Raw genomic sequence first — 144,179 nt, forward strand, 5'->3', positions numbered from 1 at the left:
GTCGATATTCGATTTAAAACGTTCGCTATTTATCCATTTACATTGTAAGTCAACCGGCGAATAAACGAAATTCAGCAGTAAAATTTTACGCAAAGAAATTCATCTGCGTTAATCTCCTATCGCCATCACCAACGAAACAACCGTCCCTTTACACAGCCAGACGCATTTCCGTTCTATTTCGGTGAATCGCCCTGCACAAAAAACAGTTAACTATCGCTATTACTTCCTGCACACGCAAGTTCTCTGTTCCTTCGTTCTCTCGGGGCTGAAAGGAAAGAAACCGGATTAAAAAAATGAAACGGCGAAAGAGAAGAACAAAAAAGAAAAGAGCCTCTAAACGATGGTGGAAGGTCAAGCCAGAGATTACGAAAGGCTCGTGCGACGTTTGCTCGTTAATTAGGGAGTTCTAATTATAGTAAATGCGTGAGCAGAGGCAAGGTACGCGGAGATCGTGCCACGGCAGAAGCTCCAGGGATCAAAATGCAACCCTCCGCGAACGAGCCAAGATTACCTTCGAGGGTCCTCGCCGCCCCCTTCGCTAAGGCCAGGCCCAACCTGCGACGACGATGAGTCCTCTCTCCCTCTCTCTCTCCCTCTATACAGCTATTCCGTTCCCTAGTGCTCTCAGCCACTCTCTCAGATATCACCTAAAATAACACCAGCCTGGAACCACTCGCCAGGATAGATTTTACTGCTCGGTGTATAACAAATGGATTAGTATTTCGGTAGACGGTCGCTAATCCCCTTTCGTTATGAGCTTGAAGATTATTTCGATCATCGTGCATTGATTTCGGTCAATCATCGCAGCTGGAAATTACGTCGACGGACCGTGAACCAAGAAAAATGATGCTGCTTGTCGTGTAAGTTACAGAAAATCGAGGGTTCGCTTTGGTGTTGCATCTGTATTTATGTATTACGTAAGGCGAAAGTCTTTCTACGTGGTGAATTTTTCGATCGAGAAATTGTAATTTGGATGAATGAAAATTGATATAAACTACGATATAATAATGCGTTTGACAATAACTTTTAAATATCATATACGTGTAATATAAGGGTCCGTGTGGCTGTTATAATTCGTCCTAATTTTCACATCATCGTAAGAACTATAATCTCCAGAGATAGAAATATTAAAGAGATTCATAATCACCGAAACGCTAACCGTTATCGCGATGGAGATAAGGGACACCGCTTAAATCAAATCGAGACACGTATTTTCGTTACTCGAGCTAAACCAAGCAGCACGCTTAAGCAACCCTAAGTAAACATCATCTAAAACACGTTTCAGACGGGTAATCCCCATTATGCTCGCGGCACGTCTACTTGCATCGCGAAGAATTTCTCCTAATTGCAGGAAAAACATGTCTGTGTACAGATTAGAATCGGCATACAAACAATAGGATATATCGTTTCCCGGGGTTGGTTATTTGCTGAAAATTTCAAGAATCTCCTTTACCTGGGCCATCCATCCCACTTACGACTGCGAAGTGAGCAAATATATGTTTTGCATCCGTACGAGTGGAAAATGTGACAGCACGGGCCACACACTGGGGCGCGTTCGACCCCCTCCGTGCGAGGATTCTGCAACGTCGTCACGTGGGAATTCGGACACGCGTTTCTGTTCCCCGTCAGCCGACCCTTTCGTACCCCTGTGCTGTAACTCAGACCGTCGCTGTTAACTTTTTTGCCCTCTGCTTGACGTTCGCAAGATATTGCAACGTTGAACGACCACTGTTTTTACGCCACATCCACCCTAAAGGAGAAAAATTCGAGGTGACATTTCGAGACCGTAATCATTACATCGTGCACGCTTATAGAAATTTGTATTTCATTTGTATTTTTACTTTTTAAAGTAGCATTGGAAATATCGCGTCCTCGAATTATAAATTCCCATCGAAAGTTCTACAAATATCATGTATACGAGTGAACTGTGATTACTTCGAACGCTTATTTATATCAAAGTTGTATGAAAATAAAGACTATTATAATTGTGAATAAGATCGAGAAAGCATATATATCTCATTTGCATTTTTACGTTTTAAGGCAACATTGGAAATATCGCGTCCTCGAATTATAAGTTCCCATCGAAAGTTCTACAAATATCATGTATACGAGTGAACTGTGATTACTTCGAACGTTTAATTATATCAAAGTTGTATGAAAATAAAGACTAATACAATTGTCAATGAGATTGAAAAAGTATATATATTCCATTTGTATTTTTACTTTTTAAAGCAACATTGGAAATATCGCGTCCTCGAATTTTAAATTCCCATCGAAAGTTCTACAAATATCATGTATACGAGTGAACTGTGATTACTTCGAACGTTTATTTATATCAAAGTTGTATGAAAATGACAACTAATTGTGAATAAGATCGAAAAAGTATATATATTTACTTGTATATAAGCAAGTATCCTTGGTAAATCTCTTTGATATTTATGAAATAATGTTTCCACAATAATGTCCGATATATTTTGATATATTTAGGGTTGCTATAATTCGGCCCCTTTATTTTTTTTATGATTTTGACATACGCATCGAGACAGACGCGTGGAAAATATAACGCAAACGGATATAATAGACCTATATGTAACGAATTTGACTGGAGAACATGCAGGCTACAATTACCACTACGAAAGTGAGTGACGTTTACGTCAGGCTATCCCGTTTATCCGGAGGGTTGCTGCCAGTTCCTTATCTGACGATTTCGTGCTCCGTGAAACAAATCAGGCTACATTAATACGTGTTCTACATCATGCGGAAAATGCGCAGGGTTATGGACAGATAGAGATATAATTGTTGATCAGGACATATTGAATTTGAATAGGATATAGATGTTTGAGCGGTACGCTCGAATTATTGAATTTACGATCCTCGATATGCTGGCTGGTTAAACAAGAAATTAAAATTGTATAAAGAAAAGACGTTGTAAAAGATCGATCGACGATTTTACCAGTATTAACAACTCGATATGTAGAGACAGCCTTACAATAAAGTAATCGAGATAATATTTTATAAAATTACGAAGGGAACGTTCGTGTGAAGGAATAAAAATGAAAATGAAGATCGTACGATGCTTTCTACAAGGCTGTAAAAGTGACTCCGTTTTTGTAAATAAGCGAAATGGTAATTTGATTCGATATAATTTATATTCTAAATTAGCAGAAAGAAGAGTAGTATGAATCAACAAACCTTTATAACGGATTATCTAATATTTCTCGAAATTTTGCGATATCTTGGTAAATCTGTTCTGTAAAAGCAAACGTTAACTTTATCCAACGCAAACATACGTATAATCCGTTTGTTATAAAATTATAATTAATATAATTCGCTTTTAGAGTAAAATCTCACAGCATATAGGCAATCCTATGCCATAAATCGTAGATTTTATCACTTAAATAAGATTAATCGCGTCGAAATGAATAAACTTGTACGGTTCGATCGATTCAAATATTGCAAAATTAATTTAAGTTAACAACCATATGGTAGGTATTTTTCCAAAAGAACGCTATTTTATAGATTATCAGATAATCAGATAAGACTGGAGACCAATTAGTTCTCGAGCAATAAATTTCATTTTCTTCCCTTCCCTATCAACGATCAGCAACCCGATAACAATATTCTTTTTAGGTAGTTACATGAAATTTCGAAATGTTTCTCGTGCACATACACGTGAATGCCCTTTAGCGAGTCGTATTCACGGCAACCCACGCGTTTCGTATTACAAATAAATTTTTTCACCGGTTCACGGTGTTTGCGGAACGTGCTGCGGTAAACTTCGCTCGTTCACCGACTTACAATCTCCTCGTGCGTTTTACACACACGCAACTGCAAACTAGATGACAACGATTAGCGATAAGATTATACATTCGATTGCGATCAAGCGGATTGCGATGCGCGTCAGCGCAGCGTTTTGGAATTTTTTCAGAATAAGATGGAAAAATAAGGATCGTACACGAATAATTGAAACGACAATGAGAATTTTGCACTATGAGATTTTCATACGAAGACTATGGGAAAAGTATAATTTTCTATTTTAATGTCACTTTATGACTAAAACGGAATGCTTTGATACAAAATACATAGCCAGAGTTAAAAGGTGTTATTAGATATTAATTAGTATTAATTTGTTATTCGTCTCACTGCAGGTATCTATTCAAATTTCTATCTTTCTTTCATTAGTCAGATTACTTGAAATTAAAGTCGTTTGAATGCTAGTAACGCGATTACTCTGAACGAGGCTTCTAGGTTCAGGGATCTAACAATTTCATGTTCTTATTCCATCGTGACTGAATATAGTGTTATAGGAAAAAATAGGAAAATTATAGTTTGCGATGGTTACAGAAGTAATAATACAACGCTATAATGATAAAACAGCGTTTTATTGGTGATAGCATTGAAGGTGTAAAATTGTATCGTTACATTGTGACGTTACGACGTAATGGTGTGTGACAGTCACCAAAAATCATGGAAATTGCTTGGAAGAAACTCTAAGGAACCTACAAAATAATAAATCACGATTTCTTCGAACGTTGAATTCTTTTTGGCGAAGCATCGAATTGTTAAATTTCTTTTGTCGACCAGCGTGGATCGTGTCGGGCGAAAAGGGGCACACGAAGGCGCAAAGCAGGATTTTTTCGTGGAAAAATGTTTGGAAGTTGACAAGATCGGCCACGTTTAATCGTTTCTCGTATTTGCGTAAACCGAAAAGAAGCGATAGCGACGGGAGAAACCGCTCGCTTGTGTCTGAACAACACACGATAAGGTTTTATGGCCCGTCACTCATCGTCGAGACGAGCCGCGCGAGTCGAACCGAGTGAATTGATATCATTCAGCCGACTGACGTGAAATTCACTGCTAAACCAGAAATACCGAAACAAATTTCTTTCGTACATGAAAGAAAAAAAGGAGAAAAGGAACGGAACGAAGGAGAAAGCGGAAAAAATGGAAGCGTTTCGATTCAAAATGGTCGACGAATATATAAGCACTCGACGAGTTAATTCCCTCGTGAGAGATAATGAACGCCCGCGGATTGGTTTATTGCCGATTAAATTAGCGAAGCATGATGGATTGTTGACACGTTCTACGTTTCTCGAAGGAAATTTCGCGTTTATGTTCGCATACGAAACATGGCGGATATTTGCTCGTTCGACGTTGTTGGAAACCTTTGGAGCTTTTTGAGAAACGTAAAATTCGAGTCGTGTTTTGAATTCGATAAAATGGTCGATGATGTAGAAATAAATTCTAACAAGAAATTGAAGGCTGTTTAAAATCGTATTTCTCTCTTAGACTTGTTTTAAGATACCGCGTATCGATGCAATTTACATAAAAAGTTACAACGGAGGGAAAATACGTATTCGATAATTGATTGCGAATCTATTTTTAATTTTCTGAAACGTTTATTAGATCTAAAAAGTTCTTCGTACGTCGACCAAAATCACGTGGAAATCTGGATCCAAAGAGAGATTAGTATAAAATTTTGATACCACGTCGTATATTGTCTCATTGAAAATTCCAGTAATTGTCATATGTTTATTTTTGGTTCCAGTAAAAGTGGTTATTGCAGATCGATTACACGGTCGATCATAAATTTCGCAAAAATTGCCTATCTCAGCCGTAGTAGCAAGGGAGGGATGGGCCGCCAATAAACATTTAATTTCCTCGTTCTAAGGTTATTTAGAAAAATGTTACGTTCAGATCCTTAGGTACATACTTTAGGAATATTCGATTTCTGAATATTCTTAAATGATCCATCTCTCTCGAACTTACCCCACGTGAATAATCAAAATCACCAATTGGTAACTCTTCGTGTGGATCGAGAGCGAGGGATTTTTCGGAAATTGAACGATCTTTTACAAAATAGGCGAATAAAAAGTCGTTCTCTCCTTGCAGCATCTACAAATTATTCGTACCTTTAATTTCGATCTCTTTGATACAAGTTTTACGCTTCGGTCGTCGATAGATTCAGTATCGATTCAAATCCAAACTTAAACTTCCTACTTCTACCTATCTACATCGTACGCTACAAGTCTGCCAAAAAATAAAATCCTCATCTACCCAAATCCGACGTCTATTTCATTTTCTATCGATCAAAATGCAATTCTATTTCTCGCTTCGATCTTCCATCCTCAGATTTCACCGTTGCCACAATATCCCGCGGATGATTCGTTGCATTTTCGGTCAATTATACGAGCGCGAGGCGTACGACTTGATTTTGATAAATGACGAGTATAGGGTGGCGCGCGGCAGGGTGTTAGAATTTAAGGAACCGATGGTTCGGTTCGCATGCCACGCAGGAGCAATTCAACCGTGAACGCTCGTCTTTTCGCGACAGCGAAAGACGACTATGCATTGACGGGGGTGGAGGGTGTCGTTCATCATTTTATTGCGGAGGCAAGCCAGAATATTCATAGACTACACTTCTCAGCCCCCTCAAACCCACGGCATCCCTCATCAGAAAAAGAGCACGGTCCCTTGCAGAGAGAGAGAGAGAGAAAGAGAGAGAGAGAAGGAAAGTAGAAGGGGTCGTGATATATGACAGGCCAGCACGTGGCTCGTTTCACACCTTCTTACAATCTTTGTCTTCGCTGTCTTCGTGGAAGGAACTTATCTTTACGTCGGTCCTTGAACGTACTTTCTGTCCACATATAGCTGCATAATACGTGTGTATATGTCCTCGCATTCTTCAGCACGAGGAACATTATCGTCGTAACGCTTGACTCGCTACTCTCTTTTACTTTTTTCCTTATCGCCGCCAGTTAAACAACACCCGCGTAAAATCGCGTACCTTTGATTCCACTCTACGATTTCATGGTTTATGTCTGTTACTTCTTTCAGACTCTAATCGGTGTGCTCCAAGTCGTCGCTGGTTGTAGCTTGACGTTTCTCTAAGAGTGGAAGAAATAATAATGGAAAATATCGAATGAAACTGGAATTTATTATTTTTCATCCCTTTCGATACAGGTTGCAAAATTTGTCTCTGTGGTTCGAATCATTTATTGTCATCGTTTATGTTCATTGAGAAAATCGGTCGCAGTGCAAGCGCGTTCATCGAAGTTACTTTACTTTCTACGAGTCCTGCGAGTGGCCTGATCTAATTTTCCATCGCTTAAATCATCGTATCTGCCGACACTGTTTAGGTAAGTGCTTCTTTTAAGTGGTAAAAATCCAACTTCCTATGTATTGATCTTTTCAACTCGTTTCCAAGTTGTCAACAGTCAGCGATATTATTTACTAAGACAAAATGTGTGCGTATTAATCTTATTTTCAGACTGCGACAAAATTTACTCTTCATGGATGTGTAAAAGTTGGACTAGTTGGAGGATCTGAGATTCTGGTACATGCTGACGCTGTGCACGCTGATTTGACATTTAGAATGTACTAAAATTAATTTACTAGATCACTTTAAGATACTTAGACACAGTAGGTACCTACTTGTTTTAAAACGTTTGCTATTGTGCTTTTAATTTACCTTATTTCCTATTTTATTTGAATTTCCCACGGTTTATTTAATTCTTCCTTTTCGTATAAAGAAAACGTCTCAAACAATCGAAGATCTCAAAGAGGGTAATTAAGTAACATCAGGAAATTACTTAATATTATCGAGCTAATAGCAAACACCGTTATACTTTAAAAGGGCATTAGTCCAGATACAATTTTTTATAAATGTTTAGAGTACATTTTTATGGATTCCAATGATTTTTTGTAAAATACAAAGATACAAATTCTTCTCTCGTATTACGTATTCTAACATCCTCCTTTAATACAAATTTTATATACCTCGATGGTTCGAATATTAAATACAAAATGAATTATAATTGAGAATATTTGTTAATTAATCCTATGTATCGTGATCTATCGTAATATCTAACAATCACGAATTTTACCCGCTAAATCGACAAAGTAAAAAATATTACTCTCATAAGCGAATAGATATCGCAATTTCAACTAGTACCATCCTCTTAAATGAGACTATTATCAAGTATAATCAGGGGGGCTGTGTTTAATTGGCAGCAAGGGTTAAGTATACCAAGTAGAGATATACTTTTTAATGCTTTTTATAGGAATATTAAGATCAGTGAAAATAGGGTGGGGATAATTATTTTAGGTATAGGATGCTTAATCCAAGGCACGGACAAATAATTTGCAGCATCACCTAAGCCATTGTAAGTTATGCGCAGCTTCGGTTTAAATGAATTCTCCAGCCTACAGGCAAACGTACAATGCTTTTCCAGTCATTATTATCCACATAAGAGATTACTAGGGGACCATTACAAAACTGTGCCTGCAACGTTCCTTCAAATCCCGCAATGATATATCGGTAACCAGCGATATACTTACATATTTGTATTCGTACAAGTGGTGAACCACGAGCAACGAGATCTTTCTTTTTTACTCCCATAGATCCTGCAGAACAATCTTTACTTATAGAAATGTAGGTCACTGGGATTCGATGTACAAATAATGGAAACATAGAGAAGAAATTTATTTACCTATTTATCATTTTTAAATTAACGCTTTGACCGTGTATGATAAGTACGCAGGTATCTATGCACTTACAATCAAGATTTCCAAAATACATAACTTAGAAAGTAATTAATTTCCGTGTCTTAACAATCGCTCGTAGTTCAGGCGTCAGATACAGAAATACGTATTTCCAATTTTTTGTAGGAAACAAATATCAATAGGTTAATCGAAGTTTCATAGTATTTTTGCAAAGTTTTATCAGTATTATTAATAATTCTATTTATGGTGTTTTAACGACGTTTGTATTAAATTTCTATAGGACTTGATAGGTGGGTACCTAAATAGGTATTTAAAAATACTTAGGAATTAGGAACCTGAGACGCATGTAATGGGAGAAATTTTGAAATAAATTAGAAAAGTCACTGGAAATAGGCTGTTACAGTTGGATCTTACTATTTGGAGTAATTAATATAATTTTTTGATTTATTACAAGACGTTTCTTTACCTTCTCCGTTAAAAACGATTTATAAACGATTTCCTAAATGCCTGTCGAAGTATAGTTATCAAAAGATGAAACATTTTCTTAGTTATTTGCTGGAAAATCTCGTAGCAAAAATGAAATACCTACCTAAAACATTCTTTTTTCTAAACTTAAGTAAGTTTTAAAACATAACGAAATAACAATAATTATATCTTTTCAATCTTATATATTTATTTCAAACGCAAACTTTTGCACACAGACTACAAACAAACGAAATTCGACATCCATACAACATTCCACGACATAGCAAATATACAGAAATTGCCATAACATCGCTACAAAAAAAAAAAAAGACAACGTAAAAATAAGCATAAATTTTCTCAATCCGATAAGACCGATCAGCTAAAAATTATTTAGAAAGAATAAAAAAAACAAACGAAATTATCCTAAAAAGAAATCTGCATAAAGATCCACACTTCCGTTCCACCCAAAACAGTCATCCCCTTAAAACCTTTCAAGAACCAATTATTTCTGCAAATTCGTTACTTTCACTCGCGACCTCCGTTCGGAGAAACAAGTGTCGTCCCCGCAAGAGATGCCAGGGACGTTTCACTCGGTCCGTTTCGAACCTGTTCGCTGATCGACGAGTCACCAAAAATGGACAGAATTCGGATAACGATAACGACAAGGTCAAGAATAACAACGGAAAGGAGAACGAGAGTATCGACGAGAGACCCACGAAGCGTTTCTTCTCCGCACTGTGTTCGCCGCCACCGAGAAAGACAGAGCGCTGCCATGCTGATTATCGTGCGAGGCACCGCCCCGAACTCGCTTTCCGATTGGCCGACGTAGTCACGAGACCAGCGCGCCGCGGTGGGGGTAATCGGTTTTCCTCGTTGCACGCTGCACACAGTCGCAGCGTATTCTCTGTCGCGACGCTGTCACGCGCACGCACACTACTGCGCCTACACTCACACACCCGCTAATTTCATTCTCTCATACAAACGCGTGTCTTTAGGACAAACTCGAACTGAACGTTCACCTACGTATACGCTATTGTAGACGCGTGTGTAGTAGTACGGACACATTGTCACGTAAACTGAGAGACGATGCGACTGCGAGTGTGCGCGTGTACTACCACCTATGACGAAGTAATTTCGTGAAGCTTCTCCTCGGCTTCTCAGGGTCGAATCGAGGGCAGGAACGCGTCTCCAACTGGATAGATGGTAATTTCAAGGATGCTTCGTGCTTCGCTTTCGCGGCCCGCTCGCAGAATCCAAACGGAGATTTTTGTTTTTCGAATCGACGCGTTGTCCCACGTGGCGGTTCTTCGATGTTCGCGGTAAGCGAGGCGAGGCGTGAGGTGAGTCGGAAACAATATCTCCAAAGGATTCGATAATATTCCACCTTGTCGCAAGTTGTTTCGGTACTTTCTTTACATTTTATTCGAGCAGCGTAACGATAGGTAAACATGTTGGTTATAGACGAATTACTTGCTTTTTTTTATAACGATATAGTCGAAGGATACGCGTAGTTGTATCGTATGTGCTGAAATTGCTTGATTTATTTCGTAGTCAAGATGAATTATAGGCAGTTACGTATTATTTTTGTAATACAAGAATTGGACGGATTTCAATAACTGTGAATAACTGTCAAAGGTAAATTTGAATAAAAAGATTCGATACATTTCCATGGGTAATTCCATATTTCAATAATTGGGTAAATTGATCGGATAATTTGCAAATACGAATTACGCTCGTGGTTAATCTACAGCCCGTTAAGTTTTCCATTTGATAAAATTTTTCATCCCCGAGTAATTCTTATAATCTCGTAACTACGATATATATAGTAAAGAAACGTGGCAAATATTAACCAAATACGTTTGTATCCTGCAAATTTTAACGACCAAACTTACGCAATATTTCTATTTAAATATAAAAATTAATTGACTTGTAAGTCAATTAATACCCTGACCAGCTGATCTTACAAATCAAAAATTTCGATACCTATGTTTTAAGGTAAAAGTTAGAAAATTATCCTAATAGTAGATTTTACTAGCAAGCCGAAATTCATTTAATCGATTCATTCGTCCATAACTCCGTCACGACTCGAGGACATCGCTCAAGCGATTCAAAAATATCCATTACCTACATTCTACCTACCATGGATCGCCGCTATGGATGGGAACCTTTTAATCCTACATGAAAAATGGAACGACGTTAATTTTGACAAGACATAGTTACCAATTACCAGTTTTCGTTCTAATTAAACAACGCGTTCATCCAAGTTACATCCGATACAGCTACAGGCTGAACGTTTATCGACGTGAAAATTCAATATTGAATGTTTACCATGTAACGTAATGTTTTACGATCTTTGTCGTGCGATGATAGAAGAAACTCTATCGCAATAACAGTACCTATCTATATAGGTATGTAGGGATTTATAGTTAGAAAGTTACTTTGACTTTCCCAATAATTTTATTGATACCTTTCTTAACGTCGCGTTTTTAAAGTCACGCTATGCAACAATTTACCTAAAATTATTGCGTATTATTGTTACATCGATTTATCACACTCGCTACATATAACAATTCTTTATTCAACTTCATTCGACTGGTTTGCCATAGCAGATTATTCTTAAGTATACGTTACTCGTAACGCTGTTTTACTGAATTACGTCGCATCAATTGCGACATAATTCCAAATTTTTTAAGTAATTTCATTGTTACAGAGTAATAGAAGAATAGGGGTAAATATACTTAGGAATGTAAAAAATAAGATATATTTATTTATCAGCTATATTGCGTTTTCATTGTACGCTCGCGAGAGCTACGGAACTATAGAAGTTTTAAGTTATGGAAATTGCGCTACGTAGGTAATAGAAACCGTAGAAGCGTAAAACTATGAGACAATTATGACAGCTATCTACATCGTTTAGCGAAGATTACGGAAGCTACCGAAGATATTAAAAATATCTTAGATGATTAAAATTACAATTAAAGTTAAGATATTGGCGTTGAACAGGCATCCAGGGAAAAAGTGCTACAATTTTCCGAATCTCACCTTATAACTCTAATTTATCGCAATCAGCTGCACCAGTCGTACAAAAACGAACAGAATTTATTTTTCTCCGATCAAAGCCAAACAATAATATAGAAATCAGTCGTTCGTTATCCTATTTTATGTTATAATTTACTACATATATACTATACATATTTATTACTACATATTTACTATATTTACTATAATAACTGTTATCCAAATGCCGAGCGACTCTGTTGTATACCGCGGTTAGCTCACTTTTGCTTCGAATATTTCGTTTGATTTGAGACAGGGACGCGAAATTAGAAAGATTACGTCGATGATCATTCGTCGTACGTTTTATTTAAACGACACCGACAAATATATTCTTCCTCTTCGATCGGACGACCGAGCGATAATAATCGGAAACGAGCATCGAAAGGGAGAATTTTCCGATTCACAATGGCGTACCTGCACATTTTGAAACCGATGAGCGTGCGATTCTTCCTCGTCGCGTTTTTTATTCCCCCCGTTTCTGTAATCGAACGGTGAAACGTAATCGTCGGTTAAGATCACTAATACTTGTCATTTGCGTACGTTTGTCATCTGTAGCGACGTTTAAACGTAACCAACGCGTTCTGTTCGTTTTCATTCGGATTAGTCACGTACGAGACTCGAACATTCGCCAATAATAAAAAACTTGCTTATCTCGCACGCCTCTCTTTATCCTCTTAATCTCGACCAGTACCCATTAATCTACCAATGCAATAGCGGTAATAATTTTTTATCAACAGTCGGAAAAGATTCGCGATTGTTTTATATTTTTTCTCTGTCTTCTCTTTCTTTTTTTTTATGTAATTTTGAGCACTGTATTTTTCCATGACAATTTTTCTACATTTCGATACGTTCGACACGGATAGATCGCGTTGTTCGATAAATTTCGCTATCTCGCGTCGATATCTACTAATTTTTAAAACGGCCAGCTTTCATTGGACCAATCAACGAAAAATATCGCTTCTTTGTTCTATACGAAGCGTGATTCGTAGATTTTTCTCTGTTAAACGTTTTGCCGTGAAAATGTTATATTTATCGAGTTTCGATCGTAGGTACATTCTTCGGTCCAGAGAGCTGGTGAAATATTTGAAAATTTTTACAACAGAGGTAAAAACGTTACATACCATATATTCTTATCTTCGGGATGATGTTAATTTATTTCTTTCGAAAGAATAATTCGAATCGAACCGTTGCATTACTCTAATTACCTAACAAAAAGGTTTGTTTAAAGAACGAATAGATAATTGGAATGTAACGAACGAACAAGCAGAATATTAAACCTCTATCGTATGTATAATTTCCAAGTTATCTGCTAATCCTACCTATGCTACGGTATCTATACCTATATTTAAACAAATTTTCCTTTATTCGCTCATCACTGTATTATTCTGTTCCATCTCTGCATCGTTATACCGTCGTAATCACTTTTTCCCACTGGCCAATTAGATTGTCAACTGAAAATAAGAAACTGCGATCAATTACAATTTTTTCCTAAAAAGCAAACAAGTTATAGAGAGTTAATACGATAGGAAAAAGTAAATGCAAGTGCTTATATACTTACATGGAACCGTTTAAAGGAGGAACGATATACGCGGGAGCGGAGCGGAGACTTCTTTGTGATTGAAAATTGATGGAGTGGAATCAAGAGGGCTGAAAGAGGTCGGTTAAGGGGATGAGGGAGCTCGTGGTTCATTTATCAAAACACGCAAAAGGGTGATGCCGTTTACACGTGCATGCAAAATTCCAAGGTAAAAAGATGGATGATACCGGATAAAAAGTACCTTCGATTCGTGTAAAAAGTGTATTCACCAGCGGCAACTGCTACATCTTCCAATACCTAAGATATTCCATGCAATAAGAGTCTCTAACTTTCATAGCGTGTTCATTGAATTCAAAACGTTGCGAAGGTTTAAGCAATTTGGACGAATTTATCGCAGCTCGTGACATTTTATTTTGTCGATATTCTTGGAAATTCTACAAATTTCTCGGTTTCTCTCGTGTCTCTATTTTTCAAGAAACGTTATTACTCTGGTCTCTTCGCTTGTTAATTTATATAAATTTATGTAAATATTCGATAGTCTGTACAAGTAATATATATATCGAAAAATAATAACAAATCTTAGTAAACTTAGGGTAATTTGTAATATTATCAGTATCGATTGTAATCTCTTCACATTCTCGAGGTATTTCGCTGAATTTTCTTCCCATCTTCCTTCGCTTCTCTATATTATTATTTAATAAACCTATCATTTTGTCTATTTTTACTGCTCTACGTAAATTTCTTCGTATCTACGTGAATTTCTCTCGTCACATTTTGCTCGCGATTGCGATATAATCCGCCTAAAGACAGTATCGGATATGATTTACGACGCTTTTGATTTTCAGAAAGTCGTTTAGTCATCGTGAAAGACAATGAACGCGACCAATCGTTTGAGGAAAATAAGAAAAGCACAGGGAAGGAAACAAAATGACACGCAAACGATCGATTATATCGGTGATAGTCATCGTGCTTCAAATTCGCGAACATTTTTGAACGAGTCATGGACAGATTGGCGGTTGAAATCGGCTGCATCGAAAGCTCGTTAACGAGATCGTTCGCTCTAATGCCACTAAGCCGTACCATCGCCGAAAGGCTGACCGAGTAAGAAGCCAAGTTTTCGCCTACTTTCCGTTCATCTTAAACAGGATTAACCTTAAACTGGGAATAATCCTTGCCGTATAATCGGCCTGTGCAGGAATAGCTCCGAATCGACCAATCTGCTACACGACTTTTCATTTTCAATCTAATCGATGAATATAGCGATATTCAGCGGTTCATCGTTAACAGTTCGCTTTCGTCCAAGAACAATCGCTACCTGATTTATGTAAAATCAACACATCGATCTGTCGTGGTATCGTGTGATCGTGTTCTTTTTACGAGACACGAACAACGTAATTAATTGATCGACTGAATTTACGACTAGATGGAATACTTGTCAAATTTAGTCAAGTCGTCGATCTGTCTCTATCGTTGCTAGAAAGTGGTAACGTTTTCTATATTAACATAACGAAAAAGATGAAATACGTGTAATTGCATCTGTATCTTCGTAACAATTGCTCGTCAGCAGCACTTACATTTTTTCATAATATTAAAAACGAACGGAACTTGATAGGTGTGTTAGATCTTCCTTGTACAGCGAATAAAAAATCTCTCCGATCGTCCTTAAATCTAATTTCATTCTAAGTTATACACGATAGAAGTTACAGGAATTCTATGGGTAATTAAAAAGGTAGAAAAATGATAAATAAGGTACCTACGTACAAGAGAAAACTGATGAATTATTAAAAAGGTAAAGTGCGGCAAAATACCACGGAATAATATTTCTATACCGTATCGTGTATACTATATGCCACGAAGTATACTTAGAATAATAAGACCCTTAAAAACGTCCAAATCCGAGTCTACCATAACTTTTATTTAATTCTTAATCTTCCATTGGCAAACTGAATCTCTACGACGCAAACGGAATATCGTCTTCCAATTTCAAGAGAGAATTTCTATTTTTATTGGGGAAAGTTTGAAACGTCTGATACGACCAACCGTTGCGTAATACGACAGAAACATCGACAAACATTCCACGGTCTTTTCGCGCGTTCTTAAAAGCCCGAAATAACCAAACGATTAATATACATCTGTTCGTAAACGATGCAGTCCTCTCACGAAGTACGAGAAACCATCTTTCTCCGATAAAACCTAAAACGGTAATAATACTAAAAATAATCGCGCGACACTTACCTAATCTTAGCGAATCTTGAAGTAGACGAAAGTATAGAGAAGCGGCGGTAAGGGTGGAATTTTCAGTGGAACGAGGAAAGTGCCGTGGACGATTAGGAAATTTTTAATAAGCCAAGACACGAAGGAAGCGTTTCTTGATAGAGCTGGCTGTAGTCGGCTGGCAAACCTCCCCTCGCGTGCTGCATCCCTTCCTAGACCCTCGGTATCCCTCCTTTTCTTACCCCAAATGTGGTGGTCGAGCACGAGGGGGTTGAAAACCGCTCCGCCCAGCCACGTGACTACGCGGCTGGCGAGGGGTTGGTGGCCAGAAGGGAGTTTAGAAAGAGACAGAGTACACCAGCTTGGACCTACGCACCCCTCCACTATGCCCGATTCTCTGGCCCTCTTTCTTCCTTGGTCGGCTTCTCGACGACTTTATGCCTCATAAAAATGATATAAAATTTGTAAAGACGGAGCGGCGTAACGACCGAACGGCTTCGTCGTATGGAGTGGGAGATGAGGGTAAGGCTCAAGGAAAAGGAAGAGCCGCAAGGGGAAAACGAGGAGCGACGTGAGCGCAGGGAGACGAGTAGTAAACGAAATCGAAGCGGAGCAAGGAGCGGGCGACCGTGTACACCGACGTCCTTGACGGTAGTCGACATGATTCCGCGCGGAGATAAAATCCGGCCAGTTCGGGCACTTGGAAAATGGACGCGTAAAACGTGTAACCTTCGACTGGTTCTGTTCTCGATCAATCGAGTCGAAGCTTTTAGACACTTGCTGTCGGCGCGATTCTTTTCAATTAAACTATAGAAGGCAAAACGAGATTCGTTTAGGTAGCCAGATGAATATTTTGTATCATAACGGATGTTACAGATCGGACGATCGTCCCATGTGCAGGAGATCCTCGACGCGTTTGATTTTTCCATTCAATTTTATGATATAACGCGTGGTTATTTCAGCTAGTCAGACGACTATTTTCTATTGGAATGTTCGAAATCGAATCGTCGTTTGTAAGGGGTGATTCCTGCAGCGATTCTTTCTTCGGTTAAATTTTGAATTTCATTTAATTTAGAGTAATCAACGCGTTCGATTCAATTTTACGAAACATCCCATGGGTATTTTAGCCGAACAGATGGAAATTTTCTACTACGAAACGTTACATGTCCGAAGATCGTTTATGAAAGAAAAACGAAGAAAACGATTCGGTTATTCGCTTGTGTTTGATTTTGTAATTTTTAGCGAGATAATCATTTAGAAGAAATTGGAAAAAAAGATCGATCGATCGTTATTGCCGATCGATCGTGTTCGGTAAATGTGAAATCATCGATCTACGCGCGACGGTTTAGGTACTTTTACGCCGACGAATCTTTATCGCGACAAAGATTGTGTTTTACAATGGTGCAATAAATTAGATATATATTTATCTGTCTATTGTCCAATTAAAAAAACGAAACGTTGCCAACGGATATAAATTATTCTGCGAGTCTCGTATCTTTAACAAAATCGCTTCCTCGTGACTGCAAGATAGAAATGAAACTATCCTTTCTATCTAACAAATTTAATCAACTATCTGTGCCCAATCGTATTACACAGGTATCTATAAAAAGAGATTTCACGCCTTTCGAATTTCATATCCTACAACGTTACTTCGATTGATTTCAACTAATAACAAAGACAATGGTAAATTGTTACGAAATGGTAGCCCATGAAACGTTCAAGTTCAACGCTACTCTTGGTACGACAAAACGTTTGTTAGAATTGAAGCGACTCGATTTCCTCTTATTAATAATAATACGTTTCTCGAACGAGATCTTCGTCATAAAACTACCCCGATACTCTGACTTAACAATGTCGCGATAAAAGAAAGAAGTCGATCAAAATGGACAAAGAATAGAAAAGAAGTCGTTGATACGCCGAACGACTGAAAATATCTAGATTCTTAAGAGTAAAGAAATATTTTGCTTGCAAAATCACAGACGATATTAACAATTATATAAAACTATGATCGTTTTCTATAGTCGATAGTCTTGCCATTTCCAATCTTCTTAAACGGGATAGGTACGTCATTGCGTATGTCAGATTGGCTATAAGCCGAATTAATTGGTCAGCTTACAATAAACGTCTCGCGAGATGCGTATCGTTTGGATATGAGAGGAGCGAGGATATTGGCGAGAGATTGCAGCTATTTATGTATCTTGGCCCCGGTACCAATGACGACGGACAAAGTTGCGTGTTCTGACGCGGTTCTTTGTTCGAATCTCGTGACAAGAGAACAGGTACATACAAAGAAACGTTATCGCGGCACAGATAGGAATCTTGAAAACGATATTACGAGCGAAATATCGATTGTTTGCCTTACGGACGCTTTACTATCGCTAATAAAACACGGCCGACTCGTGTCGGCAGCAATTGATCTGCCACGGCCATAGAAATGCCTCGTACTGATAGATCCTTTATGGTACCCGTACCGACGACCAGCTGTTTATCTAGACTCCGTTATGTTAAATAGACCACCGATAGTTCTTTTTCCTGAGGAAAACTGGGTTAGAGTTTCGGAGTAACCGTGGCATTTTCGGACCGCGAAAGAAGAAAATAAACCCGATCGATTAACGCTGGAGTCGCAGTTTTAATATACGATTAGCAGTTTATCGTCTTATCGTTGTAAAATCGTTACTGTCACGTTGATAAGTTATAAAATATTAACGATATATTCGTGATAGTAATTCTTTCATTTTTTTTTCTTTTTATTTCAGAAATAACGCAATATTACGGTACTCGTGTTAGATTTATCCACGGAGTAAACGCGGAAAGGGATTTGAAGTAGAGTTAAGTTTATAAATCTCTTCAAATAAGCAATTCTTCGTTGCTTTTTTTCATTCCTTTATCGCTTGTTTATGGCATATGCCTTGTAATATTATCAAATATATGAATATTTAATCAGGGATTGAAACGAAACGTCCGATATATTTAACGCGTAATACAATTAATACTTTATACGGCCACTGTAAATATACGAATGCAATTTTCAATCCAATTATTTTGTTCGACAAAAATATCTTTAATTCGTTATCGATATGCCTGATTTCCAGTTAATCGATTTCGCGTTCGATTAATTTTCCCGGATCGTTAAAGATCTTCTTTCTTTGCTAAAATGACAGCGAGATTGAAATATAAAAAATCCAAACGATAGAAAGATCAAGTCGCGATGTAAGACATAATTATACAAATATGTGCATCGTAACGTATATCGGTAACCTGAATTCTCCTTTAAATTCCGCGAAGAGAGAAAGAGAGCATACATACTTATGTGACTTGGAATATGTCCACGGGGTAAGAACACGTACGAACGTTGAAATAAATTCAATTTCGTTGATCTCTCGTAATACGGCAACAAGCACCTAAGCAAGGAACGGTCTTATAAAAGTAAGCTGTAAGAAGACAAATCGTAGGATTCGAACAGCATAAATCTCACGACTCTCGTCATGAACCTTACTCGCGAAGTCTTAACATTTCGTCGGCGAACTGGATTACAAGGAGCGCGAGATTTCCTGACCATACCGTTCCAAGGTCTTTATGAAACTTTCTTTCCGATTACTTTCAAACCTTTGGCTCGTATCGTGATTTACATGAAAATTAAATTGCCAATTGTAATTTTTCAATATTTCTACTTGTACTCGATTCGTTTGTTGCTATCACATACTTATATCGTGACGTTCTAAGATTAATTTAGATTTAATTTAATAAGATGTAAAAGAAGAGAACGTACGTATATGTAACTGACGTGTCTAGTTGGGCAAAAGAAGTAAAATAGTTTGTAGATCGTCACAGTTAGAATTTTTGGATTATCACACACTTTTATAGTGACGTTTCAAAATTAATTTAGATTTAATTTAATAAGATGTAAAAGAAGAGAATTTACGTATATGTAACTGACGTGTCTAGTTGCGCAAAAGAAGTAAAATAGATTTTAGATTTTAGAGTTTTTGGATTATCACACACTTTTACAGTGACGTTTCAAGATTAATTTAGATTTAATTTAATAAGTCGTAAAAGAAGAGAATGTACGTATATGTAACCGACGTGTCTAGTTGGGCAAAGGGAGTCAAACAGTTTTTAGATCGTCACAGTTAGAATTTTTGGATTATCACATACCTTTACAGTGACGCTTCAAGATTAATTTAGATTTAATTTAATAAGATGTAAAAGAAGAGAACGTACGTATATGTAACCGACGTGTCTAGTTGGGCAAAGGGAGTCAAACAGTTTTTAGATCGTCACAGTTAGAATTTTTGGATTATCACATACCTTTACAGTGACGCTTCAAGATTAATTTAGATTTAATTTAATAAGATGTAAAAGAAGAGAACGTACGTATATGTAACTGACGTGTCTAGTTGGGCAAAAGAAGTAAAATAGTTTTTAGATCGTCACGGTTAGAATTTTTGGATTATCACACACTTTTATAGTGACGTTTCAAAATTAATTTAGATTTAATTTAATAAGATGTAAAAGAAGAGAACGTACGTATATGTAACTGACGTGTCTAGTTGGGCAAAAGAAGTAAAATAGTTTTTAGATCGTCACGGTTAGAATTTTTGGATTATCACACACTTTTATAGTGACGTTTCAAAATTAATTTAGATTTAATTTAATAAGATGTAAAAGAAGAGAACGTACGTATATGTAACTGACGTGTCTAGTTGGGCAAAAGAAGTAAAATTGTTTTTAGATCGTCACGGTTAGAGTTGTTGGATTATCACAGGTTACAAGATATAGACTGCCCTTCTATAAATTTATAATTTTACGTTTACAATAAGATACTTAGACGATTTTTAATTTATAAAATTTCAGTCGTTTCATTAGAACTAAACTTATAAGAAAACTTGCCTAAAATTGCACTGGCAATATTAGTTCAAGCGTGCAAGAGTGTCGCATAATTTTATAATATATTCAAGAAATTTTATCTGATTTTTTAAATTAAAATTAAAATTTTTCAGAGTTTTTGGATTATCACAGATTACAAGGTACAACGTCCCTTCTATAAATTTATAATTTTACGTTTACAATAAGATACTTTGACGATTTCTAGTTCATAAAATTTTAGTCGTTTCGTTAAGACTAAACATCTAAGAAAATTAAAATTTCACTAGTAATATTAGTTCCAGCGTGCAAGAGTGTCGCATCATTTTATAACAATATTCAAGAAGTTTTACCTAATTTTGAAAACGTTAGAAGGAAATTCATCTCTATTTCTAATATCCTTTGGAAAAATAGCTTCATAACGCTTTATACGACGCGTCTTCTATTTTTTCATTATTTGGCTTGGTGCAAAATAAACGGCCATTTGGCGGTATTTGAATAACATTGAACGTCAACCGGATAGTTATATCGAAGTCGCGCTGTTAAACGCATAACCAGCCATTCGTAGCTGATAAATGTCTATCTTATCCTTTTATGGCATCCCGGCAATAACCGAGTTTATGGGTATCGTTTCACCGATATCAAGCAAATGACAAGTATAAATAACAATGGAGACACGTTAGAAGGACAATTAAAACGTCCATTTTTCATTAGATAATGTCAGTTACAGTAGCGTACCTAATTTAAGATCGCAGAATAATATCGACAGAAATAGATCTCGCTTTTGAAAATGTCCGGAATTTCAATATTCTAAAAATATCGAATATTACGATACGTAATATTTACTTATACGCTTATCCGTTTATCTGTCCATGCAATAAAGTTTCATTTTTAGAACCAGTAATTATCGTAATACATCATCTTTGATTTCAGAACGTAAGCTCAAATTTCTACCTGATCGTTTCTTTCTTCTTATTAGATACGATTAAGATGGATCGTTTTGACGAAAAATTCGCGTTTCGTTAAATTGATTATCTAAAATTGATTAATAAGCGGCAATAGCTTCGAAGTATCCGTCGCGGATTAGAAGCTATGAACACGTTTTATAAAGATTATCTTATAAGGACAGCGTAAAGAACCAACTTCTCGAAGCATCTTTTTAAATCGTCTTCTCAAACGATACTTGTTAGTAGAATTAGAATTAATATCTCTGAATTCTCGATGAAGAAAAATCTGCCGCTGTTTACCAAAAATGAAAAGCTGATTTACTTGAAGAATTTATGAAAATACGTAATATAAGATCGATAAAAATATACCATAAATCGATCGATTACACGCACGGTTTGTGAAATACGGTTGGCTGATTCGCTTCTACCATTTCTACCGATATTTTTCTATAAATATGTAATAACGTAACGGCACGCAGAAAAATTGGATAACGAGAGATAATTAATTTCCTCCTCGAAATTTCTGTTAATTTCATAATCGTACGATTTGATTCTGCTATATAACCACGTGTCATGAAAGCAACTATGAATAGTCGGTGACTGTGCGGTAGTTACATGTTCGGGTCAGCCGCAAAGCCCCTGTGTCGATCGACTGCATCCGCAGATAATCTATAATCCTTCAATTGCTACCGCATTACAATAAATAGGAATATTGTGCATATTCATATATTTCCCCCGTATTTCATTTCGCATAAGCGAACCAATATCACACTCAAACTCCAATCCACGATCGACGATTTGCCTCGTTGCAAATTACCATCGCCAAAACGACGTCAAACTTCTTCTCTATGTCTCGTCTTATGAATTATGACTTTCGCCGAATTTTCCAAAAAAAAAAAAAAAAAAAAACAAAAAAAGAACGATACGACACTGTTGAAAATATACAACGTATCTAAAAAATTCTGGTTAACTTTGCAACGTTGTTGTAAGAATCTGGATAAAGAATGAAGAAAGAAACTTTTTCTTGTGTGCGTCTTATTTTCTTACGAGTTACGAGTTTAATTTAAAAAAATAAAATACAATAAAAAATTGTCAGTGATTATAAAATAAAGAACAGAGTTGAATTTCGAATTTCCTCTACTTCTTCGTCGAAAATAATACAGCGTATAAAACATTTTGATTACACTACGACCTATATATATACATATAGTGCAAGTCGTGAGCCAGAAAAATATATATAACATCGACAAGAAGGAATTTGGAACTGAATTCCTTTTTTCTTATTCTTTTCCTACATAGATACGTTTCTGGATATATATCTCTTTTTCAATATCGTATATATTTTTCTGGCTCACGACTCGCACTGCGATCTTCAACCGACGATGCAACACTTGGTGTTACGAAATGGAAACACGCGTACAACGTATCCAAAAGAATATTAATTATTCCTACAAACCTGGAATCCAAAAATTGAAGATAAAAAAACCGAATACGATTGAGTTATTCCGTTATGAACTGTAATTTCCATCGAAACTTCTCACAAACCATACGACACTTCTTCGAAGGAAGAAACACTTTTTCAAAAAGACTCCTACTCCCTGTTCCAAGATCCTTCTTCTCCGTACTTTATCTTCCTGTGTATTGCGACTCGCGCCAAAAGTTTTCAAAGAACGTTACGGCACTCTGTCCAGAACGTACAACGTGTTCGGTTAATAAAAAAGAAAAGACAAATCTAACTACGTCTCATTTTCTTCCACCACAACCTGCACGACGTTTGCAGAGAACGATTTCCAACACTTCGATCGAAAACCTACAACGCACTCGAACGAATTAAATCGGTCCTAAAAGACCTAGAGGAACCTAAACAAAGAATCGAGAAGCAGGGAAGAAAGGAGAAGGCAGAAGGTAGAAAAGGGAAATCGACTGGCGTCGATCAATCGAGAAAGAGACGTCGTCGAGCGACTGAAAGCGGCTGCCCATTTGCGGTCGCATTCTTAACAGACATCGACCATTAATTCTCGGCAGACGGGAGCCGAGCAGGGACGTCCATAACTCGGTCGGCCGCTTCAAAAATCAGGAAACACTCTGGACGGTTACCCCTTCGTCCCTCGGATATCACGAATCCCACCAGCGCCGGCGTCTCTCCCACTACGTTCTATCCAAGTCACACTCACACAAGCATACCCGACGCCCACGCCGCGACGCGGTAGGCGTGGCCACCTTGTCATTTGTCTCTTCTACTTTTGCCGAGGCGTTAGGGGGATCCCGGGGATGGCGGTCTCTGTTCGTACCTTGACGTATGTACTGCCGCTACACCAGCCTCCACCCGCTTTTCGTATCGTCGTCGTGCTCCTGTTCGTTTTCTGCGTGCCCGTCTTCCTACAACTGGCCTCTCTCGTCTTCGTCGCTCCGCGGATCCTCGCTCCGCTTCGAACCTCGTCTCCGAGACTTTCTCCCTTTTTCGACGACCACCAAATCATCCGCTTTGTCATTCGCCGCGTTTATCTTTCTCCTCGTGTCCTTCGCGATCTTCAGCTTCTTCACGGTTCTCTTGGTTGCTCGCCGTCGATCGCCGACTCAACGTCACCGCTGATTGCGCATTGCGCGCGTATCACCGAATGCTTCGAGACTCTATCGAACTTTATGTGCTTGTTCGTGTGGTCTGTCGTTTTGTTCATTTGAATCCTCAGTTTTACGTTCGTCTTTATGGTGTGCTGGATAAGTAGTCGGTCTCGCTTGGAATTTTGCGAACGTTCGCAAGAGGAATTTTCCTACCGTGGATAGTTGTATGACGTTGGAGATTTTTCTAGGGTTGTTTGATATTTCCTTCCTTTTGTTAGACATATACTATGCTTATCTTCCAGTGAAGCGTTTTTTTTTTTTTTTTTTTTTAGAGGATTCTATGTAAGTACGTATATTTCATTTTCACAGTAAGTATCCATTGTTCGTGGTTACGCGAAAATACGTATCGATAAATGACACGAAACTTAACTTGAACCTAATCAATTAGTATACAAAAGTTAGAGTAGATACAATCGCGTATAAATATCTTCCATAGTCACTGTATATTTTAGCTGTTATATTTGATCCAATCGTAGATGTAAGACGTTTTTAGTTAAAATCGAACCGTTTGCAAAATTTTTTATTGATTTTCATCCGTAAAACTTGGAGATAGAGTTTGAGTTACCTCGATTAATATTTTCTCTGTTTTCTGTTCTGCTAAATTACATGTAACTCGTAACGCAAAAATAGAGATACTTTCCAATTGTTGTAAGTATCGTAAATTAGATACCTCGATGACGAATGCCTATTGTTTTCGTGCTTCGATGACGTTCGCGTTAATTTTGAAGAAATTATTTGGACAGTGATGAAATATACGGTTGATAAAACAAATAATATCATCGAGCGATACACATTATGTAATAAAGAGTGGAAGATAGCGGAATAAAAGTCGAAATATTTTCCATTGATTTCGCGTGTAATTTTAATGAAATAATTTTCCGCTACAAGTGTATCCAATAAAATTATCACATACATTTTGTTCCACCAAAATATCTTTTTCTCGTTTCCTTCTGATATCGATTTACCAGTCGTATTAATTAATTAGCAATACCAGAATACGCGATTAATTAATTCCACACCTTTCAATCGAGGCTTAAGTTATTTTTACGAGCAAGTTAGACGACATGGTCACTCGGCATTCTCGAAATAAGATAAGACAAACGTAGATAAAATATTGTTTGTAAATGGCCGATTCGAACGGTGTATTTCACTTCTGGAATTTTTCGTAATCTGATTAGATTCTAGACTATTGCAAGGACGACGATTGCCGCTTTTAATCGTGCGAAAGTAATTAATCATCGTCTAGTCCGTATGAAATTAAAAAATTAACCGTGTTATTAACTCTAAACCGTATAGAGGTGTTACCTATGCTCGTAGAGTTTTTCGTGTCCGTCGATTTATAGAAATTAAAACATCGTGATACACCTACCTGAGACTGGAACGGAACGAATCTGTACGAAAAATTTCGTAGAATCAAAGAAATTGTACGGAAAATTTGGAAACTGTAATTCTCAGTAACAAAGTACAAAATTTCTTCTGCCCTTTGCACGGGACATCGTGGTGATTTTTTCAATGAAATTTGCAGCCGATATACGACACACCTCCCCATTTCGCTTGAAACGCCCAGCACAGAGGCAGTCTAAGTCTACGAAGATAGGTATTTGCTTCGACAGATAAGACGACCGATAACTGCATACGCTCGACTCGAATCACGGTATCTCGGCAAAGATTTTCTACGTTATATCTGAATTTTACATCGCGTAAGAGTTAAAGATGGCGGAGGCGGCGAATCAAACGCGATCGCAACACCGACGTTATCAATCTCGTGCAAACTATCAAAATCGTATCAACGTACTAGAGAGGCAAATTTTTTTTCTTCGATACAGAGAAAAACTACGGATACGTCCACGTGTTTTTTCCCTTTCAACTATATACGCAACTATATATACGTGCATCGTAGAATGTCACGTTGAGCGTGTCGTTAGAGATTAAAGCAACTCATGACGATCCAAGGCGACAAACGTCAACGGAAAGAAACAAATGATAATCAGAAGGTACGCGAGGTTCGTGAAGCGCGGAAAAGAGGAAAAGAGGGAAAGGAAGAGAGAAAGGAAGAGAGAAAGGAAGAGAGAAAGGTAGAGGGAAGGACAGAGGGTGCGTGGTGTGCGTGCTGGATCGAGGGAGAGACGAGAGATCGGTGTGCACGTAGGAGGGGCGGACTTGGATGTTGTTGGAGGGGCGCCGTTTGCAAGTGGGGGTAGATGAAGAGAGGTGCGTCGACGATACCGAACATAGGCGAACCGGTGACTGTTTCGGACACGACTGGGACGGAAAAGAGAGGCACAGGCGTGAGAGATCGCGGCAACGAGGAAACGAGACGAAACGTGGCGCGATATCGGGTAGGGGTAGCGCGAGCGAGAGAGAAAGCCGCGGGGTCGTCCAATCGAGCAGTGTCGGGGACGAGGTGACAGATACAGGCGTGAGAGATCGTGTAACGAGGCGCGAGAGAGAGAGAGACAGAATATGCGAAGGAAGACGGCGTTCGACGAGATGGAGAAAGCGAGAAAGGACGAAAACGAGCGGGCCAAAGTGGGGAGCGATAGGACGAGGGAGAAGGACGGTGGCCACGGTAACCAGAGGGATGAAACGGGGCACGAAGACGCGAGAGATCGTAGCGGTGCGAGCGAGATAGACTTTTGAGGGAGATAACGAAAGCAGAGTGGGAGAGCTGAAGAGAGAAGGAACGGATGGAGGGGAGTAAGAGCGAGCGAGCCAGGGCGAGGCGCAGTCAGACAGTCAGGCAAGCCGCCCGGCAAGCAAGGAAGGCAGACAGGCTAGCAGGCAGCCAGTGCACCAGCCAAGACCACTAGATCCGCTCGGCTTACCGACTTAGAGACTTAAGCCGGCAGGCAGTCCGAAAGGCTCAACCGGCTAAGCCTGGCGGACCCACCTACTACCGACGCGCGGCCACTACACGTTCCATCTACTACGAAAACCGGCTATACTACCGCGACCTGCAGCACCACTCGCGCTTTCTTACGCTTCCTTCGTCTGTCTTCCTCCCTCTCTCTTTCTATTACACGCTGTGTCTGTCTGTTGTTCCTTAACGCGTGCCCCGTTAAGGTGAGAAGACCGAGGTAGACGAGCGAGACGAGAGCGTAGCCGGCGCGCCACGTTCAACTCGAGCTGAAAGGTTCCGGTCGTCGATCGTCGCGATGTCACGGCGCGGATCCCGCGCTCAATTTTCCACGCCATCATCGGCGCGAGCTACCGAGTGAACCGCGTGGGTGGAAATCTCTGGTGCGAGTCCCGCTGGCGCGTCAACGATCGCGAGTCCAGTGACCGGTATCGAGATACGTGTCGGAGGTGTTGCTCTGTCCGGCGTTGCCGGTGTCGCGATACTCGGTGGTGATCCTTCCACGACTGGATATACGCACGTACACCTAAGTTCTCTGCTGTGATCGGTTCGAACACGCGGCTGGAAACAGTGTAGTGACGCAGAATTTGTCGTGAGAGTCGGTTTCGCGAGGATTCGTTCTTCGGGCCTGTAAACGTCGAGCTGTCGCTGTTGCATCGAAGTTTCAGTGCCGAGTAAGAGAACAGAGAACAGAGAACCGTGGCCTTTGTACCTGATCAGCTGGATTCCTTACGGAGATTCGCGACTTAGCTGTCGATCGGAAAAAGTAGAATTTATCGAAGATCAGTGACTGTCCACGTTCCTGCGAATCGAACACGCGTTGGCAAGTACCCGCGTAAGGATTTGAACGATCGATGCGAGCGAACGCTACGCGACGCACGTACGTTTTCATCGTACGTAAACAATACGATCACCTGTCAAAGGAATACCCAAGAATCACAGTGCGTGCAATCTATGGCGTCATCATAGTGCGACCTCTTTAACCTACTTTTCTATTCCACTGTTTCAACCGCGTTTCTCGGTCCTTACGTAACTCATCGTGCATCCGTGGTTATCTGATTTATCGGTCGCTTCTACCAACGTATCGCGTTGGAGCACGTGCGTTAATCTGGCTCTTCTTCGTTTTAAACACAAGCTACGATCCATGAGAACGAACACCTACCACCGTCATCCGGCTCCGACATCATCGTCAGTGTTGTTGACCACAGAAACGCAGAAACTCGCTCGTCCAATTCTATCCGACGCGTAGCGACGGAACGCAGATAACGTTCGGACGTCTCCACGTGATCCGCGACGAGCTGTTCAACCGAACCATATGACGAAAACTACCAAAATTAGTCACCAAGCGTTCTCTGTGCAAGCACGATCACTACTCGCGTCACCGATAACGACGATAAATCGCCAAATTGGAATCAAATTTGATTCGTTGGAGCTCCGACGCAGAGGGAGAAATCGTTGGTGCAAACGGATGCCTCCAGCCGACGGCCGTCGCCAGTAAAAGCGTGCAACGAGTGGAATCTAGCGCGCGTTCGACTCGAATGCCTGGTTCCTGAGGGCAAATTGGAAACACGAGCCGACTCGACGTGATTTCGCGCGACAAACGGCCTCGCGAGGGCTCGGTTGATCTTGCGTTGCGTTGTACAGATCAGTCAACACGACGTTAACCTTCTACAGCATGGAGCGGGGCAGCGGGGGCGGGGGGAGCCTCGAGCTAGCCGGGGGCGGAGGAGGAGGCGGCGGGAACACGGATCTGTGTCTTCAAGATCTCGTGACAGGATCGACGACCGGCCTGTCGGTCCAGCACCATCAGCACTCTGCCGCCGCGGGTTCCATGGCTGGCCTCCACGGCGATCATCTTCAAGCAACGATGCACCATCACGATCTTCACGGAAACTCGCACCACGACGCGTCCATGTTGCACAATTCCAACCATCAACTGCACGAACCGCTGGAGAAGCTGAAACGTGGTGAGTCGGTCACAATATCGAGGGTCCTTTCGACCCGCGTTCTTCCTTCGCGACGATGAATCTAAGAGTCTGATCGGAGGAAATCGGAGAACGAGGGAAATGAGCGATTGTACAGTGTTTTCGAAGTTTTCGCGGTAGACGAAGCTCGGTTCGAGTCTTGGAGGAGGGAAGATTCAACGGAGGTTAAAATCCAACGTGATACGTGTGATGAAAAAGTGTTGCGAGTGGTGGGATATAGATCGGGCATGTTTATGCAAATTCGTGTCCTTGCGGATAGAAATGGCATCCAAAGAAAGATTCGTTTTACTTACTAAACATCGTAACGAGAACTTTGCATATTTTATGCCTGTTTATATTTCTCATTTTACTTTGAATATTTTATATATTTCGAGGTAGATACTTTTACTTTGAATATATTTTACGCCTTTAGATACATTTTCTCTTTCTTTTTTCTTCTTCTTTTCACCTTAAATATTTTACATGTCGTGTATATTCCGCTTATTTTATTCAAACATAGGAATGTCGTTTTTGTACGTTTAAATTTCTTACGAATGCATAAACATCCGCAATCTAGCGATAAGGAAATGTTCTTTATATAGCTGCGAGGATAGCTAGCGGTATATGAGTATTTTTAGACGAAAATTAATTAGGTTATATTACACGATTCGAGTGAAACTAGATCTTGATAGATTTTATTAATTGTTTGATCGATACTGTGCTGTTCTGTGAGTGTTACTGTTGTAAGAGGTTTGGTAACAATGCTTCAAAGTACTCCAATATTACTTATCGTTCCACTTGAGTGTCTTATAGCTTGTATACGTTGGTCGATTCCTCCTTTAATTGTAGGAAAAATATATCGTGCAAAGGCAAGATCGCGTTGCCTTTTACTTTTACGTAATCTAACGTTCATTTTAGAATATCTGGATGAAACATAGAAATTAAAAGTTAACTGTACGATAGTCCCTCGATTGTTTGGTGGACAATTTAATTATTCGAAGCGAAGTCAGTTCAAACGTGGCAAAAGTTTTATCGCGACATGAAAGTTTAATTTGAATCTTCCTGGTAGCAGAGTTTTATTTAAATACTTTAAACTTAAAACTTATGCTTATCACGATCCTGGAAATGAATTTTATTTCGTTAGGATTCGAATAATTTTTAGACGTTTATTTTTCTACGAAATATTTAGATATAAAGTGTCTTTGTTCGGGGATTAGACGACATAAAGATAAAATAATAGTTACATTTCTATTCAAGTACCTGTATCTTTTTATCTAACAACGGAATTACGTTGTCGTACTTTCTGTTCGTTTAAAGTCGAAGATATCCGCAATTATTACAATTGTATTTATTATCAAATATTTATTTGCACCTTGAATCTAAAAAAACAAATATCGCTTATCGCGTGACTTGTTAGCTATACAAAATAATAGTTGTAGCGTGCATCTGAAATTCATCTAGCGTGCTTATCAATGCGTAGAAAGTAGCAACGTTTACTCGAGGTTGTTGTCCCATTTGTAGAAAAATATTTTTGTAACCTGCTTCGCGTGAACTATCTCGATCGCTAATCGCCGGGAGAAACTTGTTCTTACACTATATCGAAATTTCCAAATCACACTGTGATAAAAACGTTGTTTTCGCTTATGAAAAAAGAAATTCTAATTGATTGGGTCGAGTTGTTAACAAATAACCTAGTTATATGCAAATAATTGGATATTAAATGCAGCAATTGGCAAGGAAAATTCGAGTTCGATTAATTAGAATGACGTCGTTTTAAATTAGACAGTGGCAGATAAAATATTGTTAATCTTATCCGTCTTATTCATATATCATCAAATTATCGTTTGCTCCGATTTTTCTGAAACTACTTTTTATAATAAAAGATTAATCTTTCTAGGAATCTGTACAAACTATCTCAAAGAATTTATCTTTGATTTGAAAAGGAGAAGTACTTCGAAAAAACGAGCATCAAGTTATTCGATGAACAGCAAAGAGTAACGCAATTATAAATCAATAAACTCGGAAGAATTAAAAGACACAGTCGTACGAATATAGAATTTCCAAATCACATGGCACGCAACTAACCGAATCGGTGTCCTTTCAACGTCTTCGTCGTCCTTTTATCAAACTGAATGACAGTTGTGTCGATCGAATTGAAATCGCCATTCTACTTCGACATCACCGTAGATCATTTTAAACGCAATTCGTCATTTTTGATTTTCTTCTTAACTCGTTTCGACTGAACGCGAGGTTGTATCTTAAATCGAAGTCGCGTAAATCAAAGGAGGGAAGAATCGTAAGGATTAACAATACGGATTAAATTTGAGTGCAGTGTTCGAGATATATTTTGTACGTAGATTTTGTAAGAGTTGTCAGAAGTACCTATGTACAATAGCCTTTTTCCGCGTGTCTTGATCGAAGCACCGATACGACGGAAGAACATTCCTTTTTTCTTCGTCGGCTGGTAATATCGGCGATAATCGCTTGTAGCGGGGAACTTGACAACTCACGTGATTTTATTATTTGCGATATCATCGACGTTCGAACGCGAGAAATATAGTCGAGCACCTCCCTGCTCTTAAATCGTCTCACTGCGTCGTTTGCGTTATCGCGCATCTTTTCAGAAAATCTCGTATCGTTTGTCGTAGCAAATTTGCACGTGTGTGAAGTAAGATTAACGCGTGCACGTTGCTTCGTTTCTACCTTTGTCGTTGCATCAGTTCGTTGCATCGATATGACGAGCGAACGTAAAAGCGTGGCGTTTCTCAAAAATTAGAGCAACGGAATTTTATCGATTATATTCGTGACTCGGATGTTTATTTTACGCGACGATAAATTGCCAATTTGTAGGCGAATGACGCGTATAAATGTATCGGAGGATTGTTGGACGGCTCGAAGTACCAACACAATTTAAGTCATGTTCCTATGGTAGAAATATCGAGTACACGCTATAAACAATATATGACGTTCCTGTTGCAATCTCTGTGAATATTTTCGAACGATAAAGCAACATTGTACGTTGATTTTTGTCAAGTGCCAGCGGAGCACAGATAAAATATTAGTACGAATAGCTTTGATAAGCACCGCGCCCATCGTGTTATTCCAGCTTTGATACGACATGACGAATGAAATTTCGGCCTCGTTCCTGTGTTAATGCAATCGCCAGAAATTGCCATCGCCTAAAATAGTGTAAAATATTGAAATATACATGGGCCGTTGGGTATATCGTTACCTTCCAAGGGCGTCGTTAATTATTTAAACATCCAGAGATAAACGTTCTTACGTGTACGTATCGTACGGAGATGAGAAATTTTAAATTACCATTACTGGATGTCATTAACGCGTTTGAGCGGCTGTTGCTTTGACTTCTTTTGTTAACATCAAGAATATACGATTTTCAAAGCAAACGCTACCATATCGTGTAATACGATCGTTACAGTATCACATACTATTACATCAGATCGATAGCTACACGAATTCTCCAAATACAGTAGCAAAATTTCTTCTACTGCGAGTGTCTTCTCTACTCGACATTCGAAACGACATATCAGGTAAAATCGTATTTCTCGTGATACTTTTCGTAAATCTACGAACACAAAGTTCCCTTCTTATCTTCGTCTCTCAGCCGAGGAAGCCTTTCTTAGGTGGTTCCAAATCGTGTAAAGCATACGTGGCGTCCTAATTTTTCATAGCGAGAAAAATGAAACACACGAACGATAGTTTCGAGATCGAGATAAAAAGCGGAGACAAGGGACGCGTGAACAAACATCGAAGGCCGAATTCCACCGAGTATATCAGCTGGTATAGTCCCTTATAAGCTGTAAGATCCTCGAAAGGAAAGATAATCCAAAAGGAAGAACAATTAAAAAAAAAAAAGAAATAGGGAAAAGAGCGTCACCGTTTTGTCAATCTCGCGAGAATTCAAGCTGCACATAGCAACGAGTCGAGGACGAAGACGATCTCTCAGTGGCGCCACCACCTGTTTTGTGATTCATTAACTCACCGGCTTATCGGGATAAGGCAGACTTATCCGGGGCTCGAACCCGACACTGCGGCTAAACCCGATCTTATTCCAATGGCATCCCACCTATCCCCGTTTCAGTTTCACTCCCAGAGCCGGCAGTTCCCACTTCCAGACCGCAGGTACTCTCCGTTCCATTCGTTTGCGGAATCGCGATCTTTCCTACGTTTCGCGTGCTACTCTCTATCCGTCCGATTGATTTGACGAGAATTCGATACGTTAGAAGGTTGAACGATCCAGGATCTTTGGATCCGAACGAACCAAGAGGAGTTATTTTTAAGAGAACTGTTTCGCTTAGTTCGTCGAGTTGGTTCGGACGATCGCTTGCTTCGAGGTGGATCGTTGATTTGGCGAAGCGCGTTACGTTTTCGATTTCAGTTAGAAATTTGTTTATTGTCAGGTAAAGGTTCACGGAACTGAATGATACCTTGGGTGTAGATAGTATCTGTTCTTTGAGTTTCGGATGAAAAATTGGAAGTTCGTGTTCTTCTTGCGATATTAAATAAGAATTTAGTGGTTGTGAAAGGATTCTTCAATTCCGTTTAATCCGCAGGAATATTACTGGGAAGGTTTTAGTTTGCAAAAGATAATTTCAGTTATTTGGTGTCGGAGGTAGTGGTATTGTTTAAATGGATATACGAACTTCACCTTCTACCAGCTTTCGTTATCTCTAACGTTATTTTCCCCTTTCAAATATCCGACAAACTCGGATCATCTGTCGTCCGATTTATTTTCCAATATCGTCACCCCCCCCCCCAAAGTAAAGCCGCATTTACATTTCGCTTTTTATTATTATTAACACGCCATTAATGCAAAATAACGCGAAAGAAGAGAAATCGGATCGATAACCGTCCATACGTGTCCAGTTTGAAAATTCGATTTCTTCACGGGCAATTCATAGAAAAAGGACCCTTTTGACAAATCTGTTATCCCTTTCGGTCAATGGCAATATCCCGATATTTTGTCAACAGGCTGGCATACGGTCTGTACCGGGTTTTCGATCGGAATACCCCCGATAGTCATTAACTACCCCTTTGTTGTGGCGATGGCTGCGCGAGATCCGCTGGCAGATGCGCCGAAGTCAACCCTTGTTGCCATCGTCTAATGGTGTTGACAAATTGCTCGGCTAGCCGCTAGGTTTCCCTAGGGAAGCTACGGTAGAACTCTTCTGACCGCAGACTCATTGGCATTTAGACGTGCAATCTTTCAGATCGCTGCGCCACCCGAATAAGACGTATCGTCCTCCCTTTAGCCTCCATCACGCACCCTATGAATTGTAACGTGTGCGGAATAATTGCAGAGAATGTTCTCGATTAATAACGTGGTTAACTGGTGCTACGTTGTCGCTTATCCTTGTATAAAAAAAGAAAAAAGAAATAATCGTTTTCTCGAGAAAAACGAACGGATAGTTGATTTCCCAGAAGATACTGTGTACATACTCGTCTTCCGATATTGAATTGATATTTTGAATTTTTCTATCGATAAACCTACCGTACCGTTTCTCCAATTGAAACTTGGTTTTCTCGCGAAGGACAAACGATCAGTCACTTTCGTAAGGAAAACCTCGGTGCCTCGATAAATCGTCGATTTTATAGACGACCGTCTGCGAGAGTAGGAACATTATAGACTCGGCAGAAACAGTTAAGTCGGTCGATGAGCCGAGCTATCAAGCTGATTTTCTGCCTCGATTTTCTCGATCACCGAGGCAATCGTGGCGCTCTTCTAAGCGCGACAGGAACCAAGCCCGTGGGATCAACATAGAAATGAACTGATTTCCTTCCCATTATCTCAGCTGGCGCTGGTGGCACGGTCGGAGGACCTACCTACCTCAGAAACAAGGTTTGTATACTCAGTGGGTTTCGATTGAAGTGGGCTGGCTCGGTGTCGGGGATCGTTTCGCCGAGGAAATTTTCTGTGCGTGCCGATGTGTGAGAACCGGGGGAACTCCGAAACCATCAAACCGCCGCGAAACTTGCGGTCTTTAAGGGTGTAATCCTAGAAGCACCTCAAAATATAGCAGGTCTTTCTACGAAGTTAATTCTAGCCTCTACAAACTGCACCAACGAATGGCATATCTTGCTCTTATTTTGTTATAGAGCTCTGGAGATGCTGTCAAATTAATTGCAGGATACGTGGTTAAGACTGTGATAGGGAGGTTTTGAGAAAGACGAATCTCGGTTTTTAAAAGCGTGCCGTATCTACGAAACATTCTGATAACGCTAAATTATATTTTATAATACGTTTTATAAGTCAGTACTATTACATCATTTCAGAATATTACTACTGTCATATATCGTTTTGTATCTGTGAATCATCTTCTCTAGAATATACGTATAATTATCACGATGTTTTCATAAATAGTTACGAAAGCGAGTAAATAGAACATTGGATTATAACGTATCTCTCTCTCTTGCTGTTACGCGTAAGACGAACTACTTTCAATTGATTCGTTTAATCGTCTTAAAAATCACCATCTTCGTCATTATAGCTATGTATCATTTTATGAGAATATTAATTTGCTTTATGACAACGACATAAACATCCCCTCGAATAAAATCGTTATTTTCGCTAGAAATTAAAATATAAATTTCAATACGTCCCTTCTTTATTACGTATATATTTAATACGTTCATTTATATAATTTAATTTTAATTTGATCCTCTCGAGACTATATTTCGTAAGAAGAAACGTCCTTCGCTTATATTCCAATTTATTCTTTATCCTAGATAATTTCTTGCATAGAAAAATGAGCTAAAAAGAGAGGAAACGAGCGGATTAGATTCCAATTAATTTTCATGGGAGCTATAGGGGGTTTCCCTCGGTAGCGCCAGGCCGTCTGAAAGGTCTCCCGAAGACATTCTATCCATGAACTTTTCCGAAACGCTTGTGACACGCGTGTTAAACTCGAAAGACACACTGCCTCTCAGATTACTTATCGGTTCCATGTGCTCTCGCCCTTGTGTCAAGTTGAAACTAAACAAATTGCTTGACAAGAGCTACCGAACCCTATCCACGGAATCGCTCGTCCTCGATGTGTCCACGTCCGAACAAACAAACGCGACATTTTCCTTGACACTCGCGCATTCTCGTCACCGCTTTCTTCTCGGAAAGATGCGAGTTTCTTCGAAGGACTTGCAAATCATTTTGCAAACGATCCTGCTTTATCCTGACTTGAGAAGATGCGTATAGGGATACTAACTCTCTTCAAAGACGTTGTCTTCGTAACATTAATTCTTTGATAGTTTAGAATATTCGCTCAACGTCTGTATCTCGCGTTTGCAACATTGGATTAATACGCTCTGTGGAAAATTAAACAAAGAACAACAAAAAAACATGTTGTGATCGATCATTTTTGACTCTCAACCTGTCATCTTTTTAATAGGTCACTTTTAGAAAATTAATAAAGTCAATACGAAGGTACAGTGTTTGAAACGAGCGTTCTTTTTATGGAATATGGTCCGCTAACATTAATCAAAGTTTATTTCTTCGGAGTTACGTGTTCTATAATTTCTTTCAAGATTAGTTTCGGTTTAATTCTAAGGACAATAGAATTCTGTTCATACGAACCTCGTTTGTCGTACGTAGCTGAACGAGGGTAAAAGAAATAGCAAATAGCGCTTAATGGGTTGAATAATCGAGCAATAATTGACTGTTAATCTCGGAAATAGTGTTGCGAATTCCATTTTAAAACGTTGAAAGACGAAATCTACCACGATATATCGACCAAAATATTACCCATATAAAATCAAAGAAAACCGCAACCACGGATTCAAGACGATATCCACGACAAAGACGAACATACGATCCATCGTCGCAACGACTTTCTCCAGCAGTTGCTTTAAAATAAACAACTCCACCCTAAAGACGACTTATTATACCTAGAGCACCATCATTATCCCAAGTCATTTTTCACACATATGTCGACAAATTTTACACGTACGTCCCTTCGAAATCTCGGAAAAAGAAAAGGAAAGAAAGAGAGAGAGAAAAAAAAACGAAGCTCCTTAACAACTCACGGGCCAAAAATATCATCGATCGATGCGCGTTTTCGAATATTTATAAACGTGGAGCAGGACTTTAAGGCTCGTACGAGATACTCGGTCCCGGTCGTTGTCCCAATGACGAGCGTACCGGTCGGCTTGACTAATAAACGACTTCCTAAGGAAGCCAAGGATTACGAGATTAGGAGCGAAGACCGTAACGGCAGACTGCGACTTTCTGCCGGAGATGGCGAGGAGCCTGTGGCTCACAGGTGTTCCCGCCACGCTGTCGTACTTCAACCTCCCGACGTTTTTCCACGTCCGAGGGATAGCTGTCTCGGTAATTATCGGCCATGCGACCGTGCTCGTACGTCACTCTAAAATCGCCGCCACACATCTCGCTACGTGACACACTTTGGTTTTTCTCGGCCGTGTTCCCGAGCAGGGACAGGAAATACGTGCGGTCAACTTCTCGGGGAAACGTGTGAATGTCGCCGGCTACTTTTGCGAGACAGATACCGAAAAACAACGGTGGGAAAGGGAACTTTTGCGCGAGTTCCAGTTTCTTTATCGCGATATAAAAGCTCGATGGTGCCGTAGAAATAACATTTAGATTCTATACAGATTGAAAATGGGGGATTAAATGGGGGTAATCTGAGATAGAATCGTCAACCAGTTGTTGTTAATAAAAGTTATTAATTTTGAGAGATAGAAAAGACCGCGTTTTCGATTCTCCTTCTTGCTAACGAAATCTACCTTATGTTCGTAAGAATGATATTCAAAGATCGGTACAAGAATTTCCTGCGAATGACTAATTTCGTGTGACTTTCAAAGGATCCCACAGCTGCACGATACGGATATTTTAGCGACCCTTATAACCCTCTTTGTCGCTGAGTTACACCACGACACGGTCCACTGAACACCTACAATTTTTACAGCACATGCCATTTTATTTATGTTCGCGTATTACCTTCTCATTGGCTGATGATAATCCATAAAGTTTGGCGAATACTTTCGTAACGAGTAATATTTTTCTTGTCGTTAATCGTAATCGTGGAATTCTTTCGTGGAAAGTTTATTTGAAAATAGTTTATCATCTTATACAGATGAAAGATTCGTAATTTATCGTTAAATTTATTCTGTAAAATGATGAAAAAGTAGCTGAAAAATGTCTATTATATAATTATTACTGTTAGCATCGACGAAAGATCGTTCGTCGTTTTGCAAAAGATATTCAATTCAATGAAGATTACTCCTGTTTTTATCAAAAGTAGAGAGGTATATTGAATAGGTTTAATCGCACATTTAAGATAACGAAACGATGTACGAGTAGATACAATAGCGATCTAATCAGCAATAAATAGATTTTAGAATGACAAGTGATATAAAGTTTATCTAAATAAATAATTTTTAAATAGTAACCTATGAATAAATTTCTTTCCAATTTCCATCTTCCACGAATAATTATACCACCGAAGTAAACAAAAATTAAAGTTCGTTAGGCGATTTAAAAGTTGGAAAAACGTCGGAAACAAAATATAAAAATGATCGTTTAGTTTCCCTTTATCCAGGAAAAAGCCTTGTGAATACCTTTTAACTGGTTGGCTATTAAAACCATTAGATGAATGTGTTAGGAAAGAAAATATTACTGTAATAGTAAATCAACAAGCGGCAAATGTCAGTCCTCGCCAAATATCTCTTGATCGATGCCACGGATATTGGTACAAGCTTTATTGCCGCGCGAGTAAAATTTCCGGGTAATGAAAGCAGCGCTGAAATAACTCTCCATCGATAATTTTATATCGGAGATTACGATGCACCGCCGGAGATTATAATCCCCCGGGTTTTATAACTTCCATGGACTACGTTCGTCGCCGGTGCTGTGTGTGTTATGAAATTGAAAAAAAAAAGGGAAAATTATTTCTGGCACATTTTAGGCGGTTAATTCTATAAGTAAATCTATCCGATAAAAGGAAACATTGATTGCATTATCAGCGAATAAAGGGTAATATTTCATTTCGAATAAAAGAACGAATGTATATATATGTATATGTAAGCTACGGTCTTAATGATATTAAACTCTTCATAGAATTGTTTGATTAATCAAGGAAGTGTACAAACAATTCACGAAAGCGAACCTAAAATTGGAATAGAAAATTACGCGTACCCATCTCGATATAACAAACTTTTTAACGTTAAAAAAGAATACAACTCGACCAAAAATGGCTCAAAGGATGCAACAGGGTTGAACAATAACCTACGTAAAAATATTATAATTTCGATACTTTATCAACTTATCGACTTATACTTATCATCGTGTAAACATCGCCGTTAAGATATATCTAAAATGATGAATTTAATAAAATCAACAACCAGAACTTTGAGCAAATTCTTTCGATATGAAACGAAATCAATGGAGTTTATTCGAGTGGAGAACGTGGCGGTATCACGAGGACGCTGTGTTCTTCGTCGACGCCGACGTCGACGGTCGCATGCACAGTCGTCCCGTAAAATCCGTGCGGATTAGCGATCCACTAATATATCCCGCGGGCGTAAAAACGCGACGAAGCAGCTGAGATATTCGTTTTCGTCGTTTCTCGGCACTTGGCGTTCGTCGCGCCGCGCCAGCCGGTTTGTCTTTGGCATAAAATAACTCCAAGTCACGGGGAAAGTAATAAATTTGTGAGTTACAACTTGTCCACGCAGACCCCTAGTTACCTCTCCTCGTTCGCCTCTCTTGCATTTCTTTATTTCTTGCTCGTTCACCACGATATCTCACCCTCCTCCCCTCGACGCGCGATTTTTTCTCCGTGTGAAAACACGTGCGAACCAGGACACGCAACGGGACGCCACACTACCAAGCCTTCTTTCTTAGAAAGAAAATTACCGAAAATTTGGGTAAGGTCGAAGGCTCCGGGAACAGGCTGCGTGAATTATCGCGTGAAAATTGAGAGAATTATCGCCTATTCGTTATGCGTGGAAAAATTCGGGCAGAAAATCGATCGAAGATTGGCTTGGATTTAGGTTCAGAAATTGTCGCAGCGTTGGAATATAAAGGAGCGGCGAATGAGTTGATTATTGTTCGGAAATCAAGCGAACCGTCGAATAAACGTTTCTCTTTGGTTGAATTTAAGTTTGGAAATTTTTAGAATTTTAGAGCGAGTGTCTGAATCATCGTACGAAAGCTTGTCGCTTATAGATTTTACTTCGTTGTGGAAATTTTTCTCTCGCGTTGTTTGTGGAAAATTTGTCCAGGATTGAGTGGAGTTCGAGTTGGGAAATTTTTGCAATATCGGAATGTGGAATAATCGGCAAGTGTGTAAATTATAGTATGAAAATCGAAACAATCGTCGCTTTTCGCCGGATCGTGGAAATTTCATTTCTTCGTTCTGTGTTTGTGGGATATCGTGGAATAAAATTGTTTCGACATCCGGTTGAATCCAAGTTCAGAAATTTTTGGAATATTGCGATATAGGACGATCGACGAGTACGTGAATTATTGCGTGAAAATTAGGAAAATCATCGGGTGAAAATTGTGTGTATTTGTTGTTTACGAGGTATTAAAATTTACTGAAATGACGAAAAAAGGTAGTATCGCAAACTGATAAGCCACTGAATATAAATTCCTTTGTTTCGAGTGAATATTTCTTTGGTAACTACATTATAGTGTCATAAATTTGAATATTTTATAGTAGCACGTTCGAAAGAAGAAAAGAAGTTTTCGTACTCCATAAAGTTTTATGGATAGGGTTCACCGAACGAAAAATTGAAGATTGAAATAAATGTTTCCAAATTTTAAGGCGTACAGTGCATAATAATATTTAAAGGAACGAAACTTTTTGAATTTATTAATATCACAAAAACAGTAAACCGATATAATGCTTAACGAGTATTGAACGAAACCGATTATAAAACACAGAAATATCCTGATCATGATTTGCTAATAATCATTATTTTCCTTCCATTCAGAGATATTTATATTTTAGAAGAAGAAGAAAGTTGACAAGAATATTTATTTCGTTGTTCAGAACGATTATATTATTAATCGTAAATTACACAAATATTATGATCGTGCACTGCGATAATGAATAATATTCCAACGATACTCGAACAATATTTCTCTAGATTAGGTGCAAAACATTTGTAATTTCGATATAAAAGTTTCGCGAGAATACCAATTTCCTCGTCGTGTTAAATATGCTTGTAATTTAATATATGTGACGATACTTTGTCAAACTATACTTTCACGATTAATACCGAAACATTCGCATTTGATATTTTTCATTTCTATATTCTTCTTGAAATTCGCGAGAATCCAGGATCAATATATGATGTTCTTGGTAAACGGACAGAACGAAATATCCACGAGCCACTGACCAATATAGATGTCGAATGTTTGACAGGAAAGGGTAGGATAGTTTTTGGCCACATTTCGCCCTTCGAGGATCTTCCGTTTTCACGTCTCGTGTAACTCTGCCACGAATCCATAGCAACGAACAGTAGAACCGTCAAACGATACGACATGTTAAGCCTCCAAGAACTCTGCAGGAGATCTCGTGGGAACTATATTGGAGAATATATCGAGCAAAATATATAGGAAGGAGTCATAATAGCTCTTTGTCTTCCAACGTCATACGTGACCAAATCGAACATTCTCAACCTTTGTTCGTAACGAACATTCTATCCTACACTGAGCCTGCATCGGAAAAATTCGTTTGTAATTTCACTTTATTTTCCAATTTTCACAACATAGTACATGGATTTGCCAATCCTATAATACTCTTTGATACTTCAGTTTAATACCCGTTTGAAATATTTGCCTATCTTAATTCTATTAATCTTACGTTTAATAGTAGAATATGGTATAATTAGTGATGCGTTCGAAAGGAAGAATTATTCGTGACAAATGGTTCAAAGAAAAAATTGAAATTGAATAGAATAGAATCGAACATTCTCAACCCTTGTTCGTAATAAACATTCTATCCTACACTGAGCTTGCATCGGAAAAATTCGTGTATAATTTCACTTTATTTTTCAATTTTCACAACATAGTACATGGATTTGCCAATCCTATAATACTCTTTGATACTTCAGTTTAATACGCGTTTGAAATATTTGCCTATCTTAATTCTATTAATCTTACGTTTAATAGTAGAAAGTGGTGTAATTAGTGATGCGTACGAAAGGAAGAATTATTCGTGACAAATGGTTCAAAGAAAAAATTGAAATTGAATAGAAAGGAATAAGACAAAGAGAATGTTTGCTGTAATCGTAAAATTTTCCTATTGCCGAAGAAGAAGCTAACGATTCGTTGAAGACAAAATTAATTTTTGATACGACAAACGTATTATGTTTATACACGTTACATAATCTAATACTTTATCATCCTTGTGTTGTCATATCTTCTTCAATGTTGAGGAAGATACATATGTAAGACACATATTACGTACATGTAAATACGGCGAATAATTTCTTCACGTATAATACGTCATAAATGGACGAAGAGAAAATTCTTGAAAGAGATACGTAACAAATTTCGTATTGTCGCGACTTTTTCAAATTCTCCAAAATTGTGAAAAACAACGTTTTCAAACTAAATATACGATTTACAAATATTTGTACATGCCATTCAACGTGCATACGTACCATTCTTCGATTTGTACGTATTGTTGGTACATTTTACGATTCTTATTGCAACAATTTCTTTTATACGATATCGTTTCTCGGAAAAGGAGAACCTTATGCACAAAATAGATCGCGCTACATCATCGAGCGGCAAGGTATTGAAACGTGAAAAATGGAGGCCCTATAAATTTCACCGGGTTGAGTAGGTCGTTTGAATAGCGTGTGTCGGATCAGGATGTAGATTATAAGATTAACTCTAATCTTGAAATAATATACAAACTTCGGAACGAGGAAGTTTCAGTGGTGTACACTGGTTTTATCAAAACAGCAACGAAAAATACATTTTTAGTGGGTGAACCGACGTAACGTTATGTGTTCTTCGTCAATTTCGAAATTTCTCCCTGTTACCCGATATGCACAGGATTATTCGGATGTTTACGATCGCACAACAAGCGCGAAGAATAGAATCTACACGAGGTAATTGTGACAGAAAACCCCGTGTGTCGTGTGTTTATTATTTTAAGAACCGAAATCCCGAATTTAAAGAATTTGAGAAAGAACAAAAAAATAAATATCCTGTCTTCTTTTTTGATTTCAATATTTTGAGTGTATTTTAGGATTTAACGCGTCCAATAATATCGTCGAAAATCTTTAACAGCATAGAATTTTCCCAACTTCGAGATCTTTGATTTTTTTAAATAAATACTCCAGAAGAAAAAATTAATTCCCATTACTTATCCGCGATATGTTAATTTTTTCCCTCTAATTTCTTTATCTCTTTATAAATCGTCGTCCATTTCTTTTTTCATACTTTTATTTATCCCTCGAAAGATTTATTTGTTTATCCTACCATTGTTCTAAATTTATTTACTCTATATTTTATTTATTTATAAATTGTCGCTCGCCATTCTTTCGAGTTGCTCTTTTCGAATCTAAAAAATTTGTTCCAATTTGTTATTTATATCATCTCCTTTCGCTATATGTCAAATACATTTTCCAATTGCTAAAGTCTTAACTTACGTTTCCGTGATTTTCGACTCGTCGTACAGAACTTACGACAGTTCTATAGAGCGTTATCTTTTCACAAAAATACGTCGACGTATCGAAATCAGCTGCTAGTTGTTTTCGAACTCACGACGAGTCATCATCGTGTTCCTTCGCCTGTTAGCCGTTTATTTACAACGTGTTACATCGTTTGCATTCTTCTGTTACGTGGATCCTGATAAGTAGCACGGAATCCATGTTTCGAGCTCTCAGATGCTGTTTGCCGAGGAGACATCACCGATAACGGCGACATCACTGCGGCACGGCCGCTTTTCCTAGGGGACTGGCCTTGACAAACAAACCACCTAACCATCGCATCAGCAGGATGAAGCTTATCCTCGTATGGCCATTCGTAGCACTTTACACGTGTTCTCCACGTTAGCCCATCAAATAGGCAACCGATCTATTTGCAGACTCGTAGATTAAAAGAAAGTATTTCGTGCAGTTTATTTAAGAGGCAAGTTTATCGGCGAATTTGACGGAATTATTCATTTGCGAGAAAAATGACGGAGAAAACGTTCCTAATATATATAGAAAACACTTCAAAATGATAACAATGTTATCGACCGTTGCATCGATTCGACAACTCAATATTGTTAACGTTGTGTCGTGTATATAATGTTGAAAGAACGTGAGTCAGTTTAACGAAGACAGAGAGAGTTGTGCAACGATGATAGTGAAAAATATGAATCGACTGCGCTTTCGTTCGATCGTCCTTATCGATCGCGAATCGCGATAAGCAATGTTGTAAAATTATTGTTTCATACGTACAACGTTAACTGCGTATTTTCTGGGAGAAACAGTGTTTTCGAGGAACACCGAATAATTGGAGATTGACAAGATGGCAATGGTTTGTAAATGTTAGAAATAATATATATTAGTAACTGGTAGAGAAGATAAATCCTTATTCACTCCTTGAAGATGAATTTCGTTGAGTGTTTATATTACATTTATTTATCGTAGGGCTCGGATTTAATAATTTAAGGACGAGTAAAATTGACAGATCTTCTTTCTAAATTTCTTTTTTATTTTCCTCCATACATCTCTTGTTCCATTTTTATTTTCTTTTTAAATCTGCTTACGTCGGCCAGGCGTTGAATTCACGCGTTGTTAAAATTTACAATGTGGAGCGTTATAATGATTTATAAAAGTATTTAATCATTTTCTGTATCTAGGTTCATAATAAAACGTATTTATATCTAAACGACGAAAGCTTGTCTTACGAGTTGCAATAGTTTCTCCAACAATTATTATAACGTTACGAGTAAATTCTAAGCTTTGGAATAATTGTCAAGAATTAATCGACAGATACATTTAATCTTCTTTCACGTTTATGCTCCTAACAAAATTTAGTTGTATTTAAATAATCGTAATCCACTTTATAAAGTATATTCTCGCTTCTTTCTAAACGAAACAACTTTTCTCGGATTATATTAACAACGCAGCATTCGCGAACCAGAAATGGCTATACTCGTAACTTCTCAATTATGCTCATTCTGAAAAATTAACGATTATCCTTTTTAATCGACCAAACCAGCTGTGCAATGTTTACTATAAAATGCCACTCTATTTATCCGTATAATTTGGATAAATTGATAACTCGTACGTATAACGAGATTGCGTTCATTGATCTAATTAATTAAATCGTATTCGGATAATTGGATACATGCATTTACTCGCTCCTTTGTTAAGTTTTAACGCATTCTCTATCTATATCTCGAATCCTACTCGATACGAAATATTTATATTTTTAGAGTATACGTATAATATCGATGTAGATACAAATTGCAAATCGAAACTGAGGAAATTTTAAAAACTAGTTACGGAATAACCCGTGTAGGTACGTAGCTATAAATAAAAAATACTTTGTACGATAGTGAATTTGTAATTGAATTTCTGAACCGAGTAAACAGCAACCCTTAAGGAGATTATACGAAATATTCAGTTAACGAAATAATAAATTCGAGTTATACATTTATTTCTCTGGGAAGCTTATTTTCTGTTAAAGATATAAAATATAAAAACAGAGACTTCCCAGAAAATGTAGAAAATGTAACTACTATAAAAGGGATAACACGTACGAGATACTAACACACATGAACGATGAATCTTCCTCGATCAAACGCATTAATCGAAATTGCAAACGTCCGTATAAATCAAATCCGGTAACAACAGAAATGGCAAAACCTCGACAATGGCAAAAGTTCGATAAATTCAACATTAACGGACATGTGTTCCCCGTGAATGCGTTTCAACTATACTTGAAGCATTTAGAGAGACAAACTATCCAAATTGCCAAATTGTTTCGAGTATTTAACGTCGCATCTCGCCGATGCAAACAGTCTGCGCCTGTTTTTACGTTTCAAACGTTGGTGAATAATATCCTTGTTGGTCTATACGGTACATGCGTCTCTCACTGGGACTGCGTCTCGAAGACAGCCAACACGCGCAGTAGCTCGTAACACGGTTGGCAATATCCTGGAAGAGTGACACGCGCGTTTTCGTGGTCCGTGGCTGGCTTGTGACACTAAATCAGAGCTCGAGTTACGCGCCGACTAATTGTGAACCGCCTCCCTCCTCCTTTGCCGCCCCCGTGGAAACCAAATATAACTAAACGGAGCGAAACTAAACGGCCTGGCCGATTAACTTCTCCGTTGGCTGGCTACCACCGACAGCTTACTCTCGCCAGCCCTATTCTCGACTACCACTCGTTCGAGCCGAACGAACTTTTTCTTTTCTTTTCTTCTCTATCCTTTTCTTCTGCTTTTTTTTTATTTTCCTGTGGCAGTGAAGCACCCAATGTGAATAAATAACGCGAGGGAAAAGTATGCTGCCGTTAATTACGAGACAAAATAGCGCTTCGTCGGGGTTCTCGGGCTGTGAAGTGCGTTTTTATACGCGCGATTTTTCACGTACGCTTGTTGCAAACGAAAACACGAGTCTGCCATTCGAAACGATGTTTTGTCAGCGTGAATCGAATATTTTTACACGAGCTACGACACCGTTTGTTGTCGTTGATCAGTTGCAAAGACTGTGGTAGGTGTTTCTCTGTTTGTTCGATAGTTTTGTGCCTTCGGAAGTTACAGTGTACGTAGTTTACTTGTAACGTTCGTTGCATTCTTTCTCGCCACGCTAAATGAACGACCGGTGAACCAGTTGAACGATTCTCGCTTTTTTACTAAAATTGTCGAACATCGACGAGTGAAGTAGTCGATAAACGTTATACACCGTAGAATGGAAAAGAGCGTTCAAGAACTTGGTAATCATAACACCAGTATGTAAATCAATCACGAAAGTTACGAAAATGAAATCGGATAAGACTGACTCGTATTGGCCCAACATTTATTAAGCAGGACAAAAATATGGAAGAGAAAGATATATAAGTATCGAAAAACAGAAAATTTGTTTGGATAAAACGACAAGGAATAGGAGAAAGCGTAAGAGGAATTCCAAAAGATAGAATTTTCCTTTAAAATTCTACATCTGTTGGCAGTCAGGATGTTCGATTAAATCTTACGGTTAGATCTCTGGAAAAATGAAATCAAATAAAACTACCTCGCATTAATACGTATCTCGGTATAAAAGAAGAATATTAAGAAACTAAAAGAGGAAAGACGCGAAGATAAGATAATCTGCTTGGATAAGAAAAATAGACAAAAGGGCAGAATCGTTTACATGTTTTCATATATTCGACAAACCTTTGCCTTGTAACTCTTCTTTCCCACTTTGCCGCTCGAGGAAACACCTTTGTCGTCTTAGAAGGGCCGAAACTGACCCCGCGGGATTCCGGATTAGTAACGAAATAAGTTAGTAAATAGCGAAGCTTGCGGAGAGCTTAGACGATGTTGCAAGAGGGTGTGATGCGTTTTGCAGTATGGGCACAGGGCGACTTCCGGGACGAGGTGACCGGGGGTTTGGCGAGGCTCGATTTGACGGGTCACGGAGCTCACACTCCCGGTGGCAGCAACCCCAGTACACCGGGTGCGACACCCACGACACCCTCCGGTGGATTTTCTACCGCACAGCCTAGGTCCCGCACGAACACGACACACAGGCCGGATATTCGAAAAGGTACGCCTCGCCACTTTACGAGCAACTTCTCTATCGCAACCCCTTCCTCCCTGTTTATTCGTTTCGCTAAATCAATTCGTTTGACGTTTCTCCTTCTTTTCCAATTTGTTTTTTTTTTTTTTTCTTAACGTTAACCTTCGTCGACGTTGCGCTTCTTCGTGACAGAGTGGTTCCGGTTAGATTCGTTTGTCGTCGAGGTGATTTGCTTCCAGTTAAGCGGAAATTGCGCAACGATAGAAATTCGATAAAAAATTGTTAGATTTCGACGTAGACTATGTATTTAGACAATAGATGCGGAGTAGTTAGCGAGAATAGCTCGTAACCGAGAGTGGTATAGAGGAGATAGATAGTTTAGCTCGCTTCTGCATGATCTTTCCTCGTTTATGGTTATTTTCGACGAGTAAGGGGAATTCGTAGTTCGTGGAATTAGTATGCGTAGAATTAGTCGGTGTACGTACGTGCAAGTTGTCGAAGAGACATGATTTAACAGTTTCACAGGTCTGTAGAATAATTCAACGAATGAAACTGTTTATCGTAGAAAATATTACAGACGTACCGTTTTAAGATTTCGAAGTAACTTTGAGCAAGTATCGTTACTGCGTGAGCTGGTGAAAGCAAGAACAAAAGATCTACAATAAGAAACTATCGAATTTATCTTAAACGTAATTTGTTTTGTAAATACGTATTCGGTACTTTTGATCCACTTTTTCATCTATAACAGATTTTCCTGTATAACGTTACTATACAGCTTCTAACGATACTAACGATACTAACTAGCTTTTATCAACAAACATGTAATCGTGCGTTAAATCATCCAAAGCTAAGAAACTTTGTATTAATATCACGATCGAACACGTTCTTCTTAACAAAAATCTTGTAACAACACGCTTCTATGATACGCTTACGTAACCTCGATCGATCAACTGGAAAGTTTATTTTAACACAATATTCTCGATCCATTAAACTGGTGTGCAAATAATACATACATAAATAATACAAATACATAGAGTCGCGTGTCATCTTTGCGCGAGGAAAGGCAAAGGCTCGCTCATCGATCAAGTAGGATAGCATGGAGATTCCAGCGGGAAACGATGCCGAGCTGCCGTCTCACGAACGACTGTGAAATCAAATGATAACAGAGAGTGCCGTTGTCGGGTGCAGCAGGAGAAAGACGAGGAAAATGCTGGCGTCGTTTGTTTGCAGGTTTGTTCGGCACTTAGCCGGCACTCTCGCAGCCGCCCCAAATCCCTGCAAATTGAAATATCTCCCGGAGTCTTACGGGCCTGGTTAACAACAAACCCCGGGGACGGATCTCACTTCACTCGTTGTAATCCCGAGACGAGGGCGAGGCCTCTCGTGCTCCTTCGACCGAGTCCAGCACGTTCCTCTCATTCGCGTCAGTCAGCCGAGAAAGATGTTTGAATTCCACATACTTCGATGAGTAACTCTCATTTCGACGAATTAATTCCCTGAAATTTATTCCATATAAATTGACGAGCTTCCTTTTTTTTTTTTTTTTTTGCAATATCGCTAAATTTGTTTTTAGTTTAGCCTATTATTTTTGGGGGGATCGATCTTTATGGAAACTAGGATTATGATAACCCGAAGAAAGAATACGTTGTACGTTCATTTGCACTGAGCATTGAACTGCTTTTATCATGGGGAAATTTCATTGTAAATTGCGGCCAAACCGAGGAAACATTTGTGCGTTAAGGAGTCAAGTAAGAAGGACGATGTAACTGTATTTTGGATATTGGCGAATGGAAAACGAGCCGAGATGAGATTGAAGGAAGAAAAGATTTGAAAGTTAAATTATTTCTTTGTTTAGACTTAGATTTCGCATCTTGTAAGTATAACTAATGATTATATTAACTTTATTTCTTGACTATGCTTCCTTTTTGGGTAATTCCCGTGTTTTCTTTTCTTCTTTCATAAATATTTAAAAGTTTTATATTCGTACTTTTTACTAATACGATTATATATCTTGTTTTTAGATATATTTTAACAATTATCTACTCCTTTTTTGAGAAATAATTGCAGCGCGTTGAAAATTGCTTGTTTGTTAATCTTTCTTTGACGGAATCGAACTTACTCCGAATTACATCTGAAATCTTTCGTTTCTCCTACGAATTTAAATTCATCTTGAATAAAACACGAAGCACATATTTTTCAACGATAAGATCGGTATTAAGGCAATTAACGATACAAAATGATCTATAAAGTATATTATTCCTTCAACTCCCGGTAATTCTTGTACTCTTTGTCATACGACTAAAATATCTTGTTCCACGAGAACAGTGAAACTTCATGTACGACATTAGAAACCTAGGTAGATTAGGATCATACTGAATAAATTGAAACACGGCGATAAAAAAAAAGTCGAAGGTTCTTCGTGACGCGACTTAGTTGGTATCGGAGCGACCTCATGTTGGGTTGCTACCTCTGTAAATAGAAATGGTCGTCTTAGTTAGAAGATAGTTAGCGGCATCATCAGACGCAGTGATAGCGGTGCCCTTTGAAAAAAGAGGCAATCGATCACACGGCTGTCAATACGAGTAAGGGAAGCTGGCGATTTGCTGCCTGCGGAGTCAGGGGTGAAATACCCTCACCTGTCACTGTCACGGTCATGACAAACACATTCGTGTTATTCTCGAACGGCAGGGTACGGCAGAGATTACCGATCAAACGGTCTAATCGATCGATGATATCGATGGTCGTATGGTATTACGCACATGTAGTATAATATATCTAACGAGCTACGCTATTAAATATTTTGCTAATGGATTTTGTCGAAATTAAGATTTAACAAGATCTGCGATGTTCTTTCGCGAGTCGGTTCACATTTAGGTGGTCCTTTAATTTCACGAAGATTTCAATATATTTGATTAATTACGAAAGCTTTTAAACATCGTAGTGGGAAAAATGGAATAAAGAAAGAAACAACAGATATTCCGCTATGCCACGAGTGACTCACATTTTGCTGTTTCACGCGAGAAAGATCATTTCCCTCGTTACAACGTGGAATGTGTGATTTATTCAGAATACGAGACTCGATTTGTTAATCGTAAAGGTACATTGAATTCTCGTAGTATAAGTGGCATGGTTTTCTAGAGAATGTGATATTTTAACACGTTTCAGATGTTGCAACACCAACAGAGGTGAAACACGAATTGGGCGCCGGTGGAGGAGTGGTCTCTCCGGATGGTGTAGTTGGGGTAAATAACGCGGACGATAAGGATGGAAAGAAGAACAAACGTCAAAGGCGGCAGAGGACGCATTTCACGTCCCAACAACTTCAGGAGCTGGAGGCCTTGTTCATGAGGAATCGGTATCCGGATATGTCGACCAGGGAAGAGATAGGTCTGTTCACGAAGCTTCCCGAACCACGAGTCAGGGTGAGTGACGTTTATTCTTAATTTAATAGTCTGCGATTTACTTTTACGCAAATTTATATTTTCACGAATATAAGTAAAAGGAAAGAACTTAAACGGAATTTTGTTTCATCTGTGAAAAATTGTAACGTTTACTCTGCTTCGAATATTTTATAGATCTCTGCATATTACGTGAATTCTGTACGCTTTCTCAAATTTTGTATAAATGCATAGAAATTCGCAGTCTACTTTCTTTTCTACGATATCGCTGAGAAATCCATTTTTGCGCTTTGCTGGTAGAAAAATATTCTCGATCGGTCTTTGATTAAATTGTTATTTTCGATAATACGTTTATGATAATCGAACGCTTTTAATTTCGTTTATTACGATTTTTCCAGAGGGAAGGATGAATGTTTTTTCGAATCGTTGTAATTTTTCTGAATTAAAGAAGTATATTGATTTATCGACTTCTGGCTGCGAGGAAAGGAACATTTATTTTTGCTAATTGTTCAACCGGTACTCGGAGTACGACTGGTGTTTCCATTGATTTACAGTACATCACTAGAATACTCGGGGACTAAGCGAGTTTATCTTGCTTACAGCGCTACAAATAAAAAATTAATCTTACATTGCGAAACATGGTGCAGTTTGATAGCAAACGACTATTACGCAGTGTTTATATGTATACTTATATTAAATAACCATTACAGAGAGAGTTAAAAGTTAAGATGCGATACTCCCATAATTTACTATACGTAATATATAATTCTATTCTTATCAAGAAGTGACAATTTTCCTATACTTTAGAATGAAATTTGATCATAACGAAAGATTGACAACTAGATGAAAAAATGTCATCTATTATCGCAATAAAAGTATTCTCATGCAAAATAAATCAATTCCAAATACAATATATAAGTCAGTGATAAGCCAACTTGTGTTGACAGCAAAATAATATTCGTATGTTATCAGTAATAAAGAACAGTATAAGAAAGTATTCATTTAAATAATTAATATCAATAAATAATCATATTAAACGCTGTTTAATCGGTGAATCCAGACACTTTAATTCTAATTTCATCGAGTACTAAATAATAATAATAATAATATTTGAAAGATTTGCGAGACTTATATTTGAATTAAACTTACTATAAATTTCCATCAACGAGTCTATCGATCTCGTGACTAATTATTTTTTACGGAAGACACATAATCGTACAGATAATCGACAATTTTTGATGAATTTTTCGTTACTGCGTGAAGGTAACGCATCGCTATCAGCGTTTTCTCGCGTTATCACCGGTTGGGCGAACGTCCATCGATCAGGCGTCTAATTTCGGACAAACAAATTTTGGAGAATGGAAATTCATCTATCTGCGTCGATGTATTGTTTTTCCTCGTTGTGAACGGAGTTGCTCGACTCATTCTGAAAGATTCGAGTCAGAGCTCGAACACGAATCAGGGTGACGTGAAATCGAGTTGATCAAAGTAGCAACAGAAACTTACAATGGGCGCATTGATGCGTTGAAGTATCGATTACAAAGGCAACAATTCATGCTCTTTACTGGCCGATACCTCGAGGTCTCGCCAGTCTCGCGTCTGCAGACATGGCTCGTGACCGGAAAATGCCATTTCTTTGCCCACCGAACCTGATATTTTCGAGAAGTAGGCGGTCAATTTTTCTGCTTGTCTTACGCGTCTGATGTGTGAAGTTCAACAACGAAAATTTCAAACGTTAGTCAGCGAGAAATATGAATATCAAGGAGAATCTTAAACCAATGGAATGAAATACGCGGCGAGCTGCTTATTAAAACATAATATACATTCTACTTTTCTATTTGTAGATTTCTGCAAGGTAATTTAATTTCAATTAATACAAACATGTCACTCGATTTTATTCATTTCGTACGATTGGACCAAGCTACAGTTTTAATGAACTACATATTTATCAAACATTAGATTCCGTCATACTGCGATTTGTAGCACAAAAATGACTAAACTTATTATATCGTATCTATATTAAAATCGATAATTATTGGAAAAATATTTTGCGAGTAATTAAAAAGAAAACTTCGCACGTTTAATAGTCGAGGAGATAAAGATTCTTCTGTGAAAGTAATTTTCGTAAGGATCGTCAGAGTCTGTAAGCTTTAAAAGTTTATACTTTTTAACCAATTTGGCGTACCTACGCAAGTCCCATAAAACTCTTTTACAACTCTGTAACACATTATAAAACGTTCTTCCGTTATCCAACTCGTCGCATAGCGCTCTAAAAAAAAAAAAAAAAAAAAAAAGAAACAACACGACACTGAGCAAATAAATTCATAAACTTGAATATCGAAAGTTACGAGAAATGCTAAAAGGAAAAATAATATCGAAAGGACCAGCGAAGTAAGCCTTCTGTATCGTGAACGAAGAAAAAATTCATCGCCAGTCGTTTCGGGGTAAAACGCGAGCAAACGAGACGAATCCAAGTCTCGTTCCACAATTTGAGTTGGATCAAGCGACCGGGACATGCTTCTCGACTTGACAATCCTCGCGGTTTCGTGCGTTTCAGCAAGGCTTTTAGGAACGGTCATATCAGTGGATGAGAGCTCGGACGAGAAACATAGGGATCGAAAGAGAAACAGGGATGGAAGTGGGCAGGTATGAGGTCACGTGAGGTTGCGCAGCTCACAAGGGAAGCTTTGCGCCGGTAAGCCCTTCTGGATTTATAGAACCACACAGAGCATGGCACGGTATTCCCGCCACGCCGCTATACGCCATGTACCAAAATTCTGCGGATCCCAACTATCGTGGAACCACCGATGCATTCGCGAATTTTAACGTTTTCATCGAGACACCGCTTTGCTCGCTTTCTTTCGTTTGGCTTTGACGCACGGTTAACGGTAGTCGAGGTTGATCATCGAATAAGGAATTACGGGAAAACGTTACAGGAAAACTGATATTAGAGCACAGTGCATACTATATCCTACTCGTGATGGGTTATTACATTTCAAAATTCAGAAAAGTAGAAAAACGAAGTATAATAATTTTGTACGGTCTTTTAATACGGTCTTTCGATACTTCAAATTCTCCGAAGGAAAAAGTAATTCATAACGAGGAATAGTTTGAGTAAGTTCTTCGGAATATCGTTTAAAGGTTTCGAAAATAGCGAGAGTAAATTTCATTCTTGCAAGAACGTAATTATATGTAACGAAACCAAGAGAGCAAGTAGAAGATGGTTAATTTGTACTGCAATTTGTGCTAGCTATTTTGTAATAAATTATGTTTCTTACTAGTATTTACATATTAATTGATCAAATTCGCGACACATATTTGTTACTATGAAGATGAAATTTAGAACCCGATAAACACATACTTTACAGTATAAAGTCTATACTTTATACTGTATATCTATATATCTATATATATGCCTATACTTTCTGTAATCACCGTATATACATAAAAATGTCCTACGATAAACTGTTCGAATACTTTCGCAAGTCGTTATACAGAAACCCTGAAATCTTCGCGTTAACCTTATGGATAGACTACTCTCAAAATTTTCAATTTATCACACGAATAGCGTGTGGCAAAGCACGGTACGTGTTCCCGTCAGTTCAGCCTGGAACGCGAGGCGAAATCGTGTCTACGGTACGAACCGCGGTCCTTGTCGGATCCGTTCAACCGTGCTTTCGCGCTGTTGTGTCGTCCTTCGGTGGAAAGTTCTACGTGACACAAACCTGCAAACGGCGGAATTTACGCGAACCGATTCCGACGCATTTAGTCAATTCTAGCCGCGGCATTACGCTTAATTAATCCCGACGCAACATTTAATGCTTGCCGATAAATGCGCGAAAGCTTATCTATTTTGTCCACGGATTTGCCGGTATTTCAACCGATATCTGAATGGGGTGGTTCACGACCTGAGGCGAAATCGTTCGAAAGAACAGGCTGATTCGATTCGTTTGATAGGATATTTCGTGATAATGTTTCGTTTGAATTAATCAAGTTTAAGTCGTTTGAATTTAAGTAGAAAGTAATAGCAGTTTTTATAGCGATTGTTTACTACAAAACAGATGAAACTGCTCGTTCGTAAAATTACATTCTCCCTTGCTTTATGGTTTTTCTTTTGTATTACTAATTACGTTAGGATTATAAACAATACAACGATTATTTTCTGTAAAACGAATAATAATATACGTTCCTAAATAGCGTATAACAGTCTACGTATACGCAGGTTATATTCCCACATAATAGCAAACAATTTGCATTATAAAGATTCATAGAACTAGGCTGACTCTTTGTTATTTTATACTATTTGTTTTATCGTTGTGTAATTTATGTCGCAACAACAGAAATTTATTACCGGTGCTTTCACATTTTTCTCGGTGATTTATATGTTTCTCATATACCCCCGTAGCTTTACAACTAGATAATCCAATTTTCAAATGAAATCTCGGCATGCGTTAAAATATATGTAGGTTTCTATTTAAGGGAAATCTATTCCAAGGCAATCGGTTACGTTTGTTATAAGAAATTCGGCAGCCGAGAATAACATTTTAACTCGAGTAATTATTAAACCAAAGGTATGATAACTTCGAGCGTTGAAATACGCGACTAGATTCAAAGTCTCAAAATCTTGAGTTACTTCACTAACTATAGGATTATCATAATGAACTAACTAAAGGATTGTCAATTCGTAGATTCACGCTCGACTCGATAGAATCGCAACTTTCGGCCGCGAGATATTCCGCAACAAGGCAGTTTCACAAATTACCTGACCGTCGTCAGTTTGCCGAAACCAACGAATAAGAAATGCCACAAATTCCATCCATTCGACGGGTTCGATTTTCACCTTGCCGTCGCTTCGGCGCCACTCCGTCGATTCACAGTCCTCAATTACAGCAGTCTATTCCGGCGCATAAAAGATCCAGATGCAGACGTTGTGTCTGCAGAACGAGAAGTATAGAAAAAGGAAGACACAGTGCAAGCAGGGTGCAAGGCGTGCAAGGTTGCAGAGAAAGAAGGAGAGGACGAGAGAGGAGAGAAAGCGCGAGAGGATAGAGAGAGCTGGGTAGAGTTATCTGCAAAGAGGCAGGCGTATGTTTCGGTCGGTGGCAGCAGAGCGCGGCTGTCCGAGATAATCCGCCGGTGATTAAGACCATAAATCCATCGGCGGATTAGTATGGTTGCACCGCACACCGCGTGGCGGCGTCGTTGCACGGGACTCTCTGTATGCTGCAGCCTCCGCTATAGTACTGCAAACGTGCATCTCTCCCTTTCTTCCTCCCTCTCTATCTCACCCTCGTTGCAGCCCCTTCCTCTCGCTGCCCTTCCACTCTCTCGGTGCATTCCCACTGTTCCTATCTACCTCTATCAGTTCGGTATCGTTCTCGCTTCTTTCACCACCCTCGCGACGGACACACGTCGCTGATTCGTGTGTTGGTACACCTGCTGGAGGAACAGAGGAGGCGTACAAGAGACCGACAGAGTTAAAGCGAGGTAGAAAACGCACACGCGTAATGTACAAAGAGAGAGAGAGATAGAGATAGAGAGGTAGAAGGGTTAGAGAAAGGCAGATAGACGAGCAGAGGGAACGAGAGGGGCCGAGCTTACACGCCATGGGAATGGGAAATGGGACGCCACGGAATATAGGTGGACACTAACCGGTATGAGAGTGAGGATTACCGGGTGTCATCCGTATTCGGCCGGGTTAGCGGCTGTCAGCGGCCAATGCCATCGCTATATATCAATTATTACCTTTGCCATTGCAACGGCCGGTTGCATTCCGATGCACGCGTTGCGCCGTACTGCACTGCGGTCGTCCGGTTGCATATCTCTTCCGTAGACCGATTTGCATCCGGTATGCGAACGCTTTGACCCTCCCCTCTCTCTCTGTCTCTCTCTCTCTCTCTCTCTCGCCGCCCCTGGATGAACCGCGACTCGCCTTCGTTTCACCATTTACCTCTCTGTCTCGGTCTCTTTTTCGCGCCAAGCCATGTACGACTGTCGCGCTCCAACGCGAATTCCGGTTATACGCCAGGGTTTAACGTCTAACCAGCTGTTGGCAGGCCGAGCCCGCCACTTGCCAGCTCGTAAGTTCTCGTGTGCACAAAGGCTCAACGCCGGCTGTCTTCGGGATTTCGCGGCGAACGCCGCCCGATTCCAGTGCTCCGCTCTCGCGTTATGAAGCCTTTGCTGCGGCCGAGCAAAGATCTCCAGATTAACGGGCCAGTGATTGAGCCTGTAATGGCGCGGATATCTGTTACGGTGATACGCGGGATTTAGGGATAAGCAAGACCAGCTTTTCGGCCGCTTCGTTTGATTCAGGGACAGCCCTCCCGCTTTTCACCGCAACAGACACACTTTTTCAGGGAAAAACAATTTTTAGCGACCGAGGCCAGTCTGGTTTCGGGATTTCGTTGGATATTTTTTCGCTGCGATTACGTGGAGGCTTTTGAAGTCGGAGGAAGATAAAAGTTTAGTATTCGTGTAGAATTTAGGGTATATTTGGAATTTATTTCGATATATACGACATTTTTTAAATACCTGTTAGGTGTATGTATATAATATATGTATCTATGTTCATTTGATAATTTGTTATAAAGTATTTATTCGATTATATGTATAATATTATATGAATGTCGTATTCATGTGAATATTTTATAAATGAAATTGAATTATACATTTTACTTTATTTCATAAATACAAAAAGTAAATATTACTTATAACTGAATTAAAAGCGTCGAGTAAAATAGTCTGAAATATATTAAAACAATACGTTGAAATATCTTACTCTTTTCTCATCGAGATTTCTTGCTATTCTGCATAGCATTAAAACTTTCACGAATCACAGATACCTTAAAATAATTGTATTACGTATATTAACATTTGTAAATTCTGAAATTTGTCCATTATATTCCATGACTTAATAATTCGGTACGTACAAACCACCTTCAATCACCGTTTAAAACGAAAAAATTGCCACATAATATCGAATTTGTAGAACGTAAAATCTAATGATTCGGTACAAGAAAGACACGTCTGACGATCGTTTTAAGACGGAGGTATTGCTCTAGGTAACGTTGTACAGGTCATATTTTCATATAACATCGATTATTTTTTTTAAGGTCGGATTTGCCGCGCAGTGATCCGCGAAACCGAAAGTTCTCGCTTTGTGAATGCAACTTCGTGAATTCGGGCGAACGTATTCTTTGATGAGACGATATGATGGTTGTATCGGAGATTTCGAGGCACGGTAAATCGATTGCGAGCTGGTACGCTGTAAATCGCACGCGAAGTTAATACCGTTGCGGACGGGGTTGGAAAACGTCGAAGGCCGCCATGCGTGATCTGCGATATTCCGTTGGTGGATTACCAGCGTGAATATTAACCTTTTACGGTGAATTGTAGTCCCGAAGTAACGTTATCGAATTTCCGGATTTATTTTCCGCGGCTGCTCCACGGAATATCGTCCGATATTAAAACCAACGTTGTCCGTATATATAGAGGACCGATTAAATTTGCACGATTTCTTGATATGGATTTTAGCGTTGTCGGCTGGTATACATGGATAGTTAATATAATAGACAGTATTATGATTATGATATTGGTATCTTTAGTCGATAAGATTCGTGTTACAATATTTGATTTATGGTCGAAGTAAAATATAATAACTGAGAATCTATTGTACTAATATGGCGTGTTTCTAAAATGAGAAGAAAGAGAAGAAACTGAAAGTACATAATGTACAGCTATAGTGGTAAAGGACAAATCAATAATCGAATGGTAAAACGTGCTATTAGCGAATAAATTGAAAGTTTCTTAAATTCTATTATTAGATGATTTAAGGATTAAAAATATCTGCCGGAAAAGTGAATTAAAAATAAAAGATTCTATTATTGACGCATTAAGGATCGAGCAAGTATGAAGCAGAAGTGAAATAACGCGTAAATGATATGGAAATGCAAACATAGTTGTACAATAACAAATTTTCGGAGAATTTACAAATTTGACTAAGGGGTATTATTTCTGCGATCGTTTCAAACGATCATAAACGTGTAAAACATAAGGTAATAAATTTCTCGATAGGAAACATTAACACGAAAGATAACAAACGTGACGAGAAATTTTTCTCAAATATATTTAATCAGTTACACGCGCTTGTACTCTGAGAGATAGCGATCTAATGAATCTAATTAGATTATCATTCTGTGGAATAATTTACAGTTGATAAACTAGAAAGGAACACATCATTACATTACACAATTAAAGATCACATTCTGCGCCAGATATTTCATATCTTCCATTTATAAAATTCAAAGTTCAAAATGGCACAGATGTAATGATAATTGCAACTAATCAATCCACCTTCCGGTGATAAGTATTTCACGGAATTCCTTCTTATCGCGAAAATATGTAGGCATAATCGCTAATCAGTGACGTTGAAAATCCTTGTACGAACCACAAAATCATTATTTACAAACATTAATATATACGAAAGTTGATTCAGAAAGGAGTGGGATAAATCCAAAAGCGTTATTTTACTATTAAATTACGAGTATTAATAAATTTTTTCGTAAGTATAGCAGGTAACTTGGCTAATAAATGTCATTTTAAATTCAATAAATTTTACAAATTACAAATCATTCGATACGACTTATAATTTGACAATATATCGTGACATTAAAAGTAATGTTTTACAATTTTGATGTGAATAAAATATAAATGTGTAGATACATGGATTAGTAATAAGATAACCAAATACGATTGATTTTTTTATATGAATTAATCGTACGCATTTATAGTGAGAACAACAAACAACAAAATATTTCAATAACTACTGTTTGAGTGACAAATTTTAAAACGCTACGTACGGTCTTCGAACGATTTTCGAAGAAAGAAAAATACGAAAAGGAGAACAAGGAGAAAAGGAGAAATTTGAATCTACTTCGAATTTTACTCCATAGATCGAGTAAAATCTATTCGTAGTTTGTAACAATGAAATTCGTCCAATTGTTACTGGAAATCAGTTTGGCCCGGATTCGAATAATGGTCGAACTCCTCTGGAACAACGTGGAAGCCAAAAAAGGAACAGATCCATCGTAAACCCTTTCGTCGCGGGAAGCAGGTTCCAGACAATCTTCGAAGCGATCGCGTTAACGACAGATACAGTTTCTGACTGTTGGGACGCGGAACGAAAGAAAACAAAGACGAAAAAGGAAGGAAAAAACACGGAAGAGAAAAAAAGGGGGTGGATGCATTGAATTCGACGCGAATCGATAGCGCGCGTAACGCAATGAGCCGTAACTATTTATAAATTACAAAGGAATGGAGGAAGCACGAGAGCTAGCTGGGACACGGCATTAAAAATCACGTGTTCCGCTTGAGCTCATAATCTCGTATAATCTTTTGCAAAGTTGTTAATACTCGCGGCTTACGGGTGTTAATTTAATATCCATACAGGTACGCCAACATTGAATATCCGAATCCCACTGGCTGCAGCTGTACAGTCCACTACCACAACGATAAAAAAAATCCATAAAACTGCTCACACCAAGAGAGAGCTAGCTGGCTTCCCATTCCATGTCGTACGCCGGCTCATATGCCGTTTGTATCGTTCAGTGTTGCCCTCCGGACCACTTTAATACAAACGATAATACTCGCTTCCGTCGCTTTCCCTTCTTTTCTTTTTTCTTTTCTTTTTTTTTTTTTTTTTTACCCAATCCTTTCCCCTTGGTCGCAACCGTCAAGAATTCGTCCGATAGCGCTGACTAATCTCAATCTTTTTTTTTATTTTCATCGACGCATGAAGAGTACTATCTCAATTATGGGTAATATAATTGTAATGGCATCTTTTATATCGTGTCGAGCGTATCGTGTATCTTTGATTTTTAAATTCTCCATGGGTAAATGGAGAAGCTATGGGTTTCGTTTCTTCCGTTCTTTTCTTTGTTTCGATTCGCTAAAAATTCGTAAACAATCGGACACAAGGGAATATCGATACGTCAACTGTGAATGGTAAATTGTAACGATAGAATTGTATTGTATTTTATTAAGTAATACGTGATGCTTCTTTGATTTTTTTTTTCGGTTCTAGTTCGTTGAAATTTTGTGAATAATCTGTAATAATTTGTAAAATACATTATGCATTATTATATATACTTATATTTACATTTATATTTAAGTAATATATATATATATATATTGCTTATGTACGATGATGTAGAGAAACATAAAACATATTATACGGTTCATGTATATTTTTTTAATTGCGTAGTTTATGACACAATTTCTCTTTTAGTATGTCTTTTATGTCAGTAGTCGGTATGTCTGAATGATAAAAAATTTATTTATAAACTCGTTGGTCCATATCAACTTTTAATTTAGGATCATTTCGTTAAACGTTACCAATCTTAGATATTTAAAATGATAATGACCCGACAGCACGGCGCTTCATTAATTAATAGATCTAGTAGATTAGATATGTATGATAATATCTATTTCTATCTTTCCTTTTTTATTTTCTAACTCTAATACTCTTTCGCTCTAGTACTTGTCTAGCTCTAGCACGAAAACAATTTCGAAGATTGAAAATACATTTTGTTTCGTACTATCAATCTCTCTTACATTCAACATATATTTCCACGTAACATAATTGCTATGAAATAGTATTTAAACCGAACAACTTACGATTTTATTAAACTAACAAAAATCAATTATTAAAATATTATTATTTAATTATTTTATTGCTATTTACATTTTAAATTTCTACTTTATTCAATGAAATCGATCGAATCGTATGAATTTTACAATAGTCGTCTTAAAATTGTATTGTCTATGTATCGTGGAAGATCAGATATTTATAACAAAGACCAAAGCATTTTATCAAAAACACAAGGCAACTATCATAGTCTCCTTTAGGTCTATAGGAGGATCGTAATATGTTGCAGTTGCGTTCGATATAGTCTCGATAGTTGCGAGTATTCTCAATTACGTGAAAATGCTCTCAAACTATTCGCTAAACCAGATCTTGCGCTGTCGTCTTCCGGAAGATTGTTTCGTCGTCCTGGCTACGATCCAACAAAGTTGTCTCGTTGTCCGCGGCATTTTGAAACTTTTGGAACTGTCACGCGATTTCATGATAGATGTTCTCATTTAAGTCTAATTAATTAAGTTTCCCTTCGGTCCTAGAGATACTTCACCAATCGAAGTTATTCCGTAAACATTTTAAGAAAATTTACAAAGATCTATCGGGCCCTTAAGATCATATAGGAAAATCATTCTTCCATACTGTATTTATGTAATACTTGATATATCAAATTGCTATGTAAGTGACATACGTAGTCAAAAATTTGTAAGCTATACTGCCTCTCCTGCCAATCGTGTTAATCATTCGATGTTAATCAATCAATGCTACGAATATGATAGCGATTTCTATTCTTTCGCAATAGATTCTTAAGCACGAAGTATTCCATTACTGAAATTTAATTAAACAGCCAATATAATTAAACCTGAAAATCGAAACCTCGAACAATTGTTCGCCGAATCCTAGCTCCACTTTGACCAAAATGTGCTGTAGACCTTTATTTCCATACAATTATCAACGATCAAATATTCTCTCGATACGGTCAATATTCACACATAAGAAATCTCTTCTATAATAAGATTTTTCATAATTACGAAGTTGAACGATGACCAAAGGCGATCCTCCCTCATATCCAGTCCTGACAACGCGATTTCGCCGCACGCAGCCGCATATTCATAGCAATTCTTGTGGATATACGCGCGCGTGCGCGACCAACCGTGCACACACATTCACGCGAACACGATACAAGTACGAACTGGCTCCCTCTACGTAGGATGTAGCCATTCCGGCTGATCCATCTCGCCGTTATAGTGAGATTTATGGAGACGGTACCGTTGGAAACTGAGACTGCCTGTTCTGGAGGTAGGAGGGACGAAAAGGGGTGAGAAGAGGAATAGCGAAAATATGAGAAGAAAAGGGAAGGAAGGAGCGTACGAGGGTGGTATAAGCACGCGTGAATGCATGAAAGCGGCCAGGATGGCGGACAGTGTCGAAAAAAAGACGATTGCAGAATTGGAGGATGAGACGAAGGATAAAAAGAATTTGTGCTAGGAACCATGATGCTTCTTCGCCGTATCCTAGTGGATACGGTTCTTCATTCGAGAATATTTGGCCATGAAGATATACTTGGGTAGGGTGCAGTTACTCCTATTGAGTTATATCTTCTATTTTTCTGCTATTCTCTTTTTAGAATTAGTAAAAGGAACGGATTTCTTGATAAATATTTCAAAGTTTCAGATATACAAATTAAAAAGTCTCGGAGAGTTAAAAAGTAATTCTTTCAAGTTCAACCGAGGTCCAAGTACATATTTCAGTTTAATATGTAATCGTTATACTTGTTAAACGTTTACACTTTATAGTCCATTTTTACGTCTTTCTTAATCAATAACACCGACAATTTGAAAAATGGGATACAAGAGCCAATACCTTCGTAAATGCCAGACAAGCAGGCTGTCTCTAAACTGCCACGGCAATCGTCCAAAGTGATGTCCCTTCGAGCTCGTCAAAGATGTATAGAGCTGAGAAAGTGGCGGCATCAGGCGAATAAGTAGCGGGCAGATTTTCACGGTCCTAAAATCCTCTCGGAGTTCCCCCCGTTATCCAACGAGATTTCTTCGCGAAATTTATTTTTAACGAAGTGCTGTCTCCAGGCGTCTTTGGCCGTCGTGAAACAGCCATATTCGTTAACGTGTTTCTACTACCATTACGAAACGTAAAGAACGAGATGTAAGAAACAGCCAGTCGAAATCGCATAAAACCGGAGGCAATTATATTTTCAAAAGTTTCAAAGTTTCCGACGTTGTCGTATTTACATATTTTCGCCGCAAAAAGATATTAATTCATCGACAAAAACCAAATCACGCTACACGTATAGCCACTTAATTCTGCTCTGATTTTCGCACATTTTATATCTCAATTTCCCTTTGGTCTCTCAGTTCTTTAGAATACGGTTGAAGCGAGAAATCACACATAAAAATAATTGTTCTTTCACGTTCGTCTGTCCAGAGACAGACGTATCTATTTACCTCTGGTACACGGTACAGCAGCTCACGCACTACACCGCTAATGAAATTTCAAAAAGTTTCGTACAACACACGCAGTAAAAAATCACAGGAAATTTCCTATAAATGTTTGAATACTTTCGTCAGCTACTGTACCTATTATCTATGGGATGTAAGTAGATATGTCCGTTCTCGCACAGTCAGACTTTATCACGTTAATAAAGAACACGCTCGAAAGTGGTACATACGATGGTATCCTCCGAGACCTATATAAAGGAAGAAACCAATTTTTAAACGACGATATACGTGAAATAACTAACTAGAAACATCCACAACTTACGTGAACCACCGTGCATCAGCAAAGTAGTTAGATCTTTCAATTTCACCATACTACTACCAAGGCTACATTTACAAAACCATATACCGCGCTATAACCGCTCGAGGTAAAATTGCGCGGTACTCGATTTTGAGGCAAAGCTATACTCTATCGACTCTAACTCTACTTCCGATACACAAATACTGTTACTCTGGTGAAAAGATGCGTCTTGGAAGGAAAGAGCAACGCGTAGTCGTGCATGGACCAGGGGTCCCGTAGATTTCGAGGTCGTAGGTGTGCGCATATGTCGAGTAGACGGAGGGATGGTGGATAATATAATGATGGCGTCGGCTGGGCAAGGAGGGGCGGGGCTACGAGGGGATCAATATTATCCTCCTCCACCTCCACCTCCGCATTTTCCTCTGCCGTTCCCCTCTCTTCACCGACGGCCAACCTTCCCTCTGTGTTCCCCTCGTTCCCTTCTCTTTCCTCCTGTTCTCCACCACCATCGTCGTCTCCACCCTACAACCGTCGACCTTCTCTCCCTTCTACCGACGTTCCTCCTTCGCCTCCTCGTCCTTCTCTCCGACCGCGACGTCTCCCGTCTTACGAATCGAATTGCTGGGCCGACGCGACGCGACGCCTCGCTACGTTCCGACTCGCGTGTATGTATGTATGTGTGGGTGTGGGTGTGCGCGCGCGCGCGCACACGTGTGTGCATGGAAGCAAGTACTTACATACATGCGCACGTTGTACACATGTGTTTGTAACTGTGGCTTCGAACGCAGATTGTTTATCACGATAGGAGGCACAAGCGATTCGTTGATCGCGAGCAACGACTTTTCAATGCTCGGCTAGTTTTTTGAGTATCGCTGGATCAACGCTGATTTCGAGTAACTGCAGAGCTTTCTGAACGAGGCCGTGAATGGCTGACAGTGGGTTTTCTGGTATTACGGTTTCATAAAGGCGAAATTCTCTGAAAAAGTCGGAGGGAACTCGAGATTTTAGAAATGTGTAGGAGTTTGCTCGCCTGCTAGAAGAGAACTTTTAATTGTTTATATTTGTTGGTATTTGATAGTTGAGAATTAATAATTCGTTGCAATGATACGACACCAACGCAGAGCTGTAGTAACGTATGCGATATAATAATATAGCGACGAATAAATAAGATACAGATTTAAAAGATGTAAGTATTTTGCACGAATATGTAAATTCCGAGCGACACGACGCATTGATAACAAGAAAAGCTTTTGGGAATCGTGTCGAACATTTATTTTTCGGTAAAACGTACTGTGACAGTAAATTAATTAAGTCGTCAAATTTTTACAACGTTTTCGATTATTGACTCTGTCTGATAAGGTTCGAACGTAATCTTAAATTAAGTTGTAACGTAAATTCGATATTAAATAACTTAATCCTTTTTTCTCTATTGTATCGATTAAGAAGATGTATTCAATTTAATAAAGCGAATGCCGTATTTTTATTTTCAGTTCTGCTCGTTTATCTAGTTTTGTTTCGTATAGCAGGTATTTGTACGTAATACTTGAAGTTATTTTCTAAATAGCAGTTTGCGATAAATATCGTTTTATTCCTACTTTGAAAAACGTGTAGATATCTTTTGTATTGTTTTCAGGTAGTAATACGAATCACATCGATATTTGTGTTTCAAACGCATTCTCTCGACTAAATATATTTGGTTTTAAATTTTAAAAATACAATCTGCCGCGTCGTTTGTCCAGAATTACAAGCATATTCGTTTTACATAACGTTTATGTAGCACGAAGGCGAATGTAAAATTTAAAAAGAGGATTTTTCCGCTTGTTCCGTTTTATTTTTATTATATCCGGCAAAAATTTGTACTAACAATCTGCTGTTTTATCCACAAATCTATAACATTAATCAATGAATTTGTATGTGTACGAAATCTTCTAGCCAATAATTAACTTAATTAGCTTATTACCAAAATGATTATTACTAACACATTCGTATACATGCATATTATTTATTGTAGAAAAAGAACGAACGATTGCTTCTCTCTGAATAAATTCGTCTATCGAGCTGTTAAACTCGTCTTTAGAGATACCTTTCACCCACCTGTATCTCAAACAGCAACAAGATTGACGTATTGAAAGAAAAAAAATAGGCTAACAGCGTGGCCACCTCGTACGAAACGAATCGCGCTTATCCGATTGTTCAGTGGCCGTTGCTAAGTCGTGGGATTACCTTGTATGGGGCAGCATTTTCGGGGGTGTCTATATAATGCTGAAACGTATATGTGGCACAGAAAAGACGATCAAGGGTGGCCAATGCGAGGTTGGGGAGGTAAAAGCTGGTCGGTTGGTGGGGGCTTGATTGATGAGCTAGCCCCGGTCACGGTCTCATTACATTTATATAAGCTTTCGTAGATTGAGCCGTGCACGGAAGCTTACGCGGTGGCGAGGGGTCGTGATTTGATGAGGTTTTATTGCTCGGATGACGTGACGGGAGCCATTGTTCAAGCGGTTGTCGAGTGGAAAACATTGGATTCGATTTATCGCGTCTACCAACTTGCTTCTCGAATTACGTTTACTTCCATTAAGCAAAAATCCAACGACCGACAAATCGCAGAGACAACCAAATAATTAGAGCGTGTATTGTCGCTGATTTATTAGGGTTGGAATAACGTACGAAAGAAAAGTAATTTCTTAGTGGAAATTGACGTTGTCTTAAAATTGACGACGATTTACCTGTAAAAATTCTTCGTGTAGTTTCACTGTTGACAATCGTTTAACAGGATCGTCGTGAATTTTTGATATATTTTATTTGATTTAAAGGAAGTCGATCGATTAGAACGAATTTATTTTTATTTTTCTATATCTTCTCGCGGTTTTGATATAAAATATTTTCACGGGCCAATGTATCTATCCAAATCTTTTTCCCTGCAGCTTTAAAATACAAATGGCCGCTATGGTTGCGGTTAACGTCGGTCAAGATCGTTCTTTGAAAATTATCAGCACGCTGGTTAATCCGTCGACTTCTATCGTGACTGGCGCGATTCGAAAGTTCATTCATCAGGCTTATGAGCCAGCAGAGTCGACTCGAATTCTGGGATGCTGTTAAAGTTTATGGGCGCGGTCTTGTGTGTGTATACGAAACGACTCGCGCGCGCCTTCCGAGAGTTTATTGATTCTCGAGCCACGGCATCTTTCGGCCGCTGTTCTGTCCTATCGAGTTTACTCCCCCTCTTTTGGCTTACCGTCGCCCCGTGTCATGTCTACGGGGTTGCTTCGTGAAATCCAATGATGTTCCTGCTCAGGAAGGAAAGTTTGCTCATACGCCGCCCGTACGAAGGGGAAATATTTTTCTCGCGCCACGAGATACTCTGCTCTTTCGTGAAATTCATAGGGGTGGAAAGTCGTACGGTCTTTGGATTTCGATGTTGTTCGCGGAGTTCCATTATCGTTGACGAGATGTTTAACGATTGGGGATACTGGAAGATTTGGTAAATCTTTGCTATCTATGAAATAATAAACAATAAGTTTTATAACATATAATAACATGGCATACGTTCCAACTTATCTCGGCCAATTTTTCTTTAACCTCGCGTTACAAACTTTCGTAACGTTATAACGTAATCGTATTCAACGTGCTAATCTTAACCAATCAACGTTAAAAGTATTCTAACAGCCATCCAATTTCTGAAGTTCGATCATTGCAATATATCACAATTTCATCCTCTTCTAAATACTCGCTTCAAAATTGTCTTCGCAACCTACACTCACAGACAAATACACGAGGCTCAAAATCATTCCAAAGTAATCCGGAGGAACTTGGCTTCTAATTTCTGCCAGCTCAAAAAGCTCGAACAAAGATCTCCGTTAAAACCGCATCGGTAATCCTTTCGATCCGACGCATCATAACGTCGCTTCTTGACCTCGCGCGATTACGCGCTGCGTTCCGAGAATAATCGGCAAAAGGCAGGGCATTATTCTTCATTAGCCAGTCTTCTTCCCCTCTTTCAATGACTCGTCGCGCCTCTTAGCGTTTTCACGGCGTGATCGTGCGACCATCCATCTTGCGAAGGATCCTCCAACCTTTTTCGTTGTTTCTCTCCCTCGATATCTTCCTTCCTTCCTGTCGTCCTTTTTCGCTCAAAACTTCGCCTCGCCAACTGGAAGCAGATACAGTGGCTCGCAAAAGTATTTGAACGCTCACCGTGGCAAATCTTTATTGTTGTATATCGCGCGTGTTATACAAAACATTTTGAAATTTCGTTAGCGTTATAACGAGACACGATTTTCATGATTAAGTTGAGAGAGCTTGGAAGCAACTTGAAAATGTATATAGAAGTTATAAAATATTTACTGCAAACAGATAAATTTAGTAAAAAAAATTAGCATACAGCGCGAATAATTATTTTGAACGTATAAAATGTGTTAAAGATCCCATTGAATATTCCGACTTATCGATATAATGGGCAATTAACCGTTTAAATTGACTGTTTGCGAGAGATCCCTGCGAGATATAGATTTGTGCTATACATCTTGCAAGTCCCACATACATTTTTAAATTTGTTTCAATCTTCATGAATACGACGACGACGGTCGAGCTGGCTATAAGTGGCCAAATAGTCTCTGGACAGACGAATACTGTTTCTTCAACAAAGAGTATACTCGAAGGATGTACTCATCGAGATATCATCTAACGTTTGTAAGAGGGTTTCATTGCGATATATGAAAGGAAAGAAATCATTTTATAAATGAATGTACAATCATGAATACACACGAATACACATATCATTCTGTATATTATTTTTTATTCGACTTCTACTAAATATATTTTACAAATTTCTGACTAAATATATCCACCAAATATCTTGCAGCTCCTATGTACGTTTCCAAATTGATTTAGAATAGTACCAATATAATCACAACAATCTAATCTCGCAGCAACGTCAACGAAATTTCAAGATGTTTCCTATAATAAGCATAATATATTCGTAAAAGGTTTCTACAAGTGTTCGAATACTTTCACCAACTACTGTACCTTCTCGCTGGCCGAACCCTCGCCTCGGTACCCGAACCAAACGTTCTAACGTTGGTTGCCTTACAGTTACGCGAGTATCTGAGTGCAACCACCCGTATAATTGTCGGGAGCAAGCTGGTTGGGCGTCGTGGAAAAAGCAACGCGAAGGAACGAGCCGAAGGCGAAGGGATGGCGTCGAGGTTGAAGGGCGAATGGGAAAGGAAAGAGGGTGGAAACGGCTGACGAGCGGCTCGCCCTCGCAGTATCGAACGCGAGAGAGGGCCGCCTTGAATTAACGCCATCATATTTCAGGATGGAGGAGCTCGCCGGGGTTTTCTTGCCATTTGTCTCGGGACTCGGCCGTTTACCGAGTGTGAACCTCGCCTTCGTCCCGCAACATGAGTAATACCTGGCTCGAGCGAGTCCTCCGCGCGAAATCTGGCGAAAAACCAGAAACGCGAGCCCCGCGCGTTTCGTCCGTTTTTCAACGAAAGCTACGAAGCATAATAGAAGCAGTATTCGTTAACCGATGAAATTTATATAGTTAGGGAAAAAGGGGAAGGATTTCGCGTGGATTTTTTGTGGGCGTGGGTTACACCGTTGAAGTGTAGGGTGTTTAGATTAGTTTGGACGAGTGAGAAATGACGTTGGAGGTTGGCGGAGGAGAGGGACTCCGGTAGGCGCGGTTTAGATACGGGAATTTTTTGGACCACGATTGCAATTGCTTTTTCAACGAGACATAATTGTTTCACGGTGATAAGATAAGATAATTTCCTGGTAATTGTTGTATTTAGAAGTGTTTTCCTCGATTTGATGCGTGTCGCGGCCGTACTTGGCTGAGATACGGCTCGGTTCGTGTTCTGTTTGAAAATATTGAAATTTCTGTTTGATATGATTAAATAGAGGCTTTTATTTAAAAAGTATCATCACGTTATTTACATTAGCATTAGTTTCGTTTCATTTGAGTAGGCACAACATATGCACCTGAAAGAAGTATTATGAAATTAATGTAAACTTTGATCGATGCGTAATGTCCATATCACTGCAGCCTCGTTTTGAAAATTTTCTTCTACAAAATGTTCGACTTAATACAAAATATTAAAACTATTAATTATTAACATTTTTACTGCCAATTCGTTGCATACGTTAATTGTTTAGATTAAATGCTGCCGCCACTGTCGCGCTTTTTTGTTTTTATTAAATATTCATCGGTTAAAAGAAGAATATCGTATGAAAGTGATAGGTATCAGGCATAGCAGCTCATTGATTTTTGACAATCCAAATAGGTGTTGATAACAAAGTTGGATGCAAAGAAACTTCCGACGAAAGAAGGAAAAGCAAAAGGTGAAATTTTCGTAGCAACGAAAACATTAACTTATTATCATCCACTAGTCGTGGTTAAAAAGAAGATCACCGGAAAAATGCAGGTCTCGTTGGTTCAATCTAATAGGAGCCTTCTTGATACGAGCTTAAAAACAGAGCACGCGTACTGTACAATTCTATCATTTACATTTACAAAGCATCACTTTTGCTTGGCTAAACGCTACATCTCTAATCTTCGCACTTCTAACCGTCTATCCTATCACGACTAACACAATTAATTATTTCTACCACAAACTATTATATTTAACGCAACAATTTGTTCTGTCAACGCAGGTATGGTTCAAAAACAGGAGGGCGAAATGGCGGAAACAGACGCGCAACGCGAACACCGCAGCTGACGCAGTAGACTTCAAGCCCGGCTTCGGCGCTAGCCTGAACAGCTTCATCGGCCAACCTTTCACCGACCCAGACGCGCTCTACAGTTCGTACAGCACGTACAACAACTGGGCCGCCAAAGTGCCATCGCCACTGAGCGGCAAAGGTTTTCCTTGGGTCAATACCTTGGGTTCCGTGGTACCAACCGCGTCGCACCATCATCATCACACCCAAGTCAGTCCCGTAAACTGCTTCAACGCCGCGGCGACGTCCGTGGCGGGCAACCACATGGGTGGAATGTCCGTGTCCGTGGGTCAGGCAGCCACGTCGATGTTACCAGGCATGGGATCGGGCTTAGGAGTTGCCGGTTCACCCGTGGCGGCGACAGGAGCTGCGTGTCCTTACGCGGCACCAGCGGCACCCCATCATCCCTACGGACCACCAGTATACACGCCACACCATAGAACAGCGGCAGCTCCGGAAAGCTGTACCGCGATGACATCCAGCATCGCCTCGTTACGATTGAAGGCCAGGCAACACAGCAGCGGTTACAGCAGCCTAAGCGGCAACTCGTTCAGCATGGACAGCACGCCAGTCTCAGCAGCTGGGAGTCCAGTAGGTTCAAGAGCTCCTTCGGTCGGCGGTGGACCGCTCAGCGCGTGCCAATACGCCCTAACAACCGCTGGCGAGGCGAATCCTCACTCGCCAAGCAGCGCAGAAGCTCACGTGAACGCTACAGCCAGAGCCCAAGTCTGAGGTGAAGCGGGGGCTACATCTAGCCCCCATCACCACACTGTAACCGCGAATTCTAGAAGCTCCCTGGCCGGTTCCGGGAGCTCTTTGGGAGGTGGCAGTCAAGTGGTACCGGTGGGAGCTGCAGCCAACGTGTCCGCCGGTCAGCAAAGCGACAATCAACTGAGAACGCAAGAGTGACCCAGGCCTAGGTCCGCCGCCTCGCCGACATTGTCGTCGACCCCTTCGTCCACCACTTCTCATCCCCCTTACCTAATGTACGACGAAGACGGGACCACGGCGGACCAGAAGATAGAGGATGACAGAAGCGTGATCGAGGCAGGAGGCATAAGTGGCGAACGTGTTATCGCGACAGCTGGAGGTATCGGAGTAGGCGTTGGCATCGGAATTGGTGGCTCTGGTGCGGGTCCTGGAGGAAGCACAGGATTAGCCAGCTATTGGCAACACGCTACCACTGCTACCGGATACTGGCCCTCGTTATTGGACTGTTGGACCACGCCGTCCATCGCTTCCACCTCGCAGACACTCTCTCTGCCACGAGACGAGAACTGAGAACAGCGCACGCTATCGTGACGCCAGCGATGTCTTCGCAAGTAATTCTTACATTAGTATCTTGGATCTGGGGATGCTAAGTATCTTTTATTGTATTTTTAATTTCTATCGTTACACTTTTAGACGTTATGAAACTTGTGTTTTGTTAAGCTTCGACTGGCGTGACGTGGATCAGATTGGTGATCAGTAACGAACAGACAATTGAATAATAGCTCGCCTCACAACTGATCTTATACCGTACAGGTACCATAGGCAGATAATAAGAAGCGCAACATTAGAAAAGAAATACAAAATGTGAGAAATACGCGTTATATCCGTCATTGACTTTATCTATGTCACGCTAGTTGAAAGTCAATTCTTTCTTTCTTTCCTTTTGTTCTGTTTTTCCTTTTTTATTTTCTTCTTTGTGGATAGGATTTTGCGAGGACTCGTGGCATTTACGACGATGTTGAATCGTTACTAAATTGCGGATATTTATGCAAATTCATATTTCTGTGGATACAGTTAAAGCAATAGAACGTAGGTAGAGAATTGTTTACTTAAATATTATACTTTGAATAATTTATATATTCCTGCATTTTCTATACATTTTTTTTCACATTCGAATTTTCTATAAACGCATAAAAATCCGCAGTCTTACCATTACGTTCAGTCGTACGCTGTTCTTCATCGAAATTCATAGATCCAGCGTTTAACGGTTATTTACACGATTTAACGACATTCTTCCCAGTGCAAGTAAACGGGAGAAAACTGTACATAGGATTGTAAATGCACGAACGATGGAACGATTATATTGGTATATAATATTTAATGTTTCGAGGTGCATGTTTCATCCGTAATAAAATGAACGGAATCGCAGAGAGCGTAGGGCGAATTTTAAGTTTCCTAAAGATTGATTGAGCTTAATTAGAATTTTTACTTTCTTCGCATTTACAAAAATGCGACCTGTTTAACAAATACTCGAGCCAAAGTGCAATATTTTCGACTTGATGGTCGTTCTTCTCGAAAAAGGAAAAGAAAAATAGTCGCTGAAAGTGTGATCTATCGAGCAACGAGCTTTATATTTTCGTAAAGATTTATTTTTACTTGCGATTAGTTTCTTCTTCGCGCGTTTGTCACGGAATATCGTGCGTTTCGAAACAGAATTCACGAGCAACGTCGTTGCGCAACTTCGTTGTGTACAGTCTTTCAAGACTCCAAACGAGAAGACGAGTAAATTTAATCGCAAATTAGAAGGATAACGAGATGGAAAAAAAGTAATGGGATGAATAATAAAAGATCCGTCGCGGATCCAGATGTACTCATTATTCTGTAGATATATGTATAGTAGACGCTGATTTTACGCGGTTCGTAAATATCTTTCAGAATTGTTATATTGTAATGATGATAATAATAACATTATCCAGCAGAATACCAAAAAAAAAAGAATAAAAGAAAAGAAAAGAGAAACCATACACAGGCTGTAAGTAAATGAAATGGCCACCGTTGCGATTGCAAACGGTGCTTTGTACAGTGTACGAGGAAAGAAATCACTTTATCGACTATGCGTACGTTATAAATATTATTAATATTATTGAATAATTATAAAAAAAAAACTGTATTCGATACCCTTGCAGGGCACGTGTAACTGGACTTTTGAAGTCCATCGATTCATTCTCTTCGTATTTCGTTATTTCATTACGTTCTCGACCATATCTTTAATAATACAACTTTTCATCAACGCATGTACATTGTGAAATTGCTAAATTATACAATCGTTCGATGAAATGGAATCTGGAATACACAGTTAAAAAGAAAAACATAGACTAGGCTTTATAAATTAAAAAAAAAAAATGGCATATCACCATCGATAAAACGTGAATGTAGAGAGGAAAACGATGTGAATCGATCAACTTCGAAAGTCGATGCAGGCATAACGCTATAGAACAAATAGTGACGTAAGCTAGATTTAAGAAACGACCGCTATTTTGTATGAATCCCAATGTCGTACAAATGTTCGTCGTGATCACATATCCCAGTTCCCGCGGTGAGTGATTGCAAATGCCCGCAGAAGACATGTTCTCATTCCCGTCGTCGCGTCGTTTCACTCACTACGTGTAAACGTTCCTACTGGGCGATATTGAGCGCCGAAAGGCCCCGTTTGTAATCTAGTCACAATAAAAACCAATTCTACTCTAAGCGAAGTCACTGCTTCACCGTCACCTGTCTCGTCCGTCGTTTTAGTTCAATTGTTCTACGCGAACTTTTATTTGATTTAACAACGAGCAAATATATTTCATACTTTCGCCAAGAAATCTTTTTCTTTTCTTTCTTTTAAATAATATTACGATGAAGATGTACAATAGAATCCTTTTTTCAAATTAGATACCATAAATTACCAAACACTTTGTACAGTTAGAATAGGGATAAATGAACATTGTGATTACAAAATGAAGTTAATGCCAAAGTTAGTCGTTATTTAAATAAAATATTTTAAGAATGATTATTTAAATAATATATCACCTTATTTGATATAAATAGATTTTTTCTGAACTATGCCATTATCTATGTAGCTAAAAGAACATGAATAATATTTTCTTTTATTCTACTTTTTGTTTGGATCAATGCTTTTTAATGATGATTTCTCAAGTAATTTTCAACTTTGTTGCTATAACTGCATGGGAAATATGTACTTACTGACTCTCACACAGTACCTGACACGTACGAGTTCGGACTTATTGATCAATTTTATAGAATCAAGCGTAACTCATGGACGAGAGTGTATCGTTAACGATAACATTGTAAAATGTCTTACAGACAATGTTTCAAAATACATAGTCAAATTACTTCAATTATTTCTGTACAGTTACATAGATAATTTTCGAAGAAGGATAGCCTTTAAACTACGGTTCTGTTTTTATTGGTTATCTCTAGCTAGGTTTACTTAACAAAAGATGCGTACAAAGTTCTATCGTCAGAACAGGTTATCATGATTTATACTTGTCAAAAGTACGTTTTCATATAGAGTTGCGTATGCTGCGGCCGCGAAACCTATTTTCTAACTCCGCGATGACATTAACAAGTTGGATACAATAGTATTCCATTCGAATGGAAAAGGCAAAATTCTTTATCCCAATTATTCCGCTTTTCTTCTCAAACACTTTTACGTTTATATTTTAATGCGATTGAATATTTGGTGAATTAACATTTAACAATGACACTTCATTAATCGCTTGTTAAAATAGATAATTCTCTGTTCTTTCTTCGTGTGTACCGAATTTTTCTTAGATGATTTTATTAAAAAAAAAAATAACATGGAATATTAGATATATCATACATCGGCATAGTTCGGACTTCGATTAATTCATCGGGTCGAGAGACAGGTAATTCTCAGTTCGATTATATTATGAAAAAGTAGTAAAAATAAGAAAAAATATCGATAAGATCTGTGGAATTTTGATTAAATTCCGCGTTTGCTCAAAAAGTGACATAAACAATGAACGTAATAATAATGGTACGAACTATGATGCAATATATTCCAAAAAGACAAGGAGCTTGTCAAAGAATCAAATAGTAAGGTAGTTGAACAAAGTTTAACGATTACGAATACCCGTTTTGCTATTACGCATTGTCTTCAAATAATTATTATAACAATTATTACAAAGAATAGAATCGTTTCAGTTGAATTTATCCGTAATTTTACATGTACTTAAAATACCGATAATAAACGAGTATTTAGATATTTTTCAATAGCAGCATACATTTGATTAACGAGGTGATGTATCGTTACGTTCAAATATAACGTTTCTGCGTTTCTTTAAAGAACGCGATATCGTGAAATCGTGTGATTTTCGAAGCAAAGGCACGACGTAATCGAGGCACTTTCGACATTTCAGAGTAAAATTCCGAGTAATTTTTCTTCGCCAATTTGGAACGGTTTAATAATTACACGCTTCCTATTGAATTAAGACAGAAGCCAGGGCAATGAATTCCGATCGATGATTAGACTATTTATCGGTAGTTAGGCCTTCCGTATTACACCCTCTCGGACATTGAAGGAGCATCGATAACCTACGGAATCTACATGCATACCGAGCGTGTAACGTGTTGCATTATGGTGGTCGGGGAAAAGCGATAAATTATGCACCCTCTTTGGTGGCGCGCGAAGGGTCGCTCCATGCCTGGCAACCCCTCGTCCCGCTAAACTAAACTAAACGTATATTACGATGATCGTTGTGCCGTTAATGGCACGACACAGTCATAAGATATTGCAGTCCGTATGTTCCTAATTATATACGACAGCGGTGCAGTTCTCGCTTTATGCATTTAACTGCGACAATCGAGACGATATGACGCGGGGAATAGCCATAGAAATTTGCGAGAATTTTGAAAGTATGGCATCGAGTTACAGGAAGAATTTTTATCTCAATGGACAAGAACTTTCGAACATTCTTGCACGATAATTTATTAAGTAATAATTTTAGTGAATTTACAAATGACAAGACCATAGACTTTTGTTAGAGAAATAATTTCTTGTAACTTTACGATTTTATGTCGAATAGGACAAGTTGTATAATTGTAAATCTTGTCGTTTCCATTGTCAAACTTGTAAAGTGTCGTACATAAATCTTTGTTCCCATTACCAAACTTGTTGTACGAAGAGTATTTATTAACTCTGACAACTTGTAACTCGTGTGTATATCTGAAGTTTTGGTAATAATATTAGTTCAATTATGTAAGAGGGTCCTGCAATGCGTCGTTATAAAAAATAATTTATTTTCCAAATTAATTATTACCTTGCCTGTTTTATTTAAGTTGAAACTTGTGGAATTTTTATTCTGTCGTGTGTATAATAGGAATAATCTGTAGGATTAAATTATTCGAAGTATTTTCTGCTCTTTTGAAATGTATCTTTTGTCGATATTTATGTTTGAAGAATACTGTATTTATGATTTATTTTGTTATCGCTACTACTTTCGATAGAATTGTTAATAAATATGATTTATTAAAGTATCGATTATCAAGTGTGCAATTTATTACGACATGAATCTTTTCTGAATGTACAGAATTTGTTTATTATTTTCGTAATCTATCCTCGCATAATATGCCAAAAGTGGTAGAGTAAAGTGGTTAAGTGTGCTTAACACCACAAAATGGTTACATCATCGGTCTACGTATAATATCTGAAATCCTTAACGTCTTTGTAAAATCCTACTGCCGCTTTAATCGATTTGATAAAATTTTAGAAGTGTTAATTATTTATTTATGTAATTTTCAAGTACGTGGTACAGTTAAAAAAGAAACGGAGATAAAGAAAGTTGTAATGGTCTGTAATCGAAGTACTAATTACACTGAGACTCTGTCTGTCTGACAGACACTTTTGAAACATCTATTAATTATAGGTCCAATGTACAAAGAGTATTTTATCTCTCTGCAACTTATCTTTGTTCGTAATCTTATCGTTTAACTGGCGCGCGACACACTTATACCAAAAATCTCTGCGCAAAATAAAGATTCTTGCAAAGTTTGATGCATTTCCTTCCTATTTCTATTTTTGCTTTTCAGAAAGAAAACAAGATAAAAAATGAGACAAGATTTCATCCGATTACATTAAAAACGTTTCAAAGTATAATATATATTAAAACTTAAGATCAATGAAATAATGCATTTATATTTGACAGTGTAAATAAAATTTGCAGTGCGTTGTGACGCACGATAATTGATCAAGAAATAATGTCTTTTGAATAAATAGAATAAACAAGATTTCATCTGATTACATTAAAAACGTTTCTAAGTATAATATATATTAAAACTTAAGATCAATGAAATAATGCATTTATATTTGACAGTGTAAATAAAATTTGCAGTGCGTTGTGACGCACGATAATTGATCAAGAAATAATGTCTTTTGAATAAATAGAATAAACAAGATTTCATCTGATTACATTAAAAACGTTTCAAAGCATAATATATATTAAAACTTAAGATCAATGAAATAATGCATTTATATTTGACAGTGTAAATAAAATTTGCAGTGCGTTGTGACGCACGATAATTGATCAAGAAATAATGTCTTTTGAATAAATAGAATAAACAAGATTTCATCTGATTACATTAAAAACGTTTCAAAGTATAATATATATTAAAAATTAAGATCAATGAAATAATGCATTTATATTTGACAGTGTAAATAAAATTTGCAGTGCGTTGTGACGCACGATAATTGATCAAGAAATAATGTCTTTTGAATAAATAGAATAAACAAGATTTCATCTGATTACATTAAAAACGTTTCTAAGTATAATATATATTAAAACTTAAGATCAATGAAATAATGCATTTATATTTGACAGTGTAAATAAAATTTGCAGTGCGTTGTGACGCACGATAATTGATCAAGAAATAATGTCTTTTGAATAAATAGAATAAACGACACGTACGCATAAATAAATAAATGGGTGAAAAATATAGGTGAAAATGTTATATCATTGAAAACACAAGGAACAAAATCTTGCTATGTAACGCAGTGCTACTGATACTCCGTTTACGATCCTCAAATTACAAACAGATAAATCTGAAACTATCTAAAAATGTCAAATTCACTGTAAATCACGGAATACGTTGTCACTCTTTCAGGGGACTTCTTTGAAATTACTTTTCCGCGTTTTTCAACGTATTCTTAAACCTGTTTTATTTCACAACCGGAAAGGAGCGCCAGTTAACTGGAGTCTGTCTTAACAAAGGGAATTTTACGCGCGGAAAAAGATGGAATCCCCGCCGATTCTACTTTTTCTTCGCGAGATTCGACTCTCCAACAAGTAAGACTTTCTTCCCCCTTCGGGATCATACCCAAGTACCGTAAAAAAGGGGAACTTTGACAAGTTTTCCCAATATATTACCTAACGCGCAACATAAAAATTAAAATATTTCCATTTCTGTTAAATATCTAATTACGAAATTTCAAGTATAAATAAGATTGTTGTCCTTTTCTTTGATACTATTTCGTGTACGTTCTATTTATTAATAATTATACAACGATATAATATTATACAATTATTATATACATTATATAATTATTGTACGTACACGCTATGTATGTAGCTATTAAATATCGTTGATAGTCATTTCGTTCACCAAGGATAAACTCACTCGCTCCATTCCTTCCTTCAGTAGTTTCCCGCACCAACAATTGCTTCTTCTGAAATTAGTTTTCCTCCTCGTTTCTTTTCTTCTCATCGTCTTCAATCTCGATCTCAATCATCAAAACTCTTCACAATGATATATCGTATATATAATACTCACACCTGCCAATATTAACTGCTCCTTCAGTTTGCTGTAATAAATAAATAATTGAGTTTTATTCGTTACATATCCTTTCGATACGGAATACATACAAATAATCGAAATTGACATCTACGTTTTTGCGTAAACAAGCCGTATTCAACGAAACTTCATCGATAATTTCCACTACCTGTCCGCTTATTTCTGTTTCCCGCCGTACTTGTGTGTCAAATTTACGTGGCAACCAACGCGCTAAATAACAGTTCCTTGACAGAATTCGTCGAAATAGCGCGAAGGGCAGCGATTTTCGACGTCGCGTCGTTTCGTCGTCGAGGTGTCCCTCGGCTGTAAAAAAGCTGGGTTGGGAGCATCGTCATCGGCGTCGGATTAGGAGGAGTCGCAGTAACTCCCGAAACTTCGCCGTTGCTCTTTCTTTTCGACTACGTATCGAGAGCCACGGGTCGCAGGCACGCGGAGCAGACTCAGGCCCGTAGAGATTCGAGGATTTAGCGACGGAATAAAATCGGATACGGCCTCGTGAATACGTTGTTGCCGTCGCCTGTTCCCCCGAGGACTGCTGGAATTCTGACATTGGAAACGAATATCGCAGCTTGTTCACCGAGAACCAAGATATTCCGTCTTCCAACAGCTGCTCCCGTCCTTTATTCCACAGTTGCTCAGGATATTGACTGCCAGGCGAAAGTTGATCGTAATGTGATTGAGGGAATGCGAGGTGGAAATTGAAGATGAAACGAAATGGCGTATAAACGTTTCACCTTTCTTTTCTATTTTATTATGAAACTTACGTTATTACGTTTTGGTACAAGTTACCTTTAATTATTACGTTTCGAAATTTATATCTGTGACTGTCGATCGCAACTATTTTAATATATTTATACGTAGATCTAAAATTTATAAATTGATCCATTCTCGAGAAATTCAATTTGTTGAGATAAGTATTAGATGGTCCGAAAAGTTTCTTTCGTTTTATAAGGAAATAATGGATGCACAACATTTTCCGTTTTATGTTATTTTGTCGAATTGCGTATGATCCATTTTGTTCTATCGGAATAAAAATCACAACGAAAGACACTTTTCGGACAACCTAATATATCATCGTGAAGAGTTATACTTGATTTGCGTAAGTTCCTTCAAGCTTACGTTTATTACAGTCTACGTATACTACCGTATTTAATAATATTCATTCATTGTTAATTGTTAATCCCTGAAAGGGTTGAAAACGTTCACCTATTAGGTACATTACAAGGTCTTTGATTCAAATGTACTACGTTTAATCACTGAAAAAATCGTTCTAATATAACAAAGAAGAGATTTCTACGGGTCGAAATAACGAAAGCGGCGACAGATAATTTTCCATCGACGAAAAATGCTTCTTAATACGTTGGAAGACAATTCGCGTTACGAGGAAACGTTTCAGTCCGTTGCAAAATTCTTCCGACAATCTTATGGTAAGCAATGCGGTAACGTCAGAGTCGTAAAACGTCTCAGGCGATTCCGTAGCAACAGTTAAATTAAGGTGCGCGCAACGAGGTTGTCGATGAAAGCGGTGTCTGCAAATAGCGAGCGAAAATCATCGAGCAAAGTTTGTTCTCGAAATTCGAAGGTCTAGTTCCGTGCTGGTTAGAGCGTCATAAAATTCGCGAAGATTACTCGTTCGAAATATCAGGCGTCTGAGCAAGATAAAACGGCAATTAATATTAACTTGAGCAACGTGTCTCACATAGGGTAATAAAGATACCGTGTCTCGTATCTCTGCCAACATCACCGAGAAACATTATCATTGTTCGCCATTGGCGTAGCCTGTGATCGCGTTTACACGACCTTCAAATATCTGAAAGAGTCGTTGCAAATCGCTTTGACCAAGATCAGTAATGTCAAACACTCTTCGATGAATCCTTCTGTACTCGTGACTCAAACCGACGATCCTCGTGGGTTTGTATACGTTTGATCGCATCGCTGAAATTTACTTCTTGGAACAGCTCGTAGATTTTTATCTACCTCGATTAAGCAATTTCCGTTTCCAAAGAGTGTTCAACAATGACGAAAGATGGTTGTTGAATTTTTTCGAAATGTACAGAAGTCGGAAGTCGTCCTTGATTTTTTTAAAGAAATTCCCTTTTACTTCGATATAATTTTCGATATTAACTAAATGTAAATATAGTTGCAATAATAATTGACGATAATTTAGATTATTATTAAACGTATGCGTCCTATGGATTTTTAAATTTTACATAAATAAATAACAATCCGTAGTCTAACAGAGATCTTTAACCCACGTGATAATTTCTATAGTATCTAAATATTTTGGGAGAATATAAAAAATTTAGAAATCAGAGCGGTTATTTCAAAATAATGATATAAATTTCTAAAAAAAAATTTCTATCTCTATGTTGTCGTAATTTTCGGTAATAATCCATTTCTACGCCGTGTCTTCTATGTAATTATCAAATTTCATTGTACATAAAGAACTTTACTTTTATGTGACGATCGAAAGTAATAAACGCTTCGTACCGACGTCTAATTTACCTATTTACTTTCACTTTCCGAGACAAGACAAGAATCAATTTTTGAGCAGTTTTTGTCTTGATAAAGCGTATAACAAATTATCGTTTGTGTGTGTGCGGCAGTTATATATGTATATTTCAAAACGGAAGACACTTCTTGAAAGATAAGAAATTCTGAATATTCGAAATAGAATTGCAGTACGTTTAATCATTTTCGTTGGTACCTATAATCATTCGGTTGAGATTTAAATGGTCCTGTTATCGGCAAAACTTGTAGTTATTCCGTTTAATTAAAAGCTATCAACTTTGTTATTAAGGTACTCCGTTTTAATCGACTTAATTCCAGTTTAATCAACTTAATCGAAACACCCATCGGTTCCGTTTTGTACAACTCACTTATTGGATTTCATTTAAGTTTCTTTATTAATTTCACCGTGCAACTTCCATTCATCTAGCTAATTAAAATGACTGTATTCCTCGTCACTTTATTTTATTAACTACTCCGGTTTAAATATTATTAACCTCGTATCGATTAACTCTTCGCGTATGGAATATTATTTGCTTTCCTTTTATTATATCTACCTATACAGTTCTTTTGTCCATGTATTCTAATATACAATAAAGACTATTTCGTTATAGGACAAATAAAATAATTATATTAATGTACACGACACAATAATAAGATATATTCGTCGCTCTTCGATAAAATTAATCTATCGTACAAGATTTCCGGTTATTTTGTCGTTAAAATGTTATTCGTCCAAAGAATTAAATTAAAATGATCGTTAAAATTTGTCCACGCCATCCATCGTCGTATACCGAAAGTCACGCGTAGTTTTCTTCGACTTTTCCTCCTTTCTTCCAAATTCTACGCTTATACAGGTTATACTATGCCGTATCCTGTATATACCGCATAGAGTGGATCTCGAGCAGCGTGTTATTTATTGGCGGTGCGCTGGTTTGAATCGAGCCAAAGCAGCAGACCAGTGCTCCGTCTTCGGCTTACATTCGATACCAGCTGGCTCGTTCGATGTTGAACGAAGTAACCATACGGATCGTTCGTTCGCGAGAAACTAATAGGGTTTGCTAGCTTTAATTAGGTTTCGAGGATAAAAAATTGAGAGAAAGCAAAAGAAAATGATAAAAAAAGGAGGGGGGGGAATAATCAAGGAGGCTGAAGAGGACACGGAGTGATGAATTTTAATAGCGATAACAGGGTGAAGGAAATTAAGGAATTGGAAAAAAGATGAAGAAGGAAAGTAATGAATATATAAGACAGATATATCGTCGTGATTTTTACGTGGACTTTAATAATACTGTCTGACGATGCTATCCGTGAAATTTAATTTTGAATTATTTATCTTATTAATTTAACTCTGCCGCGATCCTCGAATTCTTATATTCTAATCTCACTCTTGTTCTAACAAACAAAGGGCGTAATATTTAAAGATAAGCTTTGGGGAAAAACTTGAAACGAAAATTCGCGCGTATTCTTTCAGATTTTCTTCAAACTCAGAGCATTCGTTGACAATTGAAAAGTACGATCGAGTCGAGGATATTTCAAAGAATGTTGAATAATTGAAAGTAAGTTAATACATAAAGTTGTGTATTGCGTGTACATTGCGAGTTCGTATAAATAAATGAAATCTAATCCAGATAAAATAGTTCTACAAAATTTATTATATCTTGTATTATCAGAGACTTATCAGTTACGCTTATGATATAGAGTACGCATATGGTATAGACTAATTTTCTATTTTTATATTATACTTGAAATATGTATTTTACCTTGGAATTATTATACCTTGGGATTTTTAATTTACATTTGTCGTTTATACAATTCGTTAAAGAAAACTACTGCTATAATTGGTATTAAAAACATTCGGTAATCCCATTTTAATCTAACTGAACGGAGGATTTTCTTCTCATCGTGTTGAAAAATTGGATAAAGATTCAGGATCCTAAGTGTTCTTCTCTTCTACTTCTTCCAACAGTTACGATGCAACGATTGTTCTCCATTTAATACAGTCGACAGCCTTTGTGACTGTGTCGCAATCAGCGTGAGTGCAAAGTGTGATAGTACTTTAGCATGCACGCTAGCGCTTTAGTATAAAACTGAAACGTGTACCCTTTCTAAATTAAATGATAGTCCGTTTACAATTTCAAATAATTACGTCGGTAGATATTGGATAGATACAGGTATTAATTCAGTATTCAAACGGAATAGAGTTACCGTAGAAATCGATATTATCGCTATACAGCAATGTTCTTTCTTTTACAGATTTTTTAAAAATGTACGCACTTTATACTAAAAAATTGTACGATATATCGCAAAATTTTCAAATGATCGACTTTAAACTTTGTTCCATTCTTGTATAACTCTAATATTGTTTAAATTAAGAAGAAGTATTATATATATGAAAAAAAGCATGATCAAAATGAAAATACCAAGATATATAACACAAATCGGTGCCCGATTATTTTTATGATAACCAATTATTTTTATCTTATGTATAAATGCAAAAATAACAAAAAATCCAAAGATCCATCTACTTTTATTTAACAAGTAAATAATTAATTACGACATCACCCTCAACATTTTCGTAAAACAAGTATCCGACGCTTTTCTAATTTACCGTATTCTTCGAAACAAACGATTTATTTTTACAAAATTCAACATCTTACTTTACACCATGAACAACCTCTTTCGAAAATCGCTACGCTAATTTCCTTCCTCGTCGATATCCTAAAAAGTCGATATCCTTCTGTTTGATATTATTCCCGCGTTAAGGGAGCCCGACACGAGCGTTCTGAATGCCGCGCGTGTAGATATTAATTTAGCCAGGCCGACAAAGTTCCGAGGAAAGTTAAAAAGGCTGCTTGCTCGCCCGGGCACACGCGTCCGCCGTCGCGGCCGCATAATTTCCCGAAACTTTTTACGAGACAAGACACGACGCCCGCCAGTAAGACGATACAAACTAATCTCGAGCACCGACAAACTTTCAGTAGAGACGCTTGAAATATGCCTGGCTGCGACCGCGCCAACGCATGTGCTAACTGCGAATACGGTTGCGTGCATTAACGCTTCCTCAACTGTACGTAAAGCCTCGTTTAGATCAATCGCGTTACATGCTTGAATCCAAATCGCTCAAATTTATATAAGTAGATTAACTTCGAGTTAACGTTCGCGCGAGTCAGGTTATGTATTTGAATCGAAGTCATCTTGAGTTCGAGTTTCCGTCATACGAGTTAAATTACTTGACCGAAGTCGTTTAGACCTCGAGTTTCTGTTCGCATAGACCAGGTTACTTGGCTTCAAGTTGTTTTGCATGCGAGTACGTAATTTCACTTCGAGTAGGTATGCGCTAGTTCTCTGTACAATCATTCAATTGGCAACGAAATGCCTTTGAGCTTCGTGCTTCATCGTGCAACCATCGATAATGATTCTAATTGCCAGCAAGTAGCTTTTGTTCCGAAGTTTCGACAAATTTTTACAGAACATCGATTAAGACTTATAATACATGAAATACGAGTAAAATTAAATTTCAACTTGAAAACTCATTTAATTGTTCACGATCGACCAATAACCAATAAATAACCAGTTTAATTGCCAATTTCATCGATCGAACGAATCGCAAATTGTTAAGCTTAATAATTGTTTAATAAGCATTAAACGATCAAACGGAGAATTTTACTCTAGTCGACCGCCTAATCGACGTGCTTTCAAGATAATTATTATATTATTATGTTTCTTTTAATATTAAATACCCGCATACTATTTGAGCGTGTGTGTGACGGATCATTCTCGATGTTTCTACAGGGTGCCCATGCATAGATGCATATCAGGATCATCTCTGGTACTACATAATGCATCGCCGCGATTCCAGTTCCCTTCTACGTTTTCCTGTATCTATTCGGCGTATACGGCGCATCGACTAACGTGTTTCAAATGGAGCCTTTTGTGGCCACCGACTCGACCGAGATTGAATATAAACGCGGGAATAAGAAGCCGTTTTATCACGTTCTCCGTTCAGCTTTTACTCTAGTGAAATTGAGGGCTTAGAGACAGGGGCTTAGAAAATCGGGCAAATTCTTCGTCTCCTTCGTTCGCCACGAAAATGAAATGACACCGGGCATTGAAGATGGCCTCCATCGCGCCACCTTACCACCGACCTATTCATTTAATTCTCATGGTAATCGCTATTCGTGCTTTCGAATTTTCCGCGTTACACGCCGTCCTGCTTCCTCCTCTACGTCGCGTGTCGTCCAACCGCACCGTGTAACACCAGTACCACGGTAATTGAGTATTTTCGCTAACAGAAGTTCCGAGTTGGCTAATAGAATCGAAGATTTAACCATGTGCCCGTTTCCAACGCGATTACCTCATCCCCGCCTTAATCGCCTGCTCGATGCGGCGTGAATTTTGGAGCAAGAGGAAAATATTTAATTTTGGGGGAAGTTGGAACGTCGTATTGGCGTTTGAAAATGAAGCACAGTCGAGCCTGTATCCGAACATCCTTTATCCCAATAACGTCTAAACATTCTGTTAGCCGAACAGAATGTCTGCCGGGAAGATCGTTCTTACGTTGCAAATACTGTTATTATACGGGTAATTGCATGTGCCAGAGCATAAACAGCAAATGAAAATGACGAGGACGCACCTTTTACGCTAAAATTTTACACGGTTTAGCGGTTAAAAAGCACGGAGCCCTTAAATATTTACTAAAACAAATTGACAGTTTCATCGACCCCGAATGTTGGGATCTTTTCATGGACGTTTGATCTTCTGAAATTTTAATGAGTTAGCAGATTGTTTTAGCGATACGTATCTACATACTGGATCGAGTGGGAAAGCTTTGTGTGTAAATACAAAGTAATATTAAGTAAACTTTTTATTTTCATATCGAAGGTAGGTAGAAAATTTTCAATATTATTGACAAGTTAAGATTTCCTGACTTTGATGCTTTAATTCTTCGGGATCTTTAAAATATACTCTGCTTATTTTTTTTTTCTAGATTTCTGTTTTTAATGTTTTTTAACTTTTTAGTAAACAAAAAATAGTAGTTACATATTTTGACGTTAGTTCTCTGTTTTTCACAGATAGAATTAAAATACGATATATTTATCCGTAGAAGGAAATTTATTACTTGATGCAAGTTATTTTTTAATACGTATAGCATTTAGAGTGAATTATTTATCACACGTTTACTGCTACTTTTTTACAGCATGTGCGCCTGAACAATATACAAACAATTTACACGAGTATACAACGTTACATATTATATTTATTACATACACATACGATCATGCGTGGAGAAAAGGATAAGAAATATTTCAAAAACCCTAAAAACAAATTAATCACATCCTCACCAATCGACCCAATCGTCAAACATCGTATCCAATCATTTCGTTTCACCACCATAAACAAAACCCAATATCTTCTTTCTCTTTTTCGTACAATAACATTAACACCGATTAATCGATCGAACAGTGTATCACAGGAGCAACACCGATATATACGAAAGACATGACCGGTTCAAACGTAGATCGAACGAGCATTTGAAAATTTGAAATATCGAAACAGCATTGAGACAAAACCTATCGTTTGAGAGGGCGGAATTCGTGGGATAAGACGAAGGCACGTGGACGAGAAAAATATGAGCGTTCGGAAAAGGAGCAGAGAGTCGAAGACGAGCACGCACGCACGGTATCGTTAAAGTGCAACTGACGCATGATTCAACGTTCTGTCGTGGAAGAGGATCCGAAACGAAGAGCCCGCACCTGCAGGGCACTTTGAAGTAAGGTAGGTAATCCCTGCTCGCACGACGGCTACTAAGCCTCCATGATTTAGAAGCTCTTGGAGTATTTTAAGAGTCCCCTTTGCTCTGCCACCCCCGAAAACAGCCGCGTACAAATACTCGGACCCGCGACTGGAATGCAACACCGGGACCATCGTCGTTTTTGATTTCTTAATCCCTGTCGTCCCGTGTATCGGGTAGTTGATCGAAAGCAGTGAAACAGTGACTGGTTCAGCAACGTAGAATGGACAAATACAAGGTGAGATACAAAGACGTAAAGAACGACGTTTCCAATTTTGAGAAAAGTGTTACGCAATCAGCTTACCGCATATTCGTCTTGTAGATTAATGATTAATGTGCCAATGAATGGTGAATGAATAGTGGTATATCGTGAAAGAATATTAATTGTCGTAAATTGCAAATTAATATCGTTAATTGATAGTTAACGATGAGTGAATTCAGAAGTGTTTATTGACATGGAGTATTGTTGAGAATAATATGAAATATATTTGACGATTAGTAATTGGATCTCGCTCTTAAGAAAAGTGTTAAAAATATTGTTCGCGCGCTACAAGTCACGATAATGATCGTTAATGTGGTAGATATATCAAATATTACGATTAATAATTAAATTACCTATTATCGTCTAGCATTTATAATAGATGTCATAGTAATCGAATTAATAATAAATTAATAATGGAAAATAAATTTTGGTATACGATATACAACAAAGAAATATAAAAGGTATAAATGCAATTAAACATTTTGAAACATGTTTAAAAATCATGTATTATGAGATTATCAGAACTGTAAGGAATTAAAAAGAGTAGATATTAGGTATACCTATTATCTTTGCGGGTTTCAAAAAATGAATTATATTTTTTCTATTTACTTATTTAATCATATGTAGTGTAAAGGATATTCTGTGAAAGTTTCATTAAAAAATTCCGAAAATTGACAAAATTATAACTTAAATTGTCTACTTGGTCAAACTTGTTTGGCTGACCTATAGCGTCTGTGTCTACTACGAGAGAGAGAGAGAGAGAGTTATTATATAGAAACGATATCATATAGAAATTTCTAGGTAACACATCGTTGTTGATTAATTGATTAAATTATTGTAAATATATCAAATGTTTTACTTGAAAATGAGGAAAATAATTCTACATTTATATACATTTCATCTTTAGTAAACGAAACCGTTGGAAGCAAGCAACTCCAAATACAACTCTTGGAAAAGCAAAGGGAACGTGAGAAGAAATACAAAGATCTCCCAGTCGATCTTGGACAATAAGCCTGTTGAAAGAGATATAACGCGAAGTAACAAAATTCTACCCTAACTCTGTATCGTGTAACCAAGATCTTGAACACAGAAGTTGCTTTCTTTATATACGTCAGAGAGAAATTTGAATAATATCAACGAAATTATAAAATGACGATACGTTCTAGATTAATCCATTGCAAATGAATGTAAAGTTTATAATATCAATGATTTCTTTCCTGTTATATTTTTTGTCTGCGTTATATAAAATATCTTGGCTGTTTTATTTAAAACACCTAAGTCGTTGTGGCAGATTGTCTCGTTAATTATGTATACAATTATTTTTATTATAAAGGCTTTATTCGTTTCATACGTAATATGTAAAATAGTATTTACATCTACATAAATTTGCTTCAAATTAACAACATTGACCATTATATAGTATCAACAAACTTTTATTACATTTCCGTCTATAATTTAGCACCAGTCCTCCGTTTTAAATTATCATAAATCTGTACAAAATCGTCGACTTCAGGATTTCCTAGTACGTATTGGGAATTTGAAGTAGATCTGAACACCACGAGTCAGACAAACGACTCGTAAATACAATAGATCCTTCTAAATCTTTACATTTCCAAGATGAACGTTTTACGATAAATGATTTTTTAATGTGTTCCAATAATATTTAATTGTATCTATATTTTTCTATCCATTCGAAAAATTAAATATAACAATTAATTACATTGGTATGGAAAAATTGGTCTTATAATTTCCTAAAATCGCTATTTAACTTATAGCAATGCAGCCATCGTGTACGTTTCGTATTGATTTAAACGATTCGATAGACTTTTTCGAAATTTACTTTGTGGACTAGAAAGAAATTGATGTTGATAAGATGAAACTATTACGACTCTTCTAAAAGAAGGAGAAGGTTTTATGGTTGTCTTAATTCAGGTCATGTTAATTGTGTATAACGTTTACATTGTTATAATTCATGAAAGAGGCCAGAACTATGAAGCAAATAGTATACGTAATAAGTAAACATTGCAAAAGCCTTTTAGAGCGTTCTCTATGATAATTTACGTACGTGAGACACAGTGTATGTAAGTATAGTTATCGAAAGTGGGAAACACGCTTTTTCATTGTTTTGAAACGTCTGCGGATATTCTTTATTATACGTGGAATATTTTTCAATGTATTCAAAACGGATCTAAAAGTATAAATTCGACTAAACATTGATAGAGCAGAACACATTTAGGAAAGATCTATTATATTCGTTATCTATGTCGCCAAGGGTTTCCTTAATTATATTTATAAAAATATGAATTTACATAAACCTCTATAGCCCCCATATAACGTAGAATACTAGACAAACTAAAATTTGCCAGAGTTTTCCAACAAATGTAACGAGTAGGTAATCGAGCGCTTAAGTATTAAAAGCAAAAAGGAAAAGAACAAACAACAAAAATATCCAAAGTCCGATATCCAGAAAAACGAAAGATACTCGATCCCCGGGACAATTTGTCCAAATATCAAACTAAAAGTAGAGAATTAGACGGGAGTGCGATGTTGCGCAATTCGAGCTCCGAAGCACATTAAAGTCGGATCCTAATATTCGAGCGGAAAGATAGCCTGCACCTTTTGGATCTCCATTCCTCAAACAACATAATCCCCGGAGACTAAACTTCTTTCCGACGTTCCACGGGCAGCCACGTCAAACCAGCACACATCGTGAGACCGAGAAACGGACGGAAGACCGTGTAGAAGAAGAGAGGATGGTATGGGGGATCGGTAGCACGGAGAGAAACAGAAGAGGAAGAGAGTCTGGACATCCGGAGGCAATGGCCCTCTTCAGTAACCGTAGCTCGCTCTCGAGCTACCCTCCTGGGCTACCCACCACCTTTTCCAACCTACGAACCTACCCACCGCCTTCCCTTTTCGCTCGTTGAATCTAATTACACCCGCCAAGACCCACCCGCTCGAGAGGGAGACACGTAAAGCTGCTAAGAGGAACGGAAGAAGAGGTCGTACGGTCCCTGAAGCGGAGCAAGAGGGACAACGGGACTCGACAAAGGGGGGTTGGAGAGTCGAAGGTTCGAAGGAGAAAGAAGGAGAGACCCGGAGAGATACAGAGAGAGAGGAGAGCGTGGAAAAGCAGAGCGTTGCCAAGCGACGGGAGCCATCTTGGAGGGTTGCAGCCACTAATGGCCTAATGAATTTAATGGAGGCTTCCCGGCATAGAGTAGCAGGAGAACTGAGAACCGAGAATAAGAGGGACAGAGCAAGAAGGAAGCGTGTTCCGAGTGGAACCGTGAGGAAACTTTAGGCGAGACAGAGAGGATGAGAGCTAGACGTCGTCGTCGACATCGTTGTCGTTCTCCTCGTGCGTCTCTAATTCTCTTCTCTACAGAAGAGAAAGCTGGCCAAACGTTGCTGGTGACGAACGAGAAGCAATGGAAAGGTACAGCATGGAACGGGACGTTGGATGATGATAGAGAGAGAGAGAGAGAGAGAGAGAGAGAGAGAGAGAGAGAGAGAGAGAGAGAGGAGAACTGGCGACGTTAGAGTCGGGGTTTCCTGTTAACCGAACCCTACGCCTGGAAGACCGAGCCTGGTCTACCTTACGACTCTTGGATTTTCGCAATTAAGTAAAGGGCGAGTGGTTGTCGCCTTCGAGGGAGCGGACTTATACTTGTGTCCGCGAAATTGGTCCTCGAAATATACATAATTACATACTTTTATAAAATTCCATTTGACGTTTTCGACAATTACTTTTATTTAAGGTTCTCAAAGAATTCTTAGCAGATAGATGTTATGCGAGCGAGGTATCTTTGGTAAATAATATAGAGGGTGTTTGTTGAATGAACAAAAATTTATCAACCTACTTGCAGGATGATTATGAAATATCGTACACACTATCGTTCAAAAGTCAAGACGCTTGTTTATTTTTGATTATGTAATATAAGCGTTATAAGGTATCTTAATCAGAAAATTACAGATAAAATTGATTGGTAATCATTCCTTATATAATAAGATATTATGATGTAATTAAACTGATTCTTAAAGGCCAACTAGTATCGTAGATATTACGAAAATTCCTAATTTTGACATTTTTTACGTCTGTTGGTAATTTAATGATTTATTAACTGTCACGGTCTCGGCTTGGGAACCATACCAAGAAATTTGTATAAACTTCAATAGCGTCGATAACAGCCGTCAAATGAGAATTTTCTTTTTGTTTAACGTTTATAGAAACAGATTGTGAATGACTTACAGTACAATAATGGTAAAAGTACATAACATCGTGACAACCTTCTATCGAAGCGCAAGCTTATTAATAAAAGTTTTAAGCGACCCCGCGAACCTCGAAATCGGATAAATCCGGATCGAAAAACACGTGTGCTCGAAAATGACCCTTGAAAGGGTGGTTTACTCATTGATAACCAACGCATACGATATGAGATTATTACGAAGATACGAAAGTTAAAACGACAGTTGTACACCACGCTTTGCCTGCGCGTAGATAATGTAATGAGAAACATGATGTTTCTATCTCTTTAATTGGTCTGCTCGTTTATTTACGTAGCACTTGTGCCATCTTTCGCGCAAGCACAGACAAATAGGACAATATTTGAACGAGAGGGATGAGCACGTTTTTTTTTTACGAATTACCTCTTTCGATTTAGATCATGCACATAGCACGTACATGCTTGTCCGAACAAATCATTCGCTTACAGTTACATTATAAGAAGAAAAATTATAAATCGACACTTTAATCTTGATAAAAGACGTTCTTCTGACTTTAGAATCGAATTCCGAAACGATGGATTTTAAATAATTTCGTCGAAAAAAAGAGTCGAGACTCGTATAACGTTTTAACATAAACGCGCAGCGACTTTTGTGCTTTAATTCACTTTCTTTAACGTGTGTGTGTGTCTATTCGCTTCCAATGGCACGTAGTTTTGGTATCTGCGCGTGCGTGGATGAACTATGAGCGATCAATCCCGAATTTCAGAAACTCGCTTCGTCGAAGATGTACACACTTTACAGCAACAGCCACATAAAGACGAAACTTGCAGCCCATTTTTAAGCAGATCGAATAACGAACGAGTACATGGTAGTTCTGCGTGTACTTTGAAACTGTTAGCTACACGCGATATTACGTTTGTTACATTCGTAATAGGCACTGACGTGATCGTAAGAAAAATAAGGAAGAAGTTTCTAAAGCTTATACTAGTGGAATTACAAGGTAATCTGACTATATACACAATGTACATATACATAGTATATATATATATATATATATATATATATATATATGTACGTAGACTTATTCGAGATTTTGTAAAAGTAAATTAAAAAATGACGATATTTATTATATTCATAAAGCAATAGTAGACTGCATGAAAAAGAGAACATTGCGGAATGTCGCGAAAGATAGAGTTTGCTACTTAAAAGCTCTTTACAAAGATTCGCAGATGCTTAGCGCTGAAGGAACTATAAAGAAGAAGCAGGATGAAAATCAAGCGTTCGGAAAATGCGAAGACGCAATGTCCAAGAAACTTTAATCACGTCGATTTGGCCCAGAAACGCGAACAGAGAGTCGTAGTACATAAAGACCAAAGTTCTGCCCCTTATCAGCGAAGACAAGAAAACCAAAGAACCGTCTAGCCAAAATCCACATCGCCCTAGAAATGGACCGGTGAACGTGAAAGCAGTAAATCCTTCTCGATGGAACGCTTCTAATTACGAGTACGTTGTATCCACGTGTCGAGGTAATTTATAAAATTTGTCCACGTACCTGGTTCGATTGTGTTCAGCAGGTAGATCAAACGAACGGAAGAACGCCTTTTTACGTGTAACGCGGTCTAATTTTGAACAAGGAACGAAAAGAAAATTTCATCCAGGAATATTCTTCTCAAGTCTAATAAAATGCATGTGCGTATGAAGACCTTTCTGCGAGTGTGTGTCTATATTGAGAATGGAAGCCAAATGAAAAATCAAACGATCTGACTCTAACTGTTCCTCGTAAAATTACAAGTATCGATCAATTTAAAATAGTCAGCTTGCAATCCTGCGACATAAAGTTACAAATACTCGTATCGCGTATCAAGAAAACGTTCGTTTTATCTTTTGCAGCGAAGAATTGGCGGCAAATTGGCTCTCGATAAACCAAATCAACGATCTAAAATCTAAAAATCCTAATTGCCACTATTCCAGGCAAAATTGCAAGTAGGTCACGCGATTCGTCGCCAATCGGCCACCGATTTCTCCGGCACAGTTCGCCGGTTGATCCAGTGTCGTGGGAGGCGAGGAAGCCGGAAGAAGTACGTAAAGAATGACAAGTCCCGTCTCTTTCCCGACAGCGCAGAGAGAGCCACGGGTAAAGATGGGTCGAAAGGGGGAGGCATTGCATCCGGAAAATAAAGGAAAGTAGCGGCGGTAATCCAGAGCGCAGGCCAGGGTCTTACCGAGGCTTCTACGGATGTTTATTGAGTCGGTACGCGCACGCGCTACATGCAACACTATCATCTCATCTCATCCGGTCTCGTCTCATCGCCCGTGTACCTCGGCCCAACTCTTTCCTCTTCTCTGTTCTCGCGTCTCGCTTCCTTTCCTCGCTGATTTTTTTCCACCTATCCCTGTCCATTCCCTCTCTTCGCTATATTCCCTCTCCTTCTTCTTCTATACAGTTTCATCTGGTTTTCCCTCCTCTCCAGCCAGTACGCTTTTTCATACCAACCCTGTCTCTTCGTGCGCTCTTCGGATCTTGTTTTTCCTCCCCTCGCCCCTCGTTCCTTCGTATTCTCTCTATTTTCTCCAGCTTTGTCTTTTTGTTTCCACCCATTTCCACACCCACGTGTGTTCGTTTCTTCGCCAGCCCTGGCTTCGTCTCTCTACACCTTATCCCCAGTCTTCACGACGTCCATTCAATCCTATCTCATCTGACGGAGGTTAGCCGGCACCTCACGCAGCCCTCCCATTCTCCTCTCTTCGACCGGCAAGGTTCATTCATTTCTGGCAGCGGCCAAAGGAAATCGAGACCGCCTTGGAAGTCGATTACGAGTGTCATTTCTACATGACGTCCTCCTCTTGCCCCTTTCTATTCTCCGCTGAGCTTTTTCTAGCGATACACCCTCTGGCAACCGGCACGATTCCTCTAAATAACACGTAGCAGGATATTAGAGGAGGAGAATCGAAAGCTGACTGGATCTTCGAATCGTTGTAGATATCGCTCCAAGGAACTCGAAATATCGAAACTATATCTACGAGACTGGATATTTTATCAAAGGATGCCTGGAACGCTGATAAATTAAAATTGAAAGATCATCGAGAATGGAGATTACGTCTGCGTGTGGGCCAGCCGAAGAATATAAGTCAAGAGGCACTCGTGATATTTCAAATGTTACGTCATATCGTCCTTACAGAGTAAGTATCGTACTCGATTTAGAAACATTCTTCTTTCGGGAATTGTCACTCGTATTTATTATCTTCACTGCAAATGTTGTTTGTCTTTCGACGGTATTCGTAACAATCGAGACAGTTTACAAAAATTAATCGAATTAAGCATAGACTACAAGCAAAGAACAGCATTGTACTTATCCTGTTTAGAAACATTCTTCTTCTTTCGGGAATTGTCACTCGTATTTATTATCTTCACTGCAAATGTTCTTTGTCTTTCGACGGTATTCGTAACAATCGAGACAGTTTACAAAAATTAATCGAATTAAGCATAGACTACAAGCAAAGAACAGCATTGTACTTATCCTGTTTAGAAACATTCTTCTTCTTTCGGGAATTGTCACTCGTATTTATTATCTTCACTGCAAATGTTGTTTGTCTTTCGACGGTATTCGTAACAGTCGAGACATTTTACAAAAATTAATCGAATTAAGCATAGACTACAAGCAAAGAACAGCATTGTACTTATCCTGTTTAGAAACATTCTTCTTCTTTCGGGAATTGTCACTCGTATTTATTATCTTCACTGCAAATGTTGTTTGTCTTTCGACGGTATTCGTAACAGTCGAGACATTTTACAAAAATTAATCGAATTAAGCATAGACTACAAGCAAAGAACAGCATTGTACTTATCCTGTTTAGAAACATTCTTCTTCTTTCGGGAATTGTCACTCGTATTTATTATCTTCACTGCAAATGTTGTTTGTCTTTCGACGGTATTCGTAACAGTCGAGACATTTTACAAAAATTAATCGAATTAAGCATAGACTACAAGCAAAGAACAGCATTGTACTTATCCTGTTTAGAAACATTCTTCTTCTTTCGGGAATTGTCACTCGTATTTATTATCTTCACTGCAAATGTTGTTTGTCTTTCGACGGTATTCGTAACAGTCGAGACATTTTACAAAAATTAATCGAATTAAGCATAGACTACAAGCAAAGAACAGCATTGTACTTATCCTGTTTAGAAACATTCTTCTTCTTTCGGGAATTGTCACTCGTATTTATTATCTTCACTGCAAATGTTGTTTGTCTTTCGACGGTATTCGTAACAATCGAGACAGTTTACAAAAATTAATCGAATTAAGCACAGACTACAAGCAAAGAACAGCATTATATCCTTATCCTGTTTCGTGCAAAATTTGATTCGTACTCTTTTGTCCGCCATATAACGCTGTATCATATACACGTGTAACGTAATGTAAAACAATTAACGAGCTAGATTTTTAAACAACTTATAAACGATATAATTCAATACTTCCATGTACATGTATTAAATTGAACATTAAGCGTTCTATTCATTCGTATTAAAGCAGAATTAGTCTGAAATATTAGTCTTACGTTATTTAATTCTACATTTCTAAATCGTCTAAAATTTCAGCGTAAAGCTCTTCGAGATAAGTTTCATGATGGAAAATTAAGTTTATGCGAATACAGATAATATGACGATATTACGATACTGGTAGCAGCAACGATGAAATAACGTATTCGCAACAATGGTTACAATAACGATTCGCAACTGTCATTAAAATCTGTGAAAGCAGCCAGCGAAGTACCCAGTAAGGGTAAGCGAATGAGTAAATAAAACCGGTTTTACGGTTAAGAGATTAGTCGTCGGATTTTGGCACGATCACTGTGATTACGCGTCTTATAATATTTTAGTACAGGCGATTAAAGGATTGGCTTCACGACTGATTCGAGATTTTCTTCTCGCTGTTCCTTCGATATCCTCTACAGAGAAAACAATTTTTCTTTCCATTGCACGATCGATATAATTTTTCGAAATTTTATTTCAATAACGCGTATAATAATTTTATAAATATTTATAAATACACTGCTTCGTACAGAAGTATTATATTATTCGAATTGAGAGTTACTTCTTTCGCAGGAAAATATGAAAACTCAAGAATTATTATCTAATTAAAGTTATCTAAAGTTATCTCGATCGATTAAATATTATCAAGTGACAAAAGCAAAATTAAAATACCGATAACGAGGTGCTAAAGAATGAAATATCTTCCATTCTTAACATTCAGCTGACAATCAAATATTCGACTGATACTTTTTTCTTCTTTTTTTTTTATTTCAGATTTGTCTTAATTGTTGGTATCTTAAATGAAATTAACTTAACGTTGCTGATACTATTCCTGCGGACAAAACGACCTTTATTTTACGCATCGCTTAATGAATTCTGTCGATTCCCATATTCCCTTACTCTCCTCTTTACTTTATTTACTCCTTATTTTTTTAGTGTATTTGGCCTGATTTCTTCGTATATGGGACACTCACATAGTACATAGGCGGTGCCTGTTTTCTATTTCCCGTGTATCGTACATCCGACACGGCAGCTTCTCCTCCCTCTATTTTGTGCCTTATCCCAACTTCTGTCGTTACTGTCCATCCTCGTTCTCCTGGCAATCTTAGCTTCGCCATTGTCCGTTTCACTGATAAAGGAACGTCCATCTTCAGGTGGTCAGCCTTTTCTAATGTTTCGATCTATTTAATATTTCTATAGGTTCCGCCATAGGTAGGTTTTCATCTTCTATTTCTGTCTTCTCCGATCAGATTCTACTGTATGGAATCTAAATCTGTTAGATACTGTACGAAGGCGAATATCTAAATCTAACTTGCTTTCTTCGAAAGAAGTCCTAAGACACGTTTATCGTAAAACATCGCTTGGTAATTTACAATGAGTGAGTTTCGCCTTCTTAAATCATAGCAACAGGGCCATGGGTTCGCCTCGTTAAGGAATAAGAGTTCAGGTGAAAGTGTTTGAATGTAAGAAGAGGTTCGTGATGATGAGTGGCGCAGGAAGAGCAGAAGCGCGGAAGAATAGGTAGCCAAGAATGCGAAGTAGGGTGATTTTGTCGGGCCCTCTAAGCGGTGGGATTAAGTGCTACGTAAATTCTTCCGGCGCGGCGCCAGCCTGTTCTTCCTCTCTGTTCCTGTGGATAAAGAATCGCCGCTTGGTTAAACACAGGCCAAGGAAAAGTGAAAGTTTTTCGAAAGGTCGAAAGAGGTTGAGTTATATTCGAATATCAATTCTAACGATACACGTAATTTAGAAGTAACAGTACGATAATAACATAGTTTATACGTCAATTTTGTAAGTGCAATGATATATAGAGATGAATAGATTGGAAGTATAATAAATAAAATGTTATATTTTATTAGGAGTAAGGAAAAATTGTAAGTAATGTATATAATGAAATTAATGGATTAAAGTGTAAACTTTAGTTATAAAAATGTAATGTTTATTGGTTCACGCATTAGCGTGATTTACGGAATATGTTTATCAATTTTATTGAGCAATCGAGTTATCTGAGAGAATGAATAATAATTTGAGTAATAAATTTTAAATTAGCCAATAATGAACTTTATGATTTTCTCTCGATGTTTGAGAAACTCTATTTAATTTATTTTTAAATATTTGCTAAAGCATTATATAGGTACATATATGTAATATGAAAGGTACATCCTTAAATAATTTGTAGATTTACAATTTAACTTAAACAAGTTAAATTGCTAAAATTAATATTATTTTAATATGCTGGTATGTTTTTCTTTTTATTACAAAAGTTGTTTCAAATGTTGTAAATTCCTGAAATGTAATATAACGTCATCTGTCGGTACGCATTACATTTATGAAAATAATTTCCTCATTTCTTTGTACATACATACATAGGATACAATTATAGTCTTTAATTATATTTCGAAATTCTATTCTGTGTGAAAACAATTGTTCATAAATTATGAATAACAATAAATTGATATAATGTAGAATAATAAATCTTGGGTATACCAATTATTATCTGCAGATATGTTCATATGTACGTAAACTACATTATCGATGTAAGTTAAATTAATATAAAATCATAAAATTTTAATTTGCTGTATGTCTGTTCAAAATTTAATATTTCCGTTGCAAAATTTTCTAAATGGTATTTAAGAGAATATCTAATGACTTCATAAATTGAATTTATACTTTGAGCCACCAAAAGAAAATAATTTCTTATGCTGTTTAAAGATATTAATGCGAATTGTAAGTTTTCACAAATATAACAATTATATTTGAAAAAAATAACTATATATAATTTTATTTTTTTTTAATTATCATGAACGTTGTTACTACTAGACAGGAGAAAAAAATAGCATAAATATTATATATTTGCATTATACTATTGCTATTTCTTATAACGAAATTTTAAACCAGTAATGTATGCTGGAAATTTTACTGACAATTAAATTTTTGTGAATATAAATTATTGTGTTACTATATATAGTTTTTATTTTACATTGCAAATATGAAAATTATTATAAGCAAAAATATTAAATAATAATACTTATAGAAGTGTAAAAAATTTAGAGAATATTTCAAGGTAATAATTATAGAGAATGTGTCTAATTATTGCAATTTTACTTTAAACTATTTAAATATGAAGATTTTCATCCATCGCTAAAAATAATTTCAAATAGCACCGGATATTCCCGCCAATCTGAATAGACCATTGATATGGTCTAGTATGTATATATATTATGTCTCAACTATTGAAATTTACTCCGTCGATAATGTAAAAATTGATGTACAGATTAATAGAAACAGAATAAAAAAGCATTTGTAATATATGAAATATAAATACATATTTGCCTATTCCAAGAATTTTTAAAAAATTTTGTTATCTGTTCTATTACATTGTTTATTAATACCAAATATATTAACTAATTAAAACTTTAAAAATATCTATAAATATTTCTTATCATATTTAAAACTGCAATGTATGTAATTGCTAATAATTTACATAAATATTATTGTTTATCGACGATAATTGTAACATAATTTTATACATTACAAAATGGATTTCTATAAATTATATATTCGATCGTTGGTTTTTTAAATGTCCCTTACTTTTTCTTTTCTTTATGTACTACAAAATAGAAATCGCTATAAAAATAATAAAAAAATACGTAGTTTTTATATGAGGTGACCATCGTTCGCTTACACTACCAATGGTTATACATCAGGTGCGGAAGAAATTTGTGTAAGCGGATGGATTAATACGTTGATACGTTCACACTTATCGTCATGGCTCCGTTCGTATGGAGTTTTAGAGGGAACATCAACCGGTTTTTAATCGATGTTCAGATATTACAATATCTTATCATACTGGTTGGACTATTTAATTTGTCTCTGTGTCTGTACGAAGATCAAGTTGGAAAATTTGACTGGTAAATTATTTGGAATCCTTGAACAAACGTTGCTTACAATGCTGAATCTCTTAAATAATGCAGTAGCATGTTACCGTGATTTGACAGCGTATCAGTTGTGTCGAATCATTCTCAATGAACCATTTGCCGTTGTGCTTGCAGGAAACAGAATTATGTCGGCAAAATTAAATTCGCCAGTTTTGATACTGTCTCGACCGCAAAAAAGATTATTGTTGCTACTGAAGAAAATGTTATTGCTGCGCTAAATCTAAAATCAGGTGGGCTATAAACATTGACGTAAAGTCGTTTCGATTAGATATGCGAAACTTTTTCATTTGTTTAATTTTACATATACGTGTGAATATAAATTTATCATATTTAATTGAAATCTTTGAAATTAGCTGAAAAGATCAAAAAGTATGTAACATTTGTCTTTGTGCTATTTTTACAATTTATCATTTTAAATTTAGTATTTTATTACAATTTTATTAAACATTCCTTTGCAATGTGATTATATGATATCATACGTATATGTAAACTATAAAAGTATAAATTATAAAAAAAGATAGGAAGACATAATCTTTTGGTTTAGGACAAATACTATGGAGACGTGTATTAGAAAAAGGGTATGCAGGTCGGATTCGAGCATTAGGTGGAATTGCAGATGGAGATCTTGTTTCTGTAAGTGGAGGTGTACCAGCTATTGTTCGTGCATGGGATTTGGCTACTGGACATATACTTCATGAATGGCCAATTGCTGAACAAAACCACGATAGGTTTGTTAATATTATATACATTAATTAAACGTACTTCTATTTGCATTATAGACAATTAATCGTTTTCAAAGATAATTTGAACGTTGAAAGAAAATTTTTATATTATTTAATATTAATGTTATAGATTTATTAACAAGATTTGTTTTCATGAAACAGTTATAATATACAAAATAAAATGTAATTATCATTATTGGTTTTCAGACGTTTCTCACCATTTATATCCTTTTCTACACTGGGATTGTACAGTGCTAACAGGTTTCTTTATCCTTATTTAATGCACAATCAGTAATATCTTTTTACATACTACATGATTATATCTCACAGTAATATGTTATTACACTTGATGTTACCTTTATGTTATTACGTATTTACCAGATAGTTCCAGTGTAAAGAAATCTGTAAAGGATTTTGTAAAACGTAATACAATAGAACAAAACAATGAAAGATTTTTTACTTTGAAACAAGATAAATTCATTAAGCAACTAATATGAACTGCTTGAGATCTTTTTAAGTTTCATATATTAAAATATATCTTGTTTTGTATTCAAAAATATTTCATTTCCTAATTATGGTCAATTTCTATAAAATAATTTGTTTCTAAACATGAAAGTATACGATAATTTTATAAATATTATATTTCAGCAGCACATAATATTTTACATTACATATACTGATGTTACTAATAAAATCATTTTTTCATACAGAATTAAAGATGTGAAATGGCATATAAAAGATGGAACATTACACCATATTTTACCAATTTATAATAGTGGCGTAGAAGTAACATCCTATGACAGTAAAACAGGAGATAAATTGAAAACAAGAAGGGTCTCAGCACCATTTATAACTCAAGAAACAGAGTAAGAAATTACTTTATAAAGTAGAAATATGTTATGTTAGTAAAAAGCTCAGTATATTTAAAATTCCTACGTAATAAAATTTGTATAACTTTTTGTCTTTTAGATGTGTTTTAGCAGCTCCATATTTAGCTTGCTTAAAAGGAGACAGTTCATTAGCTATATTGCTTTTGGTACATTTATTTGATACACATTCTCAACCGCAATCAGTTACAATAAATACCATATTTGGTGCTGGTGCACAAGGTCCATATCATTTAGAATCAGTGTTAGGTGAAGAACCTGTTGTATCAATTAGCGCAGATAATAACCAACGGAAACGTATTCTTCTTGTTGGAGAGGTACCTGTTCCTATCCAAAGGGATATAGCGGAAGATTCTATGCTCTATATTGTTTCAGTTGATAATGAAAAAGTGCTTTTAGAAACAACTTATAAAAATGGAGTAAGTATTTTAAAATTTAACTGTATTAAAAAAGATTTTTTGAATATTAATTAACAAAAATACTGAAAACTTCTATTGATATAATTCTAGGTAACAGAAATTGTTGCTTCAGAACTTTTAACATCAAAACCTATGCCAAATTTATCTATCGTTGTAACACATAATTCATTACTCTCACCAACAATTATGGCTTCTGTTTGTCCTCGACAAACAAAAGGTGTAACTTGTCGTCATTTATTAGCTTCAGAAGATCACAGTGTTGCGCTGCTACAGCATAATAAATTAGTGTGGGCTAGGGAAGAAGCACTTGCTAGTATTGTAGCAGTGGAGATTATAGAACTACCTATGTCAGATAGAGATCAAGAAATAGAAACAGAATTCGATCAGAAAGAGAGTAAGTATAAACTATAATATATGCTTATCATATTTGTTAAGGCACAGCAAACGTTATGATAAAATAAATTAAATATTTTTGTATAAGATCATTAAACTAGATATTAAAAAATAATACTATAAAAATTGATAATTATAATATTAAAGATTTACATTGAGATTTGTAATAGGTGTCTATCTGTTATAAGTAATTTAATTGCAACATTTCTTATATTTAACATAAATATTTTGATATTTGTAAGAGTAAATCATTTTTTAATGCAAGTAAGTAGTACTTGTATAAAAGTAATATTCTGATTAAAAAGTATTTGTATTATTGTCTTCATTTCTATATTATTACTTAGAAAGTATTAAACAGCTTAATGTTACAGTTTAATTGTAACACACACAACAATAAATAAATCACATTATATATTCTCAACTTATATCTTAATAAGAAAAGTATTAGTTATGTTGTATTAATTACATTTCTTTTGTGAATGGCTGCTGGCAGGTATTGATGTAGACAGTTCATGTAAGTAGTGGAGCAGCAAAGGCTGGTTTGAAAATTACTTTATTCCTGCTGTTTATTAGTCTTATAGGCACGTTAATTTCTTTAGAAGCTCAAGAAAATATAAACGAATTAAATGCAGACTAGTAAATATTTTTATCTTTGCTATTTAAGAAAGTTCCTACAATGTTATTATTTGCATGATAATATAAAGTATATTAATATAAACTTTTTTAATACAACAGTATGTTTAAATTTGCCTTACAATTAGAATATTGAAGCACTATGCATGAATGATAAAAAAAGATAATAATAATTATTATACTTGTAAATTTAATTGTGCTTTACTGTAATTTTTTATTAACATATATTATTAATATTGTAGTTGTTTGTTAGGTTTGCAGTTAAGAAGTTTGTTGTTCCTTTGTTTTTTATGATAAATATGTTATAAAAAAATAATTTACAATATTAATATTACACATATGACATATTTTATAATTTTATGTTATATCTAGGGGATGTACTGAGCATGATGTTTAGAAGAGTCAGTTCTCAACTTAAACAAGCAAGAACATTCTTCCAATCCATATTAAGTCTCACACCTCAACAATCCAATCAACGTACTGATTTAGTACGAGATAAATTTGGTTTACATAAAATGATTGTCCTCGTTACATCAACGGGAAAAGTATGAAAATAAATATACTTACATTGATTAATTAACATATATTATATACATTTAGTTCAAACCATACATTTAGTGTTAATCCTTGATTTTATATATTTATAGTTATATGGTATTGAAACTAGAAAAGGTGAAATTATTTGGCAACTTAGGGTACGAGGTATTCGAGGTTTCAATAAAAGATCTGATGCAATAATTTTATACGTACAACGTGGTAGCAGACATTTTCCATATCCGCCGCAATGTGCGTTATTGGCAGAGGATAAAGTATGTATTGTATACATTAAAACATTAATTCAATATAAATAGATCTCTTATTTGATTTTAAATATTTTAGCAAACGGGAGAAGGAATTGTATATACTTTTAATCCGATTACTGGTCAACCATTAGATGGTTTAATAAAATTAGGATATAGAATAAAGCAATCTATGTTACTTCATGTAACGACGGATGATTTTCTGCGAGGCATACTTATTTTTGACACACGAGATAAAGCTCACGTATATCCTGAAGGTGCAACTGCAATTGCCGCATCACTCGCTAAAAATACATATATATTTACTGCTGATCAAACAACTGGAATATTGTCTGGATATTCTTTATCATATAGTACAGCTCAAGTATGTATGAGCTTATTTAGCAAACTTTCTAAATATTCATCTTAATTTCATCCTTTAGGAACTCATTTCTCATAAAGTATGGGAATTACTGCTGTCACCAAAAAACCAAAGAATAACACACGTCGTATCGAAAAATTCAATTGAACGTGTTCATTCCCAGGGTAGAGTTCTAAGTGATAGATCAGTTCTATATAAGTATATTAATCCTAACTTAGTCGCAATTGTAACTGAGGGTGTTGGACGCACTCATAAAGGTACGTTTATTATGCTGCTGTATAAGGATATTGTAATTATTGAAGTTCCATATCATATATATAACTAATTTAAAAATAATTCACGACTTACAGATACGCTTAATTTATATTTATTGGACGTGGTGTCTGGAGCAATGATATTTTCTATTATGCACAAGAGAGTTCGTGGTCCAGTCCATGTTGTGCATTCAGAAAATTGGATAGTGTATAGTTATTTTAACGAAAAGAGTCGTAGAACAGAAATTGCTAGTTTAGAATTATATGAAGGAAAAATACAGAGTAATACCACAGGTATTGTTCACGCCATTTTTTATTATAATTATGTTGATTCATATCCTTGTTTTTGTTTATATTAAATATTATAAATTCAATATCTTATTCTAGTGTTTTCATCGTTAGCTACAACTAAGTTGCCAATTGTAGAAAGACAAGCTTTTATTTTCCCAGCAGCAATAGAATCTATGCGGGAAACTATTACAGAGAAAGGTATCACGAGTAAACACATCATAGGTATGTATATGAATTGTATGACTAATACTTTATAATTAGTACTATAGTACTGTACTAATAATTTATAAATAGGAAAACATAATTGTTTATAAATTACTTTTTATACGTATTAGTGGCCCTAGCTAATGGCGGAGTATTGGAATTACCGTGGATGATGGTAGATCCACGGCGGCCTATTAATCCCGAAATACGCGAAGAAGGTGTCATACCATATATGCCAGAAATACCTATTCATATGGATGCAATAATTAATTATAACCAAAGCGTCTTTAGGGTTTCCGGCATTCATACTAGTCCTAGTGGCCTTGAAAGTACTTGCTTAGTTTTTGTACACGGTCTTGGTAAGTACTTTAAGATACAACTTTGTTTTACCGTAACTTTATTAATCACTGAGGGACTAATACATTTAACCCATTAGTAATGTATTACAATTAGAAAATTACAAGTAATTATGCATGTAATACGATGTTCGCAGACTTGTTCTACACACGTGTGGCACCGTCTAAAACATTTGACGTTTTGAAAGAAGATTTTGATTATTATCTTATTGTGATAGTATTGGCAGCGCTTTTAATTTCGTCGTACATCACAAAGAAACTAGCATCCCAGAAAGCGCAAAAGCAAGCATGGAAATGATGTTTGATTTTTCTAGAGAATCAATACATTACATTCTTAAATATTTGTTCACTAAAAGCAAGACGTTTTGCTAATAATAATTTGTAAAAAAAAATACTGTTTTATAAAAAACCAATGTTACTGCAAAGTGAATGTTAACAATTTATTATCTTACCTAAGTATCAGAATATATACATATATATATACATACATATATATATATGTATTATTTATCCTTTTATTAGTACAGGACGCACACAATAGATAACATATTTCCGAATATTTTAAAGTGTGCTAATCATCGTATGACAACAGTGGACCAGGATCACTAATTATTAGATTATTAAAGTAACTGACAACATGCTCAAAATATAGTTATTTTTCGTTAAAAAAATACAAATATAGAGTTACACATTTCTTTAATATACGTACACCTATATTATGTAAATTAATTTTAATAGAAAATCAAGATAAAAATACCAAGAATATTTTAAATTATTAATTTATTTTGTCATATTTAATATTCCAATATCGGAAAAACTAACATTTTCGAATACATATTTAGAAATAATATTTGCAAGACATACTAATATTATATCATTCTAAATTTGCATATTAAATTAAACAGTTTCCCTATCACCCGAAAATTACAAATTCGTCAAGTTTAAAACTCATAATATATGTATATATGTTATTCTAAGGACTATATTTTATAGTTCTTTCTTGCAAGAATCGAAATATTATCATGTAAGCATGTAATGAGAAATGTATATAAATGTGCATATACATAAATGTGTACTTACACAGTCTTGTATACACAATAATTATACAAACATCTTTACGATATTGTCTGGTTTACTTCCCTTTTCCTTCCTCTTTGTTTGTGACTACAACATGGAAAAGAATTTCGATGCATTTTCTTAATTAACATTACGATAACGTAATGTTTCCTTAAACGTTATGATAACGATAACAAACGGAGGAAAATAATGATAGAAGGAAACATTAAATATATTTGCTATACTGAAACAATTACTTTTCCAATTTTACCATTATGGCGAGTAATACTATGTTATTAATATTTACAATAATAGGTACTTTATCACTTCCCCTCTACCTTACTCGCTTCCTCACTCATCCACTCGCACAATCAGTTTTAAGCTACAATCGTCGTAGATTTAAGATGTATCAATTATATAGATTTAATATAAATCAATGCATCGAGTTACGGCACTCATTATCAGGATTGTGTTTAAATTGCGGCTGCAATCGTAGCTCATTTACTAAGAAGGTAACTATAAATTCTATCTTCTATTTGAAACCTACTTGAAACACCTTTGATCTCAGCACATACTGATCATTCCTGCCACAATGCCCAAAATCATTGTTTCCGTAGCAGCGACATGTATACTAATAATAATAATATGTTTGCAACGTGACCGATTTTTCAAACGTATTGTATTTTTTGCAGCGACTACGCAAAGAATGAGATGATCGTTGAGCAGATATTTTTACACCATTGTCGATACAGCCATGATGATCGCGTTAACATTTTTTCAAACATCCTCAAATGCGCGTTTCCCTAAACATTTTCACTCGTACACCTATATATCAAACACTTATTGTTATGACATATCGCAATAGTTACTTATCATACTTCGGGAGCTTGCATCTTTTTACTTATAGATTTGAATCAAGAAGAGTCATAGAACCTTCATCATTGTGCAAAAATGATCGATTATTGCATAATCCGAAATAGAAAGAAAGAAAAAGAAGGCAATACTATACCAGTGTTTAAAAGATATCATAGAAAGATAATTTCGCATATAATTACCCACCGATCCTCTTCGTTTTAATGTAGCCTTTACTAATCTCTAAAATCATTCTCTACATGTATTGTATGATGCGATAATTTTTTAATATATCGCAACTTGCTTAGGATCTTATTAACACATTCAATGCGGCACACAAAATCGAAGGGGATCTCTGGTGGCGGAAATCGAGTTTTCTACAACATGTATCCATTTATCCAGGTGTCATCCGCAAAAATATAAGAAATTCCCATGGCGCGTACGTTCACGTCTTACGCATGGAATGTGTCAATATTATGTATACACGTGTATACATACGTACATAAAAACTGTTACCAGCAAAAGATTTCTTCAATTCGTAGATACCATGTTGATCGTATGTTTAATTCAGTAATTTTTAAGCTGCACGTGCACCTATCAAGTTTAATGTAGTATATGTATATGTATATAATTGTCAAATTTATACATATACTAACTTGCATCGCGATGTCAATTTACTTGGTAACGCGTGCTGGAGAAAGGGAAGGGGGTGGGCACACGCGCGCGTTAATGAAATAAATTCAAAAATATTTTCTCCATTCGTATTCCATTACATGTTCGGTGTTCGTGTTCTTTATGCCATTACTTATGATGTATAGCATACAACATAATTCGGTATTTCTCTCTCTTAAGATTGGCTTCTTGTAAAAGTAGTATATAGATTAGAAGATGCATAACATAAACAATCAACAGAAAGTTAACTAAAAACGTGTATCATTGACATTGTACTTCTATTCTACGAAATATTGCATCGTTTCTATGATCTGACAGATCATAATAATAATAGTAACGGTAGCAGCAGAAGTAGTGTAGTAGTATAGTAGTAGTAGTAGGACTAGGAGTAGTGTAGTAAGAGTAGGAGTGGTGGTAGTAGTAGTACTAGTACTAGCAGTAGCAGAAAGCTATTCAAGCATAGTGAAAACACTTAGCTACAAAAATAGATACATCAGCTTTCTTTATTCGACTCCTTTCTCCTTTTGCCCCACTGTCTTACCTTTTTGTTTAGTCTTATTTATTTCTCTTTTTATGGTATTTCATTTTTTCACAGAATTCAAGAGTTTGATTAAAATTATATATATATTAATTATATATATTGATTAAAAAGATATATATTAGCAACATTGATCCAGCGTATGATTTTAATTGAAAGGTAAATATATATATAGGAGATTGTTCTTTAAAGCAAAGATTCTCCAAATGGAGCGAGAACCATAACAGAATATATTTTTTGAATCGTTACAAAGATGGAACGAAATTTTGTTGCTTATTTTTTCGATCGCTAACTACAGCTACATACGATACGTACGCACGATATTATATACAAATCACATAGCGTTTTATACATGTACAATAAAAAGGAAAAAAGGAGAAGAAGCAAAAGGGAAAATGAGAGGAAAGGAAAGTTGATCGCATGTGATAACAAAGAGTGTCAGTATTACAAAATGTAAATCGATGCAAATATCGACAAAATACATCGCTTTGTAAAATTTACTCTCTCCATGCTTTGCACTTCGCTTGAAAATAAATGAAAAAATGTAACCGTCGAGTCTCTACGCGGATCGATGCCAATATAACGTCCTTTCGACAGGTGTGATAGACTCACGGTAATTTCTATTCACATTATTTTCGAGTCTCAAGTGAAAGGATTGCTTCTCCTCTTCAACGAACCGAATCGTTTTTCAGGTTCTCTTATTACTTCGAACGGCGCGATTTTCGTATTCCTAATCTGTCTTTCCTCGTTCTCGTCGCTCGGAAAATCTTCGAAGCTCATGTTACTGAAACCAGCAGCTGTGCTAACGACAGAACATTTTTTCGCTCTTGGTGTTTTTTTACCGTAACAAGTCGACTTACTTTTGTGAGTTAGCTTCGACGATGACAATACATCGCTGATATCGCTATGAATCTCACTGATCAAATGATATTTCGACTTCTCCGATTTATTAGATTTTTCTCTTTTATGTCTTGGCATATCATGGTGATCGTCATCGGTAACAACCAACGGTTCCGGTGACATGGGTGAAACAATATCCGATGCAACATCTGGTTTCGATACACTGTTCATTGTTTGAACAGTGATTCGAGCAGTATGATGAACCGATTTAATCGTATATACCTCTTGTAAGGTAGATGTTGCTCGATCAGCGATCGGTGGTTGTGCTTTATCTAATAGCATCGCGTCTAGGTTTTCGCCAACGAAACCCGGCTCCTGTGGCTGCGACTGGCGCAGTTGCGTCGATGACGATGACGATGACGATAATTGAACAAATGGTATGCGAGTCTCCGATCTCTTTTTTTCTTCGTTTAATTGTAAAGATGCGAATTCGTCGAACGGAATGGAACCAAAAAGATCTTTCGAAGCATCCAAAAACGTACGCGAATAATCGCTATTCGCAGAGACATCGGTAAATTTAGAGTTCAATACTGCTTTTGTAGTCGATGATGCTGCCGCTGCAGCAGTAGTAATAGCTTGTTTCAAATGACAAACGTTCGGCGAAGATTGCTGGGTTTGAATGGGATGGACAGACACTTGAGTGTAATCATCGTACGATTCTTCTTGATTCGCAAACGTCATTTTTACTGATTGTTTCGGTGTTTGCTCCGTAACGTTTCGTAAACTGTTAAAATCAAACGAATTTATTACAAAACTGCTCGGACTAAACGGCGATGAACCAAATAAATCTTTCTCTTTATTTTCTCCTTTTTCTTCTTCCGCTTCTTTCTCTTTTTCTTCGATTATCGCTACTCTCGCTTTATCTTCTTCTTCATCTTCTTCTCGGTCTCCTGCTCCTCCCGTTTTAATCTCATCATCTTGATCCATTTCCTTTATTTGATTCTGCATCGTGTTCCTTTTCCGTTCAGAGTCTCGGCGAACAATCGAGATTGCCTTAGTAACCGGAGATCGTTGCGTTTCTCCGGATAACAAGTCGATGTTCGCGAATCCCTCTGTTTTCGTGACATTTGCACACTTCCAGGATGAATTACATCTTCCTGTAGAAAGCAACTTGTTTTCTACATCCGTCACCGTCTCGGAAGGAGCCGTCACGTCAAAGATAGCGGCAGCTACGTTTTTAAATTGATTACTCTCTTGAAAATCGTTACCTTTTTTCGAATAGCTGGACGACTTTGGAAACGGAGCTAACGCGAAAACGTCCTTGTCGGATTTCCATAATACGTCGCTCAGGAGTTTCGTCTTCTCGATTCTCTTTGACGAACCGATGTCGTTGAACGACTGATAATTTGACCCATACCGATCATCCATAACGAATGGATCGCCATAAGAGTAATCGAGTTTCGGTTCCGGATCAAGTTCGTCATCGAGTAAAAGAGGCTTCTCTCCATATTGATGGCCGACAACTGGATCCGTATTTACCGGACTAATCGACGATCGCTCTTCTCGATAATACTTCTTCGACTTTTTCGTTCTGTAATCTTGTTCACTCGTAGTAACAATATTTCTTTCCGAATGATGAAGAGAACCACAAACTCTATATATACCATCCGGAGTTGCTTCATTTATCCCCTCATATTTTTCATCGTTTTCATTAGTTCTTTTTTCGTTGTCGTTGTCGTTATTGTTATCATCTATGTCATCGTTATCTTTATCGTCGTCTTCCTCTTCCTCTTCTTCTTCCTCCTCCTCCTCCTCCTCTTCCTCCTCCTCCTCCTCTTCCTCTTCCTCTTCTTCTTCGTCTTCGTCCTTTTCAGCTTCCTCTTCCTCTTCTTCTTCTTTCTCTCTTCTTTTATTTCTTCCTTCTGTTTCTTGCTTTTTCATGTTTTCTCCCTCCTCCTCCACCTCCTCTCCTTCCTCCTGTATTTCTCCTTTGTTACTTCCGTTTCGAATATTATTATGCTTTCTGTACCCATCAGCGCCGATACCATTCAATTTAACGGCGCTGTTACAAATACTTTGATTACGCCAGTTATTACCGAGCGTCTTCGAATTACCAGCCGAGCCTGTCGAATCACCCACGACTTTGTTCACATTCTGCGTTTTCCTCTTCCTACGTATCGCATTCTTCACCCTTTTTCTCTTTTGTTGAATTCGCTCCTGCGACAAATCTTTGTCGCTATCGCTGGATACATCTCCAGCGTTGAACGTTAACTTTTCGTATTTGGACCGATCTTCTAGAGGAACCCGAACAAATGGCGGAGAAATAGGAGGATTATTTCCTGTCATCCTGTGGTCCAGTTCGGGGCGCTCGAATCCCGGGTTCCATTGTTTCGGTGGTATTCTTGGTCTACCGTTTAATTGCGACTTGCCTGAAAAACAGAATGTGTCCATAACTTGTGTTATTGTATCTTTTCTAATTCTAACAACTTTCGTCGCGACTCGACAACATATCGATTCATACATTTCCGTATTGTAATGATGTCAGTCTGGCGAAAGGAACAAATAAAGAAAAAGAAGAGGAAAGAAAAGAAGAAAGAAGAAAAGAAAAAAAAAGAAGAAAAAACGATAGCAGCAAGATAATTGATATTTCTTACCAATAGAGTCATGTACATAATCGGCATTCATAGTTTCTTTTGCTAAAATCGTCCCGTCACCCACGTTTCTGTTTAAAACAGCAGAAACTAACTTGTACTTACCTACATATACATATATGCGCAAATATGTTAGAAACCATTTAACGTAATACCAATACATTCTAATTGTATCGTTATTTCGATTCATACATGTTATCAACCTCTTAATATATCATTCATAATGATGAAAGATAAACGGAAACATCGCGCTTTGCAATCCTACTGCTTCTTAAATTACATGTTATATATATATATATTTGCTATTGCCTTTCGCATAAAACAATTTCATCCATCTTACTACGAAGAAAACAATCAAATATTTTAAGTGGTTTGTACAATAAAGAGTCACATTAGGCCTATTCTGTCTCTGATTAGGTCTGTTACAGTCGGTGCACTGTACTTCTAAAACGCTTAAACGTACGTTACGTACTCCAGATATACACGATACCAGATACACTAAAAATTAAGCGTCAGTATTTATTTTCTTCGTTCCTTTTCTCTTATCTGCTCTCTTCCTCCTCCCCTCCTTCCTCTCTCCTGATCATCCTTCTTTTTCTCTTTTTTTCTCGGTATCAGCCCCGCTTTTATTTTGCAACTGTCCCTCATTTTTCTATTTTAGACAACGTTAATTACTACCATCACCGTGTTACTTCATACCGTCACCATATGGTCTGGAACAGTCCTAATCAGATTCAGGGGGTTAAGGATAATATGTAAGAAAACGCAGTAATGATCTTTGTGTCAAGGTAACATGATTCAATGATATATTATTGCATGTGTCTAGCATAAAAGCGATCAACCCAATACTAGCAGCGATACTGCGATCAGTTATGTTATCATTTTTCTATATGTAGAATGAAATAGAGTTGCTCCACGGACAAAGAATTGCTGCGTTTTACATTCGAAAAAAACAATAGTCCATACACTATATGGTAATTTACATGTTTATTGCTGTAACATTATCTTAATACAGCGAATACGAGATGTCCAAGATTGTCAGCCTCCTATGGTGCTCTCGAGTTACGTGCTCGTCATTTGGCATTCGTGATTAAAATGCATGTAAATGCATAGTGCGATTCGTTATATTGCGTATTGAATGGATGGATGGATCAAAGCAAATGTATCGGAACAATAACAAATTGAATCATATTGTGTGTCATCATTATCATCACAACAATCTAAAACTTAGATATTATACACAAATCTTAAACGGAAGACACAGAGACACAATGGAAGGCAAACGACACGGGACAAATTCTTCTTTTTTAATGCCTCTTTACGAATAGTACATTACTGTATGTGAACGTATAAACTGATAAATCAGTGAAAATTAATTATATATGCCTCCCAAACTCATTAGGGTGTTCCAGACAGTGAGAAATAAAATACAAATATGTACGAAGAAAAACGACAATTACGAAAAAATATTAGGAAAAAAAAAAAGGAAAAACCTATCGAGAAGAATCTTTATTGGCTTTGAATGGTAATGACGTGGCAATAAAATATCACGTTAAAGAAACATTTCGATCAACTATATACTGCTATTCTATTTACATCTTAATATAATCTGCAGTTTGTGAAGACAAAAATCAACGAAATACTTGCTCGGAGTCACATACGTGCTTATCAAACGATACGATCAAACATTTTAACTATACAAATAAAGAAAAAATACTTGATGCTCCTTCATTAACATTAGTTAAAAACGAAAAGCAAGACGCAACTACCTACAAGATTTATGGTAGAACTACCATATAAATATTCAAAATACCGATGTATACGCGGAAATACAGATATGTACTACGTGTTTCCACAAATTATAAAGAAAATAAGGAGAGATGTAAGCAAGAAGTAAGTAAGTGGGGAAAAAGAGGATTAAAGACAAGAAAGAAAATAGACAGCGTGAGAAAAAAGAAGGATAAGTACGAGAATAAAATTTACAGGAGGAAAGGAACGTTACACAGACAAAAATGGAGAGAAATGTATCAAAGAAATAAGAAAACATGAAACAAAGTGAAATTCAGTATGTGAATACTTAGTGTGGAGTTGTTAATCGATTGTTATATTCTTATACGTAGCTGTATATACAGGAAAGCAATCTAATAAATATACTTTACAGTAGAACTCCGTTTATATGAACAGCCGATTATATCACGAAATTTTAATTACATAATTAATTAATTACATAAACTTTTGCCAAATAAATCTACTTATGCGAACGTAAATTCCTATTATATATAAATGAAAAAACATATATAACGAGAAACATCAGAGAACTCCTATTATCAGAATTGCTTTTCCTATGTTTATACGACAGATTCACTCATAAACCAAGTTCTACGGCATATAAATATATATATATAGGACATATATATATATATAGATAGGAAAGGAAAGAAATAAAAAAAGGAAGAAAATCGAAAAAAGAGAAAAAGAAGAAGAGAAAGGACTCCCTCGCCTCTTTTCGCTTACTGTTAACTCACCACGTTGGTTGACAGTTTCCTAATACTTCCTAATTTTTTCATTTTTCCGATTTGTTTATGCTTTAAAACCAAAATACTATTAATAGTAATAATACGTGTCCAATAAAAGATGAATGAGATGTATGAATGAAAAAAAATCGATAACTACCCGTAAATTCATGTAAAGTCATTCACTGCACTCTTAACTTCACGTAACCCCTTCTAAATTGTACACTATGCGGATCGAAGTTTGTTAAACTAGTAGATAGATAATATTACACACACTGTGTTTTTCAATACCATATAAATTTGTCTTTTGACATCGTGAAACATGTGTCTCTTGATGTACGTGCACGCTTACGTGTATATGTATATATGGCTATGTATACACATATTTATAGCGTTATAAATCTCTCATTCGTTATTTAGTCTTACGAAACTGTTATTTTAACAGAAAAATTAATTGTGTCTATGCACGTATACCTGTAATACGCTAATTAAAATTACAGTTTACTTAAAGATTACAATGCATCGCATTTCTTGACTATAACGTGTACAATTCGTTAAAAGGGATAATATGTAACAACGAATGGATATTGTAATATACATTTACTCTCCGTCTCAATTCCGTATTTAACCTATGTATATTTCTATTTGGAATCTTTCAAATTTATAATTCGAGTTATATGTATGAATAAACATTGAAATTTGTTTCGGATAGGTATATACATATGTACATAAATACGTACATAGTTGTGTAATTTCATGGCATAAAAATCAAATCGAAGTATATTGTAACACATATTATATGAACAATTGAAAACCGAGTATCGTGAAATTGTTTCTAACGTGAAATATTTTATTACGGACAGTACTATCGCCACCATTTATTAAATCCTTATATTTGTAATCTTTTTACTTATCTACAGATATACAACCACGAGAAACACCATTCGATACACTTCAAGTGTATTACTTAATAAACATATGAATAATACAATAATACATCAGATAGCAGCAACGATCGCGATTAGCATCTCACAAATTTTCCCCTTCGAATGCACACAACGAAAAAGTGAACTCGACATCAACGTATCAAGTATGTAATATTATCCCTTTCCGATTATCTTTAAAACCCTTCATTAAATATAGCAACATTGGAATTCTCTCTGTGTCTCGCAAACATCAAAGTCAAATTTTTCACCTCGTATATAACAATAACCATCATCGATACTTATCAACAGCGATCTTTACAATTTTTACACACGTTTCTCGTGTAATGTATCAGTTTTTCTTCCTTTAACGATTCATCCTTGCCTATACAATAATATTATATATTCTACCACCCCTCTCCCTACTTTTCCTCGCGTCACCGTACGTGATAGAACAGACATTTGTCAAAACTTATTCCTCTATCTTTGGTAATTCGAACAATTATTAAAAACACATCTTACAAAAGACACCAATATCGTACAAATTAGAACGTGAATTTTATGTAATCTTTATCTTGGTAATTCGCTAAGTTAGTACGAAATGATGGTAACTTTTATAACGATTATTCATTTATTGTTAGCAATTATAGTTCAGCTTAAAGCGGACTAACTGTTAACTCTGTCTGCGAAGAACCCTATCTATGGGTCGAAAATCCTAACACAAACCCTTGTCGAATATTTTCTAATAACTTCTTTTGCTTTTAATATTCTCTTTTTCTACTTTATCTTTCCTCGTTTCTTTTGTTCTAGAATTGATCATCGTTTCGGATCACTATCCTATTCCTGTATATTGCAAGGAATTTGTACACATTATTGTTCTATTGTTCTATCATGTGCGTCATGACCCAGCTGAAACTAATTTTGTTCTGTACCCGACATTACATACATAGCATAATCATGTACATATATATATGATTTCAGAGTGTTAACGACAAAACAGAATAAAGAAGTTTCTTGTTTTCTGTTATAGTTGTGTATACTTTATCCTTGCTTTAATAAAATCAAATCTCTTCTCCTACATCATCACAAGTAATACTTGATCGTTTCATGAATAGAGAAGCTGTAGTGTAACTCTATAAGAATAATTATGCCCAATTGCATTGCTGCGATCGTCTTCAATGTATGTACACCGAGAATAAGTTATTTTATATTATCCTTTTGCTTTAGATCTTCAAGCATACAGATCAAGAAAGATGGTAAGTTTGTACACATTGTTTTCCCATGTGCACATTATCTTCTAATAAATTTGTAAGTAGTTAGTAGATAGGTTTAAAACGCGTCTATCTAGGAACATAATTTTTGATAGAGATTCGTCTTTGCAACGTTTGTTCCTCGACGTATCGATATATCATTTTATAAATTACATTATTCGTATCACATTAGACAGCAAATTTGACTTAAGCTAGTCTTGCTATCTTTGACAAAAATCTACATTTAAAAAGTTGTACATAAATGTAAGGAAGAATTATACAGCCCTGAGTATACTATTTAATTACGACTTGGTGGAACGTGATTTAAAGAGTGAGAGAAGGGGGTGGAAGAAGAGAGAAAGAAAAGGAAGATTACGAAATATCGATTATGCTTAATACGCTTACGCACATTACGTATCATTTGTAAAACTCTGCTGTATACAGACTCATAAAGGAGAAAAAGGCAAATGGAATAAGAATGTATACGAAGCAGTCTATGCATTACCTCCAGCAAGTGCGGCAGTCTTTGATCCAATTTTGTTCTTCTTTCCTGCTAAAAAATACGTCAATATGTTACAACTATTTCAAACGAACAACAAAAAAGCATTATAGTATAAAGATGTCAATTTTTTTTAGTATAGAGATGTTAATTTATGTTACAACTAATAGTGATGATTTTTCAAAAAACAAATTCGATTAAAGATGAATTTAATCACAACGTATACTTACTTGGCAAACTAAAAGGTGCAGATTCAAATGGATCTTCCGGTAATTCTGCATACGTCATAACGAGGCTTTCGCGACTTTTTACACCAGCGATGCTTGCATTACTGCCCCTTCTAATTTTATCAAACTCAGCACCAAAAATATGATCTTCCGTTAATTGGTTGAAAGGTTGTACGTCTTCAAACGGATTCCAAGCTGCTACATCCGCACTTAAAGATCTTCCTTCAGTAGCAGTTACGCTTGAAAGTTCGCCCTAATTAGAAACATTATCAACCGTTTAGTGATTTCAAATGTATCAAAATATTTATTGACACTGTATACCCTGTATGTTTTTAAGATGGGTGCTATACAGAAAATAAAAACAATAAATTATATAATTGAAACAATTTAAAATCATTTAATGAACTTAAATAGTAATGAATTCGTGATCCAAAAATGTTTAAATACGTTATTAATATAATACATATAATGTAATGTAATAAACATTTTTTCAGCATATAGTAATAAGAATGGTGATAATAGCAACAATACTGATATAATTAAAATTAAGTAATAGATACCAAATGAACATTAAAGAAAATTATTAAGACAAATCAGTGCAGTTTATGTACTTACAATACGTACATGCGAAGCACTAGATCCTAGGCAAGGTCTTACACCAGTTAGAACTTCAGGAGTGTTAGCATCTTCTGAACGTGATTTCACTGAAGCTTCGTACGGTGCTAGAAATTGTGTTGTTTCGCTTGCAAATGCTCTATAGTATAAACAACAAATAAGTGTTTTATAAATTTTGCAAACGTTTCGATATAAATTAGTTTTGTGGAACAAAAAAATATATACTTACTTATTAAAAGCACTTGTATCGCTAACATTTCTTCTATGACGTACCGAGGAGAGTGTCGGACTATCGGGCGGAGAGGTACTTGAACTTATATTTTGACTTAAACTTTCAGTCTTATTGACTGGTTTCGGTAAAGTTGGTACCATTACAGGAGTAGCTTTATTAGGCCCCGTTGGAGTATTTAGCTTCGATGTTAACGAATTAACAGGCGTAAATTTTGGAGGTGGACAACTAGCAGAAACATTTGCCTTAGGCAGAATTTTAGAAGGTTTAGGAGCGACAGGTGGTGGTATTTTTGCGGGTGGTGGCATAGCTCTGTTATCATCTTTAAACGGATCTGGATAACCTATACAAATATAATAAAGCAAATAAGATACAATCTAATCTAATGAAGAAAAATTTAGAGAAATCTTTGCATATAAATCTTCTTACCAGACGGTGGAAATAGCGCCTCTAGATTTTCTTCATTCACGTTTGTTGCCACTGGTGAATCAAAGTAATATGAACCTACGGTATCTTGAACACTTACAGGAGATCGTCTAATCGTAGAACATTGTGACTGACTCTGTTGTGATTTTTGGATTTGCGATTGATGTCCAAAGGGAACGTTTTGATTAGTCGTAGTACAACAAACTTGAGGCGAAACTTGAGTGAGCGTTGACACTTGATGAGTAGATGGTTGAGAGTTCACTGGTAATGGCTGAACACTTGCTTGCATATTTTGTCCTAAGTAAGGTTGTGACGCGTTTAACGAAGCAAGTTGTTGACCCATTTGAACATATGAAATGGTATTTCCTACAGAACTTTGCGACTGAGGCTGAGTTCCTTGACCAGATATTTGACTCACGATCTGACCGCTTAGACTTATCGGACCTGTGCTCACAGCCTGCCCCTTTGGTCGTTGTCTTGGTGTAACTGACGTACCCTCAACAGTAGTTACTGGAGTCGGTTTTGGTGTCTTCACTAATGATGATCTTTTCATATTTTCAGATTCCATAGGCGGACAAGGTAATGATTCCAAAACTGGTGTTTGAACTTTCTAAAAGAATAAAAGTATTTCATTACAAAATGCAATATGCACGATATGTCCACGATATGTCTAAACATAAATCTGCATTTTGCATTATATTTATAACATATTATACGAAAAATATAACAATTTCAAATTGAATTTTATAATAAATAATATAATAATATAAAATGCATAATATAAATAATATATAAAATAAATAATATAATAAAATATTCAAATATTTAATAAATAAGTACGTGCGCATTTACATACATGTAAATTCTGTACTGGACACTCTTTTCCCTGAATTTGGAATGCAATCACAGACACTTGATAAATATCGGGACGATTATCAGGATCTGGCTCGAGCATATAACGTATCAAACAATGAAGGCTTCTACTATATCTGTATGATGTAAAATAATTGTAATAGTTTTATTATGTAAGACGATCAAAACTAAAATGTATGAAAACAAAAAATATGAATGTATAAAACACAAACCTTGAATGATTTGGTATCGTAAAATTTCCTGATTGAATAGCAAGTGTGCTTTCCCCGAATGGTAATGTAAAGAAACAAAGTTTGTACAACAAACACCCCAATGCCTAAGGATTTATGAAATATTATTTGTTTATTGCTTCTTTCCGCGAGTAAATTGTTTAAATTTGAAATTCTTAATTTATTCTACCCATATATCTGCTTTCGTTGTAACAGGTTTTCCACAATACATATCAACCATTTCAGGTGCTCTATAACTGAGAGTCGTGTATTTTTTAATTTCTTCTTCGACTATCGCCGCTCCCTGTATACTGGGATTTAAAATTTTTGCTGTTGCAGAACCAAAGTCACATAATACATAATGGCCAGTATCAGAGTATAATATATTTTCAATCTGAAAAATATTTTAAGTAAATATTTAAAAAAGGATATTATAAAACTACTACTGAATTATCGGCATAACTGACAAATATAGCATGTGATAGACACAAACCTTTAAATCTCTATGTATTATCGGTGTCTGACAATGATGCAGTCGAGATACAGCTTCACAAACATCACAAAATATTTGCAGAACTTCAGACTCGTTAAATCCAGTCTGTAACCTGTAAATAATTCACTCGGTAAGTACTTGCGAATTTTCTTCTATATCTTATGTGATTGTTCAAACTTATTTAACACATTTTTTTAACCTATTATTCATCATTTGTAAAACTTGAGATTTGCAATAAGGCATTAAAAGTAAAAGTTCATGTACTCCTCCACCTATGTGAGTGATACTGCTATCCAAATATCCTATAATATTTTTATGACCATTCAAGTTACTCTGAAAATAAAAATACAAATGTAGCTTTACAGGTAGAAGCTAGATTCAATTCCTTTTATGCGAAAGAAAATTTTATTTCAGTTGAAAAAGTATATAAAACTTACTGCAATTTGTATCTCCCTTTTACATACATTGAGATCATGTTCGTTATTAACATACATGCGTTTAAGTGCATAACGTCCACTCGAAGATTTTACCAGGAATACAATGGCAAATCCTCCTGCAATGATATTATTACAGTATATAACTATGTAGTCATGATAGATTGCAGATATCAAATATTAATAGATATTAAAATTGTAAAAATATATAACCTAAGCCAGATTATTGCTACAATATGATGTAAAATTCAATTGAATTTCTTATGACTAATTGGTTGTGCTTATCTACTCACAATCTCCTCTACATATCTAAAGATATCATATTTTTATTCAAGTATACACTTGATTAACTTTTATACAAATTAAAGGATCTGGTACAATAAAGTTTTCAAAGAAAACATATAAACATATAAAACAAGTTTTTAAATTCACACTCATGTAATGTAAATATCATCAATAGATTCTCTATGTATATATAAATTAATATAAATGTAATGTAGAAGTTGAGTGTTCCAACTAAAATAGTTGGAATATCAAACAGTATATATACATTACTACTAATTATTCTTAGTTTAATACGGTTAATGTTCGGCGTTCATGTTCGATATCACATAATGAACTATACTGTTGTTTTCTATAAACGAGTTGTATATGGGAAGCATAAGATGATCGAACAGACGAATGAAATAGTGGAAAGGGGTGATGAGTATTCAAGGTTGATAATAAGACGCACCTTCGGCTAGAATGTCTTCGACAGTGACAGTGTAACGTCCCACCACAAAAACTTTTCCTATGTAACTGTTAGGCTCCTTCGACGTGTTTTCGATTTTTGAAAACAGCTTCTTCATATTGGCACACGTCGTCGGCCCCTTCAATGTTGAACTGAGTTGACATAAGGCCTCCTTTACTAAATTTTTTAATCTACAATATGGCGAGTTTGACTTTCTAAATCAATAATATTTATCGTATTCGTACCTTTCAACTTTTAAGTTACGATCAGTTTCGTAATAATTTAACAGCAATGAACTTAACGAAAGGAAATCGTTCCAGTCATGATAACAGTTAACGTATTTTACCCAGCCGACATATTCAGGCCGTAGAAACTGCGCATGCACCATTTTACACAACCTATATCGTAAACATATGTGCACGACTTCCGGTCGAATGTCAAAATTTCCTAATACTTTTATTGTTTATGTCAAATCGACATTTATTCGTATACATTTCTACGTACATTATTTGTTGTGCAGTGATATTTTAATGAAATTCTTAAATGTCTTAAATGAAAAATTCCGATCAACTCCGGTTAACCTAACATTTAATTTTTAATGTGTTTCAAATCGTGATCGAAATCTGTAAACTTAATCAGCATCATCATGGCTCCAAAATACGTATGTACTTACTTACATATTGAGGCAGATGAAAGAAAAGCAGCACGAATAGTCGAACAGCACGTCTTGAAAACTACATCGACACATTTATTTACGTATGTAAATATAAATACACGCAGTTTAAAGTCTTAACACGTATCTATGTTTTTTAGTACATTTCATATTTTATCTTTTGCAATTTGCTTACAATTATTGCAAATGTATTAATAATAGGTATGGTTATTTTTCATAAATTGATGTGAATTTAATGTTGATCGAAAGTGTAATTTGTTAATCGATAAATAATACCGAACTTATTCACAAATCTGTTCGTAATGAACACGGTACTCAATGAAGGTGATGAAAATAATGATCTAGTCGAAATGTTGTTAGAAAGTATATTTCCCGAATGTGAAGATGGAAATCATTCTGAGAATAATTACGAAATAAATGATATCGAATTAATCGATAACTTAAAACAGGAATCTATTGAAGATCGAATAAGTGTACTACAAAATGAATGTCAAACCAAAGATGACTTTACGGAATATAGTATCGAAAATTGCTATGATATGTTAGAGTACAACAAACAAATAATCTCTTCTTTAATGGATTTAAAAAGCAACATAATCCTTGCTCTTACAAAATGTCAAAAAAAATTAGCAGTGATAGAAAGTAATTTAAACAAAAATATAGCCAAAGATACAAAAATTTCAATTTGCAATGCTGGTATGCCTTATTTTAAGGATAAACATTATTTTTTTGCTTCCAATAACGAAGATGAAATATTGAAGGAAAGCTATAAAGAATTACAGCTCAAAAATCTTCCCAAAATTTCTGCATGGACTAAAAGGGAAAGAGATGTACTTTTAGATGCGGTAAAAAAAGAAGCTGAAGGAGAAAAAGAATACAACGTCAGGAAAAAGAAATTTTCATCTGCAGATATTTTACAAACAGTCAATCCATTACAACAAAAAGAATTTGATTGGTTTAAAATATCATCTAATTACTTTGAAGATGTCCATTCTCCGTTTGATTGTCGTATCATGTGGAATGTTTTTCTTCACCCTGACATTAACAGGAACCATTGGACGAAGTCAGAAATTACTAAACTCAATAGAATAGTAAAAAAGTATGAATTTCAAAACTGGGACAAAATTGCCGAAGAGTTAAATACAAATCGTAGTGCGTATCAATGTCTTATCAGATATAATACAAGAAAAACATTACCTAAAGTCCATTGCATTTGGGAAAATGAAGAAGATAAAAGACTTTTGAAACTAGTAGAAATATTTCAAATTGGTGACTTTATTCCTTGGGGCAATGTAACTAGTTGGATGCCAAATAGAACTAAGCAGCAAGTTTATTTTCGATGGTCATACAGCTTATCACCATATTTAACTAAAGGCAGATTTACTAAAACTGAAGACGATATCTTGAAAGATGCTGTTACTAAATATGGTACTAACTTTCGCAAAATATCAGCTGCATTAATGCCTAATAGATCTACCATTCAACTTCATGATCGTTATCAAACATTAACCATTAACCAAATTGAAAGTTGGACTTCGTGGACGCTTGAAGAAGATACAAAGTTACTTCATCTTTTTCAGTACATTGGTCCAAATTGGTCTGTAATAGCTAAAAACTTTTCGTGCAAAACTAGGACTCAATTAAGACATAGATACACAGCTTTGCAAAAATACATTAAGAGAGGTGTTTCCATACTTGAACTGCATAAATATCACTTAAACAATGGAGTACAACATTCAGAAAATGAAAACAAGGAACAAAAAAAGAAAGAATTTTGTAAAAATATCTTCAAACCTAATAATAGTATTACCAATGAAGATCATGATAATAATATTACGAATATAGATCAAGAATTAATTGACTATTTTCATAAAAAACGTAAAGCGGAACACTTGATGCATAAGTGGGAACTTCATAATGTGGAAAAGTTGGAATGTAAAACAATAAGCTTATATAATATTTTACAAGCATTGAATGCCAAACTCTGTGTATCCAACAACATTATTGATAAAAAATTAAACAATAGAGATCAACAGCTTTTGCATTCATTAAGGGAATATATAAAACTAAAAAGTGATAAGAAAAAGTACTTTCAAATTGTAGAGGAGTATGAATCACGCATGTTTAAACGCAATGAGTCTGAACAAGATTCTTGTTTTTTACCTCCATGTCCTTTTGATTCGCAGATAAAATTGAAGAAATTAAAGAAGTGTATCGATTATGATATAGATAGAAGCAATAAATTTGTATTCGAGCTACCTACAGACTTTAATACATCAGAGCTTATAATTCCTTACATCGGTGGTGATGAACAAGAATTACAATTTCAAAAATTTGCTCGTTCCTTTCAAGTTAATAATTCAAAATGCTGTGAATCAGCCTTTGAAACTCGAAACTGTTCTACATTTTTAACAAAATTACTATTACAACGTCGATGTCGTACCAATAATAGCAACGATAGAAACAATTCAACTGACAAAACATTAAAAAAATTGGAATCAGTCGTTCGTTTCGACATTGGCACCGCTGCATCTCATGTAAATGACGATGTCAATTACAAATCTCAGTATATGGAATTTCAAAGCAAATGTCTATCTAACGGTACCACAGAAATTACTCAAAACCATGAAACATCTATGATGTATGCTAGCTATGCAACTTTGATAAGTTTTAAAAACTTAACATATTTGAAACGATTAAATGAAAAGTATAGTATTCTTGATGAATATTTTATACCATCAAGCGAATTACAAGCATTTAATTTATTAGAAACACGTTTAGAACAATTATTTAAGTACCCATTAGGTCTGTCAAATATCTTATTGCCACAAGTTTATGTAGAGGATACATTTTTGTTCGAAGATATTCCACCGAAAAAGAGACGTCTCAAATATTAGACACATTAGTGGAACATAAAATAAGGAAGTAACGAATATTAAGCGAGAATTTTAGGATATAATATAAGGATTCAGTTTAGGATAGTAGATCATTTTTTATTTTAAGGGCGGAACAAAGATTTCTAGTTTCGTTTACGCCTTAAAATCCATTTTATAAGTTTTACACTTCCAAATAAAAGCAACTTTCATTTCACTAAATTAAAGCACTACGTTAATTTTTGGGTAAATATTTTTCTCTGGCTTACGGTTTAATTTATGGGGATATTTCAGAAATTTCTGTTTTTATATTATTTAGACATATATTTTTATTTATAACTAAATCTATATGAAACTGCTACCATTAGATTGATAACATTTTTCCTTAGTAAAAATGTGTGAAAAAAGATAGTAAATGGAATTAAAGTTAAGTGAATGTGAGCTTGATGTTTGGACACATTTCTATTGAAAGAAGCTTATTATACAATGGCTAAAGGAAGCGGCAGTCCTTTCTTTTATAGGCTCAAAGTATTTTTATGCAAAAGCTTAAACAATTACTAAAGGGAGCTTGTAAATTTTAGATGCTGCCTTCTGCAAATTTTTTGATATTTGTGGACTTTAACAATTTGTGTATCCCCATATATGAGATCGTACAGCCGCTTGAATAGCGGCTCGTAGAAGCGACTGATAATGAGATATTCTTCTCCGTGTGAATCTTTATCTATTCCTATTATTGGTATTCATTCCTATAAACTGTAGCACACCAACATATATAATAAGTCGGAAATCTTTTTTAGAAAGAGATGAAACACGAAGAATATGAAGTGATTTTTACCCATATTTAGTGACAACTCGAATGAAAGATAACGAGGGACTGAGAGTCGAAGTGTTTGGCAAATATTAAAGATCTCAAAAATACGGTAGTAAGAGTTGAATTTAAAAAATGTCGAAAATAAAAAAGTTCCGCTTTTGAATTAGTAGCCACATACATTGTCTCGACCATATCTAATATTAAATTATGTTATATTACTCGACCGTAGTTGGTCGTTGAACATTGTTGCATGGTTGGGGGGAATCTCCCCTCTGTGGTGGGCATGAAAACCATGCAATTAACGAGAGGTTCTTTCTCTGCAATTATCGCATATTTCCTGAATTATGTTTTCCTCTTAATCCTATGTCTTTATTATACTACATTAGTTATATTTCAATATATCGATTAATATATTGACCACAATGATATTAATATGATAATCTTTAAGTAGAATAATTGTATCTTTTAAGCATTTTACTTTATAAAAATCGTATTGTATTATACAAAATAAATGTTTATTAAAAGAAGAGAATCAATATTTCTTTCTTTTTTTAGATCATTATACATCAGTAATAATTTCATGAAAATGTAATAAGAAATATAAAAATTCAAATATTAGTTGATGGCATAAATCTTTTATCGATCAAATTTTTGAAATGATTTCATTTACTTTTGTTGTAATAATATAATAGTTCTTTTCACTTGAGGAAGAAAAGAGAGTGACACAGAGCTACTATACTAACTACATTATGCAAACATATACCATTTTAATCTACCTGTAAATGGACTTTCTGACCATTTTTATTTATTAAATGCACAACAAATTTCAAAACATACTATATACACTTATATTACATTGCAATAATTACTTAAAAGAAATACATTCAGAAAAATAGATCACAAATAATTTAATTTAAACTTAAATGCGATTTAGAGTATTATCGTATGTATGGACATATCATAGAACATATATATGTATCATTTTTGAATAAGGTAAAATAAAACGATTTAATACATGTATAAAAAATTTGACAACAAAAAACGTACTTATAAATTTAGTACAGATATTTTACAGTATTATTGATAGGAAACATATTGTATATTTTCTCAGTAAATTCGTTTTCTCCCCTCTCCCACACACCTTTTCTAAATTTTATGTAGATGCATATGATCAATAGATGTTTGATTAAGATGTATGGAAAAAAAGAAAGAAAAATGTATTGAGCAGATGATTATGTATTCGTAAAAATATAATATATGCATAATTTATGAAATAATTTATATGTATGATACAACCAAACTTGATTACGACTATACACAAGCACGTTTTTATAAACATAACCAACTATGAATTATTTTTTACTGAGAACATGACAAAAATGAGATAAATACTTACTTTTTCTTTGACATTGAATTATTGTAACTAGTCATGATGATTGTACAACCTGCTGTAAAAACTCCCCATAAGAGAAGGCTAGCTTCGATTTTGTAAACCAGAGACCTAATGCTATCGAAGAATAGTTTTAACGAATCGTTTGTTATTTTGAAAGTCGGCTTATCTTGAATAATTTTCATTTTTGATAAATATTCGAGAAGCGGTGGATGATCGTGACTAAATATTGGAAAATATTCTCCGATTTTTTCTCTTGTCCACCAAGCTTGTTTATTCCACCTAATAAAAAATAAGATAAAACAGAAAATAATTAAGACTATTCAAACTTAAGAATAATTGAGAAGATATACATGCGTGTAAATACTTACGATTGACTCCATGGGGTGTAATGATAACGATAAAGACTAGCTTTAATATATCTAGGTGGTTTTTCAGCAAATGGGTTTTTCATGTTATTCATTAGAGCCAACACTTCTGGTTGACCGCTCAAAAGGCGATACGCTAATGACATTAACCATGGATTTTGATGATAAGTACCTAACGCAGCAAACCACATTTGCCAATCGAGCCGTGGTTGATGAGGAGCTGAAAACAATAAAGATTAATAATAATTAATTGCAATTCTTAAAGATGTTGAATAATGTGATTTAGAAAGAAGAAGAAAGGTATAAAATATCGATTTTCGAAATGACCAACCAACAAACGGTAATGAATTATTAACATTTCCTGGTTTATATAAAAATTCGTATTCTTTCCATGGCCCATCAATGTCATTGCTTCCTTCGATGATTACTTCTAGTCTACCTCCTACTCCGGTCATACGTCTGAATAATCCATAACTATTTACAAGATGAAGATGTTCGACTTTCCCTTGTATCTGTTTTAATTGCACTGGTATTGTTGAATTATAACTGTGATGTAAGGTGGCATACGGTACCTAGGCACACAAACATTATGAACATGAATATTAAATAACATAAACAGTGACACATAATGATAGCAGGTACATACGTACAATACTTATAGCGAAGATAAAACAAACTGCTGCTGTATAAAGACTCGTAACGAATGTTGCCAAAATTTTATTTTGTATTCCTTTAATAGCTAATAAAGACGTAACTAATGCATTTACAACTGTAAATGCGAGGGATATTATGCCGATGGAGATAGAAATCGGGATTGTTCGTGATAAAACGTAATCAAATTGTTCTTGCGTAAATGCTGAAATAACGAAGTAAATAATAATAGAAATAGCAACCATTAAGAAAAATATTTGTGTCTTTTGTTAAAGATATCTACATACCAATGTCGCTTTGGATTGTCCAATTATCAGATATTCTAAGATTGTAATACACATATGTTGCATAAAAAATTCCTCCATAAACTACAATACACAATATCGTAGAAAAAGATTCTATGATATTATAAGTACCATTTTTAGATTTTTTTTTATAAAAAAATTGATCATCAAGTAAAGAGATACATAAACAGATAGTTAAAAAGTTGAAAAAATTGTAGTTTCCTGTTGCTATAATGTGTATCTGAAGAAATACCTAATAGAATTAATATAGATTATTAAACAATCGTCATATATTAAGCATTAGGTAATACAAATAGTTATGACTCAGTTGATCAAATATATTTACCTGTGTATAAAATGCAATTATTCTGACTTTTCTGTTTGGAAAGAAGAACAAAAATGGAATGACAAGTTCAATAATATTGACAATCACAGTAGTAAAACGTAAAAACCATGTTGGCAAATGATGTGCGTACCATGCTAAATGAGTAGGTATACACTGTGACTCAAAATGTACATTCAAAGCTGAAACATTGTTGCAAGGAACTAAACATTCTTCTTTCACTTGGTTATAGTGTAAATGCATGTTTGACAAAATATTATACCATTTAATTTCCACCACACAGGACAACCAGAAGTAAGTTTCACTACTCCACTGGAAAACATTAAGCGGAAAAGTAGCCAACGCACAGTCCAAAAGGTTACAGCATCGCTTGGTGTACTTAGTTTTCCACGTTGAGAATAGCAGAATGGTGCTACAAATATACATAAAAATCCTGCTTCCAATAAAAGTACATCCCTGTAAAAGTATATAAAAATATCTATAAGCTTATCATAAATGATTTATATGGTTTATGGAATTATTGGTTTATATTTTTCTAACTATGTTACACATAATTACAATATGTTTTTATTAATTAACTTGTAGTCATCTTACTTGTAGCTTTGTACCAACAGAAATTGCTTAAACCATGTTATATTATATTATACATATATTTGTGCTGATTGAAGTCAATTTCAGAAAATAACAAAAATAAATTAACACAATTGATCCATATTGAATTAATACTATTAATCGATATATTATTCTGTACTTTATAGATATATGTGTATATGTTTGCATATGTATATGTGTGTATGTTGTCTCTAATGTTATATATATACATGTATGTAATGTGCATATACGACACAAGTATTAACAAATTTAGGAAATATTACTTGCCATTGAAACCACATAAATGTTTGACCAATTTGATACAAAGAATAATATAATGACCAAAGTAGTGCAAATACCAAAGCAATACAAAATCTTTGTGATATAAATCTGAAAATAACCAATATTTACATTATTATAACCATTTATGTATACATACACTTTGGTTATATAAATTACAATGAAATGATCAATCATTACCCTGCAAAGGAAAGAGCAACACCCACAAGTGATAATACATCTAACATGTATTCTATATTTAACCCAAGATAAGGAGCAAACCATAGTAATGTTGGTTTCTGTCTTAATTTATGAAATAAAGGTGAACGACTTTTAAGATCCAGCTGAGTTCTGGCTGGTAGGATACCATTATCTCCATATAATCCTTTATCACAAATAGGAAAAGAAAAGAATAAATTTTAGAAGGAACAATGTAATAATGTAACAATGTAAAATAAATATTATTTATTTTGAACCTTTCAATTTGTACTCACCCGGTATTTGTATATAAAAACTAAGAAAAGCAAAAAGATATATAATGCAAATTCCTCGTAAAAATAAATTACGTGTATATCGTACTTGAACCATCGTCGATTACTATACGTTAGGATTATTTCAAGAGATTAAAATGTATTCAAATGTAATGATTGAGACCTGCAATGTGAAACAATATGTATATACATATACATACTGTACGTATATGTATACATGTGCGTATAGATAAAATTAAAATTTCATTTAAATCCTTTAATCCTTTAATCTTTTAATTAATAATTATAAATATTTTCTAAAACATTGTTATTATTTTATAGATATAGTTACCTTATTATTTCATAATCTGATAGAATATTGTTCATCAAGTCGTAATCCAAATTCGTAACCTTTATTTCTAAATACATATACGATATAACTTACAAGTGATACAACGCTTGACCTGTTGTCAGATTTCGATTGTTTTTTCCTAGACGTTACTATCTAGTAGTATCATAGAGGAAATGAGAGTGTTCACGCCCGTAGGTTGAGTTGCTGGTGCACCAAGCGACCAAGTGTTGCACTAACTCAACTCTAGTATATATAAGAACCACGGTCGTGACAAGAACTTATTGTGTTCCATCCTAGCATAGACAAGAACTTATTCAGTTCTAATTACATTCATATAATTACATACATATTAGTAATTACATACATATAAGATAGATTAACAAACAGTGGTATACACAGGACTGAAAACTCTCCTGGTGGGATAAGACTCTTAGTGACCGGACGATGTTGATCACCTACTGCAGTAAAGCGCTTCAATCAAGTAGTTAGGATTCGTTGCGTGACGCCATCATGTAAATATAGTCCGAACCTGGTTGTCTTTGTTTCTTTCTCTCTCTTCTTAATGTTGTCGTGTATTCGACTTACGGCGAACTGAGTAGCAGGCGGGATGCAAAGAAAAGATGGTATCACGATACTGAATACTAGAGACTGATCTTTGCCTTATATATATAATTATTACGATTACATTATTATTATTTTGTATCGAACTAATGTCTAATAAATGTTATATAACATAAATATCTTAGTGAAACTGTAGAAGGACTGATTCGCTCAGTATATTTCAATTGAAAAAATATCCGAAGTCAGTGTATTAACAGAAAGAAATGATTCAGGCAGGAATTAAGAGTACATAGATACATGTTATAAAAACTTAATAAAGTTAAACAATATCTAAAAAGTTGTTCAAAAGAAACAACTAAAGTGTTAATTAAAAATGTTTTATTAATTGTTTCAACCATGATAAAATTGTTTTATTTGAATTAAAAAAAGGGATATATTTCACCAGCAAGGCTCGAAATCCGCTATTTGATTTTCCATGTGTCCAGGTGACACATAAACTATACGTATGCAGTTTGTAAAGCCTGCTCCTTGACGCCATCCACTAACAATCACGATCGCATCGCCAACTCTAATGTACCCTTTTCTTCGGAGAGAGTCGATACCAGTCTGTATTCGAGTTTGCATGTCTTTACCCCAATCAGACAAGGGCTCCGCTGTATTGATAATTACATATATTAAATATAATAATTTTTACTAAAGGACTAAACCATTAGTACTAATTGTATTATAAGACAGCGATAAGAAATTTAATTTATTACGCTGCGAAACTCGTTTGATTTAGTTTCATCACAATAAAATTATCAACTGTCTATATGAATTCGCTACAGTTACAAATACTTTGATATATGTATCTTTCTTTTAGAAAATTATCCACGCATAAAAATCTAATGCCGTGAAAGTGGAAACGATATTGAAAGGAAAAGTATTGTTCTCTTGGTACATTTCGTATTTTTATATTACAACCTTTTAATAAAACTTTAAACGATCTACGTTTATATAACGTTTTTTACTCAACTCTACTCATAGAATATACTGGTAAGGTTTAGTCGTTAAACCCTTGCGGACTCTGTATAATAAAAAACATATGTGTACATCCATACATATGAAGAAACGAAAAGGATAATATATTTATTTTAAGGAAAAACATAAGATATATTTACTTCTGTAATGAAGAGAATGGATACCATAATACAGCTGTAGCCATCTAGCAACTACTCCATAACGAGTAACTGCAAGAATTAGACATTTAGGACGATACATTGATAATAAAACAGCGCTGCGTCCTGTTGTTGTAGTAACGACAATTGCTGCTGCATTTGATTTTATCGATGTCTCAACTGCTCCAACTATGATAGCGTGTAAAGGATCTAGAGGTATTGGCACCTATTTTCGCACAAAATATCTTCATATCAATGCATATTGTATTACGAAAAATCGAATTATAATAATATCAGTTTAATTCCACTGAATATCCTTACCTTGTAGCTTAATTCATCGAAAATTTCCTTTTGCCACCGAGCGCTTTCAGCTTCTCTGCATACTATATCGACATCTCTTAATAATTTAGTAGTATCTTTCATATTCATAGCACCAGTTTTCAGAAAAATTGCATCGACTCCATTTAAAACAGCATGCGCAATTAAATTCATATCAATATTTAACTGTTCGTTATTATATACTTGAAACCCTAATACAATTGGTTTTCCTATCTATAGGAAAGGAAAAAGCAAAGTAGAAATTTATTTATGGATCATGATCTTGAGAATTATAGCTTGCTGGTTTCGTTAAATATTAGCTACGATTAATTAATATAATTTCTGAACAATTCCTCTCTCTTTTTATTTATACATTACCTAATTACAAAAACAAAAACTCGATTTAAAAGGAACATAAATTTTTGAGACAGATATTCGTATTGACAATTTGTAAATTTCTATCATTATGGCAAATCTGTTTTGTTACGGAATTGAATTACATAGTATTCTAAAGAATTTACAGTGAAGTTATGCAAGGTAAATATTTATTAATAAAAGCTTACCTTTATACACTTCGCAATAATTATTTTTTCGACTAAAAATAGTTTTTCATTCCCTACGTCTATTTCAATATTGTTTCTATCGAGAAGAATAGCATCAGCTGAATGTAAAATTTCATCGAAATTTTCGAATCCTTGCTGAGTTGAGATCTTTGCCATAACGCAAATTTTAGTAACACCTTTAATCAGTATCGATTAGCGTAATATCAATGTTGTGCATCGAACAAATCATTGGAATTATGTACAGTTTATCCATACCCATTTTCTTCAAGCGACTTTTAATGCCGTACAACATTTTCTCGTTACGTGTATGATTCATTATAAGGAAATCACATTCTAACATTGAAGCCAATTTCATATGTTCAGTGTCTTTTTCCGAAATTTGTGGCAATGAAACTACACTGTCTAGTAATTGCACCAATTTGTTATCCCTTACAATACCACCTTTAATTATTTTACAAGTTACAGCTTCTTCATCTGCGTTGAAAGTATTTTGGTTTCTATTAATGTTTATATCGTATGCATATTAATGTTTTGTAAATCAAGCTCTATTTCTTGATCAAAAGCTAAAATAAATTATTATTAATACTACTGTTATTTTCTTAAATTTATATTTTACAATCAGCGAAAGGTAGTTCCAGCAACCATAGCGAAAATTTGAATCTAAAACATTTTAAATCTAAAACATTCACAACTAATTTATCCATTTAGTTATTAATTTATCAACATAGGGTAAGTGTAACTAACGGATACAGGTGACTTGTAATAGAGCAGCGCCTCGATCAATCAATATCCTATCTCCTACCCGACATACGCGAGGTAATTCAAGGTAAGAAATCCAAAAACATGTAGCACACCCTCCACGTTTTGCGATATTGTTCGTTACCAATTTTACCATTTTACCTTCCTCTAATTTAGCGTATCCCTATAAATATTAATACTCAGTATATACAATCACCACATAGAATGCCATGTAACAATTTTACTGAAACATATACAATATACATGTATTAAACAATATCGTCAATAAATATCTTGATTCAAGTGGTTTTAGATAATAATCATACTATACTCTTCTCATCACCACGGAATACACCCGTTCTTATTTCGGGACCCTGGAGATTCATTGCAACTCCCAAGGGGTAAACCTCCGTCGTCAATTCATACATTCTATTTCCTGCTTCTCTAACAGACTGTACAGTGATTGCATGCCATTTCTCTGTTTCATGAGACATATTCAAACGAACTATGTTCGCACCAGCCATCATCATATTAACGACGGCGTCAGGATGAGAGTTCGCCATGCCTTATTAAATATATAAGATATTTTACAGTATACACTCTGTTCATATCTAGAGTTTACTTATTTATTCCTTTATAATAAACTTAAATAATATAACCCAATAATCAAAGGAATGTCACTACGTATGAGGTAGCCAGATTTTAAAAATTTAATGTTTTATGGTAAGCAATGATTGTATCTAAAAATTGAAAGACAAACTGAAGGCACTTGTTAAAGGAAATAATATTTTAAAAGAATGTACTTTATGGACATCGTTTTAGTCATTGTAAATATAATTTCAAATATCTAGTTTTGAAAAATCAAAAATTTTTTATTTAGGAACATATAACTAAAGTTTATCCGAGCATCTTACGGTATCTTCTTATCAAAAGCAATTTGTATTAAAAGACTAAAAATGACACAAATGTTTGCTCACCTAGGGTAACCATAATTCGTGTAAGCCTTGCTAGTTTAGGGCTGGAATTGATATCAAGTTGTATGTTGTGTTCAAGACGTGTATTTTGATATGCTGCTTTTACTTGATCATCTGTTATATACTGATCTTCAAGATTTATCATCTGTGTATTACGAGATAAATTGACAAATTTAAAAAACATATTTTATGAGATCAGATTGGAATGAATCAAAAGCATAAAAGCAAAAAGTTATAACATAACAAATATGGGACATTAGCGTATTACTTATATTTTTACTATAATCAACGCAACTTATTTTCTATTTCGTTGTGCAAACGTATTTAGCTTTACATTCTATTCTCTTTGTTCCCTGTATGATATTTTTATGATTTTTATTGTTTTGTATTAAAATATTAGAACTGTATTGAAGAAAAAGGAAAATGTTTCAAAACATAACGCTAAATTTTTATGAAAGTAAATAGAAAATTTTGAATTAAAAAATAAAACCATAATTGTATAAATTCAGTACGTTTAATCATGATAATTAATCAACTAATCTGTATTAGGTACAAAAATGTCAATTATAAAAATAGTACCCATGGCATTCGGCGGCATGATTTTATCCATTTAGTTGCTGGTGCAATGTCATTGGTACATAACATTGTGTAATTCAGTATATGTTACAATTGTGTATCCTTCGAAGCTTAAAGAGATGTATGTGATTATTAAGAATGGGAACTGTAAGTTATTTGTCCATTTTATTAGTAATTTGGTAGAGATTTATAAGTGGTCAGGTTACATGTTGTGGTTATTAAAAAATTTGAACACTGCATGCTCTGATATAAGAAGGTAGTTCAGTCTTTTGAAATTTAATACAAGATGTTAGAATTTGAAGTTTGTTATGTTTATGAGTAATTTTAAAACGAAAATAAAAAAGCGCATGAAAGTAAAATAAATTTCTTTATTTATGTTTCCTGCAGAAGATAAAGAATCAAGCATAGCGTTTCATTTGGCGAACAATAATTCAAGTTTCAATAATTTACTATTTCAAATAATTATTGTACTTTATTATTGAACAATGGGATTGTGTACATGTATATGTACATTTACATATATATACGTAAAACCTGATATACATACACGTATACACATGTAAATACATATGTATATATATATACATTTTGGTGTGCTGTATTTATGGAGGTACATTGTAATGATATTAATACTGCAGCTACTGGCATCTTTAGATTGTTATCCTTTCAATGATTTTACTAAGTTTATCATACATCATCATACAATGTAAGTTACATATTAAATTTTCAAAATCTAAAGCTATTTAGTATCTCCTGCTCTTTACAATACAGCCAGTGCACATTTATTCAACCGTCCTAAAAAAAGAAAAATAAATATTAAAATTATATCATGAGTTTTTAAGAGTAAAAAATAAAAAATATGAAAGTTAATTCGTTAAAAGTAAAAATACAATAGTTAAGGACACAAAAGGTAAGACAAAAACAACATTTACATTCTAGTACTTTTCAGTATGTACAGTTTGCTATAGTATATTTCAAACAATTTTTTAATTATTATTTGTGAATCTATATATTCAATAAAATTATTAGTATAAAAAATTAATGGGAATTAAATCACACTTTTTAAATAAAATACCTATTGATGATTTAAAATTTTCATTGGAAACTGCTAAGAACTGAAAAGAATACGATCGTTACCAGGACAAATATAAGATATGTTTTGATATATTAGCCCTCACTAAAATAAAGTACACCCAAAGATATATCAATTTGAACCGATTTTTTCAAATTTTACTTTATTGATAATTAGAACAGATAAAAACTTTCTTCCGATGAAAAATTTTCATAAATTTAAATTACGATAATAAAATAGAAAACATTAATGCAAATTGAAACAAATCTTTTTAATGCAATTTATAATTTAAAAGTAGATAATATTATTTTTTAACTATTTTCTATTTCATTAAGCAGAACGATATATTTTTATACAAACTGAAAATTCACCGCATGTTTTCTGAAAAATATTCTTCACTTTCGTGAAAATATTGAAATATATTATTAATACACAACATAATATTAATACACAAAACGTTATTAACAAAGCCAAATACATAAATGTTAATTAGACCAACTATTTTCTTCTGTTTAATAAGCTTTGTTAAAATGGGCACATATAATGTAATAAATTTGTATGTTTGCAAAGTGCAAGCGAAATAAATTAGCAATTGATATCAATGGACTGCATACAATAAATGCAGAAATTACATAATAGATTCATAACTATCTGTATCACTACGTATAGTACATGCATCATCATCTCGGGGAACTTCTATATCTACGTACACAATACGAAGTGTATTCGTAAATCCTGGGCCTTGTTTCAAACCAGTGACAATTACAACTGAATCTCCAGATTTAATGAAACCACGGCCTTTGCCGAATTTCAAACCACACTGGACGCGTACATCAACGTCTTTCACCCAATCAGCTAATGGCGCTTCTACACATAAGAAATAAAAAAAGTGAAATAATTATTATAACATAATTATATACAAAGTTTTCATATTTAAATTATATTTATACTCTTATTAGAAAAGTTTTATTCTACATTACTTAGTAAACGTCATTTAGTTGGATTATTTAGTACATTTCTTTTGAATAAAAAAATTCAAGTTTAATAATAATGTTAACCATAGGAATTCAATATATTCATCACTTCTTCATTAATTCCTCTTCCTAACAATTTATTTATATAAAATATATCTAGTTAGCAATCTTAATTCAATCTCAAAGCCTGTAATGTACTATTTTCTGGTTAGTACCTTCATAATAAAGGGGCAAAATGCCACGATAAAGATGTGCTTGTCGTGCAACTTGATGGAATCTAGTTACTGCTATAATTGGACAACGTGGTCTGTATTTTGCAACTATGTGCGCTGAACGGCCGGTAGTTGTGATTACTATAATAGCACTAGCTGCACATTTTACGGATACTTCTACAGCAGCGATTCCGATAGCATGAGTAGCATCAATTGGTGGTAGTGCTTTGCGAGTAAGATCTTGGAAAATTTGTGTCTGCCAAATTACAGCCTCCGCTTCTTTACAGATGTTAGCCATTGTGCGCACACACTCCAGTGGGTAATCTCCTTTGGCAGTTTCACCTATTGAAACAATAAATAATTACATATTTATGTAAATACTAATAAATACAAATTTAGCAGATTAATTAAGAAATTATATATGGATGATAATCGCTTATTATGAATTAATAATACAGTAATTAAATAATTTATACCTGATAACATGACACAATCTGCACCATCAAGTATAGCATTAGCTACATCTGATGTTTCAGCTCTAGTTGCACGTGGTTTCTTCACCATAGACTCAAGCATTTGCGTAGCACAAATTACTGGTTTCCCAACTTTATTACATCTACTGATCATAGATTTCTGTGCTAAGAATACTTTTTCTGGTGGTATTTCAATACCAAGATCACCACGTGCTACCATAATACCATCAGAAGCGTCGATAATTTCATCAAGATTTGTCATTCCTTGTTGATTTTCAATTTTGGATATTATTTTAATGTTCTTTCCCTTTTCACCAAGAATTGCGCGAATTTCCGTTAAAGCTTTAGCATCTCTTATAAATGACGCAAAGATCATATCAACGTCTTGTTCAACACCAAATTTCAAATCAGATTTATCTTTTTCAGAAACAGCTGGCAAATCTACTGGTGATCCAGGTAGATTGACACCTTTGCGAGAACCTAACATTCCACCATTTTCAACAGTAGTTACAATCACATCAGGATCTAAAATATTCAATACACTTTAATTAAAACTTTACACTTTAATTAAATTGAAATCCACTAAAATTGTATATTTTTTAAACATAGAAAAGGAAAGAAGAATATACGTAGAGAAATGATACGTACTGACTGCAGTAACTATGAGGGAAATCAAACCATCGTCAACGTAAACGCGACTTCCAACTTTCAGTACTTTAGAAATATTCTCGTAATCTACGTAAACAAGATTTGCATTGCCTTTTTCCATGTATGCCTTATCGGTAGATAATTTAAACGTTTGGTCCTTAAGTAATTCGACTTCAGCAGATCCACCCTGAGAAAGTAATAAACAATTAGGTATTATATGTTAATTTTATGTCTTACACGATATAGGATGCGTGAAAAATCCTATCACACTACATATTTTCATTAAAAAATTTCTCGACGAGGATATTGTAAATAGACAGAATATTTTTGAATATTTAAACTTTTTATTTTCATAATTTATGTGTGATTGTGTGGTAGTGGCTCTGAAAGATCTTGAAAGATCTTGAAATACTTCGAATTACTGTATTATCATCCAATATACGAATAAATAAATGAGTTACGTACGCCTTCCAAAAGTCCAGTACGGATTTCAGGACCTTTTGTATCGAGAGCAATTGCTACAGGAACGTTAATGCCTGATCGACTGGATAAGTTCTTCTGCGCTTTTCGTACGTTGCTAATAGTCTCAGCGTGGTATTCATGAGAGCCATGAGAAAAATTTAATCGAGCGATATTCATGCCCGTTTCAATCATCTTTTCGAGAGTTTCGACCGATCTTGAAGCCGGTCCGATCGTGCAAATAATTCCCGAAAGACGGACGAACGACGCATGGCTGTCGATGTCCAAGGCACACATATGATCTAAATGGCTTTGAGCATACAAAACTTGCGTGTTCGGCTTTCCAGCCATCTGCGAAGATACATAACGATTAAATTTAATTCTGTTTTCATAGGAAATATTTCAAGATTATTAAAAACAATTCAAACATTTAATAGTTTAAAGCATCGCTAGACTCTGCGTAACATTTAACTATAAAAGTAGTTACTACGTAAAAAAAATTGTCTAAAAAAGCACTGCATACTTGTTTCTTAATTAGCAAATAAAATCTAATATGTGCAAGTAAATGCAATTACTATTATAATAGTATATAAGCTGTAAAGGTGCTCATAAGGCGTAATTCGTTCACATGGAATTGTGTTTTTAAAGCGTGGTTAAGACGTAAAGGGAATGTCTTGTAACCCTCACACAGGAGTCTATAAACTACTACATCTTATTATTATAATATCGATGAATTTAAATTTAAAGTGGTGTTTACATAAAACTGTGCAAACAAAATTACTATTATATAATACCAGGGAAATTCGTTTAACTATTAACATAAAGATCTGTTTAAAATGGCAAAGCAAACAATAGACATACTTCATAAAATTTAGGTTGATTATAACTACAAGCCTCCGTTCTATTGAGGTATGCATAACATGAGATTAAAGTATCGTAATTACTTATGTATATATACATACAGGATGTTCCATTTGAAGTTTCAAATAAAACTTACTCTGTTTCGGGAGAAAAGGAGAGAAGAGGATCTTACGGTGGCCGCAAATCTCCTTTAGGTACACGCACTTTCCTAATTTCAAGGTGACCTTTTTTTGTTTTTGTACGAAACCATATGTTTTTATTTAGGTAGGCGTATATCCCGTTTCGTAGCGAACTTATCAACCTATAATGTTGGTGTTCCAAAGTTATTGAACGTTATTTATTGCCATTCAAAATTTGCCTTCGTTAGACGTCCCCAAGATTTGATTTACCGGAGTAGTGCGTCCATTAGGATGTAAACATGAATCGAAATCACACTAATGATGCGATTTATCATTATTTTTATTTTTTCCTTCTTATTCTTATCTATAATCTGCTGCTAGGCAGATCTTCTCAGTTTCTGTTACAGTTGCTTCGAAGGAATCAGTGTTATTGCAAATAGTATTACGTGTGCTTCCTTTCAGTAACCATCTGCTTTACTATAGTGCATTATACGCTTAATGAAATTGTCGATCTGCTTGTGATTTTAAGTGAATACGAGGAAGTTAGAAGAATTAATTCTATCGCTTTGAGAAGAGTCGAGCTATCATTTGGGGATAGAGTAAATAATTGTATCGACGGCCAAAATTATTCTTTTGAATACAGGAGATAGGAAAATAGTAAATTTTAAATGACAATAAATGATTTTGGATGACTTTAGAATACCAACACGTTATGGGTCGATGAATTCGTCACGAAACGGGGTATACGCCTACCTAAATAAAAACATACAGTACTGCATAAAAAAAACAAAGGCCACCTTGAAATTATGGAAGTGCATCCATCTAGATTTGTGGCCATGATAAGATCCCCTCCCTCTCTCGAAACAGGGTAAGTTTTATTTGAAACATTTTTTAAAACGACCTATGGCTTGGGAAACAATTGCGTACGAAACATTAAATAGAGCATATATTATAAAACCGGTATAAACCGTATGTCGTACGTAAATGAACTAAGCTTGCATACATTTGAATAATTATTTAGCTTAAAATTAACTTAAAATATATTATAATATAAATCATAATTAATTTGTTTTAAGGGAATAAAAAATGAATACAATACTCATCTAAACAAAGAATTTTTAACCATATACTAGATACAAGTTAAAAAATAAATTAGATTATAAAATTTGTCAATTATTGAAAATAACAAATATTTCTAAACATTTTGTTTCCATCAAAATGTGTATATTCTCGTCAGTTGTGAAGAGCACACTACGTTCTGATACTTTTTTGAACACTTCTACCTGAGGCTTGCCGTTTAGAGTTATAGATAACTCGACAGACAAACGTTCATCATTGTCGGTAAGATGGTTGTCGATGATCACAACCTAACCCATGCTTAGCATATATTATTTTAAATTAAACTCATTCATTAAAAAACATGTATTTACTAAGGAAATTTATTTTACTTTAAATTTATGATGCTTTTATTCTTCGAGAGAAGTCGCTCAAAGAATGCAATGAATCCAAATTAAAGCTAATACACGTATAATACAAAAATCATAGGAATTGGTTATCTAAAACTATTAGGTACGTATACAATGATAATAATGATTCATCTTGTGATTATTTCAAATTATTTGTTGCTTTAGTTGTAACATAATTTCAGGTTAAACAAATAAATAGGAATGCTATTAATTGGTCTTTGTTAATTGGTAAATAGCTAATACTAGTAATAAAAAAAACGCTAATTTATTTCGTTAGTATCTACGAAGTGCACAAGGAAAAACAAACATTTTGGTGACCTTCAAGTCACCTAGACATTTATCTTAATTGAGGAAAAACTTTCTGCTAATTATCTTGACCTTCATAGTCCTTCATATGATACAGACCGTGTTAAGGACAAGACTGCTTACAATTTATTAGGAAGTTACATTTTGTTGTAAGCTCAGTAAGTTAATTTCATCATATTTCTAACTGTATTGTATTTTTCAATCAGATCTGAATATTTACGAACACTTACTGAAATTGCACATACGCCAATAATAGAAAATATTTTTTTAAACCCTTTAGTTTGAATGAATAATTTGTCATTGATATTTATTGCATGCTGATTAGTATAGATGTTGAGATTAATCGAAATAAAAAATGCGAATGTTGATCTAGTAAAAAGATTCATTTAAAGGTCATGTATCTACGTTATTACTTGGCACTGAAAATAACATGGTTACAAGATAAACGTTTTAAAAATGTACGCTTTTACAGAAGAGTAAAGTTCTCTTGACATGCATCTATTAGTTTGCACGTCATGCATATAATCCTTCGCGACAAAAAGATAGCGCGCTATATAAATATGAATATTTTTAACTTTCGAAACAACGTTACTTTTTGACTTTTATACCGTTTAATAAGAATAGTGTATTATTTTGATATGTTTGAATACGTATATTACAAGAAAATTTTATTTTACAATACGTATTGAAAAATAACGAAAAATCCAACGCCTAAATGCCTAATATGTATAGAAAAATATTATTTCGTAGCTCAAACGTTTGCTTTTATAAGCAATTAAACGTCATTAAACGTCATACATTGGCAAATATTTAAATCATTTTTTAACAAACTTTCGGCTTGATATCCAGTTTCGCTCGATGCATTTTTTAAATTTCTCAACGCCGTGAAATTATCTTCCCTTGTCACGTACTGATCTTTCGTAGAGGCTCAACTTAGACCACGAATATATACGATCGTGACTTAGACGGGCCACTTTAGAACCATAGCTGAACCATAGAACGGTGGTTGGACTATGTTCGAACAGAACGACACGCCGACCACTCGTGACCATTCGCAGAACACGCGCGAGTCACTCGTCTCTATTCTACCGTGTTTTGTACTTGCATGGTTGCGAGTAGTAGCGAATAGCCGCGAGTGGTCGCAAGTGGTCGGCGTGTCGCTCTGT

At 35.9% G+C, this 144,179-nt stretch overlaps 7 protein-coding genes and 1 long non-coding RNA gene across 23 annotated transcripts in view; 4 read left to right on the forward strand and 4 right to left on the reverse strand.

Annotated features, from left to right (window-relative positions):
• The first annotated feature begins 27,934 nt into the window (after positions 1 to 27,934).
• Positions 27,935 to 72,244, forward strand: Ptx1 (pituitary homeobox homolog Ptx1). 7 transcript variants are annotated; one of them, XM_069116768.1, is made up of 4 exons: positions 27,935 to 29,034; positions 47,575 to 47,772; positions 50,911 to 51,167; positions 71,194 to 72,244. In XM_069116768.1, the coding sequence occupies exons 1-4, from the start codon at positions 28,743 to 28,745 to the stop codon at positions 71,989 to 71,991; spliced, it is 1,545 nt and encodes a 514-aa protein (XP_068972869.1). In that variant the 5' UTR covers positions 27,935 to 28,742; the 3' UTR covers positions 71,992 to 72,244. The 7 variants fall into 7 exon arrangements, with proteins under 7 accessions (XP_068972869.1, XP_068972871.1, XP_068972870.1 ...); XM_069116770.1 differs by having other exon boundaries at positions 50,929 to 51,167; XM_069116769.1 differs by having other exon boundaries at positions 27,935 to 29,031.
• Positions 72,245 to 100,860: 28,616 nt separating this feature from the next.
• On the forward strand, positions 100,861 to 107,542 carry EMC1 (ER membrane protein complex subunit 1). 2 transcript variants are annotated; one of them, XM_069117524.1, is made up of 15 exons: positions 100,861 to 101,074; positions 101,216 to 101,331; positions 101,646 to 101,829; positions 102,534 to 102,689; positions 102,793 to 103,129; positions 103,220 to 103,523; positions 104,016 to 104,036; positions 104,528 to 104,700; positions 104,803 to 104,964; positions 105,035 to 105,319; positions 105,378 to 105,573; positions 105,667 to 105,864; positions 105,958 to 106,083; positions 106,197 to 106,424; positions 106,559 to 107,542. In XM_069117524.1, the coding sequence occupies exons 1-15, from the start codon at positions 100,932 to 100,934 to the stop codon at positions 106,717 to 106,719; spliced, it is 2,790 nt and encodes a 929-aa protein (XP_068973625.1). In that variant the 5' UTR covers positions 100,861 to 100,931; the 3' UTR covers positions 106,720 to 107,542. The 2 variants fall into 2 exon arrangements, with proteins under 2 accessions (XP_068973625.1, XP_068973626.1); XM_069117525.1 differs by lacking the exon at positions 104,016 to 104,036 and having other exon boundaries at positions 100,862 to 101,074.
• A 146-nt stretch (positions 107,543 to 107,688) lies between these two features.
• Positions 107,689 to 122,976, reverse strand: Nak (Numb-associated kinase). 7 transcript variants are annotated; one of them, XM_069117519.1, is made up of 14 exons: positions 122,697 to 122,976; positions 122,455 to 122,603; positions 121,725 to 121,840; positions 121,487 to 121,620; positions 121,288 to 121,399; positions 120,985 to 121,188; positions 120,798 to 120,901; positions 120,569 to 120,701; positions 119,716 to 120,322; positions 119,287 to 119,629; positions 119,058 to 119,196; positions 118,446 to 118,695; positions 118,222 to 118,269; positions 107,689 to 112,808 (listed from the first exon to the last, which is right to left on the reverse strand). In XM_069117519.1, the coding sequence occupies exons 1-14, from the start codon at positions 122,837 to 122,839 to the stop codon at positions 110,182 to 110,184; spliced, it is 5,109 nt and encodes a 1,702-aa protein (XP_068973620.1). In that variant the 5' UTR covers positions 122,840 to 122,976; the 3' UTR covers positions 107,689 to 110,181. The 7 variants fall into 7 exon arrangements, with proteins under 7 accessions (XP_068973620.1, XP_068973619.1, XP_068973618.1 ...); XM_069117518.1 differs by having other exon boundaries at positions 119,067 to 119,196; positions 122,455 to 122,642; XM_069117517.1 differs by having other exon boundaries at positions 118,222 to 118,266; positions 122,455 to 122,642.
• A 24-nt stretch (positions 122,977 to 123,000) lies between these two features.
• Positions 123,001 to 128,787, forward strand: LOC138182037 (uncharacterized). The gene is made up of 2 exons (XR_011173675.1): positions 123,001 to 123,207; positions 127,364 to 128,787. It is a non-coding gene; the product is annotated as an uncharacterized LOC138182037 (long non-coding RNA).
• On the forward strand, positions 123,206 to 126,838 carry Pbp95 (proximal sequence element A Pbp95). Its single transcript, XM_069117526.1, has one exon. It carries the CDS (start codon positions 123,427 to 123,429, stop codon positions 126,019 to 126,021), a length of 2,595 nt encoding a protein of 864 aa, XP_068973627.1. The 5' UTR covers positions 123,206 to 123,426; the 3' UTR covers positions 126,022 to 126,838.
• Positions 128,074 to 131,741, reverse strand: LOC138182036 (lipase maturation factor 2). Its single transcript, XM_069117527.1, has 11 exons — positions 131,537 to 131,741; positions 131,209 to 131,368; positions 130,916 to 131,099; positions 130,724 to 130,825; positions 130,107 to 130,300; positions 129,848 to 130,026; positions 129,505 to 129,754; positions 129,217 to 129,422; positions 128,898 to 129,138; positions 128,570 to 128,786; positions 128,074 to 128,480 (listed from the first exon to the last, which is right to left on the reverse strand). The coding sequence occupies exons 2-11, from the start codon at positions 131,300 to 131,302 to the stop codon at positions 128,201 to 128,203; spliced, it is 1,947 nt and encodes a 648-aa protein (XP_068973628.1). The 5' UTR covers positions 131,303 to 131,368; positions 131,537 to 131,741; the 3' UTR covers positions 128,074 to 128,200.
• A 719-nt stretch (positions 131,742 to 132,460) lies between these two features.
• On the reverse strand, positions 132,461 to 136,731 carry LOC138181439 (pyruvate kinase). The gene is made up of 9 exons (XM_069116221.1): positions 136,427 to 136,731; positions 135,851 to 135,992; positions 135,200 to 135,438; positions 134,880 to 135,057; positions 134,391 to 134,609; positions 134,136 to 134,311; positions 133,576 to 133,806; positions 133,258 to 133,480; positions 132,461 to 132,750 (listed from the first exon to the last, which is right to left on the reverse strand). Exons 1-9 carry the CDS (start codon positions 136,490 to 136,492, stop codon positions 132,536 to 132,538), a joined length of 1,689 nt encoding a protein of 562 aa, XP_068972322.1. The 5' UTR covers positions 136,493 to 136,731; the 3' UTR covers positions 132,461 to 132,535.
• A 137-nt stretch (positions 136,732 to 136,868) lies between these two features.
• Positions 136,869 to 144,179, reverse strand: part of LOC138182126 (pyruvate kinase) — a 16,770-nt gene continuing 9,459 nt past the window's right edge. For all 3 annotated transcript variants that reach the window (XM_069117720.1, XM_069117719.1, XM_069117718.1), the window contains 6 exons: positions 140,268 to 140,612; positions 139,803 to 139,989; positions 139,158 to 139,679; positions 138,685 to 139,023; positions 138,206 to 138,362; positions 136,869 to 137,218 (listed from right to left, as the gene is read on the reverse strand). In XM_069117720.1, the coding sequence (XP_068973821.1) occupies positions 137,206 to 137,218; positions 138,206 to 138,362; positions 138,685 to 139,023; positions 139,158 to 139,679; positions 139,803 to 139,989; positions 140,268 to 140,612 (1,563 nt within the window). In that variant the 3' untranslated portion in view covers positions 136,869 to 137,205. The remainder of the gene's footprint in view (positions 137,219 to 138,205; positions 138,363 to 138,684; positions 139,024 to 139,157; positions 139,680 to 139,802; positions 139,990 to 140,267; positions 140,613 to 144,179) is intronic.

This window comes from Bombus flavifrons, chromosome 7, assembly GCF_040668555.2.
Source record: "Bombus flavifrons isolate JBK064 chromosome 7, iyBomFlav1_principal, whole genome shotgun sequence".
Lineage (NCBI taxonomy): Eukaryota > Metazoa > Arthropoda > Insecta > Hymenoptera > Apidae > Bombus > Bombus flavifrons.

Coding starts and splice junctions, on each gene's coding strand:
- Pbp95 (XM_069117526.1), top strand. CDS start 123,427: ATGAACACGGTACTCAATGAAGGTGATGAAAATAATGATCTAGTCGAA.
- Nak (XM_069117516.1), bottom strand. CDS start 122,839: ATGGTGCATGCGCAGTTTCTACGGCCTGAATATGTCGGCTGGGTAAAA. Junction 121,841..122,454: donor CGAAGACATTCTAGCCGAAG/GTGCGTCTTATT, acceptor ATATCATTGCAG/GAGGATTTGCCATTGTATTC. Junction 118,270..118,445: donor TGCACCTTTTAGTTTGCCAA/GTAAGTATACGT, acceptor CGTATTTTTTAG/CAGGAAAGAAGAACAAAATT.
- LOC138182036 (XM_069117527.1), bottom strand. CDS start 131,302: ATGGTTCAAGTACGATATACACGTAATTTATTTTTACGAGGAATTTGC. Junction 130,301..130,723: donor ACATTTATGTGGTTTCAATG/GCAAGTAATATT, acceptor ATACTTTTACAG/GGATGTACTTTTATTGGAAG. Junction 128,481..128,569: donor TACACCCCATGGAGTCAATC/GTAAGTATTTAC, acceptor ATTTTTTATTAG/GTGGAATAAACAAGCTTGGT.
- EMC1 (XM_069117524.1), top strand. CDS start 100,932: ATGGCTCCGTTCGTATGGAGTTTTAGAGGGAACATCAACCGGTTTTTA. Junction 102,690..102,792: donor TTTATAACTCAAGAAACAGA/GTAAGAAATTAC, acceptor TTTGTCTTTTAG/ATGTGTTTTAGCAGCTCCAT. Junction 103,130..103,219: donor AAACAACTTATAAAAATGGA/GTAAGTATTTTA, acceptor ATATAATTCTAG/GTAACAGAAATTGTTGCTTC.
- LOC138181439 (XM_069116221.1), bottom strand. CDS start 136,492: ATGTTATGTACCAATGACATTGCACCAGCAACTAAATGGATAAAATCA. Junction 133,807..134,135: donor TTATTGCGAAGTGTATAAAG/GTAAGCTTTTAT, acceptor CCTTTCCTATAG/ATAGGAAAACCAATTGTATT. Junction 132,751..133,257: donor CCATTCTCTTCATTACAGAA/GTAAATATATCT, acceptor TTATCAATACAG/CGGAGCCCTTGTCTGATTGG.
- Ptx1 (XM_069116768.1), top strand. CDS start 28,743: ATGGAGCGGGGCAGCGGGGGCGGGGGGAGCCTCGAGCTAGCCGGGGGC. Junction 29,035..47,574: donor GCTGGAGAAGCTGAAACGTG/GTGAGTCGGTCA, acceptor TGCGTTTTGCAG/TATGGGCACAGGGCGACTTC. Junction 51,168..71,193: donor TTCCCGAACCACGAGTCAGG/GTGAGTGACGTT, acceptor CTGTCAACGCAG/GTATGGTTCAAAAACAGGAG.